Here is a 121,954-nt window from a genome sequence, read left to right on the forward strand (position 1 = left end):
GGCTTGCAAATTCTCAGCAATGTTCATTTAAACGGGCAGTAACGGGGATCCCAATGGGGACGGGCAGTATTGTAGCTGAGAAACGCTACCTCACTCATATTCTTCCTCGTACTCCTCCTCAACGGCAACTTCGGGACTGTATGGCGGGGGAGGGGACTGGGTGTGCCTCCGGGCACTGCGGCTCACCCTTCTTTTCACATTGAGAGCGAACTATCCCCTCTTTCCGCAATGCCGGGTGTAGCTCACCAGCTCTCCGGGCTCTAGGTCCCGTTCGGGGTGACCAACAGGCAGGTGCGGGTACACGTCCCTGCGGGACACCAACACTTCCGCCTCCAGGCCGGGCTCAAAGATAAACCCCCATCTTCCGGGACTGGCGGGTCCACACCGAAAGCGGGCATCCTCCAGAGATGGGTCTTCCACGGAAGCGGTATTGGCGCCGGTCGGATGATTGGCCGTCCGCGGGCTGCTTCCACAGGCGGGTCCTCACGGGTGGATTGAACGGGCTCCGCTGCCGGTGTCGGGGGGCAGTGGACCGAGCGGGGGAGCAGCGGCAGCCAGTACGGGAGGTGAGGGAGGCAACATAGAGGGCAGGGGCAGACCGGGTCCCTCAGCCGCGTCGGCCGGTGGGGGCGCTTACCCGTTCTTCCAAATTTGCCTCCACTTCACGTACCCGCACGGTTGCAGCTATCTCCTCCATCTCGGCCACCCACTGCTCCATTAGGAAGCGCACCTGGGCTTGCAGATGGCGGCACATCAGCGTCGTCCGGGCTTCCACCCACGCCGCTGTTCCAGGCGCGGGCTCCAGGACTTCGGGCTTGCCGGACGGGTCAGCCATATCGCTCTCTCGGGATCCAGGAACCAAAAGGGTGGCTGGGTCCTAGAGTCCCTGCCTTTTATCTGCTCGGTCACATGTTGCAGAATCTTCACCCGCCCCCCCCCCCCTTGGTCTTTTCGCGGCACTCCCTTCTTCGGCCGATCAGTTTTGCTTTTAACCTCTCGCTTTGCTGCACGGCCGCGTTCCCAGGAGGTGTGGCTTCAGTTTTTAGTGCCCTTTCTGCGGGGAAGAAGACTCTGGCGGGAATCTTCGCGCCAAAAGATGGCGGCAAGATGGCGGATTCTGAGAATTTTGGAATGGATCACCGCTGACTTCACTCCAAGGCGCACTTCACTAGGTAAGTGAATAGGTAAGTATCCTGTTTGTGATGCCAGAAGAGTCGGTGTACTGCCCTGCGCTCGGCCGCAGCCGAGCCGCTCGGATCTGGGCTCAATGGTGGGTGGCTCGAGCGCCTTCGGACCCGGTGTCACTTCGCTCTGAAAGGGGATGCTGGCGCTTTCGGTGGGGGGTTTAGGTAGGTGCACGGCCGGAGCTTGCGCTTGAGTTCGTGACGTCACCCACAGGACGTGGTGAAGGTAGACACCACCGCTTCAATTACGGGGTACCCGGGGGAGATGGTAGTGCAGCCAGATGTTAACCCCTCCGTGGGCAGGGATGATGGCCCCGGGACCCATTGGGGATAACTGGGCGTTGCAGGGCGATGTGTGCGGCCGGAGGGCACTGTTGTACTGTTATTGACACACACAAGTCACTGGTAAACCAAGTTGATGGTGGTCGGTGCCCGCAGCCGGCTGCGGTCGGGTCCCCCACCCCGATGGTGGTCTCTGCCTTTCTTCTGCACCGTGTTGTGTATCTGTGGACTGCCTGCGCTTCAGCGACAGGAGTCCGCTCCCCGGCTTTGTGTGTGTCGGGAGAGCCCGTTTGCCTGCAGACGTTGGCCCGTGGGATCTCTCTGCATGTGCGGTGGCTTTCTATCCCCCTCGGTGGGCTGTTGTCTTCAGTCGGGACTTGGGTGGGAAAGGACCTATAGTCCAGACCGCAATCAGTTAATTAACTCAGTCCAGTGGATTCTGGACCTCGCTTCAGGGTCTGAGTACGCACCTGTGTGCTCTGTTTTCCGAGTCGGTTCCTTGGGTCGGTACCGACGGGCCACTACCCTGTCCCAGTTCCACCGAGCCGTCTTCCCGGCTCCTGCAGGCTGAGGCCACCGCTTGCCTCCTAGCCAAGGTGTTCGGGCTATGACCCTCACACCTGTCAGACTGTCACAGGCCTGTCCTACAAGCCTGACCTCCTCCACTGCTCGACACTAAAAGTGAACTGACTGTGTTTCCTGCCTCAGGCCCTCTGAACTCCTCGGTGGGCGTGCCAACCGCCTGGCTCCGCCCACCTGGTGTGTCCATCAAGCACCGAGGGAGGTAACTAGGGTTTTTGTGGTTGGCTGATGACTCCTTTTTAGGGGACAGGTGTTGTGCAGGGGTCTAACTGTGACTACCTGGCTAGTCCAGGTCGTCACATAAGTCTCTGGTAAACCAAGTTGATGGTGGTCGGTGCCCGCAGCCGGCTGCGTCTGGTCCCCCACCCGGTTCGGTGGTCTTGGCCTTTCTGCTGCACAGTGTTGTGAATCTGTGGACTGCCTGCGCTTCAGCAACGGGAGTCTGCTCCCCGACTTTGTGAATGTTGGGAGAGCCCTTTTGCCAGCAGATGCTGGCCCGTGGGATCTCTGCCTGTGCGGTGGCTTTCTATCCCCCTCGGTGGGCTGTTGTCTTCAGTCGGGACTTGGGTGGTAAAGGAACTATAGTCCAGACCGCAATCAGTTAATTAACTCAGTCCAGTGGACCTCGTTTCAGGGTCTGAGTACCCCCCTGTGTACTCCGGTTTCAGAGTCGGTTCCCTGGGTCGGTACCGACGGGCCACTACCGTGTCCCGGTCCACCACGGTTCCACTGAGCCACCGTATGCCTCCTAGCCAAAGGTGCCCGGGCTCCAACCCTGGCACCTGTCAGACTGTCACAGGCCTGTCTTACAGGCCTGACCTCCTCCACTGCTCAACTCTAAAACTCATCTCATCTTTGTTTTCCTGCCTCAGGCCCTCTGAACTCTTCGGTGGGCGTGGACAACCGCCTGGCTCTGCCCCCTGGTGTGTCCATCAAGCACTGAGAGACGTGACTAGGTTTTAATGGTTGGCTGATGACACCTTTTTGGGGGACAGGTGTAGTGCGGGAGTCTGTGACTACCTGGCCAGTCCAGGGCGTCACACTGATATTCAAGCACCTCCAACATGATCATGCTGTGATCAGTCAGTCAGATTGACTTACCAATTTCAGTGATTAGAAAGTGAGGACTGCTGAAATGGGTCTCTGCCATGTCAGTCAGCTGTAAGCATGGAGCTGTCACTGTGTGTTTTCACACAGTGACAGTTTTAATCCATGATGTACTGTAACTACATTCAGTAGCATGTCAAGATGCGGGAACTGACACCCGCTCCTGACATGCTATGTACATCATTTGGCGTTAAGGGGTTAAAAGCACCACTCCATTGCTGAAAAAGCAAATACGCTGGAGTGGTGGTTTAAAAGCTGTACGGAAGTGTATCTATAGTGGAATTGATTCGGTTTTGAAAGCAAAGGATGATCACATTAAATATTGATTTGATTTAGACTTCTCTTTTGTTGTAGTTGCATTTTGTGAATTGCTAAAAATAAAGTGTATGGAGCAGGAGAGACATTTCATGTATTACTTCTGTCACGAGGTGACAGTTAGGGCCAGAATAGTGGGGACGTACACGAAAGAATACGCCTTCCTAAAAGTAACAAACCAGCTGCGCTCCCTGGGAAAATCTTTACAAGAGAGGCAGTTTTGGTTCAGATGACCCAGCGGCAAGGACAGATTGCTCTGGTGTGGCGAACTGAGCTTGCTGCTGTACCGCCCTCTTTAATTCAGCTACCTGAAGAGACAAGGTCTGCAATTGTCTCGCTAGTGCAGCAACCGGGTACATGCTGGTATATGAAAAGTTGGGCCAACCATAATGTTATGAGGTGACTGTTAGGATAGCATGAGACAGGCTACTATACTGTACCTCATGCTAGGGGACCCTAGTCTATCCCTAACCTCAGGGGTTACTGATGGTGCAGATGCATGACTCCCGTTCCTGGCTATGCTCCTGACCAGTACTACTCTGATACTAGGGAAGGGCGGTGCAGAAATGTGATGGTAAACAGACAGAGCCATACAAGAGAAAACCAAAACTCTTGACACACTGACCACAATAGGATTAGACAATGAGAAAGTAGAAAACCCAGAGCAGTAAGGCTATGTGCGCACGTTGCGTACAGTCACTGCATAAATTTCTGCAGCGATCTGAAGAGCACACGTGCGCTTCCAATCGCTGCAGAAAATGTCCGTAGTGAAAAAAAAAAGAAAGCCGATTCCATGCGCTCTGCCTGCAGCTCCTCCCATAGACAGAGCAGGGACTGCAGGCAGAGCGCAGGAAAGAAGTGACATGTCACTTCTTAGAACGCGCGCTTCGGGCAGCAGCCGAAGCGCTGCGCTCTAAGACGCCACGTGCGCACGGCTCCAGCATAATCTCCGTAGATTATGCAGGGGACACAGGACGCATGCAGTTACGCTGTGCTACAAAGCGCAGCGTAACTGCATGTAATTACGCAACGTGCGCACATAGCCTAAGGTACCAACAAAAAGGCAACAAGAGTTAACTCCACAACTGTACTCAGCAACAAGTAAAGGCCCCTTTACACACACTGAGACTTTCAGCGATCCCACCAGCGATCCCAACCTGGCCGGGATCGCTACAAAGTCTCTGGTGAGTCTCTGGTGAGCTGTCAAACAGGCAAACCTGGCCAATGACGCAACAGCGATCCGGACCTGCAGAACGACCTAGCTAGTCAAACACTGGAAACGAGTGATGTGTCACTGTCACTGAGGTTACCCGCTGTCACTGGATCCAGCGGTGGATGCAGCGGTGGCCGCGGGTAACCTCAGTGACAGCTCAGCTGATCGCGCCAGTCACCTCAGTTGCTGCGTGGAGCTGACCGGAGCGGCGGTGAGTAGCGCGATCAGCTGAGCTGTCACTGAGGTTACCCGCGGCCACCGCTGCATCCACCGCTGGATCCAGTGACAGCGGGTAACCTCAGTGACAGCTCAGCTGATCGCGCGGCTGTCTTAATTAGCTGCGTGGAGGTGACAGGAGCGGCGGTGTCTTCTGCTGCTCCTGTCACCTGCATGCAGCTGAGCTGGAAGCGACGCTGGAGGTCCGTGGATTACACCGGACATGGAGGGCTTTTTGGGGCTGATTAAATTGGTGATGAGGGAATTTGTTTGTGTTTTTTATTTCTAATAAATGATTTTTTCAGTTGTGTGTGTTTATTTACTGTAATTTACAGATTAATCATGGAAGGTATCTCGGGGAGACGCCTGACATGATTAATCTAGGACTTATTGGCAGCTATGGGCTGCCAATAACTCCTTATTACCCCGATTTGCCAACGCACCAGGGCAAATCGGGAAGAGCCCGGTACTGTCCCAGAACTGTTGCATATAATGTATGCGGCAATTCTGGGCGGCTGCTGACTGATATTGTTAGGCTGGGGGGCTCCCCATAACGTGGAGCTCCCCATCCTGAGAATACCAGCCTTCAGCCGTATGGCTTTATCTGGCTGGTATTAAAATTGGGGGGGACCGCACGCCGTTTTTTTAAATTATTTAATTATTTATTTCACTGCACAGTATAGACCTGCCCACCGGCTGCTGTGATTGGGTGCAGTGAGACACCTGTCACTCAGCGTGGGGGTGTGTCTCACTGCAAGCAATCATAGGCGCCTGTGGGCGGGGAAAGTAGGGAATACGAAATTGTTTAATGAGCGGCCGGCTTTTTCAAAATAGTAAAAGCCGCCGCAGCAGTGTGAATGCCGTGCAGCGCCATGCCGGGGATCGGTGAGTATGAGAGAGGAGGGGAAAATGACCAACAGACTGTGAGAGAGGGACAGAGATAGTGACGGACCGACAGAGAGAGAATAGAGACCGAGAGGGAGAGACCGACTGACAGAGAATAGTGATTGACAGATATTGTGACACATCACTCGTTTCCAGTGTTTTAAGTCCCCTTTACACACTGAGACTTTCTAGCGATCATGCTGCACAGCGAGAAACAAAGGACCAAAGAATGGTCCTGAACGATTTGTAGCGATCAGCAACTTCACAGCAGGGGCCAGGTCGCTGATGTGTTTCACACACTGCAATGTCGCTGGGGAGGACGCTATTACGTCACAAAACCGGTGACGTTACAGCGATGTCGTTTGCGAAGTTGCAGTGTGTAAAGCCACCTTTAAACAACCACCAGATAGCTGGTCTAGTGAGGTGCTGTGATCCAGACTAAGATAAGCTATAGTTCGCATAGGGGAAGGATTTAGCCAGCTTATATATCAGGGGAGCAGTTGTGATTGGCTTCTCACATTTGATCAAAGGAGGCTAACAAGCAGACTAGCAGAAATTAACTTTTTCCTAGCCTGCCTATGAATTACCATTCTGAATGTCGACACCAGAGACGTTACTAGGCAGAGTGTCAGAATCTGTCATCTGAAAAGAACCCGACACCCACATGACAGTCAATGAAGTTTGTAAAACTCTCCATAGAACAAATTTGTTATAATGGATGGGTATGTAGACATGTATCATGTGCAGGCTGCATGCTGCCGATTGCTTCGGCTAGCAAGGACCAAATGTTAATTTAAGCACATGAGAAAACCACCAGTTCTTAAAGCACAATCTTTTACTTAAGTGTAATTGTCACAATAACTCTGGGATATCAAGTAACTAGGGCCCCTAAGCTGTCCCTCAAGCTAGGGGGCCCTATGTTATCCCTATTCTCAGGGATACCCCTAATGGTGGGAATGCCTGAGTCGCCTTCCTAGCCCTGCTCCTGACTAGTCCTGATTCCCCCTCCCCTCAGGGAGGGACAGGACAAGAGTTTAATGAAAATCACAGGTATAGACAGACAAGGGAAAACCAAAACTCTGTCACACAGTACGCACGCACATAGGTAAAGACAATAAGAGAGTCCGGAGGAAACACAAGAGTTAGGCCTAAGCCACACGGCATGAAAATCGGTGCAAGTGGATTGCGATTAAAAAAAAAAAAAAAGAAAAATCGCATTCCACTCGGACCAATATTAGCCTATGCGTCAGCACCCACGAGCGATTATTTTCTCAGCCCTAATTGGACCGAGAAAACAATCGCAGCATGCTGCGACTGTAATGCGATCTTGTTTTCTCTCGCACCCATTCAAGTCTATGGGGCGAGAGAAACATTGCACTGCACTCACGGCACACCGATGTACTGCGAGTGCAGGGCGAGAATGGCAATAGCCGGCTACTGAGGAGAGAGGGAGATAAATCCCTCCCTCCCCTTCGCAGCGCCTGCCCGCCCCTCCGCAGAACCGGCCCGCCCCTCGCAGCTGAGGTCCGCTCGCACGATCGGACCTCAGTCGCAGGGACACTCACTGGACACTCGAATCTGCTGTACTGCCAACGTGAGCCAAGTGTCATGTGAGGGGATCGCAGTAATCCCCGTGTGGCCCCAGCCTTAGAGGGTAGCTACAAAACAACAGAGGTAAACTTCTACAACAAGCAAATAGCACAATTTTCAAAAGAGAATCTGGGACACCACACTTCACAGACCAACATAGAAACTATAGCTAGCATGGGTAGAAAAGTTCATTCAGCTTAAATAGAAGTGGAGAAGATGTGATTGGCTTTTCCACCACATGTGACCAAAGAAATCTAACAAACAGACTAGCAGAAATTAACTCTCGCTAGCCTGCCAAACAGCAGGTCGACGTCAGAGTCTGACTGTGTTGATCCCAGACACCAGAGGAATCATCGGGCGGATTGACAGAATCTGCAATTGAACAGTGCCCGACATCACAATGACAGTCGGCGAAGTTTGTGCAAACCTCTATGTGACAGAAGGACAGTGATAGGAAAGTGCGCTGAAAGAAAGACAGCCAAAAATATCCTAGAAAAAGAGGATATGGTATGTCTGGTAAGCAAGGATGCGAAGGATCTGGAAATGGCAAGTCTTCTGTGAGCATGATGCTAAAGAGCACAGACCAGTAGCGTAGGTACCGGGGGGGGGGGGGTTGGGGCGGTCGCTCTGGGTGCCGTGCTCACAGGGGGCCCACTAGGAGCTTATGAGCTGTGAGTGCTGCGGGGGCAGAGCAGAAACTCTTGCCTAGATGACGAAAATACATCCTAGTGGTGTAGCTAGAACCTGCGATGATGTCATGCCCATGTGACCGAGTGGGAGGAGCCACAGTTTTGCCAGTCAGAAAGCAAGCATCAGGAGATACTGATTACTGAAGGAGATGGGAACGCGTGAGCGGTAATGAGGGAAGAGAAGGTTGCAGGGTGAGTGGCATATTAGGGGTACAAACGGTGACAAAATGGTGTAAAGGGGTGCAGGGTGTTTGAGAGAGAGGTAAGTTGGGGTACAGGCTGTGTGACATGTAGGGATGCAGGCAGGGCCAGCTCCAGGTTTTTGTGGGTTCCGGGTGAAAGAGTCTCAGTGGGCCCGATCCACACACAGACACGCACATACAGATACGTACACATACAGGCATACGCACATATACTTACCGTATTTTTCGGATTATAATACACACTTTTTCTCCCAAAAATTTGGGAGGAAAATTAGGGGTACGTCTTAAAATCCGAATGTAGCTTACCGGGGATGGTGGAGTGGGGTCAAAGAAGGCAGGGGCAATGTTATGCGATGTGCTGCCAGCGCTGCTCTGTGCATTAGGTGGCACGGCTCTGCTCTGTGTGGCTTGCTCTGCATTGTGCGGTGGGGCTCTGCAGCGCGGCTCTGCACGGGGCTGTTCTGCTCACCGCGGCTCTACTCTGTGCGGGGCTGCTGTGTGTGGCGGGCGGTAAGGTACCAGCTATTCTAAAGATATTGGCTGTGAGGGCTTCTTCAAATAATGGCACCAAGAGTCGTCTCGTGCACAGATGGAGCTCTCGGCTCAAGCTCTCATCTGCGCACACGCGGACTCCGCCCACCATTATTTGAAGAAGCCCTCACCAACAACATATTCAGAATGGCCAGTGCCTTACTACCTGCAGCACACAGCAGAGCCGCGGCGAGCAGAGCAGCCCAGCACAGAGCAGAGCCGCGGCGAGCAGAGCAGCCCAGCACAGAGCAGAGCCACGGCGAGCAGAGTAGCCCCGCACAGAGCAGAGCCACGGCGAGCAGAGCAGCTCCACACAGAGCAGAGCCGCGGCGAGAAGAGCAGCTTCGCACAGAGCAGAACTGTGCCAAGCAGAGCAGCCATGCAGTGAGAATCTGGGGCCCCCTCTGTACCACTCACAGCATCGCCGTACACCCCCCTCCCTGGTAAGACACCACCGGATTCTAATACAGAGTCCATTTTTTTTTTTTTTTCCAAATTTGGGGAGCGTCTTATAATCTGGTGCATCTTATAAAATGAAAAATATAGTATTTAAAGAGAAATTAAGAAAAATACATATAAACAGACATAAATAATGCAAAAAAATAAAAGTAATAATATAATTCACTGAAACACAGAGGAAAAAATGAACATATACTCCACATGAAAGCTAAAAATCCATTTTTCAATATCAAATGTAAAATTTATCTTGGTTTGTGAAAATTGGCATTATAAAATAATTTCATGTGGTCAAAATATTTACACCTTTATATACAATTGCAAGGAAACAAATAGTATTTATAGTACAAATATTGCTGCAGTCATAAATGCTATAAAAAGTGGAACAATGGGAAATATCATCTCTTAATCTGCATTCACATCTATGTGAATCGTTCGTATGCTGCTTTATCTGACAGTATATGGACTCATTGAGTAATTATTCAGACATCTGGTAAAATGACAGATCCAAGAATGACATCCGTGAAACTCAGAGCAGGTTCTATTCTGATTTGATTTTGAGTATTCGCCATTAATCAATGGGTCTTACAAAAAAATAAATAAATAAATTGGACACCATGTGAATACAGCCTTAGAGACACGGCGTAGCTACATGATCTTAACAGCTCCATTTAGCATTGTAAAAGAGGACCGGCCAAATATTAAGAGTAGCTTTTTCTGTTACAGTCTTTTATTGTAAGCTTCTTTTAAAAGGTATCACAGAAAAAAGGCAGCCAACACCGGGTCACAATACCAAAGCATTGCAGGATCCAGGTGATGGTAAAGGCTGCTTTACATGCTTCAATTTATCGTGCGATCGCATTTGTGATCGCACCCGCCCCCATCGTTTGTGCGGCACGGGCAATTTCTTGCCCATGTCGCACAATCCTGTAACCCCTCGTCACACGTACTTATCTTCCAAACGACCTCGCTGTGGGCAGCGAACATCCACTTCCTGAAGGGGGAGGGACGTTCGGCGTCACAGCGACGTCACACAGCGGCCGCCCAATTGATGTGGAGGGGCGGAGATGAGCGGGACGTAAACATCCCGTCCACCTCCTTCCTTTCGCATTGCCGGCGGGACGCAGGTAAGCTGTGTTCATCGTTCCCGGGGTGTCACACGGAGCGATGTGTGCTGCCTCAGGACCATTGTACAACCGGACGTTCAATTTTTAGAAAATGAGTGACGTGTCAACAATGAACGAGAAGGTGAGTATTTCTGCTCGTTCATAGCTGTCACATGCTACGATATCAGTAACGATGCCGGATGTGCGTCACTTACGACGTGACCCCGCCGACATCTCGTTAGATATATCGTAGCATGTAAAGCCCGCTTTAGGAAGGCTGCCTTTTTTCTGTAACGTTTTTTGGATTTATCTCCTTTTCCGTGAATTCTTTAGAAGGTAGTTTCATTCCACGCTTTACGGATCATGTTCCATGGTGCTCCAAGGACTGCAGCGCTTATAAAAAAGAAGACCAGGATCAACCCTTTAGCCAAGGTGACATGTTGTGGCTCTCCTAAAAATAAAACATATACAAAATTAAATCAAATATTCTCAGCATGCGAGGACCTGATCTCTGGACCTGCAATTCATGGCATAACTGGACAGAAGCAATATATAATGCCTTCTTTTATAAAAAGGGTTGATAAGGAGTATAAAGTAAAGGAAGTGTGATGTAAAACATGTCTCGGCCACTTGAATTTTACTGGTGTTGAAATTGGGAGAAGCTGAAAGTGGGCTTGATGCAAGAGTACATCCACATGGGACTGATGCTGTGGATTTTCCACAATGGGAAAACAGCAATTCAAAAGTAAGTGAAATCACTTATAATAGATTCACATAGTGCTTTCCATTACGTTCAAAAGCTCCTTGGCTTACATCTTAACCTGCACAAAACAGGATTTGGGCGCCAATTGGATCATTGACTTTCATGATGTAGACAGGGTCACAGTATGTTCTGTCGTGCATCCTTAACCCCTTAACGACCCATGACGTACTAGATACGTCATGGATCGTGTGCCGGTAAGCCCCGCCCCCTGCCGCCGGTAGGCGGCGGCGAGACGCGCACATATCAGCTGTTATCAACAGCTGATATGTGTGCCTGCTAGCCGCGGGTGGAATCGCTTCCACCCGCGGCCATTAACCCCTTACATTTCGCTGCCAAAGTCTTGGCAGCGATATGTATATGGGCGCCGCCATGACAGTGACTTACCCCGCCCCCACCGGAAGTCACGTGACATGATCACGTGACTTTCAGCGGTTGCCATGGTAGCACAGGGTCATGTGATGACGCCTGTAGCTAACATGAGTCACTTCCTCTCAATGCCGGAATACAGCCGGCATTGAAAGTGAAGCAGCAAATCTGCAGTTCTCAGCTCTGTAGCTGAGATCTGCAGATAGTGCAGAGCGATCGGATTGCTGATCGCAATAGCCCCCTAGGGGGACTAGTAAAATAAAATAAAAAAAAAAGAGAATTTTGTTTACTTACCGTAAATTCTTTTTCTTATAGTTCCAACATGGGAGACCCAAACCATGGGTGTATAGCTTCTGCCTCCGGAGGACACACAAAGTACTACACTCAAACGTGTAGCTCCTCCCTCCGGGCTATATACACCCCCTGGATGACAATCTAACCAGTTCAGTGCAAAAGCTGAAGGAGGACATCCACCCATAAGTAGAGATAGAGTAAAACTCGGAATAACCGGAACTCTGTCTACTAACAACAGCCGGTGAAACACACGGAACAAAAAACTGCCAACAGGCAACAGGGAGGGTGCTGGGTCTCCCATGTCGGAACTATAAGAAAAAGAATTTACAGTAAGTAAACAAAATTCTCTTTTTCTTTATCGTTCCTCATGGGAGACCCAAACCATGGGACGTTCCAAAGCAGTCCATGGGTGGGAAATAAACCAAACTGAGAAGTAGGCAAAACCTAACTTCACAAATGGGCGACAGCCGCCTGAAGAATGCGTCTGCCCAAGCTCGCATCTGCCGAAGCATGAGCATGCACTTGGTAGTGCTTCGAAAAAGTGTGCAGACTGGACCACGTGGCAGCCTGACAAACCTGCTGAGCCGTAGCCTGGTGCCTGAAAGCCCAGGAGGCACCGACAGCTCTGGTCGAGTGCGCCTTAATCCCTGGCGGGGGAGGCACCTGAGCACACTGGTAGGCATCGGTGATAGCCGACCTGATCCAACGAGCTAGGGTCGGTTTAGAAGCAGCGAGACCCTTGCGCTGACCAGTGGTTAGCACAAAAAGTGAGGTGCACCGCCTAAAAACGGTGGTGCGTGACACATAGATTCGGAGCGCCCGCACCAAATCTAAGGAGTGCAACGCCTTCTCAAAGCGATGCACAGGGGCCGGACAAAGAGAAGGCAATGAAATGTCCTGGTTAAGGTGGAAAGGAGACACCACCTTAGGGAGAAAGTCCGGAGTCGGACGAAGAACCACCTTGTCTTGGTGAAACACCAAAAAGGGGGATTCCGAAGAGAGCGCAGCCAAATCAGAAACTCTCCTGAGAGAAGTTATGGCTACTAGAAAAACAACTTTCTGTGAAAGTCTAAACAAGGGAACCTCCCTTAGAGGCTCAAAGGGGGGTTTCTGTAAGGCCGTGAGGACCAGATTAAGGTCCCAGGGATCCAAGGGCCGCCGGTAAGGAGGAATGATGTGAGATGCGCCCTGCATGAAGGTGCGCACCTGAGCCAGTCGGGCGATACGCCGCTGGAACAATACCGACAGAGCCGACACCTGTCCCTTGAGGGAATTGAGGGACAGTCCTAGCTGTAGACCGGACTGTAGAAAAGACAGGATGGTCGGCAAGGAGAACGGCCAAGGAGCATGGTCGGAAGAGCGACACCAGGACAGGAAAATCCTCCAAGTCCTGTGGTAAATCTTGGCCGAGGAAGACTTCCGAGCCTGAGTCATAGTGGAGATGACCTCAGAGGGAATGCCTGAAGCCGTCAGGATCCAGGACTCAAGAGCCACGCCGTCAATCTGAGAGCCGCAGAATTCTGGCGCAAGAACGGACCTTGAGATAGAAGGTCTGGGCGGTCCGGGAGATGCCACGGCACCTCTACGGACAGACGCAGCAGGTCTGGGTACCAAGCTCGCCTGGGCCAGTCCGGAGCAATGAGTATGACTCGACGGCCCTCCATTCTGATCTTGCGCAGAACCCTGGGCAAGAGCGCTAGAGGGGGAAACACATAGGCCAGACGGAACTGAGACCAATCTTGAACCAGTGCGTCTGCTGCGAAGGCTTGAGGATCGTGGGAGCGAGCCACGTAAACCGGAACCTTGTTGTTGTGCCGGGATGCCATTAGATCCACTTCCAGAGTGCCCCACTTGCGGCAGATTGATCTGAACACTGACGGATGCAGGGCCCACTCGCCGCTGTCCACGGTTTGACGGCTGAGGTAATCGGCCTCCCAGTTTTCCACGCCTGGGATGTGGACTGCGGATATGGTGGACTTGGAGTCCTCCGTCCACTGGAGGATTCGTTGAACCTCCAACATCGCCAGACGGCTGTGAGTCCCGCCCTGGTGATTGATGTAGGCAACCGCTGTCGCGTTGTCCGACTGAACTCGAATGTGTCTGCCCGCCAACAGGTGGTGAAAGGCTAGGAGAGCTAGAAACACAGCTCTGATCTCCAGCACATTGATCGAGAGGGCTGATTCGGACGGAGTCCAAGTGCCCTGTGCTCGGTGATGGAGAAATACTGCTCCCCAACCGGAGAGGCTGGCATCCGTGGTGAGGATCACCCAGGACGGAGTCAGGAAGGAGCGTCCCTGTGACAGAGAGAGGGGCCGAAGCCACCACTGAAGGGAGCTCCTGGTCTGTGACGACAGAGCCACCAGCCTGTGCAAGGAAGAGATCCGCTTGTCCCAACAGCGGAGAATGTCCAGCTGCAGGGGACGCAGATGGAACTGGGCAAAGGGAACCGCTTCCATTGACGCCACCATCTGACCCAGCACCTGCATGAGGTGTCTGATGCAATGACGGCGGTGCCTCAGCAGAGAGCGCACCGCCAGACGAAGGGACTGCTGTTTGACTAAGGGCAACTTGACAAGTGCCGGCAGAGTCTCGAATTGCATCCCTAGGTACAAAAGCACCTGGGTCGGGGTCAGAGTGGACTTGGGCAGGTTGACAAGCCACCCGAACTGAACTAGCGTGGCGAGAGTGAGAGAGACACTCCGCTGGCAGTCTACACTGGATGAGGCCTTGACTAGAAGGTCGTCCAGGTAAGGAATCACTGCCAACCCCTGGAGGTGCAGGACCGCAACCACTGCTGCCATGACCTTGGTGAATACTCGAGGGGCCGTGGCTAAGCCGAAGGGGAGAGCCACGAATTGGAAATGTTCCTCTCCGATTGCAAAGCGTAGCCAACGCTGGTGTGAAACCGCAATAGGCACATGCAGATAGGCATCTCTGATGTCGATGGATGCCAGAAAATCTCCTTGGGTCATTGAGGCAATGACCGATCTCAGAGATTCCATGCGAAAGTGCCGCACCTGAACATGCTTGTTGAGAAGCTTGAGATCCAGGATGGGCCGGAAGGAACCGTCCTTTTTGGGGACTAGAAAGAGGTTTGAGTAGAAACCGCTGAACCGTTCCCGGGCGGGAACCGGAACAATTACACCGTTGGCCTGCAGGGATGCCACGGCCTGAGAGAAGGCGGCGGCTTTGGAGCGGGGGGGGTGGACAGAAAAAATCTGTTTGGCGGGCTGGAAGAAAATTCTATCCTGTAGCCGTGGGAGATGATATCCCGCACCCACTGATCGGAGACGTGTTGAAACCACACGTCGCCAAAGTGGGAGAGCCTGCCACCGACCAAGGACGTTGCTGGCGCAGCCAGATAGTCAAGAGGAGGCTGCCTTAGTGGCAGCGGCTCCTCCGGTCTTTTGAGGACGCGGCTTTGCGCGCCAGTTGGGTTTACGATCCTTGGCTGCGGTAGTGGACGAGGTCGAGGGCTTAGAGGATGACCAGTTAGAGGAACGAAAGGAACGAAACCTCGATTGGTTCCTGCCCTGGACAGGTTTCTTGGCTTTAGTTTGTGGCAAGGAAGTACTCTTCCCGCCAGTAGCTTCCTTAATTATGTCGTCCAGCTGTTCCCCAAACAGCCGGGACCCGGCAAAAGGGAGACTCGCAAGGTACTTCTTAGAGGAAGCGTCTGCTTTCCACTCTCGAAGCCACAAGATCCTGCGGATCGCGAGGGAGTTAGCGGAGGCCACCGCCGTGCGGTGAGAAGCCTCCAGGATGGCAGACATGGCGTAGGATGCAAAAGCCGAAGCTTGAGAAGTTAAGGCATCCGTCTCAGGAATAGAGTCCCTGGTGAGGGAATGTATCTCCGCCAGAGAGGCAGAGACTGCCTTAAGAGCCCACACTGCCGCAAAAGACGGGGAGAACGAGGCTCCTGCCGCCTCATATACAGACTTGGCCAGAAGGTCAACCTGGCGGTCAGTGGGATCCTTAAGAGAAGTGCCATCAGCCACAGCTACGACTGTGCGGGCTGAGATTCTGGACACCGGAGGGTCTACCTTTGGAGACTGGGCCCATTCCTTAACCACCTCTGGTGGAAAAGGAAAACGGTCATCAGAACTACGCTTCGGAAAACGTTTGTCAGGACAGGCCCTGGGCTTGTTAACAGTGGTCCGAAAACTGGAGTGGTTAAAAAACATACTCCTAGCTTTCTTAGGTGAGGTAAACTGGTGTATCTCTACCAGAGAGGGTTGTTCCTCAGACTCTTGTGGGTTGAGGTTCAGTACGGAGTTAATGGACGCAATCAAGTCACTAACATCCGCATCACCCTCAGACAAGTCAATGGGGTACATAGAGGTAGCGTCTGAGCCCACAGTAAACGAATCCTCCTCGCCCTGCACCTCGGCACGTGAATCAGAGCCGTGGGAAGAGGAAGGAGAAGGGTCCCTGCGTCTCCGTTTAGGGGGACGGGGTCCTAGGACATGCTCTGAGAGCTCTGCAGAGCTCGGAGCAGCAGAGGCACCCTGAGAAGGGGGATGATGCATGGTCAGCAGTGTCCGGGACAGCTGCCCCATCGAGTCGGCAAAAGACTGGGAAATAGCTTGTGAAAAGGAAGCTACCCAAGCCGGGGGTTCAGCCACCGGGGCCGGAGCAGCCGGAAGGACCCCTGAGGAGGCTCCAGGCTGAGACACAACCATATTAGCACAGGCATCACAATGTGGGTATGTGCTTGGCTCTGGCAGAATGAGCTTACAAGCAGTGCATATAGCGTACATGTTTGCAGCCTTGCTTCGGGTGACAGACATGCTGCTGAGGTGGAAGCTCTGCAGTAGTAATACACTCCTATAGAATGCCCTGAGAGTGTAATAAAAGCCCACAACCAGAGGTTGTGGCTTACCAGCCCGCTCTCTGTGTGCCCTCCGGATTCCACAGCTCAAAGCCCCAGTGAAGCGTCAGCCTTCCTAAACAGCAGCAGCTGCAGCATCCAGCGCCGTCCAGTGTAAGAACGCTGAGAAAATGGCGCTGGAATGAGGAGGGGGGGCGGGTATTAGCCCAAGAGCGGGAAAACGGAGGGCCAGGGAGAGATACAGAGGAGGAAACATCTCCCCAGAGAGGAGTGTCCTCCCCTCTGCTGGCCGAGCGGTGGGCGGCGCCACGCTATGCATCCTGTATGCATGACATGCAGAGGAGCCGAAACCGAAACTAGGCCCAAACTGAAGCCAGGGCCTAGATTTTAAAAAGCGGCCGACGAGCAGGCACCTTCGGCGCGGTTCTCAGGGGAAACCCCCAGAACCGGCCGGAATTTACAGTAACGATAAAACACATACTGTCCCCCTAATAAAAGTACCCGGGACCCCTGAAAAACGTCTCAATACTTAGCTTTGAGACGCAGGGCCAGTCCCTGAGGGGGGGTGAACGCTCCTTCCAGCAGAAACCAGACAGGGCTGTGGATGGAGACCGGTCTCCTGCAAGCAGAGAGGACCGAGACGGCTCCCACTTCAACCCAGAGCCTCACAGAGGATGTGAAGGAGCGCGGCATGTGAAGGCACCAGCCTTATAAAGTCAACCTTAACAGCACCGCCGACAGAGTGGGGTGTGAAGGGACATGCCGGGAGTCCAGACTGGACCCGCTTTTCTTCCAAATCTTTAAAATTAAAATGAAAAAAAATATCAGAGAATGCAAGTGTGTGTGACCTCCTGAAACACAAAGCATTGAACTGGTTAGATTGTCATCCAGGGGGTGTATATAGCCCGGAGGGAGGAGCTACACGTTTGAGTGTAGTACTTTGTGTGTCCTCCGGAGGCAGAAGCTATACACCCATGGTTTGGGTCTCCCATGAGGAACGATAAAGAAAAAGTAAAAAAAAAAGTTTTAAAAAATTAAAAAAAAATAAAAAAACCTAAAAGTTCAAATCACCCCCCTTTCACCCCATTGAAAATTAAAGGGTTAAAAAAATAAAAAATACACACATATTTGGTATCGCCACGTTCAGAAATGCCCGATCTATCAAAATATAAAATCAATGAATCTGATCAGTAAACGGCGTAGCGGCAAAAAAATTCCAAACGACAAAATTACGTTTTTTGGTCGCCGCAAATTTTGCGCAAAATGCAATAACAGGCGATCAAAACGTAGCATCTGCGCAAAAATGGTACCGTTAAGAACGTCAGGTCGAGACGCAAAAAATAAGCCATCACTGAGCCTCAGATCCTGAAAAATGAGAACGCTACGGGTTTTGGAAAATGGCGCAAAACGTGCGCCATGTTTTTTGGACAAGCTTGTGAATTTTTTTAACCCCTTAGATACAAGTAAACCTATACATGTTTGGTGTCTACAAACTCGCACCGACCTGAGGCATCATACCCACACATCAGTTTTACCATATAGTGAACACGGTGAATAAAATATCCCAAAAACTATTGTACAATCCCACTTTTTTTGCAATTTTTCCGCACTTGGAATTTTTTTGCCGTTTTCCAGTACACTATATGGTAAAACTTATGGTTTCATTTAAAAGTACAACTCGTCTCGCAAAAAACAAGCCCTCATATGGCAAGATTGCTGGAAAAATAAAAAAGTTACGCCTCTCGGAAGAAGGGGAGCAAAAAACAAAAACGCAAAAACGGAAAGTGCCCGGGGGCTGAAGGGGTTAATATCCGTATATATAGTTGAGGTGGGTAGCAAGACATAATCAGCTGCGACCTGCTGACCACCTCCAATAGGTGTCTACAGCCAAACATGATGCATGACAGAACACATTGTGACTCTGTCTGCATCATGATAGTCAATGGCCCAGTGAGAGCAAAAACCCAAATCCCATTTTGCAGGGGTTTAGACATAAGCCCAAGGGGACCACTGAACGTAGGGTCAAACACTCTGTGAACCAAGTCTTAACCCATGTATAAAACCTGCACATGTGGCAGTAAAACGTTATCCGTTATGTGGGGTATACTTAGCCTTACCGGTGTAGTACTTGGTGAGTGGATACGCTAGCTTCTGCCAGCACACGTCATTTTTATCACAGTCATATTCTGTATCAGTCAATTGAAATCTAAATACATAAGAAAGTTGATTAGTAAATAAAAATGATATTTGAATAATAATTAGATATAGTTACAGCACAAACTCTACAGTTTTTCAGTGATTTCAGTGAAAATGCTGAAAAACAGTGCGGTTATACCACATATAAAAAGGGGAAAAAAAGAGGTTTTTTTGTACCACATAGTACAAAGAAGAAATATAAGCTAAATTCCTGACTTTAACCCAATTTAATTGCTACGGCATGGTAATAAGAGGGCTGGAGATACAAGAGATCCCCAAAATAATGATGAATTGGAAATATTTGAAAGGAGGAATAGTCCCAAATTCTTCAACATTGCACAAATCTTAGCTCATCAGCTAAGGAAAGGCTACAGAACAGATCATGTGATATTTCATCTATGGTGGAAATAAGATAAGCTGACTACAACAGTGCAGGGTATTCACTTTAGTTTAATTGTGTTTGTCTAGAATTGTCACTTCGATAACAATCAGATAACATTTTATAAGCAATCAGTGCAGAAAGATAGGCACATTCACTTATTTTTTCCTGCAACTATACAGCGTATTCAGGGGCTGATGGTAATTATTATATAGATACACAGGCGTTCCATAGGTTACGATACCTTGTAATGCTCGAGGGCACCTGGGCCGGGACTCTGATGAACTGTACGGAGGCCGTGAGTGGAAGTGACAGATTACAGCCAGACACACAATTTACATTAATTGCGGAGAAGCTGGAAAAGAAACATATATAAAATAGACTGACATTTGTCAAACTAACCCTTTTTCTTACTAAAGAAGTAAAATCGCTGCTTTACATGCTTCAATTTCTCGTGCGATCGCTTTTGCGATCGCACCCGCCCCCATCGTTTGTGCGATATAGGCAATTTGTTGCCCGTGTCGCACAAAGTCTTAATCCCCCGTCACACGTACTTACCTTCCAAACGACCTCGCTGTGGGCGGTGAATATCGTCTTCCTGAAGGGGGAGGGACGTTCGGCGTCACTGCGACGTCACACAGCGGCCGGCCAATAGTAGCGGAGGGGCGGAGATGAGCGGGATGTAAACATCCCACCCACCTCCTTCCTTCCGCATTGCCAGCGGGACGCAGGTAAGCTGCAGTTCATTGTTCCCGGGGTGTCACGCGGAGCGATGCGTGCTTCCCCGGGAACGATGAACAACCGGCACAGAGAAGGACGTGCAATTTTTTGAAAATGAGTGACGTGTCAACGAGCAACGATAAGGGGAGTATTTTTGCTCGTTAACAGACGCTCGTAGCGGTCACACGCTACGATATGTCAAACGGCGCCGGATGTGCGTCACTTACGACGTGACCCCGACGACATATCGTTTGATATATCGTAGCGTGTAAAGCCTGCTAAACCCAATAATTTAGAAGATTTCAGCGTTGTTAGATATGTGCATTTCTCAGACAATATGAATCAGAATCCATAGCATAAAGCTGCTGTAAAACTCTAGACACGGATCTTTTCAACTATAGCAGAAACAGTCGTGACAATTAAAGGATGAAACATCAATAGTTTAAGGGTTTTGTCCACTACTCCGACAACCCCTTCTTAAATACTATGTGCCCCAATATAACATAAAAACTCTGTATATGCACCGGCGCAGAGCCAAGAATGTCTGTACGGGAGTCAGGCTCATGTGAAATTGTTAAAGGGAGCCTGTCAGGCGCAATATGCACCCAGAACCACGAGTAGTTCTGCGTGCATAATGCTAATCCCTGTATCTGGTAGTGTTGAGATGAGACTACAAAGGCACTATTAAGGTCTAATTGCCGATTTCAAATTATATTGTCATGTGTGCACGCAAGAAAGAACAATAACTGACACTGAATCTGTTATGAACCTTCTCCATGACAGACGCCAGAGCATTCTGTTTCAGTTTATTGTTCGGGAAACTTTATAGTTCAGGAGAAGTAAAGGGTGTGGACAAAATATAGTTCAATCAAGTATCGCCAGCTGGACTCAGGACGTATAGGAATTTGCATAGTCTCTGCTGGATTGGTTGTTCCGAACTTTAGGGATTACTCTGTTCCTCAACTTCTTGGGCGTTGTCCAGGATGTAGGAGCCATCTTTAAGTTACATGTGCTGGTATATTGTAATAAGGAAAATCACTGAATATGCAGTATAATTATGTGTGTGTGTGTGTGTGTGTGTGTGTGTGTGTGTGTGTGTGTGTGTGTGTTAGTAAGAAACAAAAGCATTCATAAATATGTGTGTTAGGTATGTAGTTTAGTAGATGTAATCTAAGTCTATGAAATGGCTGAATTAAGTATTTTTGGTTACTCAATTCTTATCCTCAACAGTAGAATACATAAAGAGATCTTTAGAAAAGGTATTTCTAAAGATCCTTTAAGATAGGCTAATGAAGCCAGAGACTAGTCGCAACGGCGTTCGTTCCTGCACTCATTCCCTCCCTCTTAGCATGTTAGTATGCCCAGAGGGTGTCATTGCCACATAATTTTGCCCCAGTATTATATGGGCACTTTCAATTCCAGAGGTACTGGGATCTCCCCCTTTCTCACAAATATTAGGGCCTTGATCACTACCTCCTGAAACTGAAGAAATGTGATGGTCTGGCCTGCACATCATGATAGCACGTAAGCGTTATACATTGCCATCTGCACAATATGCACAGCTTCTTATAGTCTCGAATGTTTTCTATATAGTAACATCTTTTCAGTTAGCCAATAAAAAGTATCAACCACTGAGGACTCAGTTTTTTTAAACATTTTTTTTAGGTTTATGCATGTCACTGTAGGGCTTGAGGACTTGGTCAGAGAGATCAACTCCCTCTATGTTCTTATTGTACCTCATTACACATTCCTCTTTGGGGACCTGTGCAGTGATACCTCACACAGTGGTGGTGGTGTTGCTATTACCATGTATTGTGGTCAAGAAAAAGGACATCTCTTTTGTCCTAATACTTGACCACCATCATGTTGTCACTACATTGGGCTCTGCTCTCACCCTTACTGAAAAGCTGCCCAATTGGAGACCGATGGAGCCCCGCACAAAAGGTGGTGCAAAAGAAAAAACTGCCAAAAATCGAGCGATCAAGAACAGAGCTCGGTGGCAGAAGACTGGTTAGGGAGAGGGGGGAGAAAAGGACCAGAGACTATTCATAAAAAGCAGGCAACAATAAACAAGTCCAGAATATCCTTAATCGTCTGTTCTTCTGAAGCAGTAGAAGTGGTAGCACAGGCTAAAATAGTCTGTAGCACCACGAGTCCCAGGCAGATCAATAGAACAACACAATCACTGCTCCAGACGCGTCTCCAAATTGGAATGAGGTGGAGCAGAGCAGTCATTGAGTGATCAGAGTGCCCTCATAAGTGCGATCGGATGTCATCATGGTTCCTCTGACGTACGTTTACGTCATAGGTTGAGAACCCCTTCCCAAACATGGCGTAATCTTGCGTCAAAGGTTGTGAAGCCATTAAAAAGCTCTTAGAAATCTTGCGCATGTGCGTGGCTCATTTCAGCTGTGTCAGTATGGCTTTGAAGCCAGGTTTACGCTTCCATGCTTTATTAGGTGAACTTGGCATGACCAGAAATTCAGAAGATGTGTACATGAGTAATCTTATGAAGTTCCAGTCATGTGCAGTGCACCCAATGAAGTCGGGAAGCATACTCTGTTTCAAAGACATACTGAAACGGCTGAAACGAGCTGCGTGCATGCAGGAGCCAGCTCATTATCTTATTACGCCCACAGGGGTGTGATAACATGGAAAAAGGGGCAACTAGTCAGGGCACCTAATGCCCCTGCAACTAGTCACAGGCCTAATAGGCATAGGGACAGTGAGGTTTCTCAGTCGTTTTTTAAAATCATATACAGATGTTTAGGAAGGGTATTTGGCCATGCAGGTTACAATTATGCTAGGTTGGAGGGCAAAGGGGACCTGACAGGTTGTCTTTAAGACAAAGAGTATAGTGATGTTTATCAGGAGCAGTGAAGCAGCCATCATCAGCAAAATATTGCGATCACTGACCTAAATTTAGTTGCCAGGATTTCCTCCTGAGGAACGCCCTCGACAGCTCCCGTTACCGCGGTTATGATCTGAATTTTGATGTTTGATGGCACCTTTATACACATTATATTTTCTGAGCCGCAGTTCTCTGTACACGTTGTATTGTGTTCTTCATCTAGAAATAAAGCACACCCCATTATCGGAACTATAATATATAAGTTTGGAGTTTTCTCAAACTTTGTCTTACAGTTCAGCAATATTTAGAAGATCCTTTATCCTTAAAGACCTGTATTAACACAATACTGAAGGTTTCCTACAGATCTGTCCAGTCCAGATCATCCATTGTGAAGTACTCAGGATGGACTCCAGGCTCATACATGGTCCTACACTGATACATTATATAAAAGCTATCAGGACAGGGCAGAAGTGTGACCCATCCGTCACTGAGAGGAGGCCAGAGAAAAGTAACTGCAGGCTAAGCCCCTGGACTTGCGGCTCATGTGCATAAAAATCTTAATTACTCACCGGTAATGGGATTTTCAATAGCCCATGACAGCACCACATGAGAGATAGGTTCCGCCCACATCAGGACAGGAAACCCACTGATAAAAAGGCGGTACCTCTCCTCCACATCAGTAGGTTTTCAGAGCCAGAGAGGACCAACAAAACACAATAAACAGATTAATCACACCACCACCCAAGGAAACCACCAATAACTCTAACACTCCCCGAAGGGTGCCCACAACCAGTGAATAGGGGGGGAACTAAGGGTGCTGTCATGGGCTATTGAAAATCCCATTACCGGTGAGTAATTAAGATTTTTCCCTGCCGCCCATGACAGCACCACATGAGAGATTTATATAGACCAACCACCTTAGGGAGGGACCACCGCTTGTAAGACCCGTCTCCCAAAGGAAAGGTCAGTTGTGGAGGACAAGTCCAGCCTATAGTGCCGAAAGAAAGTCCCAGGAGACGACCAAGTAGCCGCCCGACAGATCTGGTCAAGAGAGGCATCCGCCCTCTCCGCCCAAGACGTAGACACTGCTCTAGTGGAGTGTGCCCTGATGCCCGGAGGAGGAGTGGCGTCTTTAGCCGAGTACGCCAAACCGATGGCATCCCTGACCCATCTGGCCAAGGTAGCTTTAGAAGCCCCACGCCCCTTGGACTGCCCCTGAAAAGTGACAAACAGGACCTGAGACTTCCTCCATTCCCTAGTCCTATCTAGGTACGTGACTAAGGCCTTCCGGACATCCAACGTGTGTAACCGAGCCTCCGCCTCGTCCCGAGGGGGGTCACAGAGGGAAGGGAGCACGATCTCTTGGGACCTATGAAAAGGGGTAGAAACCTTGGGCAAGTAGAAAGGATCAGTCCGCAACACTACCCTATCATCCAGAATCTGGGTATAAGGGTGAACCACAGACAAGGCTTGGAGATCCCCCACCCGCCTGGCCGAGGTGAGCGCGACGAGGAGGAAAACCTTAAGGGACAGCAGTTTGAGAGGGACTTCCCCCCAAGGGCTCAAACGGAGGCCCCGTGAGGGCATCCAACACTAAATTAAGGTCCCAAGGGGGAACCCTGGGAGCCCGAACAGGTACAGACTTGGACTTAGATTTAATGAACCGGCAAACCCATTCATTCTGCGCCAGACTACAATGAAACAGAGCCCCTAAGGCTGATACCTGCACCTTGAGCGTACTGGTGGAGAGCCCCAATTCCAACCCCTTCTGGAGGAATTCCAGAATAGCCGGGATAGGAGGGGGGCCCTCCGCCCGAGCCCCCGACTGAAGGAGAAAGCGCTTCCAGACCCTACCGTAAATGGCTGTGGTGACCGCTTTCCTACTGCGAAGAAGAGTATCGATTAAGCAAGAGGAAAACCCACGTCGAGCTAGCAGCCGCCGCTCAAACGCCAAGCCGTCAAATGGAGAGCCGGGTCGGGGGGGTGACGGACTGGGCCCTGGGACAGGAGATGAGGGGCGTCCGGGAGAACCCAAGGATCCCCCAGAGATAGTGTCCGCAGCCAGTAAAACCACGCCCGTTTTGGCCAGAAGGGGGCGATGAGAATAATCTCTGCCCTGTCGGTCCGGATTTTCCGGAGAACCGAAGGCAACAGGATCAGGGGAGGAAATGCGTACAGGAGGCCCTGAGACCAAGACATCTGGAAGGCATCGAGGGCAACAGGATCGTCTCGGGGGTTGAGAGAGCAGAACCTGTCCACTTTCCGATTTGCCCGGGTAGCGAACAGGTCCAGAACAGGGACACCCCATAGAAGCGTGATCTTGTGAAAGACCTCCGGGTCCAAGGACCACTCCCCCTGACGGAGACAGTGCCGGCTGAGGAAGTCTGCCTCCTCGTTGTCCGTCCCCTTGATATGAAGAGCTGTCAAGGAGGAGAGATGTTGTTCGGCCAGCCGGAAGATGTGCAAAGTCAGAGCCAGAAGAGAAGGGGATCTGGTGCCGCCCTGATGGTTGATGTACGCTACCGTCACCCTGTTGTCCGAAAGGATCCGAACATGGCGACCTTCCAAGAAGGGGAGGAACCCCTCTAGCGCCTTGAGAACCGCCCTGAGCTCCCTGAAGTTGGAGGACTGTCTGACCAACTGAGCGTCCCAGGGACCCTGAAGCACCAGGTGGCGTAGATGGGCACCCCACCCCCAATGGCTGGCATCCGTGACTATTGTGTCCGTGACCGGGGAAAGCCAAGGAACCCCCATCCGGAGGTGAGAGGGGTCCTGCCACCAACCCAGGGAGTGCAAAGTGGCCGCAGACAGGGTCAAAAACTTCTCCAAACAGCCCCCTAACAGTCTCTGAAACCGAAGGACCTCCATCTGGAGGATTCTGGAACGCAGTTGGGCCCACCACACTCCTGGGATGCAAGAGGTAAGAGCCCCGACCAGCGACATAGCTTGTCGCAAGGACATGCGAGGGCAACTTTTCACGGAAGAGAGAAAGGACAAGATCCTGGCGACCTTGTCCTCTGGCAGGTGGCACAACTGGCTGGTGGAGTCCAAGACGAGACCCAGGAAGACTTGACACTGGAGAGGCTGGAGTCTGGACTTCTGTCGATTCACCACCCACCCCAGTCCTTCCAGGATGGTGATGACCTTGGTCACGTGAGTCGCACAGAGAGACTCCGACTGACCCACTATCAGGAGGTCGTCCAGATACGGAACGATCAATATGTCCTGTTCCCTGACATGAGCCATGACCTCCGCGAGGACTTTGGTGAAGATCCGTGGGGCCATGGAAAGCCCGAATGGCAGCGCTGCGAATTGGAAGTGTCTCAGCCTCCCGGAGACGTGTAGTGCGAATCTGAGGAACCGCCGGTGAGCCGGAAAAATAGGGATGTGATAATAGGCGTCCTTCAAGTCGAGGACCGCCATGAAACACCCTGGATACAACAGTCTGACAGTCGACTTCATGGTCTCCATTTTGAAGGCTCGCTGTTCCAGATGCAAATTTAAGCTTCTCAGGTTGAAGATGGTGCGGAAGGTGGAGTCCGGCTTCCGAACCAGAAACAGAGTGGAGTAAAACCCCTCCCCTTCTTGACCTATGGGGACCTCCTGAACGACGTTCCTTGAGAGGAGAGTGAGCACTTCTACTTCCAAGGCCATCTGCCGCTCTGGGGACCGCAAGGACGTTAGTATGAGAGACCCCCGAGGGGGCGAACGGAAGTCCAATTTCAACCCCTCCTCCACAATCTGAAGGAGCCACCTGTTGGAGGAGATTGCCCGCCATGCATGGAGGAAGAGGGACAACCGACCCCCTACCTGATGATAGGCGTCATTGAGAGGACTTGGGCTTATTATCGGAGTGCTTGCCGAAGAGAAAACCCGAGTTGTTCTTTCTACGGTCCTTCCACTGATCATGCGGTTTTTGAGACTTCTTTGCAAAAAACTGACGTCTCCGAAAGGGCCGGCTGCGAGAGGACGCCACCGGAAAAACTGGAAACCCCTGTTTCCTATCGAATGCTTTAGTGAGGAGGTCGTCCAGGCTAGAGCCAAAAAGATAGGCACCCTCACAAGGCATGCTGCAAAGCCGTCCCTTGGATTGGACATCACCCTTCCAAGTCTTCAGCCAGAGGGCCCGACGCGCTGAATTGGACAGCGCCGCCGACCTGGCGAACAGTCTTAAAGAATCAACCGAGGCATCAGCCAGAAAGGCAGCAGCACCCTGTATTAAGGGCAAGGACGAGATAATATCCTTCCTAGGAGCGTCATTGCGCAACTGGTCTTCCAACTGCTGAAGCCACACCATCAAAGACCGGGCAACACAGGCGCCGGTCACGGCCGGGCGCAAGCCACCTGCCGCAGACTCCCATGTACCTCTCAGAAAACCATCAGCCTTCCTATCCAGCTGATCCTTAAGGGACCCCAAGTCCTCAAACGGCAAGGTAGTGGAACGAGACGCCTTGGCAATAGCGACATCAATTTTTGGGGTCCTATCCCAAGAGGTAGACGCCTCCTCATCCACAGGGTACTTCCGTTTTAGGGAAGAGCTAAGATTCAACCTTTTGTCCATCTTTTTCCACTGGTCAGTAATGAGACCTTGAACCTTTTGGGGAATGGGAAACCCCTTACGCTTCCTGGAATCCAAGCCCCCAAACAAGACATCCTGGGTAGATTCGGGCCCCCTGGAGTCCACTATGCCCATGGTCGAACGTACAGCCTTCACCAAAGGTCCCACGTCTGCCGTAGGGAAACAAGGACGACCACCCTCATCGGAAGAGGAAGAGGAGCCAGAATCGGAGGGGGAAGATCCCGAGGATCCCGACGACCGAGAGCCCCGGGCCGAACCCGCCGAGGTATCGGGAGTAGACTGCTTATGATGACGGGACTTCTTGCGCCTCCTGCCCCCCTTAAGGGATTTAAGGGACTCCTGTACTTCCGCCCTGATAATGGAGCGCAATTCAGAGGAGAACCCCGGCCCCTCTTTGAGCAGGGTCTGTTGGATACAGTCTGCACATAGGGCCTTGGTGTAATCCGAAGACAGGGAGGATTGGCATATGGCACATTCCTTGTGACGCTGCTTGGAGGCACTCTTTTTCGGTACCTAACAAGAGAGGGGACACGGAAACGGGGACTTAGAAACACGAAGACCACGAAGTCCACTCACCCCCACGACTCCAGGCAATACCGGATCAGGAGGCGGATTCCCCTTGGATCTCCTGGGACCCACCGACCGAACGCTGCCCGGGCTCGACACAGCCTTCCGGGAACGATCCGCAGAGCCGCGGTCCGAGCCACGCTGGGGCGACTCCTTGCGCTGCTCCTTGCTGCGGGGGGAATCTCCTGCCATAATGGAGGAGAAAAAACTCACCAGTCCCAAGCGCCGGCCAGATATATCTCTTTAGATGGGCGCCGCCATCTTGGATCCGAGTGCGCATGCGCACACCAGTCACTTCCTGGTCGCAGGGCGCACGGCATCCTGGAATCGCGTCACTTCCGGTCGGAGCGTCCAGCTTCACCCCGGCGTGCAGCACAGCAGGGACAAGCCTTCCAGCGGCCGCCGTGAGTGCGCACATCCCCGGAGCGACGCCGGGCCGAGCTCCCGCTCCAGGCCCGCGCCTCACCGCCGCAGAGGTCCGAGACCGAGGGGGGGTGCATCCAGGCCCGAGCACCGGCTTCAGGTAAGTACCAGGCTTCCACACCGGGCCGGACCTGGGACATCAATGGGTTGTCCATACCAGGACAGGAAACCAAACTGATGTGGAGGAGAGGTACCGCCTTTTTATCAGTGGGTTTCCTGTCCTGATGTGGGCGGAACCTATCTCTCATGTGGTGCTGTCATGGGCGGCAGGGAAAAATTAGATGAATTCCTATAAAAAGGAGATACTGACCTATAAAAGGTATGGACGTGATCAATATGACAGGGACTTTACATTGCTGACTATAGTTTGGGGACTGAAAACCTGGTGACAGGTTCCTTATAGTAGCAAAGGCTGTAAAGGAAATTAGCCACCAAAACATTGCGGTACTGCTGATGCGTCAATTCCATGTCTTAGCCGGGTACTGGTGTACTTTCTCCTTAACCCCTTCACGACCGCGGGCCGTAAAATTACGTCCTATTTTAACGTGACTTAACGACCAGGGACGTAATTTTACGGCCTAAACTTCATTTGATTGCCGTGGCCATAGCAACGGCTTTCAAATGATGTCCCCTGCTGTTTCTTACAGCAGGGGACCTTTGCTTGACCCCAGGGGGGGTGGCATCGCCACCCCCTATCGACGATCGATGTGATTGGCTGTTCAAATCTGAACCGCCAACCACATCGATCGCACTAATTTCGGCAAAAATAATGCCCGAATTAGTGCGATCCTGTGAGATCCAGCTATGACATGCCGCAGCTGCTGCAGCATATCATAGGTGGACCTCAAACATGCCGCCCCCAGCCCCTGCAGCACTGATTGGAGCGATCGTGCTATGACGCGCAATCGCTCCAATCAGTGTGCAGTGGGGCGGTCTGATCTGCCGGTGGCCGCCCTCCCCAGGCCTGTGCTGCTCTGGGGACCCTCCCCCAACATGGCTGCAGCGTGGAGTGGCTGGTACTTTTGGTACCACGCCACCGCTGCTGCCGCCGCAGACGCCGCCTCTGCTGTCACCGCGCCAGCTCCAAAGGTAAGTATTGCGCTCCGGCGATGGCCCCTGCGCGCTCCCGTGAAGGCCCCTGCGCGCTCCCGTGAAGGCCCCTGCCCGTGCCCCCCCCCGATCTGCCCCCCTACGCCCCGATCTGCCCCCCTACGCCCCGATCTGCCCCCCCCGGCATCCCGATCTGCTACCACCGCTGCTGCTGCAAAGTGAGTACTGTGCTCACTTTGCAGCCCGTGCGCGCTCCCGTGGTGCCCCTGCGCGCTGCCGTGATAGCCCCTGCCGTGCCCCCCCCGCGATCTGCTCCCCCCAACCACCCTCCCCCCCCCCCCCGACATCCCGATCCGCTCCCCCTGCGATCTGACTGCCTCCCCCATTATTTCTATTCTGCTTCTGCAGCTCCCTCTCCGGTCTCCCCCTCTGCTCTCCCCCCCTCTCCCTCTGCTCTCCCCCCCTCCCCCTCTGCTCTCCCCCTCTGCTCTCCCCCCTCCCCCTCTGCTCTCACCCCCCCCTCTCCCCCTCTGCTCTCCCCCGACGTCCTCTTACCTGTCTTCACCGGCCTGATCACATCTGCGTCCATCGCTGGGTCCTTCCTGGGCATTCTGCTGATCTGCCTGCTGCTCCTGTAAAGCTGTCCATCTCTCTGCCATCTGTTCCTCTGCAGCTCTTCTGGTCAGTGTTCCTCCTGCTAGTCCTCTGGGTACTGTGAGTATAACTTTTTTTTTTTTTTCCGTATCCCCTGTCCATTTTTACACCTCATCCGTCCGTGCGTCCCGCCAAGCGCTGATTAGGGATGCAGATAACGGATCGGCATCCCTGCTCAATTTTTGGCGTGACTTTTTTTTCCGTATCCCCGACGCTTTTTGTATCGCATCCGTCCGTGCGTCCCGCCAAGCGCTGATCAGGGATGCAGATAACGGATCGGCATCCATGGTCAATTTTTGGCGTGACTTTTTTTTCCGTATTCACGACGCTTTTTGTATCGCATCCGTCCGTGCGTCCCGCCAAGCGCTGATCAGGGATGCAGATAACGGATCGGCATCCCTGCTCAATTTTTGGCGTGACTTTTTTCCGTATTCGCGACGCTTTTTGTATCGCATCCGTCCGTGCGTCCCGCCGAGCGCTGATTAGGGATGCAGATAACGGATCAGCATCCCTGCTCAATTTTTGGCGTGACTTTTTTCCGTATTCGCGACGCTTTTTGTATCGCATCCGTCCGTGCGTCCCGCCGAGCGCAGATCAGGGATGCAGATAACGGATCGGCATCCCTGCTCAATTTTTGGCGTGACTTTTTTTTCCGTATCCCCGACGCTTTTTGTATCGCATCCGTCCGTGCGTCCCGCCGAGCGCTGATTAGGGATGCAGATAACGGATCGGCATCCCTGCTCAATTTTTGGCGTGACTTTTTTCCGTATCCCCGACGCTTTTTGTATCGCGTCCGTCCGTGCGTCCCGCCGAGCGCTGATCAGGGATGCAGATAACGGATCGGCATCCCTGCTCAATTTTTGGCGTGACTTTTTTCCGTATTCGCGACGCTTTTTGTATCGCATCCGTCCGTGCGTCCCGCCGAGCGCAGATCAGGGATGCAGATAACGGATCGGCATCCCTGCTCAATTTTTGGCGTGACTTTTTTTTCCGTATCCCCGACGCTTTTTGTATCGCATCCGTCCGTGCGTCCCGCCGAGCGCTGATTAGGGATGCAGATAACGGATCGGCATCCCTGCTCAATTTTTGGCGTGACTTTTTTCCGTATTTGCGACGCTTTTTGTATCGCATCCGTCCGTGCGTCCCGCCAAGCGCTGATCAGGGATGCACATAACGTATCTGCATCCATGGTCAATTTTTGGCGTGACTTTTTTTTTTTACGTATCCCCGACGCTTTTTTTTATCGCATCCGACCGTGCGTCCTGCAGCGGCCGATCAGTGCACTGCGTTTGAAAAGTCAAATGGCGCTCCTTCTCTTCTGAGCCCCGCCATGCGCTCAAACAATTACTTTCCACCACATATGAGGTATCTGCGTACTCAGGAGAAAATGCACAATACATTTTATGGTGCATTTTTTCCTGTTACCCTTGTGAAAAAAAAAGCTACCTAGTTGAAGCAACCATTTTGTGGTAAAAAAAAAAAAAATTCTTTTCACGGCTCAACGCTATAAACTTCTGTGAAGCCCCCAGGTGTTCAAAGTGCTCACCAAACATCTAGAAAAAATATTTGAGGGCTCTAGTTTCCAAAATGGTGTCACTTGTGGGGGAGCTCCACTGTTTAGGCACCATAGGGGGTCTCCAAACGTGACATGGCGTCCGCTAATGATTCCAACCAATTTTGCTGTCAAATGGCGCTCCTTCTCTTCTTAGCCCCGCCATGCGCCCAAACAATTACTTTCCACCACATATGAGGTATCTGCGTACTCAGGAGAAAATGCACAATACATTTTATGGTGCATTTTTTCCTGATAGCCTTGTGAAAAAAAAAGCTACCTAGTTGAAGCAACCGTTTTGTGGTAAAAAATTTTTTTTTTCTTTTCACGGCTCAACGCTATAAACTTCTGTGAAGCCCCCAGGTGTTCAAAGTGCTCACCAAACATCTAGAAAAATTATTTGAGGGCTCTAGTTTCCAAAATGGTGTCACTTGTGGGGGAGCTCCACTGTTTAGGCACCATAGGGGGTCTCCAAACGTGACATGGTGTCCGCTAATGATTCCAACCAATTTTGCTGTCAAATGGCGCTCCTTCTCTTCTGAGCCCCGCCATGCGCCCAAACAATTACTTTCCACCACATATGAGGTATCTGCGTACTCAGGAGAAAATGCACAATACATTTTATGGTGCATTTTTTCCTGTTACCCTTGTGAAAAAAAAAGCTACCTAGTTGAAGCAACCGTTTTGTGGTAAAAAAAATTTTTTTTCTTTTCACGGCTCAACGCTATAAACTTTTGTGAAGCCCCCAGGGGTTCAAAGTGCTCACCAAACATCTAGAAAAATTATTTGAGGCCTCTAGTTTCCAAAATGGGGTCACTTGTGGGGGAGCTCCATTGTTTAGGCACCTCAGGGGGTCTTCAAACCCGACATGGCGTCCGCTAACAGGTGCAGCTAATTTTGCACTCAAAAATTCAAATGGCGCTCCTTGCCTTCCGAGCACTGCTGTGTGTCCAAACATTTGATTTCCACCACATATGAGGTATCTGCGTACTCAGGAGAAAATGCACAATACATTTTATGGTGCATTTTTTCCTGTTACCCTTGTGAAAAAAAAAGCTACCTAGTTGAAGCAACCGTTTTGTGGTAAAAAAAATTTTTTTTCTTTTCACGGCTCAACGCTATAAACTTTTGTGAAGCCCCCAGGGGTTCAAAGTGCTCACCAAACATCTAGAAAAATTATTTGAGGCCTCTAGTTTCCAAAATGGGGTCACTTGTGGGGGAGCTCCATTGTTTAGGCACCTCAGGGGGTCTTCAAACCCGACATGGCGTCCGCTAACAGGTGCAGCTAATTTTGCACTCAAAAATTCAAATGGCGCTCCTTGCCTTCCGAGCACTGCTGTGTGTCCAAACATTTGATTTCCACCACATATGAGGTATCTGCGTACTCAGGAGAAAATGCACAATACATTTTATGGTGCATTTTTTCCTGTTACCCTTGTGAAAAAAAAAGCTACCTAGTTGAAGCAACCGTTTTGTGGTAAAAAATTTTTTTTTTCTTTTCACGGCTCAACGCTATAAACTTTTGTGAAGCCCCCAGGGGTTCAAAGTGCTCACCAAACATCTAGAAAAATTATTTGAGGCCTCTAGTTTCCAAAATGGGGTCACTTATGGGGGAGCTCCATTGTTTAGGCACCTCAGGGGGTCTTCAAACGCGACATGGCGTCCGCTAATGAGTGCAGCTAATTTTGCGTTCAAAAATTCAAATGGCGCTCCTTCCCTTCCGAGCTCTGCCGTGCGCCCAAACAATTGATTTTTACCACATATGGGGTATCAGCGTACTCAGGAGAACATGCACAATAAATTGTATTGTGTACTTTCTCTTTTCTCCCTTGTAAAAATGAAAATTTTATGGCTAAAGTAACATTTTTGTGTTAAAAAGTAAAATTTTCATTTTTTCCTTCCACATTGCTTTGGTTCCTGTGAAGCACCTAAAGGGTTAATAATCTTATTGGATGTGGTTTTGAGCAGTGTGAGGGGTGTAGTTTTTAGAATGGGGTCACTTTTGGGTATTTTCTGTCACCTCGGCCTCTCAAAGTCACTTCAAATGTGATGTGGTCCCTAAAAAAATTATTTTGTAAATTTTGTTGGAAAAATGAGAATTTGCTGATGACCTTTGACCCCTTCTAACTTCCTAACGGAAAAAAAATTTGTTTCGAAAATTGCGCTGATGTAAAGTAGACATGTGGGAAATGTTATTTAGTAACTATTTTGTGTGACATATCTCTCAGATTTATGGGCATAAATTTTCAAAGTTTGAAATTTGCGAAATTTTCAAAATTTTCGCCAAATTTCCTAAATTTTCACAAATAAACGCAAAAAATATCGGCCTAAATTTACCACTGACATGAAGTACAATATGTCACGAAAAAACAATGTCAGAATCGCCAGGATCCGTTGAAGCGTTCCAGAGTTATAACCTGTCAAAGTGACACTGGTCAGAATTGCAAAAAATGGCCCGGTCATTAGGGTGTTTTAGTGGCCGGGGGTGAAGGGGTTAAAGTAAAACTTAGAATTCTGACAGCATTTCTTTGTACTTGTCCTTTACTGGTAAGAGTTTTTTTTCATTGTCTGTTCAGCACTATAACTTGTCACCATCCAGAAGTGACACAAGTAAAGTTCTCCTGGATTTTGCTATGTGGAGTTAGCTTTCATCATCACGGCTACCTATTGACTTACAGATTATTGACACCCATTCGCTTGGATCGCTGACATTTGAGTTTCCTCTCATGGCTACGTGATTGACAGAAAGCAGTGATTTATTAAACCAGGAGAGTACATTTTCCCTGCAAATAGAAAAGAAAATGACATATGTTACATTATGCTTCTTGATAAAAGTACATGCCTTAGAGGATATACCGAGTACTGATCCCCAAGTGTCAGACGGGTGGATGTAGGATTAAGGCCAAAGGAGCGAGACCTGGAGTCTGCACGGCCCCAACCTATAGTGTAATGCATTTCAAAGATGTTCTTCTCCAAAAGTAATGCTACCAGATAGTACACCTCCATAACATGCCATGTTGTTTTTTTCGGTCCTTTTCTTATGGGATCTACACTACTGAGGTTGTTCAGCTGGAGACCTAGTAATGCTGGAGAATTATTTTGCTGACTTAATTTTTTTTTTCACTCCAGCTCAATATTGTAATCTTTAATATCAGAACTGGTCCCCAATACAATAGAGTTGTGCTTCTGTTTTATCAGTTGGAAAGTATAATCTATTTAATACAAGGGTCTATAATATATTTTGGCTCATATATTTTATCTCCTCATTGTCAGATTGTAGAACAATAAACTTTAAAAGGGTATTCTCATTTGAGACATTTTGGGCACGTTGACAATGTCTAACATATATGACTGACAGGTGGGGGTTTCACTATCGGGACACTTACCTACTGGGAGAAAATGGATTGTTCTGCAACTCCTATAAACTGTTTTCTACTTTTGACAGCCAAGTCTTTCTTAAGAATTGGATCAAAGACAGGCATAACTGTGTCCTGAGAGATCTCAACCACAGAAAACTGCATAGCAGGGCACAGATATGTAAACAATAAGCTCCGTAACAACATACAATAATTGTTGTGGATATGGATTCTGCCGAATCCCCACTTATAGCACAAACTCAGGATCATAATAAATGCAAAGAAGGAAATTAGGGTTTTTATAGTGCAAAATCGTACAATAATTTTATTGAGACATAAGGTGAACATCCGTTAAAAGCACATAAAATGTACATCCTACCCTGATGAAGAACTGATACCAAACACTTCGAAACGTACGTTGGGTGTTTCCCTGAGGGTCTTTATCGTGTCTGGCCGTTCATTCTGCTTTTACCACCACTGTTGGTAGTTATCCACTGCCTAATATTGTTTGTATATTAACGTATATGAGATTCTGAGGGGATATGTCCTCTATGGGCACTGTCCAATATGGAATATATTATAACAACAACAATACTGTCTTACAATTTTGAAAATGCTTTACATATCCTGAATCCCTATCGATTTGTATATAAGGCCTGGTCTGGGTACATTTTATGTGCTTTTAATGGATGTTCACCTTATGTCTCAATAAACTTTTTGTACGATTTTGCACTATAAAAACTCTAAATTTCCTTCTTTGCATTTATAGCAGGGAACAGGTAGTGTATAATTTCTGTTATGTCTAAGCCCCTGGTGTTGGTCATTTATATTGTCAATGTAACCTAACAATTGAAGATTAGGTCTCACCTAAGCTGTGTGCAGTTCTCATTTACAGCTTGGAAAAGACATCCAGTAAATGAGTTTTTTCCAAAAAGAATTGGTGTAGGTGTCACACTGGAGCAGGAGCTATCCAAAACTGAAATATATAAAATCCCAATTATACAAAGTACATAACACAAACCATATGGCATCAACCTCTAAATATATTAGATTGTGTTTTTTTTAAAGTTATTATATAGTATATGTTTGTAAAACCAATCTTACCTGGTCTCCATACATTGAGCGTGGATTTGGTAAATGGTGCACTTCCATTTGCAGCTATCACAGGTTTTCCTATTTGGTAGCCTGTACATAAAATAACACAAAATATTCATTACAATTATTAGATCAGAGATCTATTAGCGTCTATTTCCAGATTATTTTTTTTTTTATGCCAAAGTCGAAAGAAGGGAGACACCTCAGTCTCTTCTTTACAGATAGCCGCCATTTATGATTCATTCCTGGCTTTTTGCTTCAAACACTGTCTAAGACATTCCTATATTTATGGGTGGATTATGAATGAACCAAAAACTAACTCGTATGAGAAAAATTTACCAAATCAAGTCGGTGTACGATCTAAATTAGGTATCCCAGACCTTGATTTCTGCGTTGGAACATCCACCTAACGTCTACCACCCCTCATAGTGTGACCACTTCCCATGGAGAGTCAGATCCTCTAGATACTCTGCACCAACATGAAGGATCACACAGGAGATCTAAACGGGGGCACAACGATGAGCGGTTCTGTTCACACAACTCCAGGGAAAAAAAGATGGTCGCCAGTCCCAAGTGTTAAAAATATTTATTAGTTCCATCTTTTTTAATACCTGGATTTCCAGACAGGACATCTGTTGTACTGTTGCTGGTGAGAAAGGTAGCTGAGAATCTTTGAGACAGTTTTGCTGTAAAAATAATGCTACATAATTAATTATTTGCAAATAATTAAATGCAAAAAAAACATGAAAACAACCAAATAAAGTAACTTTCATAATATGGAGAAAATATAATTACATATGAGGTGGATGTGGAAGTAAAATGCTGAAGATTATCTAGAGGTGGAAGAGGGAGCAACATGATCTCAGAATACGTAAGGCTATGTGCACTCTGTGTTTTTTACCGCTTTTTTGCGGGGCGTTTTTGGGCTCAAAACTGCTTGACTTTGTTTCCCCAGCAAAGCCTATGAGATTTCATTTTTGTCCTCACACTGCAGTTTTGTTTGGCTGCATTTGAGCTAAAAAAGGGGAATTTTGTTTACTTACCGTAAATTCCTTTTCTTCTAGCTCCTATTGGGAGACCCAGACAATTGGGTGTATAGCTTCTGCTTCTGGAGGCCACACAAAGTATTACACTTTAAAAAGTGTAACCCCTCCCCTCTGCCTATACACCCTCCCGTGGACCACGGGCTCCTCAGTTTTGGTGCAAAAGCAGGAAGGAGAAAACTTATAAATTGGTCTAGGGTAAATTCAATCCGAAGGATGTTCGGAGAACTGAAGACCATGAACCAAAAGAACAATTCAACATGAACAACATGTGTACACAAAAGAACAACCAGCCCTAAGGGCACAGGGGTGGGTGCTGGGTCTCACAATAGGAGCTAGAAGAAAAGGAATTTATGGTAAGTAAACAAAATTCCCTTTTTCTTTGTCGCTCCATTGGGAGACCCAGACAATTGGGACGTCCAAGAGCAGTCCCTGGGTGGGTAAAAGAATACCTCAATAAAAAGAGCCGAAAACGGCCCCCTCTTACAGGTGGGCAACCGCCGCCTGAAGGACTCACCTACCTAGACTGGCGTCTGCTGAAGCATAGGTATGCACTTGATAGTGTTTCGTGAAAGTGTGCAGACTAGACCACGTAGCTGCCTGACACACCTGCTGAGCCGTCGCCCGGTGCCGCAATGCCCAGGACGCACCTACGGCTCTGGTAGAATGGGCTTTCAGCCCTGAAGGGAGCGGAAGAACGGTAGGCCTCGAGAATCGGTTCCTTGATCCACCGAGCCAAGGTTGACTTGGAGGCCTGAGAGCCCTTACGCTGGCCAGCGACAAGGACAAAGAGCGCATCTGAACGGCGCAGGGGCGCCGTGCGAGACACGTAGAACCGGAGTGCTCTCACTAGATCCAAAGAGTGCAAATCCTTTTCACACTGGTGAATTGGATTAGGGCAAAAGGAAGGCAAGGAGATATCCTGATTTAGATGAAAAGGGGATACCACCTTAGGGAGAAATTCCGGGACAGGACGCAGAACCACCTTATCCTGGTGAAAAACCAGGAAGGGGGCTTTGCATGACAGCGCTGCAAGCTCACTATGGGGAGATAAGGTATGCACACCAGTGACTATGTAGGGGGAATACATGGAATAGCAGAAACTGCTGTGTGAATACTGACTTGAAAAATCCAATAGCTATATGTAAAGTGAAAATGTGAAAAATGGAATCTGCATTACTGCCATGAACATATGAATCAAGAGAAATTTAGCTACTGAATTGATCAATGCAATAGAGCCCCAACACTACGCCAAAGTATTTCTCTACGTTGGGGTCCCTAGCTTGTGTGTGTCCTCTCATGCAGTTAAAAAACTTACCGTGTATGGGAGCTGAGACCCAGGCTATATATGCGTATGATATGGATTGGCAATAGGTGTGGTTGGGGAGGGTTCCCAAACGAAAAAATACTAACAATAAGGATAACGTTTGGAACACCATTCTAAGTCTGAACTGGGTGCAAAAACCTAAAAAAACATCACTATGGGGAGATAAGGTATGCACACCAGTGACTATGTAGGGGGAATACATGGAATAGCAGAAACTGCTGTGTGAATACTGACTTGAAAAATCCAATAGCTATATGTAAAGTGAAAATGTGAAAAATGGAATCTGCATTACTGCCATGAACATATGAATCAAGAGAAATTTAGCTACTGAATTGATCAATGCAATAGAGCCCCAACACTACGCCAAAGTATTTCTCTACGTTGGGGTCCCTAGCTTGTGTGTGTCCTCTCATGCAGTTAAAAAACTTACCGTGTATGGGAGCTGAGACCCAGGCTATATATGCGTATGATATGGATTGGCAATAGGTGTGGTTGGGGAGGGTTCCCAAACGAAAAAATACTAACAATAAGGATAACGTTTGGAACACCATTCTAAGTCTGAACTGGGTGCAAAAACCTAAAAAAAACATCACTATGGGGAGATAAGGTATGCACACCAGTGACTATGTAGGGGGAATACATGGAATAGCAGAAACTGCTGTGTGAATACTGACTTGAAAAATCCAATAGCTATATGTAAAGTGAAAATGTGAAAAATGGAATCTGCATTACTGCCATGAACATATGAATCAAGAGAAATTTAGCTACTGAATTGATCAATGCAATAGAGCCCCAACACTACGCCAAAGTATTTCTCTACGTTGGGGTCCCTAGCTTGTGTGTGTCCTCTCATGCAGTTAAAAAGGACACACACAAGCTAGGGACCCCAACGTAGAGAAATACTTTGGCGTAGTGTTGGGGCTCTATTGCATTGATCAATTCAGTAGCTAAATTTCTCTTGATTCATATGTTCATGGCAGTAATGCAGATTCCATTTTTCACATTTTCACTTTACATATAGCTATTGGATTTTTCAAGTCAGTATTCACACAGCAGTTTCTGCTATTCCATGTATTCCCCCTACATAGTCACTGGTGTGCATACCTTATCTCCCCATAGTGATGTTTTTTTAGGTTTTTGCACCCAGTTCAGACTTAGAATGGTGTTCCAAACGTTATCCTTATTGTTAGTATTTTTTCGTTTGGGAACCCTCCCCAACCACACCTATTGCCAATCCATATCATACGCATATATAGCCTGGGTCTCAGCTCCCATACACGGTAAGTTTTTTAACTGCATGAGAGGACACACACAAGCTAGGGACCCCAACGTAGAGAAATACTTTGGCGTAGTGTTGGGGCTCTATTGCATTGATCAATTCAGTAGCTAAATTTCTCTTGATTCATATGTTCATGGCAGTAATGCAGATTCCATTTTTCACATTTTCACTTTACATATAGCTATTGGATTTTTCAAGTCAGTATTCACACAGCAGTTTCTGCTATTCCATGTATTCCCCCTACATAGTCACTGGTGTGCATACCTTATCTCCCCATAGTGATGTTTTTTTAGGTTTTTGCACCCAGTTCAGACTTAGAATGGTGTTCCAAACGTTATCCTTATTGTTAGTATTTTTTCGTTTGGGAACCCTCCCCAACCACACCTATTGCCAATCCATATCATACGCATATATAGCCTGGGTCTCAGCTCCCATACACGGTAAGTTTTTTAACTGCATGAGAGGACACACACAAGCTAGGGACCCCAACGTAGAGAAATACTTTGGCGTAGTGTTGGGGCTCTATTGCATTGATCAATTCAGTAGCTAAATTTCTCTTGATTCATATGTTCATGGCAGTAATGCAGATTCCATTTTTCACATTTTCACTTTACATATAGCTATTGGATTTTTCAAGTCAGTATTCACACAGCAGTTTCTGCTATTCCATGTATTCCCCCTACATAGTCACTGGTGTGCATACCTTATCTCCCCATAGTGATGTTTTTTTAGGTTTTTGCACCCAGTTCAGACTTAGAATGGTGTTCCAAACGTTATCCTTATTGTTAGCGCTGCAAGCTCAGACACTCTCCGAAGTGATGTGACTGCCACCAGGAAGGCCACCTTCTGCGAAAGAAGTGAGAGAGAGACATCCCGCAGCGGCTCAAAAGGTGGTTTTTGAAGAGCTGTCAGGACCCTGTTAAGATCCCAGGGTTCCAACGGACGTTTGTAAGGTGGGACCATGTGGCAGACCCCCTGCAGGAACGTGCGGACCTGCGCAAGCCTGGCTAGACGCTTTTGAAAAAACACGGAAAGCGCCGATACTTGGTCCTTGAGAGAGCCGAGGGACAAACCCTTGTCCATTCCAGATTGTAGGAATGAAAGAAAAGTGGGTAAGGCAAACGGCCATGGAGGAAAACCGTTATCAGCGCACCAGGATAGGAAGATTTGCCAAGATCTGTAATAGATCTTGGCGGACGTTGGCTTCCTGGCTTGTCTCATGGTGGCAATGACGTCCTGAGATAACCCTGAAGACGCTAGGAGCCAGGACTCAATGGCCACACAGTCAGGTTGAGGGCCACAGAATTCAGATGGAAAAACGGGCCTTGTGACAGCAAGTCTGGGCGGTCTGGAAGTGCCCACGGTTGACCCACCGTGAGATGCCACAGATCCGGATACCACGACCGCCTCGGCCAGTCTGGAGCGACGAGAATGGCGCGACGGCAGTCGGACCTGATCTTGCGTAGTACTCTGGGCAGCATCGCCAGAGGGGGGAACACATAAGGCAGTCGAAACTGCGACCAATCCTGGACTAAAGCGTCCGCTGCCAGAGCTCTGTGATCCTCAGACCGTGCCTGAAAACCCGTGGGGCTGTCGCCAGGCTGAAAGGCAATGCCACGAACTGGAGGTGTTCGTCTCCGATGGCGAAACGCAGGAAACGTTGATGTTCGGGTGCGATCGGCACATGGAGATAAGCATCCTTGATGTCGATCGATGCTAGGCTAGGAAGTCTCCTTGTGACATCGAGGCGATGACCGAGCGGAGAGATTCCATCCGAAACCGTCTGGTTCTCACATGTCTGTTGAGAAGCTTGAGGTCCAGAACGGGACGGAATGACCCGTCCTTTTTTGGCACCACAAACAAGTTGGAGTAAAATTCGCGACCACGTTCCTGAAGGGGAACGGGAATCACAACTCCTTCGATCTTTAGAGCGGCCAGTGCCTGAAAAAGTGCGTCGGCCTGTGCGGGGGGCGGAGAGGTTCTGAAGAAACGAGCCGTAGGTCGGGAGCTGAACTCTATCCTGTAACCATGAGACAGAATGTCTCTCACCCATCGGTCTTGAACATGTGGCCACCAGGCGTCGCCAAAGCGGGAGAGCCTGCCACCGACCGAGGATGTGGCTAGGGGAGGCCGAGAGTCATGAGGAGGCCGTCTTGGAGGCAGTGCCTCCTACGGCCTTTTGGGGGCGTGACTTGGACCGCCACGCATATGAGTTCCTCTGGCCTTTCTCCGGCCTGTTGGACGAAGAGGATTGGGGCTTGGCGGAGGGACGAAAGGACCGAAACCTCGATTGGATTTTTCTCTGCTGAGGTCTCTTAGGTTTGGACTGGCGTAAGGAGGAGTCCTTTCCCTTGGATTCCTTAATAATCTCATCTAATCGTTCGCCAAATAAACGGTCGCCAGAAAAAGGCAAACCAGTTAAGAACCTTTTGGAAGCCGAGTCTGCTTTCCATTCGCGCAGCCACATGGCCCTGTGGACTGCCACGGAGTTAGCAGATGCTACAGCCGTACGGCTAGTGGAGTCCAGGACGGCGTTCATGGCGTAGGACGAAAAGGCTGATGCCTGAGAGGTCAAAGAAGAAACATGCGGAGCAGAATTCCGTGTGACAGCATTAATCTCAGTCAGACAAGCCGAGATTGCTTGGAGAGCCCACACAGCCGCAAAGGCCGGGGCGAAAGACGCGCCCGTGGCCTTATAGATAGAGCTCTTGGTGAAGTCTGTCTGTCAGTGGCATCCTTCAAGGATGAGCCATCGGCAACAGACACAACGGACCTAGCAGGCAATCTGGAGACTGGAGGATCCACCTTGGGAGAGTGTGCCCAGCCCTTAACGACTTCAGATGGAAAGGGATAACGCGTGTCAATGTGCCGTTTAGCAAAGCGCTTGTCCGGGACCGCTCTGGGCTTCTGAACAGCATCCCTGAAGTTAGAGTGATCAAAAAACGTATTGCGGGTACGTTTGGGGAACCGAAATTGGTGTTTCTCCTGCTGAGAAGCCGAGTCTTCTACAGGAGGAGGCGGGGGTGAGAGATCCAACACCTGGTTGATGGACGAGATAAGATCATTTACTAAGGCGTCCCCCTCAGGTGTATCAAGGTTAAGGGCGAAGTCAGGGTCAGAGCCCTGAGCTACCACGTCCGCCTCGTCTTCCTGAGAGTCCTCAAGCTGGGATCCCGTGCAGCGTGAGGAGGCCGGAGAAGAGTCCCAGCGAGGCCGCTTAGCCGGTCTGGGACTGCGGTCCGGGCAGGAGTCCTCCGCCTGAGACCTAGGGGCTAACCTGGGAGCGCGCTGCGGCGCGGACCGAGAGGGGCCTGGAGGAGACAAGCTAACAGGGGCCGGGGCCTGTGAAGGGCCCAGTCTGGACTGCAAAGCCTCCAGGAGCTTAGATGACCATTTGTCCATAGACAGTGCAATGGATTGATAAAGAGACAGAGTTTCTCAGCGAAAGAGGCCAACACCGGTGACTCTGTCCCTGCAGCCTGCTCAGGGGGAGCAGGGGGATCTACATGAGCCGAGGGGCCCACAAGTGCCCGAGGCTCCGGCTGAGCAAGCGAGGCAGGAGTCGAGCATTGCTCACAGTGAGGGTAGGTGGATCCCGCAGGCAACATAGCCCCACAAGAGGTGCAGGCCGCGAAAAAAACCTGTGCCTTAGTAGCTTTGCTCCCTGTGGACGACATGCTGTTGTCTCCTAGGAGAGTGACCACTGAGGGTATATGGGAAAAGGGTATACAGCCTGACCGAACAGATTATATATATATATATATATATATATATATATATATATATCTATTCCGGCACCCTAGGGGGACCAGCACCGGAGACCGGTGTGGCTAACCGACCGCTAACGAGCGGAGTGTGTCCTCCAGATTCCCTGTCGTGGATCCCCCGGAGCTGCAGAGCTGTGTAACTGAGAAGCATCCACCGGCAGAATGCCAAAAAATGGCCGCCGGAGCTCTCAGGGGAGGAGTGGGGCCGAGGGCGGCGCCAGCAAAGAGCGGGAATCTGGGGTCCCCACAGTGGTCAATGAGGGGGGAGGGAGCCATGCAGGATGCTCCAGCCCTCACATCCGACGTCATGTCGGTAATCCCGCCCTTACCCCTGACAGGCAGGCCCGGGGGCGGGATTTTGCGACTAGGCCGCGGCGAAGCCGGGGACTAAATTTGAGGCCGCGCCCGACAAGCAGGCACGATAGTCCGCCGGGCTCCTCAGTTTTACAACTACCGCGGCTTCCGAGAAGAAGGTGCGCTCCCTGTACAGTCCCCCCATGGGGACACAGAGTACCTTCAAGTTGCAGGGCCCGGTCCCTGGGGTTGAAGAGGCTCCGTTCCGGCAGGTTCCACCAGGGGCTGCGGATGGAGCACGGTCCCAGCAAATGGATGACCGCTCAGGATCCCACTTCTCCCAGAGCCGCATAAGGGATGGTGAAGGAGACGGCATGTGGCTCCAGCCTCCGTACCCGCAATGGGTACCTCAACCTTAACAACACCGCCGACATAGTGGGGTGAGAAGGGAACATGCCGGGGGCCCCATCAGGGTCCTCTTTTCTTCCATCCGACATAACTATGTATGAGAATGCATGAGTGGATGTGTGCCTCCTTCCACACAAAGCATAAAACTGAGGAGCCTGTGGTCCACGGGAGGGTGTATAGGCAGAGGGGAGGGGTTACACTTTTTAAAGTGTAATACTTTGTGTGGCCTCCAGAGGCAGAAGCTATACACCCAATTGTCTGGGTCTCCCAATGGAGCGCCAAAGAAAAAAAATAAAAATGGTCATGTCAATTCTTTTCTGCGTTTTCCACCCATGCAATGCATTGGAAAAATGCAGCAAAAACGCACGAAAATGTGGTAAAACGCAGTGCGTTTTTACCGCTGCGTTTTTGCCACGGGTGCATTTTTGCGGCCAAAAATGCAGCGTTTTTGAGAAGTGCAAAAACGTCAGCGTGCGCACATAGCCTCAGGGTACATGACCATGATCGGGAAAGGCTGCATCCTGGATGCAGTGTCAGCCCTCCTGCGGATACGCAAGTGTGCTCTGCAGGAGACCGCAGCTCCCATACCCACAATCAGGGTTTATCAGATAGTTCATAAATCAGTGTAGGGGTAATCTAGATTACCATTTCCCAAAGGCAACTGAACCCCTAAGCTAAAGACCTATAGATAAAACTTAACTTTTATTCATTCAATTGTTAAATCATTACATTAAGTGCCCTGTACACACGTTTAAAACCACTTAGTGCAGGAACAGCTCATCTCATCCCTTTATGGAGATACACAATCTTATCTCTCTCCTACTGTGATTATTTAACGGTCACATAGTCTGTCCTAGCACTAGCTGTTAAAATCCTAAAGGTAAAGTATCCTCAACATGTTTCACATATACAGACTTCATCAGGGAAGCATGTGAGGCTCAAAATTTAGGACTAGTCTTAAGTTTAGGGGTTTACTTGCCTTTGGCAAATAGTAATTGCAATCAGGGTTTGGGGCGATGTAGACTGTAACAGTGTTCTCCCTGCAGAGAACAATCGTGTCTCCGCAAGCAGAAACTCGGAAAGCAGTGTCACATGTGAATTTACGCTGTGGAGAAAAGAAGCACAGTGGGCAAGAGATTTCTATAACTTCCATCCTCTGTGCTTATATGAGGGGCTGCTGATAAGTCTTTGGCTTTACCCAGAAAGAAACAAGATAGGATGATGAAACTACATTTATTCCACATACTCTCCACTGATGTCAACACACTTCTTACATCGGTATTCCAAGTTCTGTAAGCCTAGCAAAAAGGATTTCAGTTGCGCCTCAAACCAGGCACTGTAGCAGCCATGGCATCAGAAATGGTGTGAAATTTGGTACCCTTGAGGTGTTTCTTCAGGTTTGGAAACAGATGATAGTTGGAGTGAGCTAGATCTGGTGAATAAGGTGGGTGGGTCAACCAGCTGGAAGCCCAGCTCTGCCAGTTTTGCAGTGGTCGCTTGTGCAGTGCGAGCGGAGGTGTTGTCTTGCAGGAACAAGATTCCTTTGGACAGCTTGCTGCGCCTTTTAGCCTTCAGAGCTGCCTTCAATTGGTCCAAAAGTTCAATGTAATATCTTGCATTGATGGTGGAACCCTTTTGAAGGTAGTCCACTAGCATCAGACCCTCCTTATCCCAGAACACAGACGCCATCACCTTAGTGGCTGATTTTTGCATGCAGAACTTCTTTGGACGAGGAGAACTATTCTTTTGACTGTTCCTTGTTTTCAGGGTCATACAAATAAATCCAGGTCTCATCCATAGTGACCAGTCTATCCAAAAATTTCTTATCAGTCCGGAAACGCTGACAAATGGACCGGGAAGTTTTCATTCGCATGCTTCTCTGACTGATCTGTTGTCAAACATTTGGGGACCCACTTTGCAGATAGCTTCCTCATGTCCAAATGTTCATGGATAATGACACAAACACGTTCACGGGAAATCGCCATGATGTCTGCTATTGCTTTATCTGAAATTCGTCGATTCTCCAGTATGAGGTTGGGCACAGCCTCGGCGATCTCCGGAACAAAAACCACTCTCGGTCGACCAGGACGTTCCTCATCATTGGTGCTGAAATGGCCTGTTTTAAATTTGGCAACCAAATTCTTAACTGTGGAATATGAAGAGCATTGATCCCCCCTAATGTCTGCGACATATCACCATGAATATCCTTCGCAGACTTTTCTTGCAGAAACAAGTATTTTATCACTCCTCTGCTCTCAGTTGCTGTGAATATCGCATTAGACTCCGCCATTTTGTTTTCCCGCGTGCGTAGAACACCGTTGCCATAAGTAACAAACACAAAATTTTGAAAACATATATTATACACATAAGAATTTCATGTGATGTAACATTCATTACCATGGAAAAAAAAGATCACAAAGCCAAAGACTTGTCAGCAACCCCTCATACTATACAACACAGTGTTTTGGATGCAGCGAAAGCACGCTGCATACAAAACGCTGCTATTCCTGATTGTGGGTATCCTTAAAGGCCCCTGTACACATTAGAATAATGTGACCTGAACCTGATGATTACAGTGGGATCGGCCAACCATTTTACATGAACTTTCCCCCAGCAGATGTTGTCAGGAGTAAAGAAGAATAAAACATATTACATTTTAATGCCCAGAAGTGTTGTTTTACCATTGAAAACAAACCTGTAAACTTAGCAAATGTGCGTGTATATGGGTAGATCAGGAACGATAGCTGCCTGCCAGGCAGGTTTATGGGCACCTTTAGCCTCTACATACAAAAGGCTAGACCCACAAGTGTCAGACAATTATAGTATATCTCATGAGTTGATGAGAATAGCCTTTTTAATAAGTTAAATTAGCAAACATGCAGCTGACATCGACATCCAAAGTCATAAAACGTATATTACCCTGATGAGTAAGAGTGATATTAGCAGTCTCAATGGTGACCTGTATTTCCCTTAGTCTATTGGCTTCCCAAATAAATGTGTAGTCTGCTGACACATTCACATCACACTGTACAACTTCTGGTAGACTGGGTCCTATGGAGAATAGAAGGATTACAAAACAATAGCATTCCATTGTGTTACACGTAGATCAAAATATATATTGTTACCTAGAATTACAACCTGATGTAATATATATATATATATTACATATATATATATATATATATATATATTACATACATATATATATATATATATATATATACGCGCGCACACACACACACACACACACACACACACACACACACACACTTTTCATTCAGACAAATGCCATACCTGTAGGGACTATAGCCAGTGTAATACTTTTAAGCTGGATATTCAGGGGAATGGTACCTGAAATAAAGAAGGGAATTTTGTTTACTTACCGTAAATTCCTTTTCTTCTAGCTCCAATTGGGAGACCCAGACAGTGGGTGTATAGCTACTGCCTCTGGAGGCCGCACAAAGAACTACACTTAAAAGTGTAAGGCCCCTCCCCTTCTGGCTATACACCCTCCCGTAGGAGTACGGATTCCTCAGTTTTAGTACCAAAGCAAGAAGGAGGAAAGCCAATAACAGTTTCAAAACCAAATTCAATCCGATAACTAGATCGGAGAACTTAAGAAACAACGTGAACAACATGTGCACCCGAAAAAACGAAACCCTAAAAACAGATAGGGCGGGTGCTGGGTCTCCCAATTGGAGCTAGAAGAAAAGGAATTTACGGTAAGTAAACAAAATTCCCTTCTTCTTTTTCGCTCCTAATTGGGAGACCCAGACAGTGGGACGTCCAAAAGCAGTCCCTGGGTGGGTAAAAAGATACCACATGAACGGGCTGTCATACAGCCTCTTCCTACAGGTGGGCCACCGCCGCCTGAAGGACCCGTCTACCTAGGCTGGCGTCTGCCGAAGCGTAGGTATGCACTTGATAGTGTTTGGTAAATGTGTGCAGACTCGACCAGGTAGCCGCCTGGCACACTTGCTGAGCCGTAGCCTGATGCCTCAACGCCCAGGACGCACCAACGGCTCTGGTAGAATGGGCCTTCAGTCCAGATGGAATCTGAAGCCCAGCAGAACGGTATGCGTGAAGAATTGGTTCCTTGATCCACCGCGCCAGGGTGGATTTGGAAGCTTGCGATCCCTTATGCTGACCAGCGACTAGGACAAAGAGCGCATCCGAACGGCGTAGAGGCGCCGTGCGAGAAATGTAAATCCTGAGTGCTCTCACCAGGTCCAACAGATGTAAACCCTTTTCAAATTGGTGAACTGGATGCGGACACAAAGATGGCAAAGTGATATCCTGATTGAGATGAAAGGAAGAAACCACCTTGGGAGAAAACTCTGGAATTGGACGCAGTACTACCTTGTCTTGGTGAAACACCAGGAAGGGAGATTTGCAAGATAACGCCGCCAGCTCGGACACTCTTCGAAGAGATGTGACCGCTACAAGAAAAACTACCTTTTGTGAAAGCCGAGAAAGGGGAACCTCTTTCAAGGGCTCGAAAGGCGGCTTTTGAAGAGCAAGGAGAACCTTGTTCAGATCCCAGGGTTCCAATGGCCGTCTGTAAGGAGGAACGATATGACAAACTCCTTGGAGAAACGTGCGTACTTTAGAAAGCTGTGCCAAGCGCTTCTGAAAGAATACGGATAACGCGGAGACTTGACCCTTAAGCGAGCTAAGGGACAAACCTTTTTCCAACCCAGACTGCAGGAAGGAAAGAAAAATTGGCAATGCAAATGGCCAGGGAGAAAACCCTTGAGCCAAGCACCACGCTAAGAATATCTTCCACGTCCTGTGATAGATCTTAGCTGAGGATGGTTTTCTAGCCTGTTTCATTGTGGCAACAACTCCCTGAGACAAACCTGAGGCCGCTAGGATCCAGGACTCAATGGCCACACAGTCAGGTTCAGGGCCGCAGAATTCAGATGGAAAAACGGCCCTTGAGACAGCAGATCTGGACGGTCTGGTAGTGCCCACGGTTGGCCTACCGTGAGATGCCACAGATCCGGGTACCACGACCTTCTTGGCCAATTTGGAGCGACGAGTATGGCTCGCTGGCAGTCGGACTTCATTTTCCGGAGAACTCTGGGTAACAATGCTAGAGGTGGGAACACATAGGGGAGTCGGAACTGCGACCAATCCTGAACCAAGGCGTCTGCCGCCAGCGCTCGGTGATCGTGAGACCGTGCCATGAAAACTGGGACCTTGTTGTTGTGCCGTGACGCCATCAGATCGACGTCCGGCGACCCCCAGCGGTAACAGATCTGTTGAAACACGTCCGGGTGAAGGGACCATTCTCCTGCGTCCATGCCCTGGCGACTGAGAAAGTCCGCTTCCCAGTTTTCCACGCCTGGGATGTGAACTGCAGATATGGTGGACGCTCTGCTTTCCACCCACGTCAAAATCCGCTGGACTTCTTGAAAAGCTTGGCGACTGCGTGTTCCCCCTTGGTGGTTGATGTACGCCACCGCCGTGGAATTGTCCGACTGAATCCGAATCTGCTTGCCTTCCAGCCATTGTTGGAAGGCTCGCAGGGCAAGATAGATTGCTCTGATTTCCAGAACATTGATCTGCAAGGTGGACTCTTCCTGAGTCCACGTCCCCTGAGCCCTGTGGTGGAGAAACACCGCTCCCCACCCTGATAGGCTCGCATCTGTCGTGACCACTGCCCAGGACGGGGGAAGGAACGACTTTCCCTGTGACAATGAGTTGGGGAGAAGCCACCAACGTAGAGAGTCCTTGGCAGTCTGAGAGAGGGAGACAGTCCTGTCGAGGGACGTCGATTTCCCATCCCATTGGCGCAGAATGTCCCATTGGAGAGGGCGCAGATGAAACTGCGCGAACGGGACTGCCTCCATTGCTGCTACCATCTTTCCTAGGAAATGCATGAGGCGCCTCAGTGAGTGCGACTGGCTCTGAAGGAGAGATTGCACTCCAGTCCGTAGCGAGCACTGCTTGTCCAGTGGAAGCCTCACTATCGCTGATAGAGTATGAAACTCCATGCCAAGATAAGTCAGAGATTGGGTCGGGGTTAGATGAGACTTTGGAAAGTTGATAATCCACCCGAAAGTCTGGAGGGTGTCTAGCGCCACCTTCAGACTGTGTTGGCATGCTTCTTGAGAGGATGCCTTTATAAGCAGGTCGTCTAGATACGGGATGACCGAGTGACCCTGCGAGTGCAGAACAGCTACTACTGCTGCCATGACTTTGGTGAAGACCCGGGGGGCTGTTGCCAGACCGAAGGGTAACGCTACGAACTGTAGGTGCTCGTCGTGTATGACGAAACGTAGGAAACGCTGATGCTCTGGTGCAATCGGCACGTGGAGATACGCATCTTTGATGTCTATTGATGCTAGAAAATCTCCCTGAGACATTGAGGCTATGACGGAGCGTAGGGATTCCATCCGGAACCTCCTGACTTTTACGTGTCTGTTGAGCAACTTCAGATCCAGGACGGGACGATACGATCCGTCCTTTTTTGGGACCACAAACAGATTGGAGTAAAAACCGTGACCCTGTTCCTGAAGAGGGACGGAGGTCACCACTCCTTCCGCCTTTAGAGCGGCCACCGCCTGCAACAGAGCATCGGCTCGGTCTGGTGGTGGAGAAGTTCGGAAGAAACGAGTTGGCGGACGAGAACTGAACTCTATCCTGTACCCGTGAGATAGAATATCTCTCACCCAACGGTCCTTGACGCTTGCTAGCCAAATGTCGCCAAAGTGGGACAGCCTCCCACCGACCGCGGGTGTGGGCATCGGAGACCGCAAGTCAGGAGGACGTCGTTTTGGCAACGGTTCCTCCGGCTGGTCTTTTTGGGCGTGACTGAGACCTCCAAGAATTTGAACGTCTCTGGTCCTTTTGAGTCTTTTTTGACGAGGCGAATTGGGACCTGCCCTGTCCTCGAAAGGACCGATAACCAGACTGACCCCTCCTCTGTTGGGGCTTGTTTTGTCTGTGTTGTGGCAAGGAAGAGTCCTTACCCTTGGAGTGTTTGATGATTTCATCCAAACGCTCTCCAAACAATCGGTCACGAGAAAAAGGCAAATTGGTTAAGCACTTCTTGGAATGAGAATCTGCTTTCCAATGTCTCAACCACAGAGCCCTACGCAAAACAACTGAGTTGGCTGACGCCACTGCCGTGCGGCTTGTAGCGTCCAGAACAGCATTAATCGCGTACGACGCGAATGCCGCCATTTGCGAGGTCAATGGTGCTACCTGCGGGGCAAATGCACGTGTGACTGAGTCGACTCGCGCAAGCCCGGCCGTGATAGCTTGGAGTGCCCATACGGCCGCAAAAGAAGGCGCTAATGACGCTCCAATCGCTTCATAGATGGATTTCAGCCAGAGCTCCATCTGCCTGTCAGTGGCATCTTTAAGTGCCGCTCCATCTTCAACAGCAACCAAGGATCTAGCTGCAAGCCTGGAAATTGGAGGATCCACTTTTGGACACTGGGTCCAACCCTTGACCACTTCAGAGGGAAAAGGGTAGCGTGTATCTTTAAGTCGTTTAGGAAAACGCCTTTCAGGATAAGCGTGGGGTTTCTGGATTGCGTCTCTGAAGTCAGCGTGGTCCAGAAAAGTGCTTAATGTACGCTTAGGGTATCTGAAATGGATTCTCTCGTGCTGCGAAGCTGACTCCTCTACAGGAGGAGCTGGTGGGGAAATATTCAACATCTTATTGATGTTAAATATAAGATCATTAACTATGGCGTCACCATCTGGTGTATCTAGATTGAGAGCGGTCCCAGGATCAGAATCCTGATCAGTTACGTCCGCCTCATCACCCATAGATTCATCCCGCTGGGATCCAGACCATTGAGATGAATGTGAAGGCCCGTCATAACGAGCCCGCTTAGGCTGCCCGGGGCCATCGTCCGAGTCAGAGTCTTCACCCTGAGGTGTAGATGCCCGTCCCGGAGCTAGGAGCTGAGGGGGACCAGGGGGCAATACATGCACAGTGTCCGTGGTCTGAAGTACAGGCCTAGCTCGCAATGTGTCAAGAATTTGTGACATAGTGAGAGACATTCTGTCCGCAAAAGCTGCAAACTCAGTTCCTGTCACCTGGACAGCATTCACAGGTGGTACACCCTGGGACACGTCCAGCAGAGGTCCCGACTGTGCAAGCGCCGCAGGGGCCGAGCACTGCACACAATGGGGGTCCGTGGAGCCTGCCGGTAGAAAAGTCCCACATGCGGTGCAGGAAGCATACAATGTCTGTGCCTTGGCACCCTTGCGTTTTACGGGCGACATGCTGCTGGCTCTCTGCATGTGAGAGAGTCTATAGCCAAAGGGCGACCAGCGCTATGTAATACCAAGTATTTGTAGCAACAAAATACTAAGAATACTACGAGCACAAGAGGGGGTGAGCCCTGAGGGCTGCTTACCGCCCGCTGAACAGCGGGTAAGAGGCTGCAGAATGCCTTGTCTGGGTCTCCCCGGCTCCCCTCTGCAGCTCAGCGTGTCAGCAAGAATGGCTGCCGGCTAATGTGGAGAGGGGCGGTCCGTGGGAGTTCCCAAACAAAAGTGCGGGAACAGTGTCCCCTCTGTGCTGACTGTGAGGGCTGGAGTATGTAAAAACGACTCCAGCCCTCAGCGCTGATGCACTGGCCAGCGTCCCGCCCCTCTCCTGACTGGCAGGTCTGGGGGCGGGAACGAACGAAAGCAGGCCGCAAAAGCCGGGGACTCGAGTTATCAGCGCGGCCGCCGTAAAAGCGCGGGCCGCGCTGAAGTCCCCGGCGCACTACAAGTGCCAGCCGCGCCGCTGTTCCAGCGGCCGGCGCGACCGAGTCCTAGACGTGGGCAGCGTCCCGCCCCTCTCCTGACTGGCAGGTCTGGGGGCGGGAACGAACGGAAGCAGGCCGCAAAAGCCGGGGACTGTAGTTATCAGCGCGGCCGCCGTAAAAGCGCAGGCCGCGCTGAAGTCCCCGGCGCACTACAAGTGCCAGCCGTGCCGCAGTCCCAGCGGCCGGCGCGGCCGATTCCCATAAGTGTGCCTGCTTCAGCTAAGCTGAATGAGGCCATGGCACAGGCGCCGCAGCGCTGATGTCCCCCGGCGCACTACAACACCCAGCATGCTGCGGTGTGAGCGCCAAATGCACGGGGACACAGAGTACCTTAAGGAAGCAGGGCCATGTCCCTGATGTACTCCGCTCCATCCAGCATCTTCTCCAGGGGCTGTAGATGGAGCACGGTCTCAGTGCCTGGAGACCGGTAAATCCCACTTCACCCAGAGCCCTGTAAAAAGGGATGGGGAAGGAATCAGCATGTGGGCTCCTGCCGCCGTACCCGCAATGGGTACCTCAACCTTACAAACACCTCCGACATAAGTGGGGTGAGAAGGGAGCATGCTGGGGACACTATATGTGTCCTCTTTTCTTCCATCCGACATAGTCAGCAGCTGCTGCTGACTAAAAACAATGGAGCTATGCGTGCGTGTCTGACCTCCTTGCGCACAAAGCTAAAACTGAGGAATCCGTACTCCTACGGGAGGGTGTATAGCCAGAAGGGGAGGGGCCTTACACTTTTAAGTGTAGTTCTTTGTGCGGCCTCCAGAGGCAGTAGCTATACACCCACTGTCTGGGTCTCCCAATTAGGAGCGAAAAAGAAATGAGCATTAAAGGAAATCTGTCAGCAGGATTTTGCTATGTAATCAGAAGACAACATGCTGCAAGGGTTAAAACATAGAATTCAGGGATGTCTGTTTCTTATCAAAGTCCAATCTGTTATTTATTTGCTATGTTTGTTTAAGCAGCTGGACGCTTATCATTGCTCATACTAGAAAGTTACCCGCAGGGCAATTCGGCACGCCCCCTCCTCTGATTGTACATTAACAGATAGGTGCCAATCTCTATTGAGAGTCTGGAGTGAATGTGACAGCTTTCTGAGCTCTGCTGCTTAGCTATATTTAAAAATTCTGATTGTGTCAGAACTGCTGCAGCCAGTAATCTAAGTGATACACGGTTGGATTCAGGGCCTACATCAAGCTGCTCTCACATGAGGTAGCAGAAACCTGATGACAGACTCTCGTTAATGTTTTAAGACTTAAAATGTCCAAGCAGGTTTTTGGGGTTTTACAACTCTTAAGGCTGCTTTACACCAGACAATCTATCGTGCGATAGATCGTCGGGGTCACGGTTTTTGTAACGCACATCCGGCATCGCTGGCGATGCCGGTCTGTGTGACACCTCCTAGCGACGCAGTATCGCTCACAAATCGTGAGTCGTGTACTGCTCGTTAGGTTCCATAATATCGTTTAATTTAGTTGTTCATCGTTTCCGGGGTAGCACACGCCGCTCCGTGTGACACCCCGGGAACGATGAACAGCAGCTCACCTGCGTCACGCGGCCGCCGCCGGCTATGTGAAAGAAGGAGGTGGGCGGGATGTTTACGTCCCGCTCATCTCCGCCCCTCCGCTTCCATTGGCCGGCGGCCGTGTGACGTCGCTGTGACGCCGATTGTCCCTCCCACTCCAGGAAGTGGACGTTCGCCGCCCACAGCGAGGTCGCACGAGAGGTAAGTATGTGTGACGGGGGTTACTGACTTTGTGCGACACGGGCAGCGATTTGCCCGTGACGCAAAAAGGACGGGGGCGGGTACGATCGATTGTGAAATTGCACAATCGGTCGTACCGTGTAAAGCAGCCTTTACACTGTAAAAAATACCATTGGATAGTTAAATATTCCAAGAATAAGGCAAAATTTAAATGCCAATATTTCTCTAAATACAGAAAAAATAATTTCCAAATGCTGGCGATCCCTCTATAAATGACCAGCTTTTGTTTTGGTGGATATTTTCTTATTCTCTGTGAAGACGTATTAGGAACAATTAGTGGAACCTGAGCCAATGTTCCCTTCTTTCTAAAATGACTTTTTCTAAAAAAAACTTTGCAGAAGAAAACTTGATATGCCTCTATGGCATGTCAGATGTCAAACACTTGGAGCAAGAATTTTTCTGACCAAAATAATTAAAAAAAAAACAACAAAACATTAAAAACTGACCTCCGCTGCCATCTTTAACGTTCAGGTGATCCAACTGAAATGTCCATGGATCTGTGCACACTGATATATCAGTGACGCATGTAGTGCTGAAATCTTGAAGATAAGCCACTGGTGCGTCTCTCATACATGTCCCAATAGGAGATTGCTATGGAGAAAAGAGAGGGATACAAATGTCACCTTCAGGCAATTACTTGCCAGATCACTGAGCGATTGCACTAACACACAGTAATTGGCAGACCTTACAAGTTCAATGAAGCTCAAGAATAATGATTCTGGAAAGTAGCAGCTTAAAAGGAAGAAATCATCAGAAAATGACCTATTGTTTAAATTAGTGTTTTTTTGTTGTTGTTTTTTTAAATATAGGTTTTTATTTCCGGTGTTTTATTTCCATATCACAATCTGTATTCAGTCTTGCGTACACCCTAACGTATGTGTATGTCAGTCAGGATGCGCATATGAGCAAGGATGGTTGACCTTAGGGAGATTAACCACGGGAAGGGCAGTCTCCAGTCAAGGAGACCACCTATGCCAAACATGGTATCCATCCACAGACAGCCTTTTCGGGGTATTTGCCCCTCATCAGTGTGGAGTAGGAATCTGGCTAGAGGGAGCATTGCCTAGTAAAAGACTATGTGAGCAAGGATGGTTGTCCTTAGGGAGATCAACATCCACCACTGTGGAGACACCATCACGTGTTTCTCAACACAGTGATTCTAGAGCAATGCCCCCTGGGAAATATTCAAAGCAAGAAGGCCTGCGGAGACACCATCACATGTTTCTCAACGCTGGCAGGAAACTAGCCAGGTCTTTCACCGGGAAGGAACAACCACGGGAAGGGCAGTCTCCAGTCAAGGAGACCACCTATGCCAAACATGGTATCCATCCATACAGTAAAATACTGTACATACTGTATGTAAAATTCTCTTGCCCAAAGGGGAATGGATCATTTATGATGTGCAGTCTATGGGTAGGTCTACAGTGGTATCACATGTGCCATTAATTATCCGCGTCTGTGGTCATTTTTTACACAACTTTGAATATTTCATATAGTAATGCATGTGTAATTTTTTACATTTATAATGCATAGTTGTTCTGGATTTTGCCAGCTACTGTATGTACATCTAAATATGCTCCTTACCCCACGACTGTGGTGATGTAATCCGTTGTGCCTTACCCTTTTTCACCTCTCTGCACTAATTAATATTTTAATTGGGTTGAACACACAATATATATATAATATATCAATATATATATATATATATATGTATATATATATATATATATATATATATATATATATATATATATATATATATATATATATATATAAAAAGCAGTACCTGTGGAATGGTAAGATAGTCATTGAATCCATTCTGGTCTATTAATATTGCATCTCCTTGTTTATAACCATTAAGAACTCTTTCATATATGGACTGGAAGTTCAAAGTAAAAGATGAAGTCTGAGAAGGAGATCTGTAAAAGTCAAGGAAAGAATTGTCTTATTACTCAGAGAAAATTAGTTCTGACATTAATACAAAGCTAACGGACCAATTTTTCTCCAAAATATTAGGATATTATGCAGTCACGAGAGACTATAGGGATATCGTGAAATCGGGGACCCCTAAGCTGACCCTCAGACTAGGGGGCCCTGTGCTATCCCTATTCTCAGAGATACGCCTAATGGTGGGGATGTCCGAGTCTCCTTCCTGGCCCTGTTTCTCACCAACCCTGATCTTATATCTCCTCCTCTTCCCCTGGGGGGGGGAGGGCTGGGAAAGGAGTGTGATTGAACCCACAGAAATAGACAAACAGGGAAAACCAAAACTCTGTCACACAGCATGCCCATACAGCAGAATAAAGAGAATTTTGTTACTTACCGTAAATTCTTTTTCTTATAGTTCCGACATGGGAGACCCAGACCATGGGTGTATAGCTTCTGCCTCCGGAGGACACACAAAGTACTACACTCAAACGTGTAGCTCCTCCCTCCGAGCATATACACCCCCTGGATGACAAATCTAACCAGTTTAGTGCAAAAGCTGAAGGAGGACATCCACCCATAAGTAGAGACAGAGTAAAACCCGGAATAACCGGAACCTCTGTCTACAACAACAGCCGGTGACAACACACGGAACAAGAAATTGCCAACAGGCAACAGGGAGGGTGCTGGGTCTCCCATGTCGGAACTATAAGAAAAAGAATTTACGGTAAGTAACAAAATTCTCTTTTTCTTCATCGTTCCTTATGGGAGACCCAGACCATGGGACGTCTCAAAGCAGTCCATGGGTGGGAAATAAACAGAACTGAGAAGTAGGTAAAACCTAACTTCACAAATGGGCGACAGCCGCCTGAAGGATGCGTCTGCCCAAGCTCGCATCTGCCGAAGCATGAGCATGCACTAGGTAGTGCTTCGAAAAGGTGTGCAGACTAGACCAAGTGGCAGCCTGACAAACCTGCTGAGCCGTAGCCTGGTGCCTGAAAGCCCAGGAGGCACCGACAGCTCTGGTCGAATGCGCCTCAATCCCAGGCGGTGGGGGCACCTGAGAACATTGGTAGGCATCGGATATGGCCAACCTAATTCAACGAGCTAAGGTCGGTTTAGAAGCCGAGAGACCCTTGCGCTGACCCGTGGTTAGCACAAAAAGAGAGGTGCACCGCCTGAGAGCGGCGGTGCGTGACACATAGATCCGGAGCGCCCGCACCAAATCCAAAGTATGCAACGCTTTCTCAAAGCGATGCACAGGGGCCGGACAAAGGGAAGGCAATGAAATGTCCTGGTTAAGGTGGAAAGGAGACACCACCTTAGGGAGAAAGCCCGGAGTCGGACGGAGAACCACCTTGACTTGGTGAAAAAACCAAAAGGGGTGACTCCGAAGAGAGCACAGTCAAATCAGAGACTCTCCTGAGAGAAGTTATGGCCACCAGAAAGACCACCTTCTGTGAAAGACGAAACAACGAAACCTCCCTAAGAGGCTCAAAGGGGGGTTTCTGTAAGGCCGTGAGGACCAGATTAAGGTCCCAGGGATCCAGAGGCCGCCGGTAAGGCGGAATGATGTGAGACGCGCCCTGCATGAAGGTGCGCACCTGGGCCAGTCGGGCGATACGCCGCTGGAACAACACTGACAGAGCCGAGACCTGTCCCTTGAGGGAATTGAGGGACAGTCCTAGCTGCAGACCGGACTGTAGAAAGGACAGGATGGTCGGCAAGGAAAAAACGGCCAAGGAGCATGGCCGGAAGAGCGACACCAGGACAGGAAAATTCTCCAAGTCTTGTGGTAAATCCTGGCCGAGGAAGACATCCGAGCCTGAGTCATAGTGGAGATGACCTCGGAAGGAATGCCTGAAGCCGTGAGGATCCAAGGCTCAAGAGCCACGCCGTCAATCTGAGAGCCGCAGAATTCTGGCGGAAAACGGACCCTGTGAGAGAAGGTCTGGGCGGTCCGGAAGATACCACGGCACCTCTACGGACAGACAGAGCAGGTCTGGGAACCAAGCTCGCCTGGGCCAGTCTGGGGCGATGAGTACGACCCGACGGCCCTCCATTCAGATCTTGCGCAGGACTCTGGGCAAGAGAGCTAGAGGGGGAAACACGTAGGCCAGACGGAACTGGGACCAATCCTGAACCAGCACGTCCGCCGCCAAGGCCTGAGGATCGTGGGAGCGAGCCACGTAAACCGGGACCTTGTTGTTGTGCCGGGATGCCATTAGATCCACTTCCGGCGTGCCCCACCTGCGGCAGATTGACCGGAACACTGCCGGATGCAGGGCCCACTCGCCGCTGTCCACGGTTTGACGGCTGAGATAATCTGCCTCCCAGTTTTCTACGCCTGGGTGCGGATATGGTGGACTTGGAGTCTTCCGTCCACTGATGCGTTGAATTTCCAACAGGGCTAGGCGCTGCGCGTCCCGCCCTGGTGATTGATGTAGGCAACTGCTGTCGCGTTGTCTGACTGGACTCGAATGTGCTTGCCCGCCGACAGGTGGTGAAAAGTTACAAGAGCTAGGAGCACAGCTCTGATTTCCAGCACATTGATCGAGAGGGCTGATTCGGACGGAGTCCAAGTGCCCTGTGCTCGGTGGTGGAGAAGCACTGCTCCCCAGCCGGATAGACTGGCATCCGTGGTGAGAATCACCCATGACGGGGCCAGAAAAGAGCGTCCCTGGGACAGGGAGAGGGGCCGAAGCCACCACTAAAGAGAGCACCTGGTCTGTGGCGACAGAGCCACCAGCCTGTGCAAGGAAGAGGTCCACTTGTCCCAACAGCGGAGAATGTCCAGCTGCAGGGGACGCAGATGGAACTGGCAAAGGGAACCGCTTCCATTGACGCCACCATCTGACCCAGCACCTGCATGAGGTGCCTGATGGAATGCCGGCGGAGCCTCAGCAGAGAGCGAACCGCCAGATGAAGGGACTGCTGTTTAACTAAGGGCAGCTTCACAAGTGCCAGCAGAGTCTTGAATTGCATCCCTAGGTACGTAAGTTCCTGGGTCGGGATCAGAGTGGACTTGCAAGCGTGGTGAGAGTGAGCGAGACACTCCGCTGACAGTCTGCACTGGATGAAGCCTTGACTAGAAGGTCGTCCAGGTAAGGAATCACTGCCAACCTCTGGAGGTGCAGAACCGCAACCACTGCTGCCATGAGCTTGGCGAATACACAAAGGGCTGTGGCTAACCCGAAGGGGAGAGCCACGAATTGGAAATGCTCCTCTCCGATTACAAAAACGTAGCCAACGCTGGTGTGAAACTGCGATTGGCACATGCAGATAGACATCTCTGATGTCAATGGATGCTAAGAAATCTCCTTGGGTCATTGACTGATCGCAGAGATTCCATGCAAAAATGCCGCACCTGAACATGCTTGTTGAGAAGCTTGAGATCCAGGTCGGAAGGCACCGTCCTCTTCGGGGACTAGGAAGAGATTTGAGTAGAAATCTCAGGACCGTTCCCAGTCGGGAACTGGTACAATTACTCCACAGGCCTGCAAGAATGCCACGACCCTCTGTTTGGCGGGCTGGATAGAATTCTATTCTGCAGCCGTGGGAGATGGTAACCCACACCCACTGATCGAAGACGTGTTGAAACCACACGTCGCCCAAGTGGGAGAGCCTGCCACCGACCAAGGGCGTTGCTGGCGCGGCCAGATAATCAAGAGGAGGCTGCCTTGGTGGCAGCAGCTCCTGCGGACTTCTGAGGACGCGGCCTCATGCGCCAGTTGGTTTACGGACCTTGGCTGAGTTAGTGGACGAGGCCGAGGGCTTAGAGGACGACCAGTTAGAGGAACGAAAGGAACGAAACCTCGACTGGTTCCTGCCCCGGACAGGTTTCCTGGGTTTGTGGCATGGAAGTACTCTTCCTGCCAAAAGCTTCCTTAATAATTTCATCCAGTTGTTCACCGAATAGACTGGTCCCAGCAAAAGGGAGCCCAGCAAGGAACTTCTTAAGAAGCATCTGCCTTCCACTCTCGAAGCCACAGGAGCCTGCGGATAGCGAGGGAAGTAGCCGAGGCCACCGCAGTGCGGTGGCAGTCTCCAGCATGGCAGACATGGCATAGGATGAAAAGACTGAAGCCTGGAAGTTAAGGCAACCATTTCGGGCATAAAGTCCCTGGTGAGGGAATGCATCTCCTCCAGAGAAGCAGAGATGGGTTTGAGAGCCCGCACTGCTGCAAAAGATAGGGAGAACAAGGCCCCTGCCGCCTCATATATAGATTTGGCCAGAAGGTCAACCTGGCGGACAGTGGGATCCTTAGAGAGGTGCCGTTAGCCACTGATACAACTATCCGGGCTGAAAGTCTAGACACCGGAGGGTCCACCCTTGGTGAATGAGCCCACTCCTTGACCACCTCTGGTGGAAGGGAGAAACAGTCATCAGAACCACGCTTTGGGAGCGTCTGTCAAGACAGGCTCTGGGCTTGGTCACAGTGGGCTGAAAACTGGAGTGGTTAAGGAACACACTCCTTGTTCTCTTAAGGTATACTGATGCCTTTCTGCCAGAGGGGGATGCTCCCCTGATACAGGCGGATTGAGGTCCAGTACAAATATAATGGACGCAATCAAATCATTAGCATCTGCGTCACCTTCGGACAGATCAATGGTACATGAAGTAGCGTCCGAGCCCCTAGTAAAGACATCCTCCTCGTCCTGCGAGTCAGCTCGTGAATCAGAGCTGCGGGACGGGGAAGGACAGGGGACCCTGCGTCTCCATTTTAGGAGGACGGGGTCTGAGACCAGATGAAGAGTCCTCTGTGAGCTTTGCTGAGCGAGCCGTAGCAGCAGAAGCGCCCTGAGAAGGGGGCTAATGCATGCTCAGCAGAGTCCGGGACAGCTGTCCCCTGGAAAGAGCGGATTCTACCCAAACCGGGGGTTCAGCCACCGGAGCCGGAGCAGCTGGAGGGACCACTGATGAGCCTCCAGGCTGAGGGACCACTGTGTTTATGTGCTTGGTACAGGCAGTACGAGTCTACATGCAGTGCATATTAAGAACAGCCTTGCAGCCTTGCTCTGATGTGAGACATGCTGCAGAAGTGGGGGCTCTGTCCAGAATGACCCCCAGCAGAGTATATAAACAGAGTATATAAGCAGCTGCACAACCGGAGGTTGTGGCTTGCCAGACCGTTTAACATACATCTCTGTGCCCTCCAGTCCCCCAGCCCAGGCCCCCATTTGTCACAATGTGGTATCTCTGTGCCTATGCAGACATTGAGAACGCTGATAAAATGGTGACCGGAGCGAGGAGAGGGGGCGGGGCCTACTCTGAGAGCGGGCAAATGAGGTATACAGGGGAGGGAATCTTTCCTCAGTGAGGAGTGTCCATTCCCTGTGCTGAACAGCCGCTGGGCGGAGCCGCACTGTCCCTCTGCATGACTGACATGCAGGGGCAGTGAAACCGAAACTAGGCCTCAGGCGAAGCCAGGGCCTAGATTTAAACATGCGGCCAGCGTGCAGGCACCATCGGCGCGGTTCTCCAGTGAAAACTGGAGAACCGGCCGGAAATGTTAACACAGTCATATAACACATTCTCCCCAATATATAAAGTACAAGGGACCCCTGGAAAGACCACTTTCTGTGGTAATAACGTCTCAGTACTTAGCTTGTGAGACGCAGGTGCCAGGTCCCTGGGGGGTGAGCGCTCCGTCCGGCAGGATCCTGAAAGGGCTGCGGATGGAGACCGGTCTCCTGCAAAGCAGTGAGAACCGTGATGGCTCCCACTTCAAGCCAGAGCCTCAGGGGATGGTGAAGGAGCGCGGCATGTGAAGGCTCCAGCCTTGTAAAATCAACCTTAACAGCACCGCCGACAGAGTGGGGTGAGAAGGGACATGCCGGGAGTCCAGACTGGACCCGCTTTTCTTCCAAATCTTTGAAATCAAAAAAATCCAAAATCAAAAATCTGAGAATGCATGTGTGTGTGTGACCTCCTGAACACAAAGCATTGAAACTGGTTAGATTTGTCATCCAGGGGGTGTATATGCTCGGAGGGAGGAGCTACACGTTTGAGTGTAGTACTTTGTGTGTCCTCCGGAGGCAGAAGCTATACACCCATGGTCTGGGTCTCCCATAAGGAACGATGAAGAAAACACAATTAGAGAGATTAGGAGGAAAACAAGAAAACAAGAGCAGGGTGAAAACAAGCAGATGACGGGTAACTCCACAAGCCACTAAGCAAATCTTTCTCCAGCAAGTCTGAGACACTACAATTCACAGACCAATACAGCATAAACTATAGTTGGCGTAGATAGGTTTCCTTCAGCCTAAAAATGAAAGGAGCAGAAATGATTGGCTTCCCTACAACATGTGATATCAAAGAAGCCTAACGAGCAGTCAAGCAGAGGTTAACTCTTGCTAGCCTGTCTATAAATGAGCAGACAGCAGGTCGATGCCAGAGACTGCCTGAGTTGATCAGAAACACCAGAGAAACCATTGGACGGAGTGTCAGAGTCTGCAATGTGAGCAGCGTCTGATGTCGCTAGGACATTTGGCGTGTTTCGTGCAAAACTCTGTGCTACAGGTGCACCTCTGGTTGACTACACATCAGAAGCTGCGGTAGTGATCAAATAATAGATCAATAGACCTACAGGAATATCGGAGGGCAGCCACACATACAGTGCCGTCTGATCATAAAGATCTTAGAAGTTTAACCTTTGTTATTGTCTTCTTCACTAAGACAACAGCAGTAAGATTTTGAGACTGTTCTTACAGAGAAATCATAGTTCATTCAAGCAAAGAGGCCAGGTCCTGCAGAAGGAGAGGTTTTTACTGGGAGAACCAAATCAATCAATCAATCAATCAATCAATCAATCAATCTATCTAAAGAGACACCAACTTACCTAGTGTATCCCTGATAAAAATAACCAAGAAATGGGGAATTGTCCATAGGAGACTGGACACACAAAAATGGAAACCAGTCAGGAGCATAGGTCTTCTCCTGAACACTGCAAAGCTGGTCAAAAGGTGGAGAGACATTTCCACCAAAGACACCAGAGTAACAGGATCCTTGAAACAGATCTTTCATGCTTTTACTGCAGTCCTAGCAAACAAGAAAATAGGCTGATTGTAAATGCATAATTGTTATAAACTATTTAAAGGGAATCGGTCAGCAGGATTTCACCCCTCCCCCACAACAACTATTTATACGCACATGTTGCTCTTTCAAAGACAAGTCAAGCAATACCTTTACATGACCAATCCATTCCTCCATTACTGAGGAATCAACGTTGCAACTGATATGCAAAGGAGTCTGTAGATCTAAAGCCTCTGTCACTCCAGCTCTACTCCCTGCCCCGCACCGCCTCCTTCTGTTTGACTGGTAGCGCTTTTCCCTGGAGTCACACAGCATAGAGACTGTCAGTGAAGCAAGAGGAGGTAATGCTGGGCAGGGAATAGAGCTGGAGTGACCAAGGCTTCAGAGCTAATGCCTGATTTGCATATAAATTACGACTCTGATTTCTCAGTAAGGGAGGAACAGACTGGCCATTTAAAGCTGTTTCTGGAAGGGTCTTTGAAAGAGCTACATGCACATATAAATAGTTTGGGGGTGATATCCCGATCACAAATTCCCTTTAAGAAACCTCTTGCCTCTTTCGATATAACTTATATTACATGAAAAACATGAATGTCATTATAGAAATAAAACCTCATAGTTGTTAAGTAAATTTCTGAGTAATTACATTAGGAAGCAGAATAGGGTTATATATAAATACAGTAAAACAATGTCCCCCGAAAAGATCCACCCAAATTACAAAATCAATGGACTGTAGAAATTCATTTATTGCAGGAAAAGCCCTTTATTCGCTCAGACTGTAATGTAGGAAAATTCAGACTTAACTCCTAGGACAGGCTGATATATAAAAGTACAGAAATGTTGATGTCATAACTACTGGGTGACTGAAGGTACGTGCCCTGTACCAATGAGAGTGCAGCTGTCTGTTATTAAGTTAGGCATAGTCATAATAACAATACATAATAGTAAATTACACTAGTGTATTTCACAGCTTGCCTGAAAATGTGACGTCTGCATTATATAATGTGACGTGTGCATAATACTGTACTAGTAAATACTGATCATGTTTCTCTTTTACATTATAAACAAGAATGAACACATTTCTAACAAAAATGATCAAAATCTAATATGTAAAGCTGAGTGTATGTATGTATGTCCAATAAAGGAATCTGCACCGTCGCATTTACAATCACGAAATTTTGCACAGACGTCTCATGTGACTCAGGGAACGTCATAGACTATGTTTTGACGGGAAAATTTAACCCCGCGCTTTACAGTTACTCTCCAAAAAAACTGCCTCCATTAAAGTCAATGGAGCTGGAAGCTACAGGTTATTATTAATAGCAGCTCTGATTGGTTGCTATAGGAACGAAAGACATACATAGTATAACAAGCTTATGTGTGAGGTAATAGGATATCGGTAGGGAGACAGAGGCAGACAGGGAAAGAGACAGACCTGGGAAAGAGACAGACCTGGGAAAGAGACAGACCTGGGAAAGAGACAGACCTGGGAAAGAGACAGACCTGGGAAAGAGACAGACCTGGGAAAGAGACAGACCTGGGAAAGAGACAGACCTGACAGACCTGGGAAAGAGACCGACGGGCAAAAGAGACAGACGGGCAAAAGAGACAGACGGGGAAAGAGATAGAGAGAGACAGACAGACACAGAGATAGAGACAGAGAGGCTGATACTGAGACAGACAGAGATATAGACACAGAGACAAAGACACAGACAGACACACAGGGAAAGAGACAGACAGAGAGACAGACAGAGACTGGGAGACAGTTACTGTCCCGGGCAATGCCAGGTGCTACAGCTAGTATATATATATATATATAAAATACCATAGCATAACAACAAAAAGCAGCACGAGTTACCTGATCACAGCAGCAGCGAACATCGCAGGCCCCGGCTGTCAGATTGCAAGGACAGGCTCCTAGTGGTTGATACGCTTGGTTTGGGATCACAGTTTTATTCTCTGTAATAATCAGCATCTTGTAAACGTCCAGATACAAATATTCAGCCATTCAGTAAAGTAATGTGCACATTTTAACATCAGCTTTATAATTCCATTACAAATATGCTATAATGAAAGGGATTGTCCAGATGGGAGACCTTCTGTACGGACGGGGCAACATTTTGGCAGGGGAAAATAATATAAAAATCACAAGATTATTTTTTCTGCAATGTCTCCGTAAAGAAAGCTAAGTAGTGGGTGATCACTGCAAAAAGTCTCATGTAAACTGTTTCCCATAAGGTAACACTGAGGTTGCATCTTGTTTATTCCATAACCACTCCTCAACCAAATGTAGACTAAATCTTAAAGGGAACTTGTTATGGTGATTTTACTAAGGAAACTAGTGGTCCGGCTATACAGGACCTAGAACAACGATAAAGACGATACCTGTTTTGTACCAATCCGATCTCGGCAATATGAAATCAAGCTTTGAGGCCACATGTATATCAGCCTGGAAGTGCATTGGGGTTAGGGAGCTTGCCACATATTTGAATGTGAATTTAAAGCTTGATTTCTCATAACGGATTGCTACAAAACAAGAATCATTTTTAAAAGGATTGTCAGCACAGAATGATTGTTAAAACTAAGTACAGGCGCTCGGTGCATCATGGTGTAGCCAAACATTTAGGCCTAAGACACACGACATGAAAATCGTATCGAGTGCAATGCGATAAAACAATCGCATTCCACTCAGACCAATATTAGCCTGTGTGTCAGCACCCATGACTGATTATTTTCTCAGCCCTAATCGGACCGAGAAAACAGTCGCAGCATGCTGTGGGTGTAATGCATTCCTGGTTTCTCTCACACCCATTCAAGTCTATGGGGCGAGAGAAAAATCGCACTGCACTACACCGCAGTACACCAGCGAGTGCAGGACAAGAATGGCAATAGCCTACAACGGAGGGGAGAGGGAGATAAATCCCTCCCTCCCCTCCTCAGTGCCGGCCCGCCCCCCGCAGCTGAGGTCCGATTACATGATCGGACCTCAGTTGCAATGACACTCACATGACATCCGGCTCCGGCTGTGCTGCTAGCGTGAGCCGAGTGTCATGCGAGGATCGCATTAGTCCCCGTGTGGCCCCGGCCTTCGGTGCACCTTCCTACCTGCTTCTTTTCCATCTACTTCAGCCTTTTTTATTGCTCTATGAAGCCAGAGCTGTCAATCAAAGAAGAAGGGAGGGTGGAGATAGAGGGAAAACAAGCAGATGGGTAGGTGCACTTAAATGTTTAGCCTGGCCATTATGAACCAAGTGCCTGTACTTGGTTTGAACAGTCATTCTGTGCGGACAGAGTACCTATAATGTTGAATTAGCGCTGTACAGTCAGAGCACTAGTGTCAGCAATAAACAGAACCAACAAAAACAATTTTAACAAAAATGCAAGAAATGTCACCAAAATAGAACATTTGTAGCTCATATATTCAAACCTACTAATATATTAATATTATAAGTTATTCCACTTCTGGAGAACTCCAGCTCAGTCATTTGAGGACCCGTTAGAATAAAAACAATCAATACCTTCTGCAGTTGTTGTACTGATGTCGGCACTACTATTTCTGGCGGTGATGTGACATTGTTGTGTCACCCGCAAGATGCTGCCAATGAGCGGTCGCTCGTCAGCTGCAGTTCATCAATATTCCTTCAGCACAGACGTCCGCGCTGATGAAGTAGGAAAGGCTCCAGCTGATCAGTGGCCATTTATTGGCAGCAGCCTGCAGGTGACACAACAATGTCACATCACCGCCGGGAACAGTGGTACCGACACGGCTAGAACAGCTCCATTGCAGGAGGAGAGTATCGATTGTTTACATGTTACTTGGTGTGCTGATAGGATTACACTGGGGTTTTCCTGTAGTGATCAGTCCCTTTAATAACCCCTTTAATTTACATACACAGTGTGTAAAAACAGCATGGTACCACACTATTCCCAGACATCATTCACCTATAATAAATACTCAACACAACCCTCAATGGTGCAGACGTGTAAAGAGCCCCTTACCTGAGGCCGTGCCCACGAAGGTGGTGTTGGTGAAAATCTCTGCATGAATGAGCATGCTGGCAATGGGTCGGCCATTCTCGCAGGCCGTGACTTGAAGGGTTTCCACCACACACTGAACCTTGGAGCAGCAATTTGTGTCATTGCCTGAACACAAGGTCAGGTTCCTCCTGAAAGTTACTAGAACTTTTGCTATAACCTGCAGAAGAGACCCAAAATAGCAAAGTAATTAATCTTTCCATGGGTCCAAACAACTGCTGGTAGTATCCATCATATATAAGCAGAAGCCACAATGCACATGTGAACAAAGCCATACAACTGACCGTATGGCCTCTAGGGATAACATACAATGGCATCCCTATATACTGCGTCTACCTTCAGCAGTAATTGAGGGCAGGACTAGGGATGAGTGAGCACTACAATGCTTGGGTGCTCGGTACTCGAAATGAGTAGACAGACGCTCGGATAGACTTCATATAATATAGATGAGATCTGGCTCACTGCTAAATGGTGGTGCTGAAGGGTGAAAAGGGGGTACTAGTGATGTAAGTAAACCCCAGCACTCGAAGGAAAAAAGAGAATATTTGCGATGCAAATACATTTTATTTTTGATTGACTGCAAAAAGTCAACCCTGACAGATGCAACACCAACGTTTCGCCTTGCGCCTTTTTCAAGATTGTTGCTTAATGTGGAAGCACAAGGGAACGCGGGTCACAATTGACAACCGTAGTTGAGATAAAGCAGGTGCTTCACACTTTGCAGTACAAGCAATCAAGGTATAGGTGAGTAGAATATTCAGGAGAATGGTGATGAAAAGGAGAACGCCTATGGGAGATGCCCAGTGAGGTTTGCAGCAGCAACGTGGCAGTGGCAGCGAAAGTGGAGGACCTCACAAATATCCTCTTTTTTCCTTCGAGTGCTGGGGTTTACTTACATCGTTCGGATAGGCTTGACTCGTGTACCAAGTATAATAGAAGATCTTCCAGAAAAATGCTTGAGTTTCCCACTGACTTCCATTATACTCGGTACACAAGTCGAACCCGTCCGAGAGTCCAACTGCTCATTACGAGTACCGAGCACTTGAGCATTGTAGTGCTCACTCATCACTACTAATTACTTCTTTTCTCATCTCCTTGGGTACTATCCTCTGTTTTCTATAGCAACTTCCATAGTTATCAATAATTCAATAATTGCTCCTAACAGGGCTCTGAGAGCAGATACCCCTTCTCAAAACATTAACCACACTCCTTGGAGATAATCGCACAAGGATCTATTTCGGCTTAATTCATCCAACATAGAATACGCCACAACAACTGTGCAAGAGCATATGGTCACGTGCCTCAACGGACAGTCCGGTCAGACCGGAGATCAAAACTGTAAGAAGTTATTATCTGCAAGTCCCTATAGCTCTCATTATTATACTCAGCCCTGATTAATATAGTCAAAAAGATAATGGTTATGGGTTCAGGACTGTGAACACTATTACTTTCCCAAAGAAAGGGACCATGGTGTTCTTTTTAATGACACAACTTGAAGTTCTGAGACCCTAAATATCACAAAAATTACTTTGCCTGTCTGTGATCTTTAACAACCTATAACATTTTCTTAATATTTTAATCTCACTCACCAGTTGTGCCCCAGCATCAAATGATTCCAGACTTGATGACCAGTTCTCTGTGGTACTTCCTCCATTACAACTTGGTGATGGTATAGATGCTAGAAAAAAATATACAGATACAGAAACTACAGACATACACATAGTGTAAGATGATGGCTCTGGTACCTGTAGAACTACGAGACTCATTAGGGCCTATCCACGTACCTCCACCCATGGGTGCGTCTCATATGTTATAATGGTGTCTGTTTGTTTGACACATAGGTCAGTGTGTGGAGCTTGTTATACCTCTAGAAGGAGCCTCAGAGAGAAAGAGGATTACCTTGTCCTGACCGAGCATGATATCTGTGGAGACTCCTACAACTCCACTAGGATACTTCTAAGAAGAAGTTGTACCTGAACCTGAGTATGCGAAACCGAAACCGAAAGGGAAATGGACAGTGATAGGCGGGCTTTGCACACTACGACATCGCAGGTGCGATGTCGGTGGGGTCAAATCGAAAGTGACGCACATCCGGCGTCACTTGCGATGTCGTAGTGTGTAAATCCTAGATGATACGATGAACGACCGCAAAATCGTCGTCATCGTATCATCGCTGCAGCCTCCGACATTTCCATAATGCCGGGGGAGCGACAGGTACGATGTAGTTCCTCGTTCCTGCGGCCGCACACATCGCTGTGTGTGAAGTCGCAGGAGCGAGGAACTTCACCTTACCTGCCTCCCGGCTGCAATGAGAAGGACGGAGGTGGGCGGGATGTTTACATCCTGCTCATCTCCGCCCCTCCACTTTAATTGGCCGCCTGCCGTGTGACGTCACTGTGACGCCGCACGACCCGCCCCCTAAGGAAGGAGGCGGGTCGCCGGCCAGAGGGACGTCGCACGGCAGGTATGTGCGTGTAAAGCTGCCGTAGCGATAATAATCGCTACGGCAGCTTTCACTATATATCGAACGTGCGACGGGGGCGGGACTATCGCTGCAGCATCGGTAACACATTGTTACCGATGTTGCAACGTGCAAAGCCCGCCTTAGCTTGTTATATTCTTTGAAACTGCAATAGGACTTGTGTTATATTCCTGGACAGCGGTTTATGTGTTGCTGAATAACCTGCTTGTTTTTTTAAGTAAAAGTGTTCTTGTCGTTACCTTAAGGAGTCAACTGAGTGAGTAACCCCATCATAAACACATACTATAAACAATGCAAATGAATGGTAAAGGGAGAAACACAAAAAAACATTTATTATTGCAGTCAGGAAAATCACTGAACTTACTTGTACTGGAGATGACCGCAAGAGATAACTGATCAGAGGAGACATTAGCAACAAGGAATGCTATCATTTGTGGTCCAGACAACAAGACGGTGGAAGGATAGAAACCTACAAAAGTACAAAAAACGCTCATTAAACTCTACTATCATTAATTATTACTAACAGACTGATCATACTCAAGGCTAAAAGGGGTTTTCAAACTAGAATAACACTATATTTCCAAAATCAAAGCTCCACTGATGTCCTGCTCTAAGCGCTGATCCCGGCAGATGAAGGGGGCTGGCTCATTGCCTTATTTCAATAGTTTTGTCAGCCCCCATCACTGTCTATGGATCAAAAACAGATGAGAGATGGTCAGCACTCCACAATGTACACAGGGGACTGCACTAACATAGCAACTACTGTATGATCCCATGGTCCCTGCCCTACTGCCGTCTAGTCCAACCCCCGAAGATTGTGGATGTCAGGCCTCATTCAGATGTGAGTTTTCTCGTACACAAAAGCTGATCAAGTTTCATCAGTGCCTTTGATCGGATTTTCATTAGTGCTTGAATTTAAAAAAAAAAAAACTGATGGAACTTCCTAAGAGACAAGTGTGAACAGGTGCAAACTGAACATAAAACATCCTCTAACACATAAACAGCTGCACTTGGAAACGCTCAGGCATGCAAACATTGCATACAGGAATTTGCACAAATGCCTTACTGCTGGGCTGACGTAAAACTGGCCTTTTTATGCCCTAAATGTCTCTAATTTTCATCAGTGCTTGGTCTGTGGGTCGACTTATACTATAAAGGCCCCGTCACACACAGAGATAAATCTTTGGCAGATCTGTGGTTGCAGTGAAATCATGGACATATTGTTCCATTTGTACACAGCCACAAACCTGGCACTGATTGTCCACAATTTCACTGCAACCACAGATCTGCCGCAGATTTATCTCTGTGTGTAAAGTGGCCTTAAGTTTTTCTTATATGCAGAAAAAGCTTGATGCAGGTGTGTCAGACCTATCCGTAAATCACGTGGATGACTTCCTACCGCTGCCCGATTTTTTCACAGACCCATACACTCAGCTTGGATCACATTCAGACATGTCTCAATATTTTGGTGTGGACCATAATGAAAAAACACTCGTATAGGAAAATCTGACTTCTGATTTATCCCTAAGGCTGTGTGCACATGACGTCTTTTTTTACGTGGATTCTGACACAAACTGCCTAAAAGCCATCTTAGAAAAAGCTGAAAAGAATGAACATTTGCATTGCTTTATAGAACAGACTTGCTGTGCATATGTTCAGGCTTTTGAACGTCTTTTAACTGCTTTTGGGTTTGTGCGCACATTCAGGATCTGCGGCAGAAAACTCTACTGAAAATCCTGGTATCTTCATGCGTTTTTATTGCAGATTTTTCCACGCTCATTAGAATGTGTGACATCTGCAGCAAAAAAGGCTGCAAGAATTAACATGGTACAAATATAAATCTGCTGCAAATCTACAAAGAGAAAATAAGCAACGTGTGCAGAAGACTTCAGGGATCTCATTTACTATGCAGGGACTGGGAAATCCTTCAGGTTTTGTGACAAAAGTGAGCAGAAAACACGACGGCTTTGTGTCCACGTGGCGGGGGTTTTGCGCCTTTTTCTTGCGTTTTTATTGCTATTTTTAATCAATAAAAGCAAGGAGAAAGCATCCCAGCAGTCTATGAGAATCGTGACTTGCTGTGCACACGCTGCTTCTTTTTCCTTACAGACTTTGTTGCTAAAAAAGAAGCAGCGTGTCAGTTATTTCTGCGTTTTTTTCTGTGTTTCTATAATCTCCTGCAATGGTTTATCACTACAGGGGATAGCGTGGCACATTGACTCAGGCCCCCTTCACACATCCGTGTCTCCGGTACGTGTGACGTCCGTTTCCACACCTACTGGAAACACGGGCACACAAAGACCCATTAAAATCAATGGGTTTACGCACCTGTGCGTGCTTTCCCATGGACCGTGTGGAGCATACGTGTTTCCGTGTGCTCCACACGGCGACATGTCCGTAATTCTCCGGCAGCATGGGAGTCACACGGACCACACACTGATGTGCTCCGCGTAACACATACTGGAGAAAACCACATGTCTGTGAAACAAAATGCTTTTCTATACTCACCTGTCTCCAGTGCTGCTGTCTCTGCCGCTGCTGTCACTTTCTTCCGACTCCCGCTCACTATGCTCATCGCATGTTCACTACACCATGGACTGGAAACAGCAGCAGTGCCGGAGACATTAGCACCATGGACAGGTACGTATACCAGCTTATGCTGTCCGTGTGCTATGTGCACATCACACGGATGGCCCACTGACAGAACACGCTAAAGACACACACAGATACGCACGTACACCACGGACCGTGCAAAACGTGTGCTTTGCCCAGACGTGTGAAAGAGACCTCACACTCCATACAACATGGTGTGTGAGGCTCTCCGTACCTCAGTAACCCAGGGTCGTCATGGTGCCGACCCAGGGTTACTATGGCAGCGATCAAGTGCCTATGATCGCATTCCAGGGACCCGATTGCCAGGCAGAGATAAGCGATCTCTCTCCCTGCCTCCTGAATGCTGCGATCAAAGTGATCTCAACTGCTGGAAGCGGCGCGGGCACTGCTCCGGGCAGGGAGAGCCAGTTCCCGGCTGTAACATCAACCAGAGACCCAGTGGCGATCACGGGGATACAGTGCCTGAACCCCCGCGAACACCATGACTTAAAAAAGCAGGAAAAACACATATGAAAAAACAAACAAACTCAATAAAAAAAATTGCATTTTTTTCTGCTGCGTTTTTCCTGCCAAAACATGCCTTTTTATGTGCACATAGCCTTAAAGAGAAACGTGTTCACGTGCCCTCAATTTCAAAGATGCAGAGCAATTACAAGAAGTCATGTCGATTCTTTGGCTGTTTGCCGCCAAGAAGATGCTATGTACTTTACAATACAAGTAATCAGGAAAGCTGAAAAGACGCCTGGAGAGCTTTTGCAGTGTTTTGCTTAAAAATAATGATCTTCAATGGGAGTGAAAAAAAAATATATGAAAACGACAATAGTAAAGACATCATAAAAACCATGGGAAAACGGTCCCAAAAAGAAAAAACTACGGCAGCCCAAACAGTAAAAAAAAAAAAAAAAAAAAAGAACACTCATAAAATAACTGGAAAAGAAACCCTAAAAAAAATAAAAGTAGTTTTCTTATGTGTCTGCCTGAAAAAAAAAACTGGGCGATTTTGCTTGAGTTTAAAAGACATTGTGTGCACAGTCTTAGTGCGATTTACTGTTATGAATCCTTGTAACTGTGTATCTTGCGTTATATTTGTTTCCTAAAATGTCCATATTTATGTATTATGTTGGGCGCAGATTCACTGACGTTCGGGCGCTGTACATCAGTCTATGAATGAGTTATCGGAATGAGCAGGCACTTAGCCCCCGCATTGTACAGCACTGGTCGGGATTCATTTAAGAAGGAAGTTTGTGGCTGTCTCCTGCAAAGTGACATAGCGGGATCATTGCTGAGAGCGGGAAATCTGTGGAACTTTGATAAGGAAAGAATTCAATTCGTCTTCTCCGAAACTAGACTTTTTTTTTTTTTTAAATCACAACTTAAAGGACAATGTGTGACAATCAGCTACACTGGTGCCCCTGCAGTGACGCCCCTCAGCAAGCAATTGTATTTTACAGTTTATTTCCACCTTCATTGTCACAATAGGAAAATAAAGCATTACAGGGCTCCCTCCTAGATCCGTGGACTGTCCGTGTAACACATGATTATGTCAGTTCTTCTACAGCTGCTATTGATGGAGGCCACCTTAAAGGGGTTTTATTTTTTTTTTTACATAGATGTAGGGTGTAAAGAGTGTAGGGACAGCGTAAAGGGTGTAGGGACAGCGCAGGGACAACACGGGGGGCAGCCCGCACGCTCAGGGTATCACGGGGGGCAGCCCGCACGCTCAGGGTATCACGGGGGGCAGCCCGCACGCTCAGGGTCACACGGGGGGCAGCCCGCACGCTCAGGGTCACACGGGGGGCAGCCCGCACCCTCAGGGTAACACGGGGGGCAGCCCGCACGCTCAGGGTAACACGGGGGGCAGCCCGCACGCTCAGGGTAACACGGGGGGCAGCCCGCACGCTCAGGGTAACACGGGGGGCAGCCCGCACGCTCAGGGTATCACGGGGGGCAGCCCGCACGCTCAGGGTATCACGGGGGGCAGCCCGCACGCTCAGGGTAACACGGGGGGCAGCCCGCACGCTCAGGGTAACACGGGGGGCAGCCCGCACGCTCAGGGTAACATACACTACAGATCACTGTACTGGAACCCCACCAAGTACCCCTATTACTAATGCGGCTTCATTACTGACTGCACCTGTGCTGCAGCGTCTTCTCTGCTTCATGTGTGACATATGTGCACTACTCTATTCGTTATTTCCCCAGTACAGCAATATCTTACTAGTCTAGGAAGCAGCAGAGCACAAACCCCCACACTCTATCACATCCGTTCTTAATACTCACCTATCACTGCCTGTGCCCCGGCTTGAGCTATGAATCCGACCACTGCTAACGTCACCAGGCACGGCGCATCCCTACACACCATCCTAGCAGCCCGCATTACTACACAATACCGCGCACCCACGGTTGCTAAGACGCCATGTCAGGCCTGCGTTGCGTTCCACTGTAACCAAGAGAAAGATTGACCAATCCAAAAAAGAAGGTAAATCACGTGGTCTGCAGTGGCAATCGCTAGCCAATTAGTTTCCAGCAGGAAGTTTTGAAGAAAGGAAGTGAGGGCGGTGCTTTTTTCTCTTCCCCCAGTTTCCTGGACAACGTTAGGAAGGTTCCGTTATATGTGAACCTAACCTTGGCCTGCAGCACAATATTGAGGTCGAGTTGTCATTGACAAGAAGCCGGGGTCTTGTCTTCTCACTTTCTGTACTAAAACTATAACGTAAAGGAAGGAATGTCGTAAAACTTCATCATGTTCTAGGTGCACAGGAGACTGCATGGAAATGCTATGTTAACCAGTTCAGTACTGGCCAGTTTCGCCCTCAGTTCCTGACCAGCACATCTATGTGCGCACGTTGCGTAATTTCATGCATTTATGCTGTGTTTTGCACTGCAACGTAAACTCTTGTGTCCTGTGTCCCCAGCACAGTCTATGAAGATTGTTCATAATCCATGCACACGTTGCGTTTGAGAGCGCAGCGATTTCCATGCTGAAATTTTGATCCAAATTGCGCTCAAATAAGCAACATGTCACCTATTTGGTGCACTTTAGATGCTGCTCCCACTGTCTATGGGAGAGGCAGCATCCAGAGAGCATAAAATCGGCATCTATTCTGCAGACACTGCATCCATTACGCAGCGTTTCTGCAGCGATTTGAATCGCACACACACTGTCAAATCAGTGCAGAATATCTGTCACGGCAGTACGCAATGTGCGCATATAGCCTTAAGGGGGCTTTACACACTACGACATCGCTAATGCGTTGTCGTTGGGGTCACGGAATTGGTGACGCACATCCGGCCGCATTAGCGATGCCGTTGCGCGTGACACCTATGAACGATTTTGCATCGTCGCAAAAACATGCAAAATCGCTCATCGGTGACATGGGGGTCCATTCTCAAATATCGCTACTGCAGCAGTAACGAAGTTGTTCCTCGTTCCTGCGACAGCACACATCGCTCCGTGTGACGCCGCAGGAACGAGGAACCTCTCCTTACCTGCCTCCCGGCCGCAATGCAGAAGGAAGGAGGTGGGCGGGATGTTACGTCCCGCTCATCTCCGCCCCTCCGCTGCTATTGGGCGGCGGTTCAGTGGCGCTGCTGTGACGTCGCTGTGGCGCTGAACAAACCGCCCCTTAGATAGGAGGCGGTTCGCCAGTCACAGCGACGTCGCCGGGCAGGTAAGTATGTGTGACGGCTCTGGGCGATGTTGTGCGCCACGGGCAGCGATTTACCCGTGTCGCACAATAGATGGGGGCGGGTACCCACACTAGCGATATCGGTACCGATATCGCAGTGTGTAAAGCGGCCTTTAGTGTTTCTTCTTACATGCGCATTAACCCCTTAAGGACGAAGTCAGTTTTGTCCCTAATGACCGGGCAATTTTTGCAGTCTCAACAGTGTCACTTTATGAGGTTATAACTCTGGAAAGCTTCAACGGATCCCGGTGACTCTGAGATTGTTTTTTCGTGACATATTGTACTTCATGATAGTGGTAAATTTAGAACAATAATTTTTGCTTTTATTTGTGAAAAAAATCGGGAATTTAATGAAAATTTCGCAATTTTCAAACTTTTAATGTTTATGCCCTGAAACCAGAGAGTTATGTCACACAAAATACGGTAGTTAATAAATAACATTTCCCACTTGTCTACCTTACATCAGCACAAGTTTTTAAACATTTTTTTTTGTTAGGAAGTTAGAAGGGGTCAAAGTTCATCAGCAATTTCTCATTTTTCCAACAAAATTTACAAAACCATTTTTTAGGGACCACATCATATTTGAAGTGACTTTGAGAGGCCTAAGAGACAGAAAATACCCAAAAGTGACCCCATTCTAAAAAACTGCACCCCTCAAAGTACTCAAACCAACATCCAAGAAGTTTAGTAAACCTTCAGGTGCTTCACAGAAACTAAAGCGATGTGGAATGAAAAAAAATATATCCTTTTACCTAAAAAAGTTGCTCTAGCCCCAATTTATTCACTTTTAGAAGAAATAACACAACAAAATGGCCCCAGAATTTGTTACCCTTCTTCTGAGTGTGCTGATACCCCACATATGGTCAGAAACCTCTGTTTGGACAAATGGGAGGGGCCAGAACAGAAGGAGCAATATTTGAATTTTGGAACAGAAAGTTGGCTGAAATAGATTGCGAGTACCATGTTCCATTTGCAGGGCCCGTAAGGTACCTAAACAGCAGAACCCCCACAAGTGACTGCATTCTGGAAACTAGACCCTTCAAGGACCCCTGGTAGCTGAAACACCGGAGATTTTCTGGCGCTGGGGGGCGCTGTTTACTTTTTTCTTCCTGCCGTTTTAAAACATAAGACTGTCATAAAGAGCTTAAACAGCTGTAATATAATGTCTTGCTCTGATATTCAAGTAAAGTTTGCATTTTTGTTTCGTGCTACACGGGCTTCATGTTATGTCACTGTCATATTCTATTTTTTTCTTGAGATCTGGCAATATTGGAATTACTAAAATACGTTTAAAAATTGTGTAAGAATTATCTTTCTCTATCGGACACGTTTTTGTTTTGTTTTTTAACAGGACTAGTAACAGCAATCTGGATTGACAGTAGCACTTTTTTTTTTTATTTTGTCCCTGCTATCTTTTATTTCTTTTTCATTTCTTTGCAAGGGGATTGAAAATATTATTATTTATTATTATTATTATTATTATTATTATTATTATTATTATAGCACCATTTATTCCATGGTGCTTTACATGTGAAAAGAGGTACCGTGTTTTTTCAAAAATAAGACATCCCCAAAAATAAGCCCTAGCAGGGATTTTCAGCATTTTTGGTGTAAGACTTAAATATAAGCCCTACCCGGAAAATAGGCCTTAGTCGTGGTTCAATAATGAAGTGTCCATGTGTGATGCCCTGGACTAGCCAGGTAGTCACAGGTAGGCCCTTGCACAAACACCTCCCCTAAAAAGGTACCAGCAGCCAACCTTAAAACCCTGAGTCACCCCTCTCAGGTTCTGATGTCCACAACCGGGGGGCAAAGCCAGGTGGTTGGCCACGCCCACCGAGGAGTTCGGATGGCCTGAGGCGGGAAAAACAGGCGAGATTAGTGACAGCAGTGGAGGAGAGTGGTAGCAAAGAGGAGACATCTGTCAGGGATCTGGGTCGGAGCCCGGATACCCTGTGGCCAGGAGGCAGACGATGGTGTCCGCCTGCAGGAGCTGGGATTACAGCCGGTGGAACCGTAAGGGACCGGGACCGGGTAGTGGCCCGCCGGTACCGAACCGGGGAACCGATTGGAAACCGCAGCACCAGGAGGGGTACTCAGACCCAGTACGAGGCCCAGAAGCCACTGGACCGAGTCGAATTCACTGATTGGGGTCTGGACTTTAGGTCCTTTCCCACCCAAGACACGACTGAAGACAACAGCCCAACCATAGGGATAGAAAGCCACCGCCCAGGCATCGAGATCCCACGGGCCAGCGTCTGCGGGCAAAAGGGCTCTACCGGCACACGCAAAGCTGGGGAGCGGACTACCGTTGCTCAGGCATAGGAGTCACCATTCTACTAAAAGTGAAGTGCAGGAGAAAGGCGGAAACCACCAACCTGAAAAAGGGGAAAAGCGCAGCCGGCTGCGGGCACCGTCGACCATCTTGTTTGGTTTACCAGAGACTCCAGTGTGTCTGTAATAGTGAGTACAACAGTGCCCTTGTGCCGCGCACCACACCGCACCGACATGCCAGCACGCATCCCCCCACCTCAGCACCTCCCTTGGGCCCCCCGGGACCATCAACCCCTACCCACGGAGGGGTCAACACCAAGCTGCGCAGCACCGTCCCCGGGAGCCTAGTCAACGGCAGCGGTGGTGTCCATCCATTCATCACAACCCGTGCATGGCGTCACAAACTTAACCCCCAAAAACAACCGCGGCCTCGGCCGTGGACCTCCCCACCGAAAACAACCCCACGTAGCGCCAGGATCCCTTCAGAGGGACGTGACCCCCCCTGGGTCCGGGAGGAGCTCGAGCCACCCACCGACGAGCCCGGATCCGAGCGGCTCGGCAGCAGAGACCCCGCAATCATTTTCACCAGACGCTGACTGGGAGGACTTGCAGTGGATTGCACACCCACACACATCTGATCACACACCCACACACATCAGATCACACACCCGCACACATCAGATCACACACCCACACACATCAGATCGCACACCCACACACATCAGATCGCACACCCGCACACATCGGATCACACACACAATCACTCATCAGATCGCACACCAGCACACATCTGATCATACACCCTCACACATCTGATCACACACATCTGATCACACACAAACATCAGATCGTAGACCCACACACATCGGATTACACACCCACACACTTCAGATCACACACCCACACACATCAGATCGCACACCCACACACATCAGATCGCACACCCACACACATCAGATCGCACACCCGCACACATCAGATCACACACACAATCACCCATCAGATCGTGCACACCCACACATATCAGATCACACACGCAATCACCCATCAGATCGCACACAGTCGATGCCAGCGGCGCTGGTGGGTGCAGGCTCCGCTCATCCACTGTGCTGGGTTTCCTTGGGATCAGCAGTACCACTAGCTGACTGTAGCTGGCGTGTGTCTTCCAGCTGAAGTACCATCATTGCTACAACCAATGGGAAGACACAACACCCTTCTTATTTCCCCTCCTGTCTACTGACAACTGCCAGAGATAGTTCTGATTTCCTGGCTCCTGGTCTGCCCTGTTCTGTTTAGTTATTCTGGTGTTCTGACATGTGCTTGTTTCCTGACTACCCTTCTGCCTGCTGTTTATGTACCTCGCTGCCTTATCCAGATTTGACCTCTGCTTTGTGTTCTGTTTACATCCTTGCCTGCTGATTCTGTCCCTGTTCTGCAATTCCTGGTTTGATCCTGCCTGACGACGACTACTCTCATCGGACTGCAGCCTTCCACAGGTAGTGATCACCTTGGGCCCTGTGTAAATCCAAATCCCTGTATAGGGGTTAAAGGGTTTCAGTGTTCTAGGGGTCCTGCTTGGTGAGTGGCTTCCCTCTATCCTGTCCATTACAGCCCGTCTGAGTCTGTGGATCCAGGCAGGCGTTACAATTCTGTAGCACTTTACATAGATCAACAACACTGTCCCCATTGGGGCTCACAATTTAAATTCCCTATTTATATGTCTTTGGACGGAGTACCCGGAGGAAACCCACGCAAATTTGGGGAGATTATACAAACTCCTTGCAGTTCTAACCACTGAGACACTGTGCTGCCCATTTAAGCTCAAGACATACTCTAAAGTGTTTATAAGGCTTTATCGTGAGATAAAGGCAGAAAAAAAAACCAAACCCTATTTTTGGCTTTCCGTCTGACTGGTAAAAAAAAAAAGGAATGAAATGAAGGTGCCCATCCACTATACAGAGGACCTGTCACCAGGTCAAAGTGACCACCTTATTGCTCTTGTTTGCATATGTCTAATTTCATCCCTGTTTATGTGAAGACCTTGTGGAAACCCAACTTTATCCTGTTTTATTTTTCTTTTCTCCAGTACATGCGATTTTAAGAACTCTGCTGGAGAGGGGTGGGCATCATACACACATCCTGTCCAGCAGGAACACAGGTATCATATATTCATGGCACTCCCTTTCTTTCTACTGTGTGTCCACCGCCATTAACTTGAGAACGGCGGCAGCTATAGGAATAAAAGGGGTGTCTAGGTATAGTAAAGTAGCCATGCGCTACGCAATGAAACCACCTTCTATTCCTATAGCTGCCGCCGTTCTCAAGTTAATGGCAGTGGACAGGATATGGGTGGACACACTGTACAGTATATCTTCGGATACACTGTGCCACCACTAGAAATGAGAAAGGAATGATTCTTTCTATTGATCCTTTATCTACTGGGTGATTAACCCTTGCTGTGCTACCAATGTAATTGAGACAGGCACTATTTTCTGTTGAATCTGTCTATTGGGTGGTTTACCCATGCTGCTATATGCACCCTTAGGAGGAATCTAGGTGTGCTGTCGTGTAATCATGATCCTTTTTTGCTGACTTTAAAAAAATATATATATCCATAGTGATTAATTCTCTGGCACTATGCACTTTATTTAAATTCTGATATTTACATAGTCCACATATATATTTTTTTGCATAGTTCAATTTATATGATATTTATTCACTCACCTATTTATAATTGTTACTAATTAATTAATCCCTATATATACCCTTTTGTCTCATTTTTTCATGTGTGTTGACACCCCTTTTTGTAACCATATTTTGTGTCAGATGTTTTAAATAATAAAAAATGATATAATTATGACCTTTCATGCATTTTATTTCTCTTTTTTTTTTTGGTTCCAGCTTTGGGTGGGTAGGAGAGGCTACCCTGGGCGAGAGCAAGTCCTCTTCACCCCTATATATGACCATTTTTGTAACCATTGGCGATTCCCAGTTCCCCGATACGGCCGTGCTGGACTCTGGTGTCTATGGGAATTTCATACAGCAGGCCACAGTGTATCGGTATCGGATTAACGTTCTTCAAGCTCCTATTAATGTGCTCTTGATCAACAGAAAGCCTCTGCACGAGGCATCCAGTTCGTTACCAAGGAAGTTGACATTCCTGTGTGAATGCTGCATATGGAAAAAATTGCCTTTCACATGTTACCAGGAATATCGCATCCACTTTTACTGTCATGGCTTCGGAACCATGAACCGGTTTTGGACTGGAGATCTGGAGACGTACTCATGTGGGATCACTCCTGCCATGAAAGTTGTTTCCTTTACATTCAACCTGCTCAGCCGCCTGTGAAACCTTCTGATCTTCCGGAACTGCCATCCACTTACTGGGCCTATACAGTCGTCTTCAAAAAAAAGGAGGCTGAAACCTTGCCAGCACATAGACCGTATGACTGTCCTATCGATCTCATTCCCAGTTCCACTCCTCATCGGGATTGAATCTACCCTCTGTCTCAGACTGAGACCCAAGCCACGTCCAAGTACATTAAAGAGAATCTGGCTAGAGGATTCATCCAAAAGTGCTCCTCATCAGCCAGAGTCGGATTCTTCTTTGTAAAGAAAAAGGAAAGATCTCTTCAGCCATGTATTGACTATAAAGAATAAATGCCCGCTGGCACTAATACTGCAATTGTTCGACCGGCTCCGAGGTTTCAGGATTTTCTCCAAACTCAATCTCCATAGTGCATACAACCTCGTTTGAATATGGTCAGGTGACAAATGGAAAACAGCCTTCAATACCTATGACGGGCACTTTGAGCATCAAGTAATGCCATTTGTGCTCAGCAATGCCGCAGCAATCTTCCAGGAATTCATCAATGATATATTCCGAGATCTGCTCTACTTATGTGTGGCAGTGTACCTGGACGACATCTTGGTGTTTTCTCTCGATCTGCCCACACAGTAAAGAGATGTCCGCCAGGTGTTGCAGAGACTAAGGGAGAATCGTCTCTTTGCAAAATATGAGAAGTGTCTTTTCTGCCTTTCCAAGCTACATTATCTTGGACACTGGTCTGATGGTTCCAGACATGGTATCGGCGGTGCTGAAGTGGCCTCGGCCCGATGGTTTGAAAGTGATCCAGCAGTTCCTCTGTCGCAAAGGGGAGAATCTAAAGATTTGGACTCTAGAATCGGAAGATGTGTTTGTTGCCCTCAAGCAGCCCTTCTCTAGGGCTCCTGCGCTGCATAGACCAGAGACTAGTAGGCAGCTCATCCTGGAAGTAGATGCTTCATCCTCCAATGCTGGAGTGATCCTCACGCAGAAGCCTGCTGCGGGTAAGATGGTGACTTGTGGATTATTTTCCAATCCCTTCTCTCCTGCCGAGCGCAACTACTCGATTAGCTACCAAGAACTGTCGGCGATTAAGATGGCTCTGGAAGAATGGCAATATCTGCTGAAAGAAGTAATGCATCCTGTCATCTACACCAACCACAATAACTTGGCCTACCTACAGTCGGCTTAGAGGTTGAATCCGCGCCAAGCCTAGTGGTCATTGTTTTTAGCCAGCTTTGACTTCGTTCTGCATTTCCGCCTAGCTAAGAAGACCATTAAGGCCGATGTGCTGTCTCAGTCATTTCTGTTAGTCGACCAAGAGGAGGAGCCTCAGCATATTATCGAGCCTCCCAGAATGCTTTCGGTAGCTCCTATAGATGTTTCACAAGGCTCTCCTGGTAAGGCTGCTTTCACACCTCCGGTTTCTGCAATGCGGCACAATCCGGCACTTTGCAGGAAAATCGCAACCGTTTTTTTTTTGCTGCCGGTTGCGTTTTTTCTGCATAGACTTTAATTAGTGCCGTATTGTGCCGCAAGGCCTTGCGTTCCATCCGGTTTTTGCCGCATTCGGCAGATTTAGCCGATGCGGCGGCCGGATGGAACGTTGCCTGGCACGTTTTTTTGTGCGGCAAAAAAAACGCATCGCGCCGCATTCGTCCGATGCGGCACATTTTTCAATGCATGCCTATGGCGGCCCGATGCTGCAAAAACCGCATCCGGCCGCCGCATGCGGTTTTTGCCACTGCGCATGCTCAGTAGTATGCCGCAAGCGGCAAAAAACGGACGGGCCGCATGGGAAAAACTTATGCAAAGGATGCGGTGTTTTCACCGCATCTGTTGCATAGCTTGCACAGCTGGATTGAGCCGCAGAGCTCAAGCCGGATGTGTGAAAGCAGCCTAAGACGTTCGTTGCTGAAACAGACAGGAGGCGAGTTCTTCAATGGGTTCTTCACTTTTATATTCTAGCTTACATTAAAAAAGAAAGGATGGTTCTTGTGACTAATTCCATTAATGAGTTTTGAAGGTATGTGCTGATCTAAAATGTGATTAAATCCTAATTCACATATCAGTATTTTTGGTTAGTATTTCATTAGTATTTGCATTGAAAATACAAGAAAGGTGCATATCTTTTCTAGTAGAGTTTTTTAACTGTAGGTTCTTATTCTTCTTTTGGCTTAGATATACTTTTGCAAAATACTGACCAGAATATTGCCATGTGAATGAGTTTGTGCTTAGTGCCCAGCGGTATACATTTAAAACATTAATGCCCATGTGATCAGTCCTCCACTAGTTACAGATAACACTCCGTCCTTATTTGTTTTTCCCCTGTAATACCAAGGATCACAAGTGAAAAGGGTTCCATTTACCCCTTGATTAATCTCACATGTTGCTTATTTATGATAAATGCCACTATAAGGTTAAAATTAAAAAGATTTTCCGCTACTATGCTATTGCTGTTCTATCCTTAGGATATGTCATCAATATCAGATTGATGGAGGTCTGACACCTATTTTAATAGGAGCTGATCTGCAGTACCTTGGAGCAGCCAATAAATAGTGTGACTAAGGTGTTTCGTATACTGTTTACATTTGGCCGCTATGGAAGCTGGTAACAGGAGATAGATGAGGATGCCAGGTATTGAATCCCAACAAATCTGATATTGATATCCTCACCTATGGATAGGTCAACAATATCATACTAGCAGAAAACACCTTTAGTACTGATGACCTATACCTAGGTATACATCATCAATATAAGATTGGTGGCGCTCCGATTCTCAGTGCCTTAATCAACTGATTAGAGCTGATTAAAGAGGCCATGATGCACCTAAATTAGCACAGCTCTGTATATTTTGAATGAGAGAGCGCTCCAGTAAGATTCATTGCCATTAATATTATACTAGTAAATCATTAGAATATTAATTGTTTTATTATAACTTATACAATATGGTATTCATTAGTGAATTAGTTTGAGTTGCAGAACACAGGCTAATATGTCACATATTTATAAATACTAAGGATGATCGAATACTTCGATTATTCAACTTCGCGAATATTTTCCGAATAATTCGCTGTTATTCAACTATTTGCAAATATTCGATGTGCAATGTAAGTCTATGTGAAACCCGAATAACAACTATTCGGAACTATTCGGGCTTCCCATAGACTTAGGGCGGCTTTGCACATTACGACATCACAGGTGCGATGTCGGTGGGGTCAAATCGAAAGTGACGCACATCCGGCGTCACTTGCGATGTCGTAGTGTGTAAATCCTAGATGATACGATGAACGAGCGCAAAAGCGTCGTTATCGTATCATCGGTGCAGGCTCCGACATTTCCATAATGCTGGAGTCGCGACAGGTACGATGTAGTTCCTCGTTCCTGCGGCAGCACACATTGCTGTGTGTGAAGCCGCAGGAACGAGGAACATCTCCTTACCTGCCGCCAGCGGCTATACGGAAGGAAGGAGGTGGGCGGGATGTTTACATCCTGCTCATCTCCGCCCCTCCGCCGCCATTGGCCGCCTGCCGTGTGACGTCGCTGTGACGCCGCACGACCCGCCCCCTTAGGAAGGAGGCGGGTCGCCGGCCAGAGCGACGGTCGCAGGGCAGGTGAGTGCATGTGAAGCTGGCGTAGCGATAATTATTGCTGCGCCAGCTATCACAAGATATCGTACCTGCGACAGGGGCGGGAACTATCGCGTGCAACATCGCAGCATCGGCTTGCGATGTCGCAACGTGCAAAGCCCGCCTTACATTGCGCATCGAATAGTCGAATAGCGGCGAGGTATTCGGAAAATATTCGCAAAGCCGAATAATCGAAGTATTCGATCATCCCTAATAAATACCTTATTGGTAAGACTTTTTAGATTCTAGAATATAATGTTGTGTCCAAACACAACTTGAGTCTGCATTCATATACATCATTTAGCTGTTGTAAGCTGGACCAAGCTGTTGGCCTCTGTAGTATTCTGGTAGTGCCGTTACCAATGTCTAGCACATGCTTGTTCTCCTTTCTACCATTTGACAAACCCAGAGCTGATTAAAGGGAACCTGTCACCACTTTTTTAGCGTATAAGCTGTGGCCACCACCACCAGGCTCTTATATACAGCATTCTAACATGCCGCTGTGAGAACATAAAAAACACTTTATAATACTTACCTAACGGTCGCGTGGTTGGCCATATGGGCGCCTCCGTCCTCCGATGCCGACGCCGCCTCTTTTGGCCATCTTTGTTCTCCTTCTTCTCTAGCCGCGGCGCATGACGTGTCTGACGTCATCCACACTCACTGGCATTCAGATCCTGAGCAGGTGCACTTTAATCTGCCCTGAGCAAGGCAAATCAAAGTATTGTAGTGTGCCTGTCATGCACACAGGCTTCAGAAAGAGGACGAAGATGGCCGAAAGAGGCGGCGCCGGCACTGGAGAACGGAGGCACCCATATGGCCAACCGCGCGACCATTAGGTAAGTATTATAAAGTGTTTTTTATGTTCTCACAGCGGCCTGGGCTCTTATATACAGCATGTTAGAATGCTGTATATAAGAGTCCGATGGTGGTGGCCGCAGCTTATATGCTAAAAAAGTGGTGACAGGTTCCCTTTAACCGCTGATATTAATCTTCAAAATTGTGCTTTCTGACATACTTTTGTTGAGGATAAGAATTAAGTAACCAGAAATACTTAATTCAGCCATTTCATAGACTCAAATATATAGTTTAGTTAATGTAACCTAACACACATATTTATGAATGTTTTTGTTTATTACTAATGTATATATATGTATATTGCATATTTAGTGATTTTCCTTAATACAGTTTATATCAGCATATGTAACAAAGATGGCTGCTGCATCCTGGACAACTCCCAAAGAAGTTAAAGAACAAAGGAATTCCTAAACTTTGGACTGACCAATCCAGCAGAGACTATGAAAATTCCTATACGTCCTGAGTCCAGCCGGCGATACTTGATTCGACTATATTTTGTCTACACCCTTCACTTCTCTAAAGCTATAAAAAGTTTCACAGTAAAGAGAATCAGAATCTCACTGGCGTCAGTCATGGAGAGAAGGTTCATAATAACTGATTTAAGTCTGTTATTTCTTTCTCGTGTGCACACATGACAATATAATTTGGAACAGCAGTCACATCCTGAGAGACCGCTTGAGTCTCATCCTCAACACTTTTATCTACTATCTCTCATGCTCAACACTGTTGTACTCAGGTACGTATCTGTCTGCTTACACAACCCCAGTGTTTCAAGGTGCATGTTTGCATACTTAGCTGTGCTGTTCCAAAGCGCCCGCCTATATATCCAGCTCCACTGTTCCATGTATTTTCTATATACACTGACGAGCAAAAGAATCACAATGTTTTCAACTTTTAACTTTCAGGCTCCATATCTCACCATACATTACAACTTAGAAACGTGCATAACTAATCATATGCTAAATAGTTGCAAGTCAAATTTATGTATGAGATAGCTGGGATGATTGTCTATAAAATTAAGGTAATCTCACTTACGACGTTGTAGTGGATGGATGTTGAAAAAGGGAGCCTGAAATTCAAAGGTTTAAAATATTATTACACTTTTGCTTGTCAGTGAACAGTGGGTGAAATGAGTATTGAACACGTTACCAATTTTCTAAGTAAATCTATTTATAAAGGTGCTACTGACATAAATTTCTCTTCAGATGTCAGTAACAACCCATCCAATCCATACATGCAAATTAACCAAACCATAGATGTACATAAATTAAGTTATGTATAATAACTAATAATGAGAACTGACATAGTACAAAAAAAGTATTGAACACATAAAGAAAGAGAGATGCAAAAAGCCATGAAAACTCATAACACCATCTGAAATGTGTCAGTAATTAGAAAGCAATAATATCAGCTGGTTCAACTAATGGCTTATATAAAGTTGTCTAATTACCAAGGTGCCACACAATAAACATCTAATGATGGGTAAAACAGTAAGCTGTTTTAAGACCTTTGCAACCTTATTGGTGCAAAACATACTGATGGAATTGATTATATAATTACAAAACTACTGACGGTTCAATGAAAACTGTTGAGGCAAAAGTCCAGAAGTGTAAAGAACATAATTTCACCATAAACCGACCATGACCAGGTGCTCCCACAAGATTTAAGACAGAAGAGTGAAAATAATTATCATAAGAGTTGTCCAAGAGCCATGGACCTCCTGTGGAGAGCTACAGAAGAACTTGGAATCAGCAGGTACAATTGTTTCAAAGAATACAATAAGTAATGTATGCAACCACCATAGCTTTAATGCATGCTCACCATGCAAAACTCCATTGCTAAACAAAAAGCATGTTCAAGTGTGTTTGAAGGTTGCTAAACAACAGTTAAGGCCACGTCTCACTAAGCGACATCGCTAGCGACATCTCTGCTAAGTCACGTTTTTTGTGACGCAACAGCGATCTTGCTAGCGATGTCGCTGTGTGTGACATCCAGCAACGACCTGGCCCCTGCTGTGAGGTCGCCGGTCGTTGCTGAATGTCCTGAACAATTTTCTTCAAAGGCGATGTCCTGCTGGGCAGGACGCATCGCTATGTTTGACACTGTATGACAGAGTCCCAATGACAGCAAAGATTGTTATACAGGTCGCTACTGCGACCTGTATCGTTACTGAGTCATTGGTAAGGTCTGACTGTGTGACATCTCACCGGCGACCTCCCAGTGACTTACCAGCGATCCTTATTAGGTTGCATCATTTTCAGGATCGCTGGTAAGGGTACCGTCTCACTAAACGATGTACCAGCGATTCCGACCACGATGTGACCTGGTCAGGATCGCTGGTGCGTCGCTACATGGTCGCTGGTGAGCTGTAAATCAGGCAGATCTCACCAGCGACCAGTGACCAGCTAGCAGTGACTCGTGCAAATGATGCTGCGCTTGGTAACCAAGGTAAATATTGGGTAACTAAGCAAAATGCTTTGCTTGGTTACCCGATATTTACCCCGGTTACCAGTGCACACCGCTTAGCGCTGGCTGCCTGCTTACCTGCTTACCTAAGCGCTTCGCTTAGTTACCCGATGTGTACTCTGGCTACGTGTGCAGGGAGCAGAGAGCCAGCACTGGCAGCCTGAGAGCGACGTACGCTAGTAACCAAGGTAAATATCGGGTAACCAAGCAAAGCGCTTTGCTTGGTTACCCGATGTGTACCTTGATTACCAGCGTCCGCAGCTGTCAGAAGCCTGCTCCCTGCACATTCAGATCGTTGCCCTCTCGCTGTCAAACATAGCGATGTGTGCTTCACAGCGGGAGAGAAACAAGCAAAAAATGAACCAGCACTGTGTGTAACGATCAGCGATTTCACAGCAGGGGCCAGGTCGCTGCTTAGTGTCACACACAGCGAGATCGCTGATGAGGTCACTGGTGCGTCACAAAACCTGTGACTCAGCAGTGATCTCGCTAGCAATCTCGCTATGTGAGAAGTACCCCTAAGTCGCTAAATGTGATGGGGGCTTTAGACAAGCCTGTGAAATTCTCGGTGGATATAGACTGTTCAGATGAGACCAAAATTGAACTCTTTGGATGCCATAATAATACACACCATGTTAGGAGGCCGACAGGCACTGCATATCACCCTGAAAATACCATGCCAACAGTGACGTTTGGAGATGGAACATCATTGTGCAAGTCTGATTTTCAGCATACCGCATTGGCAAACATCTTAATTGAATTGAAGGATGAACAGACAAATGTACAGAGACATTGTTGATAAAAATGTACTGCTATCTACCAGGATGATGAAGAAATTGTTGAGGTGAAACTACAATGGGTCTCTTAAGGTCTGACTGCCGCGTTCAGAATATAATGTCATGTGTGCACTTCGAGAAAGAATAAAATAACAGACTACGAGTCAGTTATGACATTCTTTCATGACGGACGCCAGTGAGATTTTGCCCATTTATTTTTCACAAAGCCTTTATAGTTCTAGGGGAGTAAAGGGTGTAGACAAAATATAGACCAATCAAATATCGCAGGTTGGGCTCAGGGTGTGTAGCAATTTGCATAGTCTCTACTGGATTGGTTGTTCCAAACTTTGGGAGTTCCTCTGTTTCCCATCTTCTAGGGTGTTGTCCAGGATGTAGGAGCCATCTTTAAGTTACATGTACTGGCATATTGTATTAAGGAAAATCACTGAATATATACAGTATATATATATATGTGTGTTAGTAAGAAACAAAAGCATTCATAAATATGTGTTAGGCTACATCAACTTAACTATATATTTGGGTCTGTGAAATGGCTGAATTAAGTATTTTGGTTACTTAATTCTTATCCTCAACTGTCTCCCCTAAAGACTTATTTCTGCCACTTCCAAATACCAAGGGTACTGTGTTCCCTTAGGAAGAGAGGAAGAAAGATTTGTTTGGAGAACCTGCCTGACTGACCATTGAGGCATGGGCGGATAGGTAAAGGGGTTTTCTTCACCGATTTGAGACCAAGGACTCCTAGACGAGTCCTCACCATTTGTAGTGGGGCTTTCCCATGTCTCAAGGTTCTCTAAGTCCTCTCTTTTACTTATTTTAACAATGATGGCCTAATACTGTACAGGTCTTTTGAAAAGGATAAATACAAGCAAGACGCTCGCTCAGTGCAGCTCTGGTGGGCCGGACCCTTCTGCAATGCAAGGCAGGATTTGAAGAGTGTTTGTGTGGAAAAATGGACCAAAATCACACCTAAGCAATAAATGTGACTAGTTTCTTTATATAGGAGGCATTTTGAAGCTGTCATCACCAACAAATGCTTTTGTATGAAGTATTAAATACATTTGAGTAAGCATGTTCAATACTTTTCCCTGTGTCATTTCCCATTATTACACATCACTAAATTTATGGACATCTATGTTTTGATTTCTTTGCCGGTGTGGATTTGATGGGTTATTACCAACATCTGGAGGGAAATTCATGTCAATAGCATCTTTAGAAATAGATTTACTTTGAAAATTGGTGACGTGTTCTATACTTATTTCACACGCTCTATCCAGGTTTACAATTCCAGCATACCAGCTCTGAGTGTCTCCAGTCATTTGATAGGTTTGGGACTAGAGTCTCACATTGCCTTGTGAGACTCTGGATTTTAAATATGATTTGCTTTCTGTTGGTGCAGCAAAGGTTAATTTCACTTTTCCTTGCTAGCAGCTCCTGGTTAGTTCTCAGGTGCAACTGGTTTGTGACCACTCCCATCTTCTTTAAATAGTAACATGATCCATCACCTGATACCGGTAATAGAACTAATTCTTTTTCTGACAACCTTAGAGGGAGGAAGTTCTCTAAGAGATGCTGGTGATCCACTGCTGGAGCTTATGCGGGGCTACTCTTTGGAGCCGTGTTGTCTGCAGCTTTGGAATCTGGCTGCAGTTGTGAAGTTCTTTGGTATGCCCTTTTGTCTATGTCCCCCTGTCTGTCCTTCTTACCCTGTGTGTTGTTACTGCAGTAGTGATGTCTAGTGTACTTACCAGCCATGTCACTATACAGACAGGGTTAGTGGATGGACAATAACAGACTAGGTATGTGACAGCGACAAGGGGAAGGACTTTTATAGGGACATTAGGAAGGCTTAGGGACCAGACACAGGTTAGTGTCAGGAGGTGTCCCATCCCCAGCTCCTTAAAATCAGGGTACTCCTCTCCTATACCATCCACGCTAAAACCCATGTATTTTGCCGTGCGCCAGACAGTTGGTCATTGCGCATCTGTCATGCTGTGTTTCGGACACTCGCCAGTCCAAGCGTGACGCTTTGCTACTCCAGGAAATCCAGCTCCGCTGTTCCACATGCTGTCTAGCTTATCCAACTCTGCCGTGTCTCACTGTACCATGTCGCACTGTACTGTTTGTTAATGCTGCTCTTCTGGAACTACGATTTAGGGTATGTTCACACGAAGTGTTGTACAGTACAAGCACATTCAATGGGATTTATAGAAATCCCAGGCCCACTGTGCCTCTTTTCTATGCAGCATAAATTGACATGTGGTGTTGCTTTCTGAGCCACTTCATGTCAATTTATTGATAGAGATGGGAGTGTTCTTGTGTTCTTAGTGGGAGAACAGAATCAAAATACTCTGCTCCCTCAATCCTGATCATGAGCACAGATGCTGCATTTCTGCAAGAGGAACGACACTGCGTCTAGAACGCAGCGTCTCCTGATATTGTGGACATGTACCCTTACAGAATCCACCTTACCAAGAAAGTCTTGACAAATTGTTTACAGTGGGCTCATTGACTTCTTGGAGGAGAGTTTAGAAACACGTTCTGTGACCTGTGTGAAAGTCAATGTGCAGAGAGGGGGAGGTGCTCTGTAACATAACCTAATGTGAAGGGGAGCTCTGACGTCACCCAATGTGAATAGTGATCTTTTGCTATTTATAAATAGTGGTGTTATCTGTCTTTTTAGTTTTGCCTGTGATGAGAATGAGATGACTACTTAAAAGTGATCTGTACATAAGATGTGTCACAGTATTATGAGGCTAAAGGCCGCTTTACACGCTGCGATCTCGCTAGCGAGATCGCTAGCGTGCATACCCGCCCCCATTGTATGTGCTATGGGGAGATAAGGTATGCACACCAGTGACTATGTAAGGGGAATACATGAAATAGCAGAAACTGCTGTGTGAATACTGACTTGAAAAATCCAATAGCTATATGAAGAGTGAAAATGTGAAAAATGGAATCTGCATTACTGCCATGAACATATGAATCAAGAGAAATGTAGCTACTGAATTGATCAATGCAATAGAGCCCCAACACTACGCCAAAGTATTTCTCTACGTTGGGGTCCCTAGCTTGTGTGTGTCCTCTCATGCAGTTAAAAAACTTACCGTGTATGGGAAGCTGAGACCCAGGCTATTTATGCGTATGATATGGATTGGCAATAGGTGTGGTTGGGGAGGGTTCACAAACGAAAGACTACTAACAAATAAGAAATAACATTTGGAACACCATTCTAAGTCTGAACTGGGTGCAAAAACCTTTTTAGGTTTTTGCACCCAGTTCAGACTTAGAATGGTGTTCCAAACGTTATTTCTTATTTGTTATTTACCCATTGTATGTGTGTCACGGGCAAATCGCTGCCCGTGGCGCACAAAATCGCTCAGACCCGTCACACGGACTTACCTGCCTAGCGACGTCACTGTGACCGGCGAACCACCTCCTTTCTAAGCGAGCGGTTCGTTCTGCATCATAGCGACATCACTAAGCTGCCGCCCAATAGAAGCAGAAGGGTGGAGATGAGCGGGAAGTAACATCCCGCTCACCTCCTTCCTTCCTCATATCGGCGGCCACAGGTAAGGACATGTTCCTTGCTCCTGCGGTGTCACACATAGCGATGTGTGCTGCTGCATGTCGCTGCGTGTAAAGCGGCCTTTAGTGGTCAGAGTGAAAATATCAAGATTTAATATGTTTAAAAAGCATCACACTTTTTTTTATTATGTTTAACACAAAAATCTTAATTCAAAAAAATAGCTGCACAACATATTCCGATTCCACATAAAGCAATGTTCAGACATATCACAGCTGCCAGTGATACATTTACAGCATCAAACAGCAGTAAACAAGTCTGATAAAATCATCTGTGAAATGAAGGAAGCCGTGTTCCCATTGTTCACCCTTCATTCCATTTTTATAAAAGGGCTCAGTGAAGCTTTGTAATGAGTTTTTCCCATAAGTCCTTTTCAGCCACTCAACTCTCACTTATAAATAAACTATTGTCCATAAACAAGAACACCATTGTCCTTATCAAAGGAACATTATCTCCTTATCCCAGCTCATCAATTATTATCACTGTGTTTATTATTAGGTGAAATTAGATCTGACTTCTGACACAGCATGCATTTCTTCTTTTAAAGTAGCTTCTAACGCGTCCTTTAAAAGTGCTCCCTGATTATTGTCGGTTTGTCCTTACAATAAGGTGCGATCAACTTTCTTCATCTGGGATATGTTGCTCCATGATGCCTGATTTATAGAAACATTGATTTTCTCTAAAAATTACCACTTAAATCCTTATAATTATTAAATTCATCATAAATTATCTGATTTCCTCTAAGTGTTTAATACATTGCAGTGTTAAATTTTATCAAGATATTAAAAACGTGCTGGTTGCACACAGTCATTTATGTTTTTTTAGTGCACCTTAAGCCTGCTTTACACCTTACAATTAGGTGTGTGATCTCGTATGCGATGTGACACGCCCAGGTCGCATATGCGATCTAATGAGATTGCACGTAGGTCGTTCATTTGCTGTCACACGAGCGTTAGTAGTCTATGTTAAATTGGTCAATTTTGTGTGCGATCCTTTAGATCATGTGTTCTGTGACGTATGCATTGGGCACCCTTTTTTTTTTATTTATTGTCTTGACAAGCGTGTGTAATGTGTAGGGATGCGTTTTTACTATGTCATCTGCCATTCAGCTCTGCTACATGGCCGCTAACAGCAGACACAGACAGCCATGTAGCAGCGGTGAATGGCAGATGACAGCAGACACAGACAGAGCCGCACTGTCAGAATGAACTCGGGTGAACTTAACCCGACTTCATTGTCATGCTGCGGCTCTGTCTGTGTCGCGTCCTGATTAGCGGTCACCAGTGAAGGACTCACCGGTGACCGCTAAACTCCTGAGTGACTGAATTGAGCAGCCCTCTCTCATATACTCACCGTTCCCCGATCCCCGGCGCTGCACGGCATTCACACTGCTCCGGCGGCTTTTACTGTTTTGAAAAAGCCGGCCGCCCATTAAACAATCTCCTATTCCCTGCTTTCCCCGCCCACCGGCGCCTATGATTGGTTACAGTGAGACACGCCCCCACGCTGAGTGACAGGTGTCACACTGCACCCAATCACAGCAGCCGGTGGGCGTGTCTATACTGTGTAGTGAAATAAATAATTAAATAATTAAAAAAAACGGCGTGCGGTCCCCCCCAATTTTAAAACCAGCCAGATAAAGCCATACGGCTGAAGGCTGGTATTCTCAGGATGGGGAGCTCCACGTTATACATACATTATATGCGACAGTTCTGGGACTGTACCCGGCTCTTCCCGATTTGCCCTGGTGCGTTGGCAAATCGGGGTAATAAGGAGTTATTGGCAGCCCATAGCTGCCAATAAGTCCTAGATTAATCATGTCAGGCGTCTATGAGACACCATCCATGATTAATCTGTAAATTACAGTAAATAAACACACACGCCCGAAAAATCCTTTATTGGAAATAAAAAACACACACACATTCCCTGGTTCACCACTTTAATCAGCCCCAAAAAGCCCTCCATGTCCGGCGTAATCCAGGATGATGCAGCGTCGCATCCAGCGCTGCTGCATGGAGGTGACCGGAGCTGCAGCAGACACAGCCACTCCTGTCACCTCCACGCAGCTAATGAAGACAGCCGCGCTATCGGCTGAGCTGTCAGTGAGGTTACCCGCTGTCACTGGATCCAGCGGTGGATGCAGCGGTGGCCGCGGGTAACCTCAGTGACAGTTCAGCTGATCGCACGGCTGTCTTCATTTGCTGTATGGAGGTGACCGGAGCGGCTGTGTCTGCTGCAGCTCCGGTCACCTCCATGCAGCAGCGCTGGATGCGACGCTGGATCATCCTGGAGTACGCCGGACATGGAGGGCTTTTTGGGGCTGATTAAAGTGGTGAACCAGGGTATATGTTTGTGTGTTTTATTTCTAATAAAGGATTTTTCGGGCGTGTGTGTTTATTTACTGTAATTTACAGATTAATCATGGAGGGTGTCTCATAGACGCCTGACATGATTAATCTAGGACTTATTGGCAGCTATGGGCTGCCAATAACTCCTTATTACCCCGATTTGCCAACGCACCAGGGCAAATCGGGAAGAGCCGGGTACAGTCCCAGAACTGTCGCATATAATGTATGCGGCAATTCTGGGCGGCTGCTGGCTGATATTGTTAGGCTGGGGGGCTCCCCATAACGTGGAGCTCCCCATCCTGAGAATACCAGCCTTCAGCCGTATGGCTTTATCTGGCTGGTATTAAAATTGGGGGGGACCGCACGCCGTTTTTTTTAATTATTTAATTATTTATTTCACTACACAGTATAGACACGCCCACCGGCTGCTGTGATTGGGTGCAGTGTGACACCTGTCACTCAGCGTGGGGGCGTGTCTCACTGTAACCAATCATAGGCGCCGGTGGGCGGGGAAAGCAGGGAATAGGAGATTGTTTAATGGGCGGCCGGCTTTTTCAAAACAGTAAAAGCCGCCGCAGCAGTGTGAATGCCGTGCAGCGCCGGGGATCGGGGATCGGTGAGTATATGAGAGAGGGGGATAGACTGACATGGACAGAGAGTGAGGGACAGAGATAGTGACGGACTGACAGAGATTAGTGCATGACAGACATTGTGAGGCGCTTCAGAACGCAGCTTTTCAGCTGCGCTCTGAAGCGGACCTTTGTTAAGCTGCGGTGCAGAGCGCACACCTGCGCACATAGCCTCAGACATCACAATCGTATGAGGGATGTCACACGTTACAATTCACTAGTTTCGTACTACCAAACGTCCAATGTATGAGGAATAAACGACGTGTATGCGATCACCGTATTTTCGTTCAATATCGATCGCATGTAGGTTTCACACGCAAATACATCACGAACGATGCCGGATGTGCGTCACTTACAACTTGACCCCGACGACGGATTGAAAGATCTATTGAAGTGTGTAAAGCAGGCTTAAGAAACATAAAAAATGGACTTGGCTCATCACATATAATACGGCTCATAATAATAATAGAATTCAGTGTGTTGATTGAAAAGACATAAGGTTAATGTATTGCATCTGTCACAATTACATACACCAACGTGTCTAAGTGGAAAGGTGATCTGAGTCATATAACTGAATCAATAGTTCATAGTTCCAGTATTGTGACCTGGTAGTATTTGCATTGACTTCTATGAGTGACAATCAAGACTGTCAGATAAGAGTTTTACATCTAGGAGTTAGGGTGCGTTTACACAGACCGATCGGAGGAACTAAACGACTAACTTTTACCGATCAGTGTAATGCTGACGGCCCAGCACTGTCCTGCCTCTCCTCTTTAGCAGCGAGACTGACATATGCACTGCTGCAGGTGGACTGCACGCTCCCCCACCTCTTCACGGCCGACTACGTGCTGTCCTGCTGCCTTCTGCTCTCAGGGCCTGCGCACGCTGCACATGTCCACCAAGAGCACACTTAGGGCATGAGCATGCTTTCCTTCCCTCTTAAAGGGCCAGCACAACATTACCCAGAAGTTCTTCGCAGCCTCTGGCTGGGAGGCACTAGGCACTTAAGGCATCCTGCCCTTAGGTGAGGTGCCTGAGCAACATGTTTAGTTAGTTTGCTTTCTAGTTGTCAGGTCTCGTGTATCTTGTGCCCGTTACATGTACTTGTGCTCGCTAACTTGTACCTGTTTCCTAGTACCAGCTGTTCTTGCTATATCTGCTATATCTGCCGTACCCTCTGTACCTGCCTGAACCAGCTGCCCAGTCTGCACCAGTCTGCATCAGCCGTCCTGGTTGCATCTGTCTGCACCTGAGTTCGTCCCTGCAACCTCGACCCCGGGGGTCAGCTACCACAGTCCTGGACACTGCCCTGGGAGTGGCACCTGGCGTCTACCGGCAGCCAAGGCCATCCTCACCATTATAGTCTCTGGTGAATACCTGGTAGGTGCTTAGTTTTGCCTCTCACACATCTGCACGCTGCATAAAAATAATTTCACCCAATGAAGGAATGTTGGGATCGTCCGCCCATTTACATGAAAAGATTATCATCAACCACTCTTAAGACTTTTCATAAATGATAATCTTTCAGTGGAAAATGCACCTTTAAGCTGGCTTCCCAAGTCCGTGTTTCACAGTCTGTGTACAGACCACAATTTCTGGACCAACTGTGGGTCTCCCAACTGCAACTAACAGCCTTATAAACATACAGTATATAAAGTTGTGAGTTCAGAAAATTCTGGTCCATTTTTGTAATAGTGAGATGTGGGTCTTATGATATCATAACAGGTGAGCAGCCAGAGGTTGAAGAGTAATACTTAATATAATACTATAGAACTATTAGGCCCTATGCACAAGGTTGTATTCTTTTTTGTAGAACTGAGCCGAACAGAGCCATAACAGAGCAACCATAAAAATCCTAAAGGGCCATCGTAGTAGCCTCAAGATTCATGGAAAGGAATTTGTTAGCTGCAGTTTTGGCATGCCTCACTTTATGGAGATACTCTTCATTATTATAGCAATGCTTGTAAAGGAGAATATCTCTATAACTCAGTGCCATGCAGAGGCTCGATACACTAAAGGGGGCTTTACACGCTACGATATTGCTAGCAATTGCTAGCAATATCGTACGCAAAAGCACCAGCCCCCGTCGTGTATGCGATTTCGTGTGATCGCTGCCGCAGCGAACATTATCGCTACGGCAGCGTCACACGCACTTACCAGGTCGGCGGCGGCGCTGTGACTGCCGAACAATCCCTCCCTCAAGGGGGAGGGACGTTCGGCATCACAGCGACGTCACCGCAACGTCACTAAGCGGCCGGCCAATCAAAGTGGAGGGGCGGAGATGAGCGGGACGTAACATCCTGCCCACCTCCTTCCTTCCGCATTGCGGCCGGCGGCAGGTAAGGAGACGTTCCTCGCTCCTGCGGTGTCACACACAGCGATGTGTGCTGCCGCAGGAACGAGGAACCACATCGATAATCAACCATTACCGATTTTTGGTTTTGGGACGACCTCTCCATGGTGAACGATTTTCACCATTTTTGAGGTCACTTAAGGTCGCTGGTAAGTGTCACTTGCTGCGATATCGTTAATGACGCCGGATGTGCGTCACTAACAACGTGACCCCGACGATAAAACATTAACGATATCGTAGCGTGTAAAGCCCCCTTAAGCCTCATGTGTAGAGCTTCAGAGGCTCGATGGGCCACAATAGAGTCTTTGTGTTGCTGGGGATCCCTAGTACTGTTCCTCCAATGCTTGATTTCATCTGTTCCTTCTAAACTTATGATTTAACTTTCGAAGCATAATTTTACAGCCTGGGGGGCATATTGCATGTGTCTTGAGAAATAACTCTTGCGTCACACTTCTAGTATAAAGAGAGGAATATCTTAGCTGAGCTCACTGATTCATGAAAAGAATAATTCTTGTTACGTAGAGCTTACTGGTCAATTCATTAACCAATCTCCATGCTATAGTTTCTACAAGCTACACTTAGCTAAAGGCTTTAAAGCGTAGGGCAGACTGTTTAATATTTATGGCAACAAGTATCATGTTTAACTTATGATGCCAAGGTGGCTGTGAAAGCATCTGATGCGAGGCATAGACAGCAGGAATGTCATTCTAGGCTCGAACTTGTGAAGTGTCTGAGGTCCTTTCCACAACTACACAGAAAGTAATCAGATCTCTTGCTTCACTGCACTTAGATGATTGCTTTACCTCCCAAAGACTGAGTAAATGTTTGGCTAATGGGAATAGCCAAATCTACTAAGACTTTCCTGGGAGGTGATGCAAAATTGAAGTGGTTAGACCAAAGCAGATAGAATTTTGCACATCCCTCCTATAAACAAGCAGAAACCTTGACTGCGATCTCTACAGATGAAGGACTGAAGTTCCAGCAACAGACTCTCAGCAGTTATCTAAACTTACTACCTTAGAACTGGAGGATAGACCTATTTCCAGATTAAGAATGGATGCTAACCCTGGAGTATCATTGGCTTTTCTGTATAAGACGGATCCGTTTTACTCCCTTTGCCTCTCAGATTTAATGACTGCTCCACAATATGTAACCAACCAATTCCTGAAGGAGCAAAGGAACCTAACAGAGGTGAGTGATGGATCTACACAAATATCTGTGAATCTTTGATGGTACATGTGAAGGTCTAGGTTGATTTTGTTGCAGTGATTTCATTTTTGATTAATTAGGGTATCTGCAGATGACGTCTTCAAGACGCCGACGCATGCCAAGGTTCTCCCAGGTAAAGGCTACTTCAGGAAAAAGATGGAAAGATTTTTCCCAAGTGCTTTGTTGGCATTTTCGCCACAGCTATGCCGCAGGGATCGTTTTTCTTTTCTTTAAACCATGACTAGTGGGAATGAGCACGCTGTTTCTATTAAACTTTTCATGGTTTCAAAACTCTGAACTAGATAAAAAAAGTAACAAAAGACTAAACCTGTGCACAGCATTGGGGTTTTTACATTGCTGTACATGATCTCTTTTTGTGGCAGGTTTGTGGCACTTTTCCAAGCAGGTTCCAAGTGAAATTCACCTGAAATGTGCGCATATCCTGACCCCAAAATAAAATTCACTTATTTATTTACCAAAATCGAAAAATTAACTGAGCTCATGTAATATCATAATCTTCCAATATATTGCTGATCTCAATAATTACTATGTACATTCTTTGTTTAAACGTGCTCCTATTAAAAATGTTTCTATAAAGATCATTTTTATAAAATTCCTATTTCTGCTACAGTTCATAATCAGAACCGTGTCGTCATAGTAACAAAATCTAAACCAAACATGTATAGCTGGATATTACAGTCACGCTACTTTCAAAATATCCCCTAAAATTTTTACTTAACCCCCTCCCTTTTGTTTTTCTTCCTCTGCATCCCAAGAGCCAGTTTTTTTTTTATTTTTCTGTCAACATATAACATATCATAAAAGTGAGTCCACCCCTCACAGTTTTGTATATATTTTATTATATCTTTTCATGGGACAACACTAAATATATAACACTTTGATACAATATACAGTAGTCAGTGTACAGCTTGTATAACCATGTAAATGTGATGTGCCCTCTAAATAATTCAACACAGTCATTAATGTGTAAACCGCTGTACATAAAGTGAGTACACAGAGGAGGATAATTTTATATTACAGGGAGATTTATGTAAATTGGAGGATTGGGCTGAGAAGTGGCAATTGAAGTTTAATGTAGATAAATGTAAGGTCATGCACTTGGGTAGAGGAAATAACATTTATGATTATGTACTTAATTGTAGAACACTGGGTAAAACAGACACAGAAAAAGACTTGGGTGTATGGGTGGATGGTAAACTTCACTTTAGTGGACAGTGTCAGGCAGCTGCTGCCAGGGCTAATAAAATAATGGGATGTATTAAAAGAGGTATAAGTGTTCATGAAAAAAATATAGTTCTACCTCTGTACAAGTCACTAGTGCGACCGCACTTAGAATACTGTGTACAATTCTGGTCACCGATATATAAGAAGGACATAGCTGAACTGGAGAGGGTGCAGAGAAGAGCCACCAAGATTATTAGAGGAATGGGTGGGCTGCAATACCAAGACAGGTTATTAAACTTGGGGTTATTTAGTTTGGAAAAACAAAGGCTTAGGGGGGATCTAATCACAATGTATAAATATATGAGGGGACAGTACAGAGACCTTTCCAAAGATCTTTTTACACCTAGGCCTGCGACTGGAACACGGGGGCATCCGCTACGTCTTGAGGAAAGAAGGTTTAATCATAATCACAGATGAGGATTCTTTACTGTACGAGCAGTGAGACTATGGAACTCTCTGCCGCATGATGTTGTGATTGATGATGAGTGATTCACTACTAACATTTAAGCAGAGCCTGGATGCCTTTCTTGAAAAATTTAATATTACCAGTTATGTATATTAGATTTTATGACAGGGTATTGATCCAGGGAACTAGTCTGATTGCCGGATGTGGAGTCAGGAAGGAAATTTTTTCCCCATTGGAACTTGTTTGCCACATTGGGGTTTTTTTTTGCCTTCCTCTGGATCAACATGTTAGGCTACGGGTTGAACTAGATGGACTTGAAGTCTCCCTTCAACCTTAAAAACTATGATACTATGATACAAAGACAAGTGTGTCTTGCCTACAGACAAGCATGGTAGTGGGAGTGCCATGGTTTGGGGCTGCATGAGTTTTGCCAGCTGTGAGGGAACCATGAAAGCCAACATGCACTGTGACATATTGAAGCAGAGCATGATCCCCTCCCTTTGGAAACTGGGCCGCAAGGCAGTATTCCAACATACTGACCCCAAACACATCTCCAAGATGACCACTACCTGCTAAAGAAACTGAGGGTAAAAGTGCTAGACTGGCCAGGCATGTCTTCAGACCTAAACCCTGTTGAGCATCTATGGAGGCATCCTCAAACGGAAGGTGAAGGAGCGCAAGGTGTTTAATATCCACCAGCTCAGTGATCTCATGGAGGATGGAAGAGGATTACAGTGGCTCAACAGTGCTTGCAAATAATGGTGGGCACACAAAATATTGACACTTTGGGCACAATTTGTCCATTTTCACTTAGTTGTAAGCACTTTTCTCGCCAGCGGTTTTGACATTAATGGCTGTGTGTTGAGTTATTTAGAGGGCACACCAAATTTACACTGTTATACAAGCTGTACACTGATTACTTTACATTGTGTCAAAGTGTCATATCTTTAGTGTTGTCCCATGAAAAGATATATTAAAATATTTTCAAAAATGCAAGGGTGTACTCACTTTTGTGAAATATTGTATTTAAAAAAAAAAAAAGACAAGAAAATTACATATACACACTGTCACGCTGTACTCTAAGATGTACAATAGCACTACAGCGCAGTAATGTGGGACTGAGAGGATTCCTGAAACTATCTGAGAAGGTAGTTAGCTGGTAAACCACTAGGGGGCGTAAAAGTGGAGGAAACGTATGAGCAGGGAATTCCCTAGCAGAGGTAATACTAGTCAAGCCCACCAGATGGCAGTAGAATCGTCAGAAAGCCGTGTCACAACATGAGGTCTTGTAAGTACACAAGGGCAAAGTCTAAATGTAGTCAGAGGGAAGAAAATAGTCAGTAGCTGGGAAATCAGAGCCTAGAAGCTAGGGGGAGTGGGAAGACAAGACAGAATAAAGGTAAACAGATAAGGAACGAACAGGGAGACAGCGGGAGAGACACTGATGGAAACAGACAACAGAGGAGGTTAACAGGCCAGGTGAACACGGAGGTCAGGAGGGGGCAGGGCAGACAACAGGTCACTCAAGAGCAGAACACAACAGAAGTAGAAGTATCCAGAAGTATCACTGGCGAAGTCCAAGAGAAACAGTGCCCTAATAAAGCAGCCTGACCTCCAGAACGAGGCAGAAAGGATTCACCCCTAACGTGACTTGCATCAGAAGTGAAACTAAAAAAAAGGCTCAGCTCCAGCTGAGCCAGGAGTCAATCATGACACACACACATGGAAACTGTAAGATTAGTTATTTTCTAGTAACCAAGCTAAGAAATATTAACGTCCAAAGCATTATAGGATAACTAAATCTGAAGCTTCCGCAATTAATCTAGCCAATTTGTCATATTCTGATTACCATGACCAAGCCCTCCCCACCATAATACCGTAAAACTGACAACCACAAGGCCTGTTAAGCGGGCTTTACACGCTGCGATCACGCTAGCGAGATCGCAAGCGATCGTACCCGCCCCGTCGGTTGTGCGACACGGGCATATCGCTGCCCGTCGCGCACAACCTTGCTTACCCCCATCACATGGACTTACCTGCAGGTGGCCAATAGAAGCGGAGGGGCGGAAATGAGCGGGACGTAAACATCCCGCCAACCTCTTTCCTTCCTCATTGCCAATGGAGGCAGAGAAAAAGGAGCCAGCACGATCTGAAATTGGCATGCATCATATAAAAAGTGCAAATTCACAGATTTATTCCAACTGTACTATAATAAAAAAATGAGATTTTTAGCAAATAATTGATCAATTCTTTGAGCCACCCCTGCCAACGTCACGGCAAATCTCAATAGGGGGGTCCTAACCTATATTACGTATTTCATGTGCCATGCGGCCTCCTAGATAAAGTTAAAAGCAGAACCATAATGGAGCACACATACCTGTAACCTGTATATAGCCGCTTCCATGTTGCAAAAAAGGCAATTGTGGATAGAGACCAGCCCAGGTCCCAGCATGTGGAGCAAGCTCTACACATACCAGGACTATATCAGAACTGACCCTCCCAGTGCCAGACAGCAACCATTGATAAAGGCGGACCAGATCCAAGTATGGTGCTTAATTAGCATTGCCTGTGGAAAGGGGTGAGGTAACTGAATCTGAACAGCTACCAACAGGAGGAATACATTGCAAACCAAAATCAGGCGTGCATGGTATGGTGATGGTCAGTCACCAGAAATTGTAGCATAACTACAGTCATAACAGAGAAAAAGGAGCCAGCACGATCTGAAATTGGCATGCATCATATAAAAAGTGCAAATTCACAGATTTATTCCAACTGTAATATAATAAAAAAATGAGATTTTTAGCAAATAATTGATCAATTCTTTGAGCCACCCCTGCCAACGTCACGGCAAATCTCAATAGGGGGGTCCTAACCTATATTACGTATTTCATGTTCCTAAGGGGGCGGGTCATGCGGCGTCACAGCGACGTCACACGGCAGGTGGCCAATAGAAGCGGAGGGGCGGAGATGAGCGGGACGTAAACATCCCGCCCACCTCTTTCCTTCCGCATTGCCAATGGAGGCAGGTAAGGATATGTTCCTCGCTCTTGTGGTGTCACACACAGCGATGTGTGCTGTCGCAGGAACGAGAAACAACATCGCTAATGAGAGGAAAACGATTTTTTGTTTTAGGGCGATCTCTCCGCGGCAAACTATTTTGGCCGCTTTTGCGATCGTTTAAGGTTGCACATAAGTGTTACACGCTGCGATATCGTTAATAACACCGGATGTGCATCACAAACAACGTGACCCCGACGATAATTCATTAATGATATCGCAGCGTATAAAGCCCACTTTAGAGACTTTGGATACCATGCAGTGGTATTTCTACTCCAGACTTGCTCTATGAGACAAAGGAGCTAACAAGCAGCGTTTTTTGTTTTAGCAGACTTTGACCACGCAGTTATTATATGGATGGCCATACATCTGAATAGCTACAATATAATAATACAAGGCTACCACAGAGAATGGCTGGCCACAGCCTTATTTGGGAAAATTATTTTTTTGCAAGGCATTTCAGGAAGTGCATCTTAGTATCTAAAAATATGTACTTTTGTGATATACTGTACCTGTGTAGCTGTGTGAGGATTTTTTTTTTTCGTGGCAAGTGTTATACTTTTCAATTCCACCATTTTATCATGTGCGGTACTGGAAAGCAGGGAAAAAATTCCAAAACACAGTTGTCACAGTCTTCTCTCTGTTGTAGAGTTTTGTGACAAGTTCTGGGTTAGAGTCTCACTTTATCTTGGGAGACTGCTGAGTAAATGGATCTCCTTTCCTTTGGGGAGGAGAGGGTTAATGTCAGTTTACCTTCCAGCAGCTCCTGGCTCCTGGTCAAGTGTTTCCGGTTGGGCCCGCACCCAGGTCCCATATATACCCTCTGTTTCCACCAGAGGGTGCTGGTTATTTTTATTCATTTATTTGGAATCTTGGTCAGGAGGAGAAAGGAGCTGGAGAGACCTTCTCTCTGAGACTTGTATTGTGGGCTGCAGCATTAGTGCTTGCTGCAGCAGTTCTAGGTATGCTGGTTGTACAGTTTGGATGTTTACCAGTAGTCTGTTATCTTTTCCCCCTTCTATGTTGTTTCCCCTGGTGCACTTTTAGTGGCTCCTTTGTGTGTGGTTATCGTGTGTACGAGTTGTTGTCGTTGTTACCCCTGTTTTGTCTTTATTTGTTGGTGGGGTTGTAGACTCCTGTTTTTGCTCCTTCCCCCCAAGTGTTGGGTTATGGAGGGGGACAAGGACAGGACATAGGCCTAGGTTGGAGGCCCAGTCCTCCCTTCCTTCAAGGGTACCTCCGGGGGTTAGGGTGAGCGGAGAGGCTCCAGCCTTAGGACCAGTATAGGTTTTCCTGTACTCCCCTGGTCACCTGTGACAGCAGCAAAATAGCGGGAAAGTAAAGCACAATTTTGCAATACGTTTTGGGGCTTTGTATCTACATTATTCATTATTTTGCAAATCAGTTTTTTTTACTTGTTTCCATTGACCAACTTGGTTTATTCATTTTATATTTTGATAGATCAGACTTTTATGGATGTAGCCATACCACATATGTGTTTTTATTTTTCTATTTCTTAATTTTTAATAGGGAAAAGGGGGTTTATTTAAACTTTTACATATTTTTTTCATATTTTTTTAACTTTAACTGTATTACTTGTTAGTTCCCTCAGGGGATTTGAACCTGCGATTATCCGATCACTTTATATATATATATATATATATATATATATATATATATACTTATATACGGCAATACCATAGTATTGCTTTATATGGCAAAAATCACAGGTTGGTTTTTAAGTGAGAACTGTTATGATAAACAAGGGGGTCTTCAGCAGACCCCTGGCTGTCACAGAAACCCATCGGTGCCCCTGATCACGTCCTGGAGGCACCGATGGATTGTTAGAACAGCACAACCCCTTGGACACATGCTGTAAATGATGTTACGGATTGAAAGTGGCATTTAACAAGTCAACAGTCACGGTTAGAGCTTCTCTTCACATGTAGCTCTTAGAGGCAGATGATGGCTGAATATCACAGCCATTATCTGCCTTAAAAGATGAAGGCTTACTTTTTGAGTTAAAAAACTAAAGTAAGGGAGCTAGCATATGACATAACTGTACATCACATGTCGGTAAAGGATTGATAAACATATGATAGCATAATATAAGAGGCAGGGAATATCTGTAGTTTTACACTACATGGAATGTGTTTGTAGTCTATTACCATGGAGTTGCATTCGTTGGTATAGGAACTCTAGACACAAAACAATAGGAAGCTTGTAATGAAAATCGCAAAGACGCCTCTAAAACGTTACTAGTGGATAAGAGAGATAAGATGGAAACTTTTTCTTATCTAGTTCTTCTTCCACCGCATAGTTTTTTTTTCCTATAATAATTCTCTGTAAGTGCACCACAACAGCTTGCTGATTTTCTTACATAGGCAGTAACATTGGAACAAACCCTCATTTATCTGAGGGTAGGACTAAATTAGGGAATGCCTGTCAGAAGTTTAAAGAGATTTAGTTATGCTTTGACAACATTAGATTCTTTACATCAGTACCTGGGGCTGAGTTAGCTCGATGTTAGGGAAGCCACAGATTATTGTCATGTATTGCAATGTAAATTATATAACCACTGTATAAATGCCGCACGGACCATGCACTGATCCAAAACACTGATGACACAGGTATCATTTGTGCACAAACGTGTGAGCGAGGCCATAAGGTGAAAATGAACTTACAAGTTTGAAAAAAACCTAGATCAATCTAGTTTAGCCTTCCTCCACCAATTATACATGTTTGTCACTAAATCAGCTATAACCGACAATGTTGTGTGTACTGAGGAAATCATCCATCTCTTTTTTAAAAGCTGTTATAGTATCTCCCATTGCTACCTCTCGCAGCAGGGCATTCCACAGTCTGACTGCTCTAACTGTAAAGAACCCTTTCCAATTTAGCTGCTGGGAATTCCCTTTCTTCCACTCGCAGTGAGTGTCCCCTGGTCCTTAGTATTGTCTTTGAAAAGAATAAGTCATGTGCCATTCCTTTGTATTGACCACACATGTATTTATACATATAAATGAGATCTCCTCTGAGATGTCTTTTTTTCTAAGCTTAACATGTCCAAGTGTTCCAATCTCTCATCATATGGAAGGCCTTCCATGCCTTGTAGTAGTCTAGTTACCCGCCTTTGAACTGACTCTAACTTCTGAATGTCCTTTTTAAAATGTGGGGCCCAAAACTGGATCCCATAGTCCAGATGTGGCCTTACAAGTGATTTATAGAGGGGTAACAATACGTTGGGATCACGGGATCTAATCTCTCTTTTTATACACCGTAAAATCTTGTTTACTTTTGCAGCTGCTGCCTGACATTGAGTGCTGCTGCTCAGCTTATTTGTAACGAGAATACTCAAGTCTTTCTCCTGTTCTGTAGTCCCGAGTTTACTTCCATTTATGTATATAGCTATAGGATTACTCCGTCCTAGGTGCATTACTTTATATTTATCAACATTAAATCTCATTTGCCAAGTGTCTGCCCACTCAAACATCTTATCCAGATCATTTTGTAATATTGTACTATCAAGGTCAGATTTTAATATCCTATATAGTTTGGTGTCTTCAGCAAAGACTGACACTTTACTTTCAATCTCATCCAAAACGTCATTAATAAAGGGATTAAAAAGAATCGGTCCTAGCACAGATCTCTGCGGTACTCCACTGCTGACTATAGCCCATTTGGAGACTGTACCATTTACGACAACTCTTTGTTTTCTTTCCTTTAGCCAATTCCTTACCCATCTGCTTATAGTTTCCCCTAGTCCTTGCTTCTGGATCTTCATTATAAAACTGTTATGTGGTACAGTATCAAATGCATTTGCAACGTCCAGATAAATCACATCCGATGCAATGCCAATATTCAGATTTGCACTTACCTCCTCATAGAAACCAAACATTTTGGCTAGACACGACTTATCTTTTGTGAATTCATGCTGGTTGTCACTTATTATATTATTCTCTGCGATATATTTTTACTTGTCATCTCCTAAAATGTCATTTAAAACTTTGTACACCACTGATGTCAGATTTACCAGGTAGTTGCCTGGATCCACCCTCTTACCATTCTTAAAAATTAGTACCACATCAGCCATCCCCCAATCTTGAGGCACCAACCCTGTTACAAGAGAATCTAAGAAGATGTTAAATATAAATAAATAAGATAAATTAGTTATTTAAAGTGGCAAACTTTGATTTTTGCCTTGTTGAATGATCCATGTACCAGTCAGTTCCTTGGTGAACATGGATGAAAAGTGCCTGTTTAATATCTCAACCTTTTCTCTGTCCTGTATAATTATCCTCTTATCTTTTAGGGGGCTAATACCATTCTTTGTTTTCTTTTTAGTATTGATGCATTTATAACATTTTTGGGGATTTATTTTAATATCATTAGAAATTTATGTTTCAGAAGCTAATTTTGGTAGCTTGATTTCGGTTTTACATTTCCTATTGAAATCTTTATACTCCTGAAATACTATTTCTGTACTCTCAGGCTTCAAATTTTTGAATGCCCTTTATTTTTCTCTTATTATACTCTGTTCTGTATTATTTATCCATTGTAGTTTCTTTTGAATCCTGGACATTTTATTACCAAATGGTATGAATTTTTTTTCACAGGCTTCTAGTAGTGTATCCTTAAATTTGTCCCATTTATGTTTGATATCACCAGTTACCATGACATTGTCCCTTTCTACACAATTAAGCTCTTCCCTTAATTATTTGCTTTTTGTCCATTTGCTTTTTGTCCTGATGAAGAAGACTGATATGTGTTTGAAACGCGTTGACCTGCAGAAATAAAGAAAAAGGATTTCATCATATATCCGTGGATTCTTGTGGTTTCTAGCGCAGCATTAAACCCGGATCTCTCTTTTTTACCATATTGCTTAATTTGTTGAAATCAGCTTTCCTAAAGTTCCAGGTTTTTGCATTTTCCATTTGAAATGTTCTATTGAATACTACATTGAAACTTACCATACCAAGTGCTCTCGACCTGTAGATGTGGGTAATTGGCTTAAATTGTTTATAAGAACTATTATCCATTGTTAAAATTACAAATTTTAGGTTAAAATAAAATTTCAGCGGAAAACATAACTATCTTTTTCACATCCCCAATTTAAAAACGTCTGTGAAGCACCTATGGGTTCAAAATGCTCAACACACACTTTCATAAATTCCTTGATGGGTTTTAAAATGGGGTCTAGTTGATCTAGTTTCCAAAATGGGGTCACTTTGGGGGGTTTCTAATGTTTTGGTACCTTAGGGACTCTGCAAATGCGACATGGTGCCCACAATCTATTTCAGCCAAATTTGCTTTAGAAAATTCAATTATTGCTCCTTCCATTCAGAACCTTGCAGTTGTCCAAACAGAGTTTTAAGACTATATGTGTGGTATTTCTGCGCTCATAAAAAAGTGGGTAACAAACTGTGGTGTCCACTTTTTGGTGGTAGCTATTGTAAAAGTGAGAAATTTGGTGATAAAGCAACATTTTTGTGAAAACAAAATTAAAATTTCAATATGACAACCTCATATTATCAAATTTTGTGAAGTACCTGTGTCTTCACAATGTTCACTATACCCCTGGATAAAATCATTGAGGTGTCTAGTTTCCAAAATTGGGTCAATTGTGGGGGGTTCTGCTGTTTAGGTACCTTATGGGTCTTGCAAATGCGACATGGTGCCTGCAATCTATTTCAGCCAAATTTGTGTTCCAAAATTTCAAATATTGCTCCTTACCTTCCGAGCCCAGCTGTTTGTCACTGAGGTTTCTGACCACATATGAGGTATCAGCGCACTCATAAGAAACTGGGTAACATGTTTGGGTCCATTTTGTTGTGCCATTTCTTATAAAAGTAAATAAATTGGCGCAAAAGCAACATTTTAGGTAAAATTAAATTCTTTTTTTTTTCATTCCACTTTGCATTGCTGTGACGAAAGGTTATTATACTTCTTGAATGTGTTTTTTAGCACTTTGAGGGGTACAGTTTTTAGAATAGCATCACTTTTGGATATTTTCAGTCACTTAGCCCTCTCAAAGTCACTTCAAATGTGATGTCTCTAAAAAATGGTTTTGTAAATTTTGTAGAAAAAATGAAAAATCACTGATAAACTTTGAACCCTTTTAACTTCCTAAAAAAAATGTTTTAAAAATTGCGCTGATGTAACGTAGACATGAGGGAAATGTAATTTATTAACTATTTAGTTCTACATTTTCACCACATTTTTATTTTTTTCCACAAATAAACGCAAAAAAAATTGTAATAATTTACCATTAACATGACCTACAATATGTCATGAAAACACAATGTCAGAATAACCGGGATCCGTTGAAGCGTTACAGAGTTATAACATCATAAAGTGACACTGGTCAGATTTGTAAAATTTGGCCGGGCATTAAGTCCAAAATTGGCTCCGTCACTAAGGGGTTAGTTTCAATTTGAATATTTGCTGTTAACAGTCAGACAACAAAACTATTTTCAGGTATCGTTGGGGGTCTTCTTGTTTACTTCTTGTTAAGTAGTAAACACTTTGACAACATTAAGTTAATAAGAAGGTGCTGTAATACACAGGTGCTGTATACACAATACCTCTGACCTCTATTAACTTTTCCATGTAGCATCTAATGTAATTCTTCCTGCAATTTGTTTTTGGCAAAAGGATAGTATATGTGAAGCATGTTTAGCCGCTGATCAATAAGGACTTAGTTTACAAATATGAATCACGTCTAGAACATACTTTATTATTTTTATTATTATAATAGTGTAATTTATTCCAGGGCACTTTACATGTAAAAAGTGGTATACATAATAGCGTCAAGGTGACACGTCACCACCAGAGCCCGTTCCTGCGACTTCTGCTTCGATCACCATGTGACGCTGTGTTCCCGCCGTGGACAGTGCTGGTGATGGGAGAGGAGTCTGTACCAGTGGCTCTGGTGGGTGCAGACTCTGCTCATCCACTAAGCTGGATTTCCTTGGAACCTGTAGTAACACTGGCTGACTGTAGGTGGCGTGTGTCTTCCAGCTGATGTTACCATCATTTAGCTTCAGCCAATGGGAAGACACGACACCCTTCTAATTTCCCCTCCTGTCTGCTAGTTATTGCCAGAGATGGTTTTGAATTCCTGCTTCCTGGTTCTCGCTCTGTTCTGAATAGTGATCCCTGTGTTTTGACCTCTGCCTGTTCTATGACTACCCTCCTGCCTGACGTTTTTGTACCTCGCTGCCAGATCTGGATTTGACTTTTGCCTGGTTTCCTGACTACGTCCTAGTCTGCTAATTTTCTACCTGTTCATCTCCTGGTATTACCCTGACGGACTACTACATTCATCTGCACTGCAGCCTTCCACAGGTATTGATCTACGAGAATGGCGCCACTTCCTCGAAGGCGCCAAACATAAGGTCACAGTTATCACAGACCATAAGACTCTCACTTATCTGGAATCCGCTAAGGCCAGTTTCACACATCCGGCTTTTCGCCAGTTTGCCGGATCCGGCGCTCTCCCATACAGTGACTATAGTACAGTGACAGCGCAACAAGCGCCGGTCACATGCTGTCATGTGACTGGCGCATGTGACCCGGAAGTTACAGCGCTGTCACTGTACTGTATTGTCTGTACGGGAGAGCGCCGGATCCGGCAAACCGGCGAAAAGCCGGATGTGTGAAACCGGCTTAAGAGACTCAATCCTAGGCAAGCTAGGTGGGCATTGTTCTTCTCCAGGTTTGATTTCGTTGTAACGTTCCGGACCAGTACCAACAACACAAGAGCTAATGCACTTTCCTGTAGCTTCTGTCCCTCTCAGTCTGAAAATAAACCAGTCCCTATTTTAGCTAAAGGCATTATTGTATCATCGGTATCCTTATATTTGGTAGAACAGATCCGTAATGCTCAAGACCAGGCCCCAGATACCACTCCTGACCGTAAACTGTTCATCATTCCCCCACTTCATCTACGGGTACTTCAGGAGTCCCACAATTCTGTCCTTACAGGTCACCCTGGTATAGGTAATACCCTCCGACTTGTAACCAGGAATTTTTGGTGGCCAACCGTAGCAAAGGATTGTAAGGAATATGTACTGGCTTGTAAAACTTGTGCTCGATCCAAGGCACCCCGTACCCGTCCTGCTGGATTTCTCCAATCCCTATCTATTCCAGGAAGTCCTTGGACCCATCTTCCATGGTGTTCATTACTGACCTCCCACCCTCGAAATGGAAGACTTGTATCTGGGTAGTAGTCGATAGATTCAGCAGTGTCATTTTGTTCCGTTGTCTGGTTTACCTAATTCTAAAACTCTAAGCAGGTTGTTCATTAGGTATATTGCGTGGTTACACAGGGTTCTGGAGAATATTGTTTCTGACCGAGGAACGCAGTTCGTCTCGAAATTCTGATGTGCTTTTTGTAAAAGTGTGGCGCCCCAGTGGTCTGGTTGCCACAGCAGTGTTGCCCTCCTCAAAAGGGTTAATGCTGAGCCTGGAAGTAGTTGGGGAAGTCCATTGGCCAGTAAGTACCATCATTCAACACAGTTTCTCCCCCACGCCAGCAGAGGGAGCTCAAAACCTGGACTTCCAGGGAGATTCCTTAAGCTCTGACCTGGGGGAGGAGTTAGTGAGTCTGTGAGGAGAGTTCAGTGAGGAAGGAACTCCAGTAGTGTGGTCTGTGAGCTGGGAGCTGAGCCGGATCGTTCAGCCCAGGAAAAACAATCCACAGCGAGGCAAAGAGGAGAAGGACATTGGGGAGTGAGCGCAGCCAGCTCACCCCGACGTCATCGCTGAAAAGCCGAATACCGGAGTTCGGGGCCACTCAAGTACTTGAGTACCGGTGGTCGTATCCGGAGGCCGAGAGGACTGCAGGTCTCCGTCCACCCCACACCCGGAGGCGCAGCTGTGGAGCCAGGACTTGGAGCCAGGATAGGAATTGTGGCACCTGTGACAGTCCACGCAGCCTGCCATACGGGGGAGGTAATAAATTACCTCAGAGAGCAACAGAACGGGTCTCAGCATTGCTGAATCAGCGGGACCCTGCCTAGCGAGACAGAGCGTAGGGAGCAGGCCTCATTACTCACCTGGCCAGTGTGAGTTCCCTGACTGCTTCCAGACTACCGGATCGCTGCTACCAACTGTAATAGACTCCCTGGAGGTCACCGACTGAGGACGAGAAAATGAGAAGGTAAAAGAAATCATTGTCTGTGTCTGTTCCTTTCCACTGCCCTGTCGGCCCTGCACCTCGTTAATAATCACCATAGACTTTTCCAAAGGTTGCCCCGGGGTACCCGCTCCACCTGTGGGGAGCAAGAAACACCTCAGCTGCCACATCAGCCCCGGAGGTCCCTTCCAGCAGCTGCGGCTCCCTAGCCGCACAATTCCACAGGTGGCGTCACGAACCTCAATAAACTACCATTCCCATCATCATCTCCCCCCATCAGCCACATTAATTGACTCCGCCAGGGTCACGGAGTCGGGCCCTGCCACCGCTGACCACCCCGGACTAGTCTGGCCCGACACAGAGTCACCTAAGGCCCTGGGGCGGGCAAGTCAAAAAGATCAATATAGAGTTATCTTTTTCATCTGCCTACCACCAAGAGACCAATGGTCAGAGTGAATGTTCTAATCAAACCCTAGAACAATATCTCCGGTGTCATGTGTCCGACCATCAGTCTGACTGGGTGGAGTATCGGCCACTAGTTGAATTTGCCATCAATAATCAGTATCAGGAGTCCATCCAGACTACCCCCTTTTGCTGCAATTTTGGGTTGCATGCAAATTTTGGTTCTTTTTCTTCCACTGCGGTGGATACTCCTGAGGCTGAAAAAACTGTGGACAAACTAAAATCTATCTGGTCTGAGGTGAAAGTAAAATTTGAAGAGGGCACAGGGTGGTCAAGCCTCGGCTGCTAATAGGAGGCATTCCAAGGGCTCAAGCCTTGGGGTTGGGGACAAGGTATGGTTGTCCACATGGCATATTAAACTCAAGGTCCCTTCTGCTAAGCTGGGTCCCAGATTCATTGGACCTTACGAGATAGTTGAGGTAATTAACCCCACAGCTTTCCGCCTGAAACTCCCTCCATCCTTTAACCCTAGAACACGCAAGCATAACAATCTACCATAGAAAACAAATGACCTAGCAGGCCTGCGAGGCCCCAGGTATGCGTTCTAGGGTTAAGATATCAAACGTGTTCCACAAGTCCCTCCTCAAGTTATATTGTTTTCCCATTCACCCAGTTAGGCCCCCCTCCTCCTATTTTGGTAAAGAATAACTTGGAGTATGAAGTGCAGAGAATCCATGATCCCTGTATTGTTAGAGGGGCGGTGCAGTATCTGGTACATTAGAAGGGTTATGGCCCAGAGGAGAGATCATGAGTTCCAGCAAGTGAGGTACATGCTAAATATCTTGTCAGGCAATTTCCCCTCCAGTTTCCTGACAAGCCGAGTTTTGAGGGTCCAGAGGCCCCTCGTGGAGGGGGTACTGTCACGTCACCACCAAAGCCCGCTCCTGCGACTTCTGCTTCAATCACCAGGCGACGCCGTATTCCTGCCATGGACAGTGCTGATGATGCTAGAGGAGTCAGTGCCAGTGGCTCTGGTTGGCGCAGGCTCCAGTCATCCACTAAGCTGGATTTACCTGGGACCTGCAGTACCACTCACTGACTGTAGGTAACGTGTGTCTTCCAGCTGATGTTACTACCATTAAGCTTCAGCCAATGGGAAGACACGACACCCTTCTACTAGTCATTGCCAGAGATGGTTTTCAATTCCTGCTTCCCACTCTGTTCTGAATAATGATCCCTGTGTTTTAACCTCTGCCTGTTCTCTGACTACTCTCCTGCCTGCTGTTTTTGTACCTCGCTGCCAGATCCGGATTTGACCTTTGCCTGGTTTCTTGACTACATCCTAGTCTGATGATTTTGTCCCTCTTCTGCATCTTCTGGTATTACCCTGACGGACTACTACTCTAATCTGGACTGCAGCCTTCCACAGGTAGTGATCTCCGAGGCCCTGTGTAATTCCAAATCCCTGTATATGGGTTAAAGGGTTTTGAGGCTCTCAGGGTCCTGCTTTGTGAGCGGCTTTCCTCTAGCCTGTCCATTACAGCCAGTCTGAAGTCTGTGGTTTCAGGCAGGCATTACACAAGTATAATAATGAACAATAGAAGGCACAGACAGGTAGAGGATGGAGAGAGGACCCTGCCCGCGAGGGATCACCGACTACAAGGGATGGGTGAGGATACAGTAGGTAAGGGTAGAGCTGATGAAGCAGTCGTTGCAGCAAGCAATAAGATCCATGTGAGGTCCTTGTTCATGTTGGTGACATCTGCAATATTAGAAGACAAGAGGATCGAAAGGTAGACTTATATTTTTCTGACCCTTACATGTGAAAGAATGGGCTCTAACATTTATGACTGGTCAGGATAACTTTGATACCAGTAGGTTCTTATGTGGGCCAAGGCTCAGACATAGTAATGTACCACAAAGAAACTGCAGTAGAAAGGTCTTTGATATCTGCCATTTGTCAGTAGTGTTAATGGTTGATTCACAAATATCCTATTTGACTTTGGATAATATATCCTGTATATGGAATCTTAAAAAAAGTTCATTATGTAATAAGAATAGGCCCCAAAGAATCCCATTCCAGCACTGCCAAGCTACATTCGCTATTGATGATAACTTAATAGCTTTTGACCACGTTTATATTGTTTATTGTGTACAAATATGGTACAAATATGGTGTCTTCATTTATAAGAATTGTTCAAGACAAACAAAACATCAGCGTAACACAAAAAAAAGAAAAGATTATATATATGTAAAAAAAAAAATCACCATCTATTGTTAAATCATATAAGTAAAGCCCAACCTAGTAATAAAGACAGATTATTGTGACATAAGCACTATATAACATAGCCTTGAAATAAAGATGAAACATCCTCACAATAAATCAAAGCATAGAAATAAAGACAAATTCTATTCCAACATAATAACTTCTCTGGCAATAATCTGATGACTGGCAGCTGAGACATCTGACAATCACAACTGTGAAATCTACGATTACATGGCGCTCTTTCACATTCAGTGTGGCTATTGATAGTCTACGCAGGGGCTCTTTGATTTGGTTAATACAGTGAGCTTTTGAGCAAAACCCTCACCCTATGATATCCATCTGACGTACATGTAGCATATGAACAGGTCTTGTCCTGTTGTAATGCTTTGCATCCTTCAGTTATTTTGTATCCAATGTGACAAAGCTGGTTTTGAATCCCATTCTCTTTAGAATATTAAAGAAAACCTGTCATCATTATGTTATCAAGGAAAATACAGATATGGCCATATTGGCGCTGTAATGCTAATTAAAATGATACTCGTGTTGAAATCCGTTTAGTGTTATTTGTGTAATCATTGTTTGAAGTTTTCTTGTAATAATATATTCGTGCATCATGCAGGACTGTGGTTAGGGTCTTACCTTGGTGCTCGGGCCCCTCCATCTGCCTCCTGTTTATGAATGACAGGACACTGACCCGTCAGTGACTTGCCTCCTATTTTAATATCATCTACATTAGGAATTAGGTCTCCAATAAAATCGTGCCATTCGCGGCACATGCACTGTCACATCCACAAAAGCATCCATTCCAGTTCTATAAATGTCTGTCATGCATGGATTTGGGAGCGGTCTAGCGTGCAGGCAAGACACACAACAAACAGGGTTTTCACCACAACAAACAAGGGGTAAACCATGGTCACTTTAACAACGGTAGTCCCGTGTGCTAGTGAGAGGGAAGATGGACACCTCCTCCACTTACCTGCAACTGGAGCCTGCACTCCTAGCCAGTCCATATACAGGTTCTTCTCTTGTCACCGAGCAGGAATACCTGAAGCACTGAAAAGACCTTGCAGTAAACCCTGGCTACTGAGTGGGGAAGGTAAGAATCACTAGTTGCATGCCTGCACTAATACAACATGAAGGGGGAAGTACGACAGACAGGGGAAACAACAAAAGGATAAGCTCAGCTTCAAGGCTGCAGTCAGACACCAGGACTGCAGCCTACACCGCTACACCTCAACAAAGACTTAGCAGCTCCTTCCATTTTCAGGCTAGGCTTCAGACTTTGAATCAGAATAACCGGCGCCGTCTACTGGGAGATGTGACCATATATAGGGGAAGCGGACAGACAATCCTTGGTATTTTGTATTAAGCTGTGGGTGATGTTAGGACAGGGGTGGGGAACCTCCGGCCCGCGGGCCGTATAAGGTCCGTGACGACTTTTTATGCGGCCCCCAGGCACATTCCCGGGGACCATTGTGCTTTGGTGGCAGCCGCGCTTTTCCCGGCTGCCGGCCCTTTAAATCCCACTGCCTGATGCCCTGTGGGTAGATGCTAGAATGTACGGGCTCTCTCCAGATCCTGACTTCCAGGACCTGACTGCAGCCCATACATTCTAGGCTTATCCCCGGCCTGTGTGCTCTGGTGGGCGGGTAAGCAGCACGCTGCGATAAAGTCACACAGAAGAGCTGCAGCAGGTTTACCAGCCTCCCGAAACTGTGCTGTGTGTGTGTGACTCTCCCTCCCCCTCACTGCGAGTACTCAACCCATCGCTGCCCCCCCCCGCTCAGTGCTGTGTACCCCCTCGTACTGTGTGTACGCCCCAATGCTGTATGTACCCCCCAATACTGTGTGTACCCCCTCGTGCTGTGTACCCCCTCGTGCTGTATGTACCCCCCAATGCTGTGTGTACCCCCTTGTGCTGTATGTACCCCCTAGTGCAGTGTGTACCCCCTAGTACAGTGAGTACCCCTAATGCTGTGTGTACCCCTTAATGCTGTGTGTACCCCCTCGTGCTGTGTACCCCCTCGTGCTGTGTACCCCCTAGTGCTGTGTACCCCCTCGTGCTGTGTGTACCCCCTCGTGCTGTGTGTACCCCCTCATGCTGTGTGTACCCCCTCATGCTGTGTACCTCCTAGTACAGTGTGTACCCCCCAGTGCTGTATGTACCCCCCAATGCTGTGTGTACCCCCTCGTGCTGTATGTACCCCCCAATGCTGTTGTACCCCCTCGTGCTATGTACCCCCTAGTGCAGTGTGTACCCCCTAGTGCAGTGAGTACCCCCTAGTACAGTGAGTACCCCCTAATGCTGTGTGTACCCCCTAATGCTGTGTGTACCCCTTAATGCTGTGTGTACCCCCTCGTGCTGTGTACCCCCTAGTGCTGTGTACCCCCTCGTGCTGTGTGTACCCCCTCGTGCTGTGTGTACCCCCTAGTACAGTGTGTACCCCCCAGTGCTGTGTACCCCCAGGTGCTGTGTGTACCCCCTAGTGCTGTGTGTACCCCCTAATGCTGTGTACACCCCAGTGTTGTGTACCCCCTCAGCGCGGTGTAACCCCTCACTGCTGTCCGTGCCCCCCCTAGTGCTGTCTGTACCCCTTGGGTGATGTCTATGCCCCCCCACCAGTGCTGTCCGCACCACCTAATGCTGTCCATGCTGCCACCAGTGCTGTCCATGCCACGGTGAGTGCTGCCTGTGCCCCCTTATGCTGTCCATGCTCCCCAGTGCTGTGTGCCACCCCTCAGTGCTCTTAACTCGCTACTGCTGTCTGTACCCTCCCACTGCTTTCTATGCTCCCCAGTCCGTGCTCTCCTATTGATGTCTATGTTCCCCCAGACCTGTCTGTCTCCCTAATGCTGCCACCCAGTGCAGTCCGTGCTGCCACCCAGTGCAGTCCATGCTGCCAACCAGTGCAGTGCGTGCTGCCACCCAGTGCAGTCCGTGCTGCCACCCAGTGCAGTGCGTGCTGCCACCCAGTGCTGTGCGTGTCCCCAGTCATGTCTGTGCCACCGCCAGGGCTGTCCATGCCCCCTACTGATGTATATGCCCCAGCCCCTCCTGTGATGTATATGCCCCAGCCCCTCCTGTGATGTATATGCCCCAGCCCCTCCTGTGATGTATATGCTCCAGCCCCTCCTGTGATGTATATGCCCCAGCCCCTCCTGTGATGTATATGCCTCAGCCCCTCCTGTGATGTATATGCCCAAGCCCCTCCTGTGATGTATATGCCCCAGCCCCTCCTGTGATGTATATGCCCCAGCCCCTCCTGTGATGTATATGCCCCAGCCCCTCCTGTGATGTGTACTCCCAGTGTCTCCTGTAATTTATGCGCCCTGGCCCCTCCTGTGATGTGTATGCCCCCAGCATCTCCAGACAGAGACAAACCTGGAAAAGCAGCTGTGAGAAACAAGATGATCAATATCACCGAACATTACAATCGCACCAAAGAGAAGCAGCTCCGGCCACCACAATAGGGGTGAGTTAATTAATCGTTTGACCAAATATAGCAGGGTTATTTTTCAGGTTGATAATGTTGTGCGGCCCCCAAAGGTTAGTAGGAAATTCCAAATGGCCCCCGGGTGTAAAAAGGTTCCCCACCCCTGTGTTAGGAGATGATGTGTATAATTCCATGTCGTCAGCATGGAGATGACACTGGAAGCCAAATCTGCTGATGGTTTGTTCAATAGATGCGGTGTACCAGGAGAGTGGTGTCCTTGAGGCCAAGAGAGGACCATGGTCAGGAGGAGTTGGTGATCCACAGTATCAAAAGTGGTAGGGAGATTAAAGGGTACTTTACACGCTGCGACATCGCAAGCGATCTCGTTAGCGATGTGAAATTCTAGATCGCAAGTGCGATCTTTCGAGGTCGCACATAGGTCATTTTACGCATGTTCGATCTCGAAAGATCGCACTTGCGATCTAGAATTTCACATCGCTAACGAGATCGCTAGCGATGTCGCAGCGTGTAAAGTACCCTTAAGAGAAACAAAAGGTGTAGTGTCCATTGAAAATTGCTGTTAACAAATCATTAGACTTCAGCAAGGGCAGTTTCAGTAGAATGTAAACAGTTGAAACCAGATTGTGAAGGATAAAGAAAAGAACAGTGGCTTTCTCATCCGTCGTATTCCATGAAGTCCTCTTTAGCAAAGACAGTGACAGATGATACGATCTGACACTGATGTTTCTTATCCTTTCAGCTCATCTATAATCTCCTTGGAAGTTGTTCTGGCCTCGTTGGTTACAATTTGTATTATCGTCATTTCAATTTAACATCACTTTTCCTTTTGCAGGAATGTCTAGGGAGGTTGGCTACAGTCCCATAGACCTAAACTACAGAATAATATGTGCAACAGTAGAAATAGCAACATGTTGGAGATGGTCTTATATCCTTTACCTTTAATATGTGTGTCTATGAATTTTTTTCTAACCTCCTGAGACAACTCTCTCCTTAGCTTTCTTACATTCATGTTCGGTGTGGTACAGACCATGATACCAAACAGCACAGCGACTACTTTTCATTGTTTAAATAGGCTGACTGATTACAAGTTGGTAGACACCTGAGATGCTAATTTCAGGACACACCTTTGTTTAACATATACCTATGGTTAAATATTTTCAATCCTTCCTAGAAGTACCATAATTTTCGTCTAGGCCACTTTTAATAGTTTGTTTTTTTGTTTTACATTTTTCTGTTGAACCACAATTCAAAATCTGACTTTAGTTGATATTCAGTAAATATAAATTAAGAATTTCTTTTGTCAGTTTCAAGTTATTTCAGGGACCATTGTGGGTTCTTACAATTGAGAATGATACCAATGATTTTGTGCATGTGTATACTGTATTATTATTACAAAGAGTTTTATCTTTGAGGTGATGTTTGAGTAAAAAAATATGTAGGACATGGTATTAATGGTGAAATCTGGTCTTTCAATGTTTTACAGTCACTGAAAAAGATAGACCACTGCCAGTTAAGCAGAATGGCTGAATTAAATGAAGAGAAGAAACAGTTTGCTCTCCTGATGAGGAGGAGATTGGCCCCAAGAGATAGTCGTCTCTCTACTTTGGAAAGAAAGAGAGAAACCAGGAGTTTATCTACAATTACTTTTTCAGATCTGTCATCTGTCAAATCCAGCATTCAAAGTTTCGAGTCTATGTCCACAGCATCAAGATACAAAAGACAACAATCAGAATCAATATCATCTGGTAGTGCAGAATGGTATAATGGCAAGGGACATATGAAAGTAAGTGATGTTATCAGATAATAGAGTTTGGTAGCGACTTTAGTATGCATATATAAGTCCATAAGACAGTCCATACAAACCGAAATGTCTAACTGTAAGACTAAACAAAACTAATGCCGTTTGTCACACAACTTATAAGTTACCGTTTACACCCCCCGCAAACTTTGGCAGTAAGTAGTAACATGTTTGTTAATATCTTGTTTTCTTCAGGACTCCCAATATTTCTTTGTCACTCTACTTCAAGCTGG

The 121,954-nt window shown here is 47.1% G+C and overlaps 1 protein-coding gene across 3 annotated transcripts; it reads right to left on the reverse strand.

Annotated features, from left to right (window-relative positions):
• Window positions 1-9,508: 9,508 nt before the first annotated feature.
• TCTN2 (tectonic family member 2) lies at window positions 9,509-117,512 on the reverse strand. 3 transcript variants are annotated; one of them, XM_075322679.1, is made up of 18 exons: window positions 117,445-117,512; window positions 70,545-70,649; window positions 69,288-69,376; window positions 67,663-67,858; window positions 65,522-65,622; window positions 63,470-63,669; window positions 56,488-56,620; window positions 55,148-55,292; window positions 47,448-47,504; window positions 47,073-47,204; window positions 36,647-36,721; window positions 36,045-36,125; window positions 35,808-35,916; window positions 34,261-34,367; window positions 22,825-22,978; window positions 19,433-19,543; window positions 18,731-18,819; window positions 9,509-10,810 (listed from the first exon to the last, which is right to left on the reverse strand). In XM_075322679.1, the coding sequence occupies exons 1-18, from the start codon at window positions 117,476-117,478 to the stop codon at window positions 10,689-10,691; spliced, it is 2,040 nt and encodes a 679-aa protein (XP_075178794.1). In that variant the 5' UTR covers window positions 117,479-117,512; the 3' UTR covers window positions 9,509-10,688. The 3 variants fall into 3 exon arrangements, with proteins under 3 accessions (XP_075178794.1, XP_075178801.1, XP_075178790.1); XM_075322686.1 differs by lacking the exon at window positions 117,445-117,512 and adding an exon at window positions 117,108-117,281; XM_075322675.1 differs by lacking the exon at window positions 117,445-117,512 and adding an exon at window positions 75,074-75,221.
• Between the last annotated feature and the right edge of the window lie 4,442 nt (window positions 117,513-121,954).

This window comes from Anomaloglossus baeobatrachus, chromosome 1 (genome assembly GCF_048569485.1).
Source record: "Anomaloglossus baeobatrachus isolate aAnoBae1 chromosome 1, aAnoBae1.hap1, whole genome shotgun sequence".
NCBI lineage: Eukaryota > Metazoa > Chordata > Amphibia > Anura > Aromobatidae > Anomaloglossus > Anomaloglossus baeobatrachus.

Coding starts and splice junctions, on each gene's coding strand:
- TCTN2 (XM_075322675.1), bottom strand. CDS start 75,170: ATGCGGGCTGCTAGGATGGTGTGTAGGGATGCGCCGTGCCTGGTGACG. Junction 47,205..47,447: donor ACTGGCTATAGTCCCTACAG/GTATGGCATTTG, acceptor TATTCTCCATAG/GACCCAGTCTACCAGAAGTT. Junction 10,811..18,730: donor ACTCACCAAGTACTACACCG/GTAAGGCTAAGT, acceptor TTTTATTTTTAG/GAGAGCCACAACATGTCACC.